Here is a 123,972-nt window from a genome sequence, read left to right on the forward strand (position 1 = left end):
TCCAATGTCAGCCGCAGACAGCATGTCAGGCTTCCTAGCTTTTTCTTAGCATATAGAAGTAATCTTACCTCGACCAAAGGAATTTAAAAAAAAGTGCAGTGTATAACCCACTATGAAACCACAACTGTTTATGTGTATGTCCAGATTTAAGAAATTACATACTTTCAGGAACCCATACAAGACTTAAGACCAGTTGATTGGGGACAGCTTGTGAAATTGGGGACAAGGGTTAGGTGTATGCAAGTACTGTTTATGGTAAATCTCCAGGAAATTAATTTCAGTCTAAGTAAAGTCCCCTAAAGTGGTGTGTGTGTGTGTAAGTCCAGGATGTTATTTCTCTCTGACAGATGTGAAGGGCTAAACTCTTATTTTGACAGGAGGTCAGCGTCCACCTCCTTTTATTTTGACATCCTCAACTAGGAGAGGCCTTGACAGAGGTGAACTTCCTGTGACGAAAGGAAGCAGGGTTAGGGTTATAGACAGAAACAGAAGATGAGCCAACATCTGTCGCCGGGGGCAACTAGTGTCAAAAAATCTCCCAAAACGCATGCCGATCTGCAGAGTGTGTCACTGTCGCAAAGAAAAAGAGGAAGTCCGGTACAGTCGCCATGGTTACTGAGGTATTTATCACCAAAACCCATCGGGAGGAAGCAACCTTCAGTTTGGTGACCCCTTGACCTCTGACTGTATCTGACCAATACATTTTTTTGTCAACCACAGACGCTTATCCGTAAATTTTATGAGGAAACATCTTGGAAAAAGAAATCGAGAAGTTTAAACCTTGTGTAATTTCTCGCAGCTGGTCAATTACAAGAAGTTACTGAATAAAAAAATTATCAAAGTATATTAAATTGTCGAATGCAGCCACATTCGAATCCTACATTCACCATCTTGGTTCAGCATGTTCCCTTAATTTGCTAGTTAGTCAACACCAAAAACCGTTGAGGATGATGGGTAAATACCGTAAATACGTATATACAACAATGTGATTACTGTTAAAGCAGAGAAGGTCATCAAATATCATGGTAATCCGTGAGAAAGACCTTGTGAGAACAGGAATGTGATCTGTACATTTAATGACAACATGGTCAGTGGATGATCCTCTCGATAAAGAGTTTTGACGGACAGACATCACCAACCTGAGGCCATTATTTTGTGTGTGTGTGTGTGTGTGTGTGTGTGTGTGTGTGTGTGTGTGTGTGTGTGTGTCAGGCATGTGAAGGCCATGTTGCATTTAGGTCGCCATGTGATTCTGTGTTTACTAAAGAGCAACACTCTCAGTAAACTACTGTCTGTTTCCAGTCATGGGTTTAAAGTCCTGGAGGCACATTGGACACATGACAGGAAAATGTGAAGAAAACGAAACCACACACATCAACAATCTGATTGATTTCGATGTAGACGTCAAGATTATCACAACACAACACAAGTCAATCAATGAGTGTGGTTTGGTGCACATGGCTGTTTGAAAAGTGCCAGAAATAATTGTGGTAGTGAAAACTCAATAAGAAAGGGTAGTTCAAACCTGCTTACTTTCTCACCTCATGGTAGGAAGTGTGCATACATGATTATCTGTTTTGGATAAAAAAAATAAAAATTTAACTCTTCAGTGGATAGGTAATATAATGGAAGTTGTCCATGTAAAGTACAAGGTAAATACATTGTACTTAGGTACAGTTCTTGATTAAACAATACTCCTGTTAGTCAGTGCTTCAGATCACAAAATGCTTCTTTGTGTTGATGGAGGCTAGTTAACTTACACATTAGGTATTTTGTTGTTTAATTCAAAGGACCTGTTATTGTGGAGTTCAGTTTGAACCTCATGGCACAAACAAACCCACAACAGTCCAAGGACCGCTGTGGCCAGAAAATCATGAACTGGAGCGTGGAGGCAAGCACTACGAACACACCTATTTTTGTCTCTAACCTTCTTTTGAGGAGATCGGCTTTCGTGATGAACTACAGCTGTGTGCGTCAGATAAAACTGACATTAAGGGGAAAATGCATCACGTCAGGAGAAAAAGCCTAACTTCAAGTGGAGTCTGTTAATGAATCATCAACTGTTGGAGAGCAGTCGTAGAACTGTGGGAGACAACACAGCTGTGTGTGTGTGTGTGTGTGTGTGTGTGTGTGTGTGTGTGTGTGTCACACTGCAGTCTCTGTTTTTAACGCTGACATCACCCTTTTCCAATCCTAAATGAAGGTTTGTAATGAATGAATGAAAGAGAGTCCCAGTCGGGGAAAATGTAATTTAAATGCAGCTCCTCACTTCATACTGTGTGATGATGCTGACGGTGCCTTAATCTGTCAGTTCATTAAAATCCAGCACTGTTCTGTATTTGACAGATTGTATAAGATGTCGATCAAACTGTGACTGAGCCTTTCTGCATATGCTCCCCGACGGCGAAACTGTCATGAATTACTTTTAGATGGTTGTGACTTCAGTGTTGGCCACACAAGACCGACAAGTTATTCAGATTTAAAACAAGAAAATACGTTGTTTGTTTAAGTCCTGTAGAAAGATACACAAGCGTTGTGTCCCAATCCTCAGGAAGCCATCATTTGTCTGTGCTTTTACAAATTGTTTTGTGATGTGGCAACACTGTGGTTAAGGTTTGTTTGTGTTTAAAGGAAATACCGTGACGTGAGTTAAAAATACTTCTTGACAAACAGTGACCCTGTGTTAAGGTCCGACGTGTTGTTGACCCATCTATCCAACCATACCTCCTTCCTCTGAGGACTCTCCTTTCAGACAAGAGTTGTTTTTCTTACAACAGCTAGATGGCGCTGTCACTGAAACGCAAAACAAATTTCACTTTGGGGTTAAACCAACTGATGCTGCCTCTTTTCTTTGGAGGACGTTCTCAATAAGACGCCTGTAGTATTAACTTTAATAGCAACTCATTGTTAAAGTTGCAGAACTGTTGACATTTAACTCTCGATATCTGCTATACCCTTTACCAAACTGCAGAAAATCAACACGGTACTGCTTTAGAATATTTTCTGGCTGTGGTTGATGGTTTCAATTGTGCCTTTGTCAACACCTACGTAAATGGAAATTTGTCCTCCCAGCCTGTCTCTCTCTCTCCCTCTCTAACTGAGTCTGATCTCATGCTCTCTCTCTCTCTCTCTCTCTCTCTCTCTCTCTCTCTCTCTCTCTCTCTCTCTCTCTCTCTCTCTCTCTCTCTCTCTCTCACACAGACACACACACAAACGCGCAAGCTTCATTAGGGATGTCTATTAGTGTGAACCCGTTAAAACTTCCTTCCCCCCCAAACTCCCACCCACACCCACAACAGGAGGTCACAGATATGAAGCCAACAGCTGGAACACACACACACACACACACACACACACACACACACACACACACACACACACACACACACACACACACACGGTCAAACCTTTTCCTGTCTGGCAAGAGACCAGATTGGGAGAAGGTCTTGTGTGTAGTTGTCAGTGATAAGCATGTCAGGGCCACAGAGATAAAATTGAGGATGAAGCCCCCCTTCACCCACCCACACACACACACACACACACACACACACACACACACACACACACACACACACACACACACACACACACACATACACATACAAACTCTTTAACGGCTTTTGGAGCCAATCGGATCGTTTCACCGCCTTCAGCTCGTTAACAGACTATCAGTTTCCCTCCAGGAGAGATTCTAACTGCAGTTCATTAACATAATTAATTGATGCTCATTAGCTTAATGAAGCTGCAGGTTAACAGACAGACAAAGTCCTCCGAGTTCTCATTTAAGGGGCACTTTACACGACAACACAAAACGGTGCATACGCGAAAATATTCTCGCGGTTGCACTATATCATTTACATGAAAACAGCAAACGCAGGCATGAAACCGCAGGTTTTTGATTTCACCTCCCAGGGAGGATTTTTTGGAAAACACAATGGTTTTGGTTTCTTGTAAACACCGAAACCATTTCCCCTGGTAACGCTGACGTCATGGCTCCACTTCACGTATGCGTAGTCTATAACATTTGCTGTCAAAATACCCACACGCGAGTTATAAAGTTAGAAGACAACATAACATGCACGGTGTCTCCGCGGCACCATCACTGTGATCAGCGGAGAGAGTCGTGCAGGGCTCAAATATAACACTCGCCAATTTAGTCTAAGCGATTAGTAAGTTATTGAGACCACCGGCCACTTTGTCTGGGGAAAGATTTGTGCTCTGCCGGTTTTTCTAGCCAAATAAACGTGTGTAGCTCGTGAAAACAGAAGACATGCTTATAGTGAAGGGGCTTTGTGAGTGGCTACTTTCCTGTTAGGCGTACTTCAAAATAAAAGTTGACTCACGTGTGGGAATCATGAAGTAAGTCACGTGACTGTCACATGACCGGCCTGCCAATTAGGCAGGAAGCAATAAAAGTTTGCCGGTGTCAACACACTCCCTCTCGCTACTTTGCTGTGTGCACCTCGGCTCTCACCGGCCGTTGCTGCCTAGCGATAAGGACACACGTTTCCTCTCTTAACGGAGAGAACTGGGGCCAGTTCCGGCAGGTCACTGAACGTGACAAAGGGTTGCTGTGGCCAGTAAGAAGCCTCATTACGGAGTGGAAGTCCCTTACCCCTCCTTCCTGAATTGCTGGGCCACAGACAGGACTAGTGTGTATGTTGAGGCTACTCATACAAAGGACCAGGCCAGCCACTGTTTTCTACTGTTTTTTTATATTTTCTTTATGTTTGTTTTATTTTGGTAGAACCCGTTAGTAGCTCTTATGGCTAGAATTTTGTGACTCAGATTACTCTCCTTCTACATTTCAGGGATCTCTGTACAAGGCTGGGCCCGTGGCGACACATGTCTAAGCTTTCTGTGGTGGGACTGCACGGTTTGACACTTTATGTATTGCTAAATGCACATTTCTTATTATTTACTTCTTATGTTACATATTTTGTAGATAGTGCATGTGTTTTCCCTTTTTGTTTGGTGTTGGCTTTTGTTGCTTTCGTTTCTTTTGTCCTCCACAGTGGCTATTCAGCGTGCACGCGCGGACCAGACCTTTTTATACCAAAAGGAGAGTAAGCTGTCATCTGAGACGTCTACTATTGCATCCCTCTCTTAAGAGGGTTTTAATCTATAGTCTTCAATAAATAAGATATATTTTTGCACCAATTCATGCCTCCATCTCATTGTTCATGTTAGGGGAAGATACATCGGTAAAAACGACACACTCATAGCTAATGTAAACGGGTTCCTCCTGCCCATCAAATTGGAGGTGGCGTTGTCAGGCATATAAGGTAATATCTTACCTATGGTTACCACATTTTTGGCGTTGTCGGCAGGATATATTAAAGGGGCATGAATTTCTGCATTTGTTTTGTTTTGCTTTCCTTGTTTTTTTGGTTGAAATAGAAACAGTGGCTGGAGCTGGACATCGGGACACAGATGCTGGGATGCAGATGAACCTGTAATGGGATCCAAGGGCCGGTGACAACAAATTGACTCCATTGTTGGATTCCCTGTATTCTGATAATACCTAACTCTGTGTATCTCATTTCTGTTGTTGTAAACCACCCTACAGAAATGAGTGTTGATCAGGAAGTAGAGGAACTTTTGGCTCTACGTGAAGAGGTACAGAGACTACGAGTGGCTAATGAGCAATTCGTTCAAGAAAGAGGTGCCAATTCAGGTGCAGGCACTAGTTTTGCTAGCACAAGTGCTAATGCTAGTGGGCTACCTCCCAAAGAAAATGTATATTCACCCAACCAGACTGTTGCACAATCTGGACGTTTGGTATTTATTCAGAGGGAGAGAAAGTGCCCCCAGCAGGTGCCGGACCACCAGACCAGTGGCACTCAAAATGCACGGGACGACCAGGAGGGACCTGATGTTGTAACACAGCATCAAATTGGAGTTTTTCCGAGCCGATCAAAAACTGAACTGGCAACCCTACAGAGCACTGACCCTGTTCTTAAAGTCTTTCTTTCTTTCTGGCAGATGGGAAAGCCACCAAATAAGGAAGAGCGCTCGCAACTCCCGCAGGCGGTAAAGAGTCTCCTTAAACAGTGGGACCGCATTATAGAAAGAGACGGCGTACTCTATAGGAAAGTAACTGCCCCACATGGTGAGCCCTATATTCAACTTTTGTTGCCCACATGCCTTCACCAGGAGCCAACCGAAGCTGGTAACCCCTACATCGTCACCATGGCTGACGGCACTGGCAGTGTTAGACGGGTGAGTAGGACCGAGATGAGGGCGGCACAGCTGGAAGGTCTACCGTCGGTGCCGGTGGCACCCGGGCCAGACCCAAGGACTCCCCATCAGGAGGATAGTCCCGGCAGCAGTGATGAGGAGGATGCTCTGCTGTGGATAAATGGGACATTGTCCCCTCGACATGCCCCAGATGACCAACAGGCTGCAGTCCATGGAGGTGATTCCATCAGACCCGGGGAGAGGCAGGAAATGCCACCAGCTCCTCGACGGAAAACTAGGGCTACAGCCGGAAGAAATCCAAATCCACACAACCTCCCAAGGTCCACAGTGGCAAGTGAGAATATAGTTGCGGTTGTAATGGCTGCTGCTCCCCTGGCCCCTGTAGTAATGGTCAATCCCCTATTTAGACCTTGGTTGTGATTAATGTTATCGTCGGGGCGACGACACTTTTTAGTGGGGGTGTATGTGGGAATCATGAAGTAAGTCACGTGACTGTCACATGACCGGCCTGCCAATTAGGCAGGAAGCAATAAAAGTTTGCCGGTGTCAACACACTCCCTCTCGCTACTTTGCTGTGTGCACCTCGGCTCTCACCGGCCGTTGCTGCCTAGCGATAAGGACACACGTTTCCTCTCTTAACGGAGAGAACTGGGGCCAGTTCCGGCAGGTCACTGAACGTGACAAAGGGTTGCTGTGGCCAGTAAGAAGCCTCATTACGGAGTGGAAGTCCCTTACCCCTCCTTCCTGAATTGCTGGGCCACAGACAGGACTAGTGTGTATGTTGAGGCTACTCATACAAAGGACCAGGCCAGCCACTGTTTTCTACTGTTTTTTTATATTTTCTTTATGTTTGTTTTATTTTGGTAGAACCCGTTAGTAGCTCTTATGGCTAGAATTTTGTGACTCAGATTACTCTCCTTCTACATTTCAGGGATCTCTGTACAAGGCTGGGCCCGTGGCGACACATGTCTAAGCTTTCTGTGGTGGGACTGCACGGTTTGACACTTTATGTATTGCTAAATGCACATTTCTTATTATTTACTTCTTATGTTACATATTTTGTAGATAGTGCATGTGTTTTCCCTTTTTGTTTGGTGTTGGCTTTTGTTGCTTTCGTTTCTTTTGTCCTCCACAGTGGCTATTCAGCGTGCACGCGCGGACCAGACCTTTTTATACCAAAAGGAGAGTAAGCTGTCATCTGAGACGTCTACTATTGCATCCCTCTCTTAAGAGGGTTTTAATCTATAGTCTTCAATAAATAAGATATATTTTTGCACCAATTCATGCCTCCATCTCATTGTTCATGTTAGGGGAAGATACATCGGTAAAAACGACACACTCATAGCTAATGTAAACGGGTTCCTCCTGCCCATCAAATTGGAGGTGGCGTTGTCAGGCATATAAGGTAATATCTTACCTATGGTTACCACACACGTTTGTCCAGTGAAATGCTGTTAATGTATGCTGTTAATGTTTAGCCAGTGAAATGCTTTTACTGTGAAGCCGTAGCCTTAATGTTCCTTTTGTTGAACAGTAACTTAACCGCTGCGCGCTGAACTATGGATAGTGTTTTTTTAATGTAGAGAGAGCCGTGTCCCTGGCATATAGAAGCTACACACGTTTATTTTGCTAGAAAAACCGGCAGAGCACAAATCTTTCCCCAGAAAAAGTGTCGGTGGTCTCAATAACTTACTAATAGCTTATACTAAATTGGCGAGTGTTATATTTGAGCCCTGCACGACACTCTCCACTGATCACAGTGATGGTGCCGCGGAGACACCTTTCATGTTATGTTGTCTTCTAACTTTATAACCCGCGTGTGGGTATTTTGACAGCAAATGTTATAGACTATGCATACGTGAAGTGGAGCCGTGACGTCAGCGTTACCAGGGAAAATGGTTTCGGTTTTTACAAGAAACCAAAACCGTTGTGTTTTCCAAAAAATCCTCCCTGGGTGTAGATCTCAAAAACTTGCGATTTCATGCCTGCGTTTGCTGTTTTCATGTAAATGATATAGTGCAACCGCGAGAATATTTCCGCGTTTGCACCATTTCGTGTTGTCGTGTAAAGTGCCCCTAAGACTCTGACAAAAAAGGTGTGAACAGGCCATTAATAATAAACTCAACATGACTAAAGGACCGGACATCTTCATCGTCCCTGACAGTGGAAAATGCAACCATATATTTTTTGAAATATCGATAATAAAAATAAAATTTAGACACTATTAAAACAAAAACCATGAAGTTGAGACAAGAATCCAGGCTGCAGACAGTCTCAGTTTATTTTCTTTTGATATGTAGGCCAATAATACTTTTGTTTATTTAATATCGAGCAGTGGCCGCCGCTCCCTCCATTGTTTGCCAATGTAAACTTGAAGATGCTTGAGTTGACAATGATAAAAGTTTTTCAATTCATTGAAGTGGCTCACTGTTTGACCATAGCAACCACTGAAACCAAATAAAAGGGAAGTAAAAACACAGCAGTTGAGTTTGAGGGTTCCTTGAGTGCTTTAGGCTACCTTTTGTACAAGCAAAAAATCATTGGCTTTAATAATCAGTATGGGACAGTAAAGATTGCTAAACGCGATACATTTCCACTGTTTTACGCCACACTCTGCCTCAGTGTTATATTAGACAAGGTGGATATCAGCGACCCGTAACACAAAGTACAAATCCTTTAATAGGATCATTCTCATAAACACAAATATAGAAAAAGTTTAAAAAATCTAAATAAATCAAACAGACATAAATGTTGTCCCTTTTGAGGATCATCGCTCTTGTTGGCTATTGAGCAATTTGTTGATTATTTTTGTCCAAATGTACTGAATGTGATTGTAAGAGTTTGAGATATGCTGTCTGTATTCTTAAATGGCCTGTGCTGGTGTAAATACACAGTAACTTCAACACTTGCTGTGTGTCATGTTAATGAATCCTCATGTCCACTCATCCTGTTCAGCAGAATCGGGGTTAGGCTGCACTGACCGACCTTCGGAGGGAAAAGCGGACCGTCGGCGGGAAGTTGACTTCCTTGGGAGCACAATGCCTGTTATTCCAGACAGGATGTGACATCGTCCTCAAGGACTTTGGGAAAGGAAGGAGCTGCTTTGAGTGAAACTCCTCATATAAAGTGGAGGACGGAGCCTCGAATCTGTCCATCCATCTTCTGATCGACGTCCACAAGATGCATACAGTTGAGGTCAGAGATTCATTGTTGTAGCCTCCACTGCAAACGTGGAATCATGTTATCAGTTCACGTTATTTATTCAAACTGATCCTGTTTACATTTTTCCATTCACTGTGTGGATGAGAAGAACAAGCACACTGAAGAGAGGGTGATTTATGGGAAACATTTTCACAGATTTGCAGATTTTTGGGGGGACTGAAAGGGAAGAAAAAGGTCCATAATAAATAAATAAATTACATTATGAATCATGAAGAAATGTTAGTAACCAAAACTGTACAGCAATTTCATAAATTACAAAATATTGCTTCATAATGAGATGTTCTTACTTCAATGTTTAGTTCCTGAACTTAATAATGCAACATTTAGGTGTGTATTATTTATTATTCGGGTTTGTTAAATCTTTTAAATCTTTGGAAAGAAAAATGTATAGGTAAGGGAACCTTAAATGACATTGCTGAAGTTAATACATTTTATATTTCATAATGTAGGCCTATTAACTTTTTGGCCAATTTGGAATACCGTATAATTTTTCAATTTTTTCAAATGTTTTTTAACTGAACATGAAGGAAATGGGGGCAGTCCCAGCTGACCAATCCCAGCTCTCCATGTGGTGTGTCTTCAGCCGCTAATGTGTTGTTACAGGTTTGAGCTGCACAGTTTCCACAGCAGCGTGACACAGGAGTATAAATCCAGATGTGTTTACGTTAATCTGTGGAGGCTCAGGCATCATTGTCTGCTCATCCCCATAAATAACCCTGACTGAGTACAAAGGTGAAGACAGACACGTACTTACTCCAGAGTGCTCTTGCTTCAGCTGCTCAGACTGACTAAAGAACTTTTCAGACTTGGAACGCTTTCACGTAAATGTGACGGCAATTTTACACATTGATCCCATTTTCTACATGAAAGTTATGATTAACATTTTAATACTCTTCCGAAACATGACATGGCTTTTTCTTTCTTTAAAGTGGAAGCTTTTTGCCTTCAGACTGAAAGGGTGGAGTAGTTCTGGAGAACGCTTGTTGTCAAAATCAGGGAATATCTCACGATCCACCATCTTTCCATACTGTGTGTGCGCTAAAAGAATATCGAGTGTTAATACACAGCCTAGGCTCTGTGAACTGGCATGTTAGCTGTGGGGGGCCCCCTTTCTTTACATACCAGTTTACATATACAGTACGGACAGGTTGAGGATTGTGAGGAGATATTCACTGATTTTGACATCAAGCGTTCTCCAGAATCGTTTACTGTACTCCACCCCTCCACTTTAATGACAATTTAGCCATGTCATGTTTTCCATTTCAGAAGAGTCTTAAAATGTTAATCATAATTTTCATGTAGAAAATGAGATCAATGCATAAAATTGCTGTCACATTTATGTGACAGCATTCCAAGTCTGAAAAGTTCTTTAGTCAGTCTGAGCAGCTGAAGCTGAAGTTTTGACAAAGTGATTTTGACAACAAGCGTTCTCCAGAATCGCTGACTCCACCTAACATTCGTTTCTAAATTATTGTTTCTTTACAGCTCCACCTTTTTACCTTTAGTGCACAAGAGGGAGTGAGAGAGCAGAGAGAGAGAAAATCAGCAGTTAAAATGTTATAATGGCAAGGAGAAAGAGTGTTTTATTGTTAATTAGTAGCTAATAGATTTAAAACTTATATTGTGCTGTTTAAGCCTTTCAAAGAAATACATCACCTGCTTGTGCAGATTTTGTGCATGAGAGACAATGATTGGACATTAAAATGTATTGTAATGGATTTCAGGAGGCAGGACAAGACGCACATCAATCTTTCTGCATGTTTTATCTTGTGCTTCTGCAGCCTTTATGTCAATCTGACTGCATTCAACTCCCTCCTCTACGTTCATAAATACAATCGTAATTTGCTTATTAAATTAGGGAAATATGAGTATTTTGTCATATCAACGTAGAAAATCCTTAAAAGCGATTAACCTGGCAGGAAGGGCAACAAAAAGAGTGTTTTTGTTGCCATGGTTTATAAATGATTAAGTTATTGGAGTCGACTGTCCATAAATAGAGTTGGCAAATTATGTAAAATGTGTGTGTTTGACCAAAGGCATCTTCTTTAGTGACAGCTTGTGCTGCCTGTGGGACATAGCACACACACAGTGTAACTGCTGCAGGCCTGTAGCTCATTACTGATTCAACATATGGCAACTAACATACAGCAGAGCAAACAGTGTAATTCTTCTGATTTTGTTGTCAATTACTGTTTTATTAAAAATGAGACAGACGATGATGATGGTATGAACTCTGACCCAGTTCACTGGACCGAGTTTATTTATGTAGAGATTCACAGTTGGGACACCTCCTGTGTCATTCTGAGATCAGCAGTTGTTCCTTGGTTGGATTATATCTTAAACTATGTCTAGGTCAAGGCAGCTGGGCTTCTTCAGTTCTTCTGCCTGTTGAGAAATTCCCAGTTTAAAAAAAAAAAAAATCTGCCTATTTTGGGCATTTTTTCCATGTTTCCGCTCAGTCTGTGACATCCAGTCCACACACACTGCCTTCCTTGTCTCTCTAAAGGCGCATATGTACTCCAAAACAGACATGCACACGGTTCTGTATATATACATGTTCACATGTGCTGTCAGTGTTTAAAGTCTGCATGGCCATAAAATTTGAGCTGCATGCAAACGTCCGCAAAAATGTCCAGCCACGGACATGGGCTGATGACAGAATTTACATTATATATAGACCCTCACAGCCATGTGGACTCCTGACATATGACTTTAAGTCATTTTTATTTATATAGCCCAATATAGCAAATATCAGTTTCCCTCAGGGGGCTCTGCCTGTGTGCTTAAAGAAATAGTTTCACTTCTTTTGGATCTTTAAGAAATGTATGTCACCTGAGTGTTAGCAGGTCACACAGACAGGTCACGTTTCAGTCGTATCGGTGTCAAGTGAATGACAGTGTGAAACCACCTGTGAATAATGTCAGGACACGGTGTCACACTCTAGTCTTCCCACCTTCCAACGTTGGTGCCATAGCTGTTTTCCTATACATGCTTCCTTGTTCTTCTCATCCACAAAAGATTAAATAAATAATACTGTTGGATTCCCCATTGAAAGGAGGTGGAAACATACTTGCAGGCTGTGTAATTGTGACTGTGAGAGAGTTCAAGTAGTTATTATATACTGACACACACATAAAACGGACTCACACACACGGACACACAGTGAGGCCTGATGGAACCAATTAGCAGACGTTATCATGGCCTGGAGACGTCACAAGCTGTTCAGACCCCTAGCCCCCTAACTCCCTCCCCTCTTCCCCTCAGGGGGTCTGTGTGTGTGTGTGTCTGTGTCTGGGTGGGTGTGTGTCATTGCACATACATCACTGCTAAAATATTTACAGTCCTCTGTGTTTTACAGTTTATATTACTGACCTACATTTGTATGTGTGTGTATGTATGTGCGTGTGTGTGTGCGTCTGTGTGTGTGTGTGTGTGTGTGTGCGTCTGTGTGTGTGTGTGTGTGCGTGTGTGTGTGTGTGTGTGTGTGTGATGTCATGACTAACTGTCAGTGACCCTAGCCAACAGGAACACGTCCATATAAGGCCGTAATCACACAGCTATGCAGTGCTGTTAGTGTGACCTCATATTTAAAATCAAACCGTTTTCTCTCTGAGTTCTGACCTGTGGGCGTAAAGAGCGTCTGTTTACCGCTGTTGCTAGGAAACAGCGGCCATCATTTGTGACGTACGCAGGTGATATTAAGAACACATGGTGCTGGTAGAGAACATCTGATGCTAGTTTGTTGGGTTAAAAAGTGTAATAAAATGGATTCTTAAGGATATTTTTCAGTTTTTATCCATCTTTTCTTTTTCCTTTCCATTCATGATAATAAACTTGTACTCATCAAGTCAGTGGTGGAGATCTGTTAACACAGCAACATCACCAAGAAGCCGTCGAACATTTGAAGAAACCCAAGTGGTCAGACGATTAGACAGATTGCTAACAAGAGTAAATGGATGTAAACAGTAAAATTATGACTCAGATTGACCCTTGTAAACATCCATCACAGTTTAACAACCCACTTCCTGCTTCCAGACCCACTTACTGTAGTTGTGTGTGCAACATTTTCCTGTGCCATTGGAGATCATTGGTGTTTGACCTCCAAAGTGCTCCTGTTTCTTGACTCAAAGTTGTTATAAACCAGTTGGGTTCTAAAGGTTTTCCTTTCATCAATGCTTATAATGAAATGGTGACACTGAGGATGTCCTCACTGCATCTTTACTGGTAGTACAGGTGGCGTTCACCGAGTGAGTTGTTCATGACAAACTAATATGGGACTACCTGGTTGCGTTATTTGGACCAGAGGCCTCTGTTCAGAACATGTGGTCATGTGAAGTAAATCTGTGTGGGTGAATAATTCAACTTTAATGAACTTTGACAACCAATTTGGCACTATTTAAAAATATTCAGCCATCTTTACCAGTTAGCCCTTGAGTAGTCACAATGACTATCAAACACATTTCACGACGCATGGATAAAGTTCACTCTTTCACTTAACCTAGTGATGTGGCCACAGCTGCATGACTACTTCCTGTTACAGTGGCACAGTGTGGAAAGGTTTCGAAGGAAGGAACGTGAGTGGACATTCGTATCAGATTTGGTCAAAAGGTTGTGTGTGTGCGTGTCTGTAAACAGAGCAATAAACATTCATTTCCTTCCATTTTCAGTAATGTCAGCAGCCCCACCCACATTCTCCCTCCACGTCTCCCCCTGACCCAGTACACACACACACACACACACACACACACACACACACACACACACACACACACACACACACACACACACACACACACACACACACACACACACACACACACACACACACACACAAACCGCTCTGAGATCAAAGCGCTGTATCTCCTCAGGCTGATCTGCGATCAGTAGATGTGAACACAGCAGGGATCAGCTATCTAATAGAATACCACAGATAACACACATGCGCGCGCTGGTCCTGTATCATGTAGTGAGTTTATCTCTTTAATCTGTGAGTGTGTTTGTCATCATGTGGAGCTCCATCAGCACACAAAGAAACAGTTACAGACCTATGATCTGTTTGGTGAAGGTTTAAATCCTTTAGTTTTTTGTCGATTATTTTTACAGAATTGATGCATTTATACTTTAGATTTGATTTTGTTTCCTTTCTTTTAAATAAAGTTTTGTATGTGGACGTGGCTGTGAATTGAAATTGTTTACTGTGACAGATAAGCAATCAGTTAACTTACTTAAACTGACTCAACAAAACAATGTTAAGGAAACTGGAAAAACTCAATTAAACAACTTAAGTAAACAAAAAATAAACCTGGCTAAAGTATAAGAGGCAGCTCCAGTCAAGCAAGAATCTGAACTCCAGTAAAGATAGTTTAACAGCAATAAGCAGCTTAAGTAAAATGAAGAGCTACCTTGAAAAAACTAAACTATGACCAATTTAAGTAAATTAAACAACCATACTAGCGACAAATATGCTAAGTCCCCCCAACCCCCCAAAAAAAGCAACTAAACACTAACTTACACTTGTTTTAGATAAATGGTGATTGAGATAATTTTTTTGTTTCCTGTTTTTTGGAATTTGTTTCTGAGTTACATATCACACAGATGTTGGCGCTGACAAACTGTCTGTTTGTGTTTCCGTTGTCATAACAAATGCACCTCCATTTTAAAAATGATTTAATAATGAGGAATCTCGGTCTGCTGTGTTGACAACGTTGTTTTCTTGGATGTTGTTGTTCCACGGAATCACTTTTCCATATATGTCAAAATATGTGACAGCTGTCACTGTTTTTTAAGGAACTGTAAAACAGAAATGAAATGCTCACTCAGTAGAAAAAAGTCAGCCATCCAAAGAGTCACAAGATAAATCTGAAGGGTATCTGGAATATTAATGGAGAAGAAAATAAGAAAAAAAATAATGTTTCTTTTGAACTTTACTCACATTTTTTGCGAAATCATGAATTCCTTTTTCCTTTTTTGAGCCTCAAGTATTTATTTAAATGAAACCATGTGAGAAGTTACAGGGGAACTGCCAAGAACTCATGCTCACAGACCAAATAGATTAGAAAACATTTCAATTGTTGCTAGAGACCAATCCAGTGATGTATATACAGACATCACTGGTTTGATCTCCAACTATATCATATTGTATTATACAAGTATATAATGTAAAATCTTACCTGAAGAGCAACTGCAGCTGTTAAAGTAATGAAGAGAAGTCAAAAGTAAAATATTACCTGATGGAATACTAGAAGTTCAAAGTAGCCTAAAAACCACTTTATTTATGTACTTACCTTCCACCACTGCAAAAGTTATGCAGTAAATCACACCGTCATGAAAGTTGTAGTTTTATTATTTTTCTTCAAACTGTTTTAAAGAGGTTTTGAATCATTTTTATGATCACACTGAAGCACTTGTTTGGTGCTCCTGTTGAATTGTATTGTGTTATGGTGGCACATTTTCTATTATTTTCTCTAAGCCTTTTTCTTTTTTTTTAACCAAAGATGTCAACCTAAATAACACAAAATCCACTCTGTGGCTGGTAGACATCCCATTTTAATCAGTCATGTAAGTCATGTTCAGCCTGATAGTGACTGACAACAGCTGTGATGTGTACTTTTCTATATTGATTTTAAATCACCAATTGAAGGGAAAGTTTGAGGTCATTCCTAGCCCCTCACCCTCAGTTCGCAGATTACATCATAGTTTAAAAAAATAAAAGTTTTCCACGCAATACACTGAAACAACAAGCCAGTGTCTTCAGCTCTATGCACTATCTGGAGGAAGGGCTGAAAGTGAACTGAAACTGTCACTGGTACAGTGTGGATGTCCTCTAGGGACAGAGGGAGTGAGGAAGTGTCAAAGCTGTGAGCTAGAACACATGATGACTGCATGACTGACAACACAAATGCTGTTTTCTCTGTGTGTGTGATAGAGAGAGAGAGACTAACTGTTTGTACTTGTTGTTTCGTAAGTGGCCCTTTTTCCTGGTAGCAGTATGTGCCTTCAGTCATTGCGCAGAAAAATGAGTGGGAGCTCCCATCTCTTCTTGTCTCCCTGAAGTTATCTGCTTAACATCTCCTGTCATGCCGCCTATCTCTTTTCCACCGTGACCCCTGATCTCCTAATTGCTGGCTGAGCCAAGGTTCATAGTGACCCCAGTGTGACCGTCACACAGCTAAAGGCTATCAGTGCTAACAGGAACACTGAAGGCTGAATGAGCGGAGAGATTGTAACCTAATTTGTCAGATAATTTCCAAATGAAACCTCTTAAATCCGAAAAACTGCTCACGCTCAGCTCAACTGAATTGTCCTCGATGTAAGTTTTTTGTTCTTTGCGTCACTGCACCAGTGATGTGATGTCGGCTCATAAAAGCTTCCTGTTAACCAGACCAACAGTAATTTACGGTTCCGTGAACCCCCTTCCCCCAAAACATTTTTCAAATCAAACTCGACAGAGAAGGTCTGTCAAGCTTCGCATTTCTCCACATGTTAAAGGTGTGAGCATGCTGCTGTGGTATGTGAGATGTCCGTAAGACTCTGTACTTAGTCAGTGATAAACATTCAGTATATTCAGCCTATATTGAAGTGCAGATAAAGCATAGTAGAAGTGCTGTTGCTTAAGCCTGTTAGCAGTTAAATGACCTAAACTGGCTTCCAATTTTAAACACAGCCTGTCTTGGTTCCTGCTGGTCAGTGGACGTGCTATAACAGAAATAATTGTCTTCCAGGTGTTCTGATATCAAACAATAATGGACGTAGAGGAAACATGTCTGCTTCATGTCATTTTTTATTTATTTTTTTAACAAGGACTTTCAGAGTGAGTGGGAGGGTGGGAACAGAAGCTGCTCAGATTCCAACATAATAACTGCAGGGTCATTAACAGGAAATACCAACAAACACACTGTGCGTGTGTGTGTGTGTGTGTGTGTGTGTGTGTGTGTGTGTGTGTGTGTGTGTGTGTGTGTGTGTGTGTGTGTGTGTGTGTGTGTGTGTGTGTGTGTGTGTGTGTGTGTGTGTGTGTGTGTGTGTGTAGCACAGAGTTCCTGTCCAACATTCACCCATAACAGTCTGTCGACTCCACAAGTGTCTTTTTGTCTAGAGCTATTTTTACCAAAACGGTTCAAATCAGAATGATAGTTGAGGTAGGAAGAGCCGCTCTGAGTTAAATAAAGTTTAGTATATACATTTTATATTTGTTAGGACATACTGTATATTTGCACTTTCTGTGAAAAGACATACATACACTCCACCGTACAGATACTCATCTATTTACTTTTGCTTTTCTTTGTGTCCTTCTGATTTATTTAGGTCTGGAAAGAATCACAGAGCGGTTTGACTTCTTCAGAGACTTTGTAAGGACAAATATTCTTCCCCTGAACTTCAACTGAACACAGCTACTCGTCACTTCACACTACTTATAGGGTCATCATTTACTGAGTTCACCAACAGTGGATTACAACTGTATCAATCTCACACTGTAGTTTATTCAGTTGAATTTATTTTTTAGATAATATTTACACAGTACAGCTGGATGTATATGCTGACTGAATGTAACAGCACAGAAGAGCTGACATGGTGTACCTCACTACTGGGCTGTATATCTTTACACTTTGAATCATTGATCAACTACAGAAGCTGCTCTGCTGAGGTTTTTTGAGGAGACAAAATACAAGACTTACAGTGGTGGAGGAATTATTCAGATCATTTACTGAAGTTACAGTGCTACTATATTTTTATTTACTTTTATTTGTTGTTGTTGAAAGAATGGAGGAAATAAAAGTCCTGCATTTAAAATAAGTACATGTATGGTAGTATAATCAGGAGGAGGTGCTTAAAGTGGTTACAAGGAAATTACATTTTACATTTTTTCATATTTTTAGTAGGCTAGTGTCCCACTAACTGTTATTGCTAGACAATTATTATTCATGTATTCATCAAATACCTAGAAGGCCAAAGTGACTAATTAATTGATTAATAATAATAGTTTCAGATGTAGCCTTTTTGTAGGCAGTTTGTATATACAGTCGGGTGAATTAGTGTAGCCTATAACAAATCCTTGTTTACAAGCTCTGCCTATGTTGTCTACTATACTCTTAAATTGTAAACGAAAAAGTTGCAATTTGTTGCTATTAAGTAAATGTAGGTACCTTTGTCATGTTACACCACTGTAACATTTACACCAGCTCTGGACCAACGGTGTCTGACTGATATAGGCCTATGTTTGTTTTCTCTTCTGTAGCTTGAGTAGTTGTGAGTTTCAGCGTTCAGACAGTAAAATCAGATTACAGCCACGCCGACTCCATTCACACCGTAATGATAACTGACGAGGAAACACCCCGAACACACACACACACACACACACACACACACACACACACACACACACACACACACACACACACACACACACACACACACACACACACACAGCGGGCGTGGAGAGGAAAACACCGTTACACGCGCGCACATGTGTAGGCTATGCGTACACGCGCACGGGCAGAGAGGAGGGAGGGTCTCCGCGCGCTCAGCTCTGCAGTTTCATTGACTTCATCTCAAACTCAAATGAACTTTAGTTTTGACTCATTTTTTCCTTTTCTGCTTCTTTCTTTAATCTCACCTCCCTTTTCTGTCTTTTCACGGAATCCCCGAGCCTCGTGCGCGCTGGCTCGAGAGGATTGACCAAACAGCCGCCTCACGCACGCACGAGACGGTTAACGGACCGGAGGGAGCAACAGGAGGTTTCACGAGCGACCCACACCGGGAACTAGAAGGATTTAACGGGGATTATTGGAGAAGACTGCAGCTTTTTCACTCTGTCTGACCGGGGACTGGTTCAACATCTGCCCGGTACCAACCCAACCCATTGTCTGACCCGGGATATCTTCAGTCTTGAGCGGTAGGGTAGCTTTAACTTTGACAGTTAGTCGGTTAATAAATGAGTGGATGGACAGAAAATGAATGGCTGAAAAAGTTAATGAATTAAAGTTTCAGTCATACAATAAACACTAGATTAATACACTTTTCTTCTTACCTTATTTATTTCCAAGTTTTCTTATTCAGACATATCAAACACTGAATCGTTCGTTGACTAATCAAAAAATAAATTAGTAAATAAAGTTACAAATTTCTATTTGTAGTTTTCATCCCCTAGTAAAAAGAAATTCTCTAAAACCTTTACTTTTTAGAAAATATTATCACAATGTAAAAGTGCTTGTGATTTCAAAATTGTGTGGATTTAAATATGGTTAGGCTACGTGGGCTATTATTATTATATTATTATCATAATTTTATCAAGATCATTTGGGCAAGAGTTTAGTCTAACAAAAATGTTTGTAACAACAAAAAGTTGAAGTAACAATTTAACATTTTGGGGGAACGGTTTGTATCAATTGATTTGCGCCCAGTTTAATGAGTTGATGTGTAGTCATAGCTAGCAGCCGTTTAAAGCTATAGTGCGTAACTTTTTACGACCGTGGCTCAGGTGGTTAAGCGGGTTGGCGGTTCGATCCCCGCTCTGCCACCTGTGTCATGGTTGTTGTGTCCTTGGGCAAGACACTTCACCCACCTTGCCTCGTGTGAATGTGTATGACTGCTGTATGTTTGAGGTGGTGGTCGGAGGGGCCGTAGGCGCTGAATGGCAGCCACGCTTCCGTCAGTCTGCCCCAGGGCAGCTGTGGCTACTATGGTAGTTTACCACCACCAGTATGACTGTGTGTGAATGAATGGAACCTGGAACCCTGTAAAGCGTCTTTGAGTGCCTTGAAAAGCGCTATATAAATCCAATCCATTTTTATATGAATGAATGTCGGTTACATTCAAGCCATTGCCAAAGTTGATTAAGCCCATCAGCTCAACACATTTACTAAACTTGCAAGCGTTTACAAAAAGTTGTCGCCCCTGCCCCAACACTGTTGCAGGAGCTCTAGAGTTGGTTCTACTGCCAAGAAAAAATCTTGGACGTAGGCCTACAGCAGAATGAATACAATCCAAGCGCAATCACGAAGGCTTACCTCATGTAGACCTACAGTGTTGTTATAATTACTAAGTTACAAACTATAGCTTTAACTTGGCTTAGAATAAAAAGTGTGAACAGACAGATGGAAAGTTGGAAACCATGCTTGACTCTGTTAAAACAGAATTCACCATAGGCATCTTTAAAGTTTGGTAATCAGGCCTAACACATTAACCTATATACTGTATATACTGTATATTTCTTTTATCTACAAAAAAATTAAAGAAAGCAATTCACTCTTTCCTATTAGGCTCCATTGTCTGTAGCTGTTGCTTAGCAGCCAGGAGACTTTCAGGAAGTACAGCACCTCACTTGTTTTTTTAGCCAATGTACAGGAGAAGATTAGGGCAACGTGTGAAAACGTTTTTTGAGTTCTTACTCTTAAGTATGGGTACCTGTAAGGAACCAACGTCAGTGAGAGAGGGGGGAAAAAGTGTTTGTGAGATGACACAAAGTGAATTAAGCCTTTCAGCTCCACAAAACTCTCTCTGTATTTCTAAGTATGACAGTGTTTGCAAACTGGTGTCACCCCAACACTGGTTTAATTTGTTGATTTGCATGCCAAGAATAAACCTGGACATACATCAGAAGAATTCAATTTGTTATCACCGAAGGCTTGCCTCATGTATGCACAGCTAGTGTTGTTGTAATTACTCTGAATTACTCATGGGGGGCGGCGGATGTTACGCACTAGCTTTAAAGGTGCTGTAAGCGAAAGGGTTCTTTTAGCTAACTTCCTGTCAGTTACTGCAGTTAGCAGTCCCCTCGCTCGTCCCTACGTCACCACATTAATGCACTGCGGTCTTCAAGCAGCGAGTTATCTAGCATCATCTTAGATCCATAAGTGTGATAAAACATGATAAAAACCATCTAAACAGACATTGGGAAGGATTTTTACCTGCTCCGCCATTGTAGGCGCATAAACATTCACCCATCTGTCACTTTGGCATGCTCCGGCAGTGAGACCATGAGTGAGACGGGTGTCGGTTTGTAGCGTTCTCTCTTGTGATTGGATATTAATTTCGGGATCCCCGAAAAGTTTATTTGCCGATTATATGCAGAGCAGCTGACTGAGAGATCGGCTTTATGAAACGCGCACATTATGTAAGTGATCGCTGTATGAATAAAGAGCGATTTAACACTTATATTAACATAAATAAACCGCTTACTTCATCTTTAAGAACTTTAGGATATCCAAAAATTTAAATACAATTTTTGTGAGTTTTAACAGAAGCTGGACAGACAACTTGAGCTTGTAAAGATCTTGTGTTAATGTTTATTGATTGTTGATTTGTGTCTCTCTGTTGTCCTGCAGTTTGTCCCCCATCATGCCTCCCTCAGTGGGCAGCATGGTTACGTGTTGCAGCCTAGTCCTGATCCTGGGTCAGGCCCTGATCCATCTGGTGTCAGGATACAGTCTGGACCAGGAGCACAGTCTGGAGTTCAGCGGACCCCCCTCCTCCATGTTTGGATACTCAGTCCTGCTGCATCAACACGGACAGCACAACTGGTATGCATCTTTACTATCTATCTGATATTGTTGATGTACTCTTCCATCTTTTACTGATCAACAACTTATCCTCTCTTGATCCATGATGATCTCACTAATGCAGGGCTGAACTACATTTCAAAGCATTTTGGGTGTAATTTTAATGATGAATCTGATGATGAGCTTTGCCCTTTAAATGGTAAAAATAAATGACTAATTTCCGAATACAGCTGCAAAGATATTATGGTATATTTAGACTTTTAATTATAATGATGCTCTAATAGCTTCCATCTTCATAGTAGGACTGTTTGTACTTTAGTGTGTGTGTGTGTGTGTGTGTGTGTGTGTGTGTGTGTGAGTGTGTGCCTGTGCCTGTGTGTGTGCATGCTAATTAGCCAGTTCTTGTCAATGAGAGAAGCTCTTTGATGCTTCACACACAGATGCCATTCAGACACTGAACAGACACAAAGACAGATCCTGTGTAACCGTCTCTCTGTGTCTCTCAGGTTGGTGGTTGGAGCTCCAGTAGCCAACTCGTCCACCAATCCGTCGGTTCGATCACCGGGAGCTGTTTTTCGCTGTGACATCACGGCTGAGCCCCGCCGCTGCCAACGCATGAGTGCTGGTGTGTTTCTGTCTGTTTGTGTTTGATGTAAACAATGGCACTTTATATAAAACCCCACTCCCATCTACCATGATTAAGTATTCAGAAGCAGCATATAAACACGGACTACATTTATAACATTTATAACACACTTTTCATACACAAAAAAGGTAGTTGAAGCTGCTTTACATAATGAAAGAATAGCCATGACCCCCCACCACACACACGCACAAACACACACACTCTCACAAACACACACACTCTCACACACACACACACACACACACACACACACACACACACACACACACACACACACACACACACACACACACACACAGAACAGACAGTGCTTAAGTAACTAAGTAAACTTTGGGAAATTCAGGCATGCATCAAATCAGCTATTCAGCATATTTGAGGTCAAACTTTCAAAATTGTAAAATCAAGGTTCTGTGTACTAAAGTGGCTCATGCAGCTGCACCTTTGACAATAATGGCTGTGTTCAGACTGACATCACCCCCATTCATTTCCACTGAATTGCGGCTTCAGGGATGTTTGTCAGAGAAATTGATGCGTGCTAAACTATTGCCACACTCAACATCATCTGGCAACCTGCTGGATTTGCTAATCAAATACGGTAACACAGCAGATGGAAAATATTTAAGCTTTTAATTTGACCTTCTACCTTACAATCCTGGGGTTGGAGGATGAATGTTGAGCAATAAGTTTCCAGAGTTTGTCTCTTGGTGAAAACTCAGATCTATTACTCAATAGACAAACCGGAATTCGGGAATCAAACGGTATGAGGCTCCTTTTTTGGACGTAGTGCTGTTGTCCGTCCGAGCATGATTTAATTGCTTTGACATGTTGGTATTTTTGTATCCTCAACTATGGCCTTTAGCAATATAACACCAATTAATTACATCTGAAGGCTGCATGTGTGAAACAGTGTAAACAGTCTAATTCATCTGTGTGTGTGTGTGTGTGTGTGTGTGTGTGTGTGTGTGTGTGTGTGTGTGTGTGTGTGTGTGTGTGTGTGTGTGTGTGTGTGTAGACGTGCTGGGCTGCGGGAAGACGTGTGAACCAGAGAGCGATCACCAGTGGCTTGGAGTCAGTCTGTCCAGACAACCTGGAGACAACGGAGGACATGTCCTGGTAACACATGCACTTTCTCTTTCTCTAACACACACACACACACACACACACACACACACACACACACACACACAAACACACACACACACACACACACACACACACACACACACACACACACACATACACATACACACACACCTTAACTGAAATGTAACATATATCAGGGTGACAGAGGTACCTACGATCTGTGATTGTTCATTTGTAAGGCAGAAGAGCTCCAGATGACTGTATGTCTTGAAATATCATGAGCGAAAACAAAATTCTAGTGAAAATCAGTTAACAGCACAATGGTTGATTTCCAATGAATCTCATAAAGGGACAGATGACTGTCCCTGACTGTTGGAACATCACCAACAATATGTGTCTCTGTTGAAAAAGGCCAAAACAATGCCCAACGGCTTTATAGTGACTTGCTCCGTACATTAGTGCACCATGGAAGTTGAATGAGCTTCTCAGACATTGCAAAAGGTCAGCTCAGACTGAGGCTTAAACTCTGTTTCCACCAATGTGTCCAAAATGGTTTTATTGGCTCTTTGGAAAAATGGAAATCTAAGTACTATAATTGCAGTATTCATATAGGTTATATTTCCTTAAACAAACAAAATGAGGAGAATTCTTACTACGTAAGCCATTAAATCAACAGTAGAGTAACTTGGTATCTGTGATGAAGCCTGTCAGAGATCTGACAACACTCTTCTTCCTTCATGTTCCAACTCGTCACTCTTTTACAGCGATGGCACAGCGTATCTGTAGATCTATATATCAGTTGTTCTAATCTAAATGTATGAATGAACCCTTTATTCAGCATTTATGAAACAGAGAACCATGTTTGAAAACTCCTGAAGGCAGAGATAGACATTACCAGCTGTGTTCAAAATGTCCATGTTCGAATAGGTTTTAAATTCAGTGAGCGAGCAAAACTCTCCATCCTTCCAGGAATCCTTCAACATACTTTAGACACACAGAGTCCCAGTGACATGGGTCATGGGAATAACAACACCCTACTGCTAACTTGTGATTGTGTTATTGTCAGTAATGAGTCCATGTCACATGTTGTTTGTGTGTGTGTGTGTGTGTGTGTGTGTGTGTGTGTGTGTGTGTGTGTGTGCTTGTTCAGGCATGTGCTCATCGCTGGAAGAACGTGTTCTACTCAAAGAAAGACAGTCAGAACCACAAGCTGCCCAATGGAGTGTGTTATCGCTATGGCAATGACCTGAGACACGCCCAACCAATCATTCCCTGCTATAGAGGTACACACACACGTAGTAAAATTTGGGGTCAGATTTTTATTTGCGTCATATATCTGAAAGGAAATGGAGTGGTTTTCTCACTCGTTCAAAGTTGGGTGGGGACTTTTTGGAAGAATTTAACAAAATCCGCCTTAGTCCAAACCTCATGATACCTTTCCTGAATAATGGGTGTGAATTCCGGTCATAAACCGTACCACTAACCCTGTCGGACATTTGAAGGAAATAAAATATGTGGCTGTGCGTAAGTCCAAAAAGTGTTAGAAAAAAAATTGTGATCATTTAACATTTTGAAGCACACATCTCTAAATTCTGGATTATATTTGGAACTCACTACTTTAATTTGTGTGAAAGTAGCAGCTGTTACGGTTTGGTTTAATCTTTGTTTGTTCACCTTCACCTCTCATAATTTCTGCTTTCCCCTTACAGACCACCAGAGGAAGTTTGGCGAGGATTATGGGTCATGTCAGGCCGGTATTTCCAACTTCCTGACAGAGGTTAGTAACACACAGTTTTATCTTCATACCAACCCACTGAGTGTGATCCATCACTGTTGTCGTATGTATAACGTTCATATAAGAAAGTGTAAGTGTTTTTTTTAAATCAGTAGCAATCTGCTCTTTCTTTCTTGTTGCTCCTCAAGTTGTTGAAATGCAGAAATATATTTTTAAGCATCATAGAAAAGGGAACAGAGTGACTGTCAGCTTCCTGTTTCTAAAATGAAAACCCACAACCTCAAGTTTCAAGCCAAACATTTTTTATAAAAAAAAAATACGATTTTACGATGACAAAGATATCATTTCAGAGAGACATGGGTCTAATTGAGAAGGCTATTTCTAAAATCTGCACTTGTCTCTTAATCAGGATCTGATCATCATGGGGGCTCCAGGGACGTCTTATTGGACTGGTTCAGTTCTGGTCTTTAACACGTCCAGCGGAGGAATGTCAGTTTACCTGGACGACGACAGGGGAGCCGTTAGCTTCGGAAGCTACCTGGGTAACTGATATAACAGCTACTATAATGCTGCTACTTCTACTGATGTACAATAGGTTTTTCCATGTACCATGCTTGGTCTGCTAACACTGCCCCAAGCCAAGCTGTATACGTTTACAATTACCTCTGATTCAAACCATTCGTTTCCTGCTGCTTTAAATTAAAGGCATTCTACTGGCTAAAAGGATGATTTTATTGTCATTAAGTTATATCAAATGCAGTGTGTTTGTTGCCGCACAGCAGTGGAAAGACACTTGAGGCATTCCTCAGGGCATCTAACCCACATACAATGGGAAAAAAACATACATATGTGTCCTATACCTACTGTAGCCACAGTTTCCACCACTACCACCAAACTCAACCACAACGTAGGCAAATAAAACACATGTGTACTGCTACTATTGTTACTAGCACTTCACCTTCACATCTTCCTGTGAGTTCCAGCAGCAATTCACTTTGCATGCAGGAAATACGAAAACTTGCTTCAATACAATTCAATGAAGCAGAATATTCTACATAGAATACTGGACATTTGTATTTATTGTTTCACAGATATAAATAAACATTATTTGATTGTAGTTTTGCTTAATGTTAATGTTTGGATTGACTATTGTATGAGTTTAATTTATGAAATGTTCAGCATTACTTGAATGGTTGTGGTTGCGTATGGCTCAGCTCTACATGTTTATTGTCACCACTATTGAAGCAAACAACATCATGGATCAATATCGCAGCAGCTTGAATAACTTTTTTCGATAATGTGGAGTGGTGGTGTAGGGAGAATACAGACTTTTTGTTTTTTTTTACTTAACTGAGTTTCAGTTTTAAGTTCTGTCTTTCTGGGGATTCATTTTAGACCCAGCTGCAGTTATGCTGCTTCCTTTCCCCATAATAGTGCTGTCACAGTCATTTCTCGTTCCGTTCCGTTTATGTTCACAAGTTAAGTTAATCTGCAGTTCTTGAAAAGTAATGAAAAACACTGCATTTATTTTCAAAATAATGGGCCTCATAATGTTTTAGCTAAGGAAAAATTCTAACCCTTTAAAATACAGTACATCCTAAATAGTGTTAGATATTTTCAATAACAAAAAGGTTTATGTATCTGAGTGAATTTTATGTGGTTAATGCATCCTTCCATACTCTGCCAGTCCTGTTTGTGTTGATTCAATTAATTATATTATTAGAGAAATGTAGTTATATGGTTGGAAATTCCAGATTTTTTTTTAAATAGATTATATAGGTCATATCACGTCTACATCATACTTTTATGTTTTGGCTATGATCATAAAATAAATATAAAATTGCATTCTATGTGGTAAGAAATGTTTTTTAAAGAAAAGTTTTACATTTTACATGCTGAACCCTGTAGAAAATAAAATAAAAAATAAATGTACACATGACCAAAAGTCATGATTCAAGTAACCAGTCATGTAAGTTCATATCAACACATAGATACATAGTGTACATATCAAGTCACCATGACCCCCATCACATGTTTGTACTGAACAGGATCAACAGGAAGTTGAGAAGAAAGGTGTGATGTGCTTCAGTTAAAGGAGTTTATGCGCTCAGACTATGAGATGAGTGTGCCACAAAAGACACAAAGACTAATGATCATAAGATAGATAGATAGATAGATACTTTATTTATCCCGAGGGAAATTCAGGTATCCAGTAGCATAAAACAAGACATACATTAAACATACATTAGGCTAAAATTAAGATATATATCTAAATCAAAATATAAAAACTAACAGTACCTACAATAAACTTTAACCTAAATTAAGATATAAAATAAAATTAACAGTAGCTACAATAAACTTTAACCTAAATTAAAATATAAGATAAAATGAACAGTAGCTACAGTAACGGTGCAGACAGTAAACAGTGCAAATGAAAGTAAATCAGTGCAGATGTAAGTAAAGTAAGATAAGAACAGTGCAAATGTGTGTGCAAAATACAGATATAAATAAAGTGTCCATTGTCTATTGTCGTTGTCCTCCCTGCCTTGACTGGGAACTGTTGTACAGTCTGATGGCCAGGGGGACGAAAGAGTTTTTGAATCTGTTTGTGGAGCTTGACTGGGACAGCATTCGGCCACTGAACACACATAAGTGTGTGTGTGTGTGTGTGTGTGTGTGTGTGTGTGTGTGTGTGTGTGTGTGTGTGTGTGTGTGTGTGTGTGTGTGTGCGTGTGTGTGCGCGCGCGCTGCAGTTTGACTCAATGATCAACACAAATTGACAGAAGGCTGACATCGAAGCCTGTGGTTTGGTTTCAACACTTCTGAAAAGCTATGGTTGCAGAAGTTTGCATGAGTTTCGCTTGCACCCACACACATTCTTTTTTGGTATAGATTGACGTTCTTGTGAACCATAAACACTAACCAAAAACCAAGAAGTAACCCTTATTGGTTACACTGAATCATTTAACAAAATTCTACTTGGAATTTGGGGCAGCTGTGGTTAACCAGGTGCATGGAGTAATTTGACATCTTTGATTCTCAAGCAAATTTGCAAACGAAACCATGAGAAACGTTTTAGAGCGAAACTGTGGTGGAAAATGTGTGTTAAATGTATATATATATAATTTATGTTTGTGTGCTGCATTATGGATCAGGAGTATAAAGTAGCATGAAATGGAATGTGTCTTCAAATTGTGCTTAATTTCACTACTTGATTAAATGTATTAAATGTCCTGTTGCTGTTCAGGTTACGCCGTCGGAGCAGGTCAGTTCCTGAGTGATGCTTCTGTGGAGGTGGTCGGTGGAGCTCCGCAGTACAACCAGAAGGGCAAGGTAAGACCTACCTACCTGTCTGTCTGTCTGTCTGTCTGTCTGTCTGTCTGTCTGTCTGTCTGTCTGTCTGTCTGTCAGTCTGTATGTTCACTTACTGCTCCACAAGTCTGAATGTTTGTGTGCTGAACTGAAGACATTTGCAACATCAAGACAGTTAATGTGCTCCTTACTAATCTTGAGTGTTGATAGTGTGTGTTGCATTTCATATTGCTGCGATGGTTTAGGTAAATGTGTGTGTGTTTGTGTGTGTGTGTGTGTGTGTGTGTGTGTGTGTGTGTGTGTGTGTGTGTGTATCCTTTTGCAGGTCTTCATCTTCACCATAGACAACAAAATGCTGCGGGTCGTCTCTGAAGTGTCAGGAACAGAGGTGAGAACCCACTTAGCATTAACATTCCTCCTTTAAAATCAATGGAGTGCTTGGCACATACCTAATTGTTTCTTTGTGTGTGTTCGCGTAGCTTGGATCTTACTTCGGCTCCAGTGTGTGTGTGGTGGATCTGAACGCTGATGGCTTGTCAGATCTGTTGGTCGGCGCTCCCATGGCAACAGGTGTCACCAGGGAGGAGGGGAGAGTCCATGTGTATATCAACCAGGGAATGGTGAGCACACATACACACTTGAAAGACATTTTTTTACTCTTTGTGCACAAAACAGTAAAAATTATTCTGGGATCTGTCTGTGGAGCCAAAATGGCCGACAGAGGGATCAGGCATCTTTTTTCTGAAACTGAAGCAGCTAAATGGAATTCATTCATTTGACTATTCACACTGGTGCTTTTCCTTCTGTGACATGTCAACTTGTTTTTTGTGCAAAAGTCGTAATTGGGACCGCATTGGTAGCCAAGTGTGACCGCAACATTGCCGGTTTGACTCCAGCCTTTGCCTCTGTTGCACATAGCACAAAATGCCCAGTTTTTGTCTATTTCCTCACAACATTTACACTGTCTCAGGCAAATCTGTTGGAGGCAGAGTTTCAGCTGACTGGCAGCGATGCCTACGCCGCCCGGTTTGGAGAGACCATCGCAGACCTGGGAGACCTGGACGACGACGGTTACCCTGGTAATGACCACACCTGCAATGAACTACAGTATACGCTTTTATTCTGGGGAAACAATTTTAAGTACACATGGCATCTCTGGTACAACTGGAAATACCATTAGCAATTACAATACCACATACTATAACTATTGCTAGGGTTCATAGTTTTACAATACATCTTCTATTTTCTCTGATATTATTGATTACTCCAGCTTCTCCTACTTAAACAAAATACCAATGCTTATTCTGACAATACTGATAAACTTCTATACTACTGCTACTGCAGTTGCTACTTACTATTACTACTATGCTGCTCCATTATACTCCAATACTACACTTACTATTTCTGCTACTTCCACTCACATTACTTTGAAAGTTTTTGCTCTTATTATTACTGCTGCTGGAGGTTCACTCCCTTGCTTAAGGGCACCTCACTAATGGTGATAGGGAGGTTTAAGTGCCGCTCTTTTGCTGCCTCACAAGATACTGCAAATACTTCTACAATACTTTGATGACAGTGACTACTCTAAACAACCAAGAACACGTAATCTTTGTGTATTGTAGGTTTCTCACTAAATGGTCACAAACACCCAAGACCAACACGACACTAGTAACTGCGACTTCCTGACGACAAAGACATATCACACTCACTTTAACATGACGCCCTCACACATACACCCAGACCCCTCTACGTCTGTGTGTGTGTGTGTGTGTGTGTGCGTGTGTAAGGGCTGGACTGTGTTATTAAGTCCGTTAAAACTGTAATGACAAACTGTTGCTGCCCTAAAACTGAACCTGCCTTCTAATCTGCAACAACTTTATACAAGGCTGCGTGTGTGTTCTAGTAGCTCGCTCTTTTATAAAAAACTGTTTGACTTACAGACCCTCGCCTCTTCAAAGAGCTCAGGTTAAATATTAAAGGACCAGGCTGGTGTTTTCCCATGTTTATGTACTAATCCTGGATGGTTTAACCTTTTTTTTCAGCATTAGCCTTAGGTGGGACTCCCCAACCGATTGATTAACAAACTGCAACAACTTTCAAATCACTTATAGTTTTGTACAAAAAGCTATGTACACTAATAGCTGTCTAGACAGAAAGAAAATACATTTGAGGTTAAAGGTTGAGTTTAGGTGAAAGTGACAGCAAAACATTTTGTGTGTGTGTTTTTGTGTATAGATGTAGCGGTGGGTGCCCCACAGGAAGACGACCTAAAAGGTGCTGTCTACATTTACAACGGCAGGAAAGAGGGAATCTCAGCAACCCCTTCTCAGGTACAATCAACTGATTGTAATTGTAATTAGTGTTCATTTAAATTTATTTGTTGACGTTTAAATAAAAAATATCAGCAGTATAAATGGTGGGGATTAAATGCATTCAGCTATGTTCAGGTCTGTGATATTCAACTTGGTGTGTGTGTGTGTGTGTGTGTGTGTGTGTGTGTGTGTGTGTGTGTGTGTGTGTGTCTGTGTGTGTTTTCAGAGGATTACTGGAACCACGCTGGGTCGTGACCTCAGGATGTTTGGCCAGTCGCTAAACTCTGGCATTGACATCGATGATAACGGCTACCAGGGTAACCGGAACAGCCATAAAAAACCATTTCCATATTTTTCATGTTATACATTTCTGTTTGTGTTAGTGCTTGGAACCAGGTTAAAACTCTCACTCTCTCTGCAGATGTGGCGGTCGGTGCGTTCCTCTCGGACTCGGCCGTCGTTCTCAGGTAAAAACAAACTGGAGCTTTCTATCCAAACATGACCTACACATGACCAGAATCCTATGACTTTATACCAGTCCAGTCAGCATGCTGTAATAACTCCTGTGAATGTTTCCTGTGTGTTGTAGGACCCGTCCAGTTATTCAGGTGAAGGCGTCTCTGGCCCTGCCTGAGCAGATTGACCAGCGGGTGGCGCTCTGCCAAGAACACAAGACTCCAACTGTCTGCTTCAATGTGACCGTCTGCTTCAGCGTCAAGTCCAGACAGTTTAAAGGAGCAATAGGTAAGACTACAGTAAAGCCCCTTTCACACATGCACTGTGAGTTAAGGGTTATCTGGGTGAGCTGTAAGTATGAACACAAATGTTGCTGGATAGGTCTGTTCTGCTTAGAAACTGTTGCTTATCTATGATTGGACAATAGTCTTGGGGAGCAATTTAGCTAATTTAATGTAATTTTGTGTTTATATTGTAGGACTTGCCAACTGATATTTAACACTGTCTCTCTCCACACCTACAGATCTTCAATATAATTTGACATCTGACCTCCTGCATAAACCATCCTTCCCTCATCGTTTCTATTTCCATGGCAACGGGTCGTCCAATAGCACAAGAGGGCGTGTGAGAGCACGACAAGGCCAGCTGGCTTGTATAACACACGTGGCTTATCAAAGGGTAACACACTTCAAAAAAGTCTAATATGGGCGTGATATCAAGTTACTAACCGATTGGATTAGCTGCAGTTATGCTAACAGTGTTTCTTCTTCCTACAGAGAGACGTGAGGGACATTTTTACTCCGGTCCAGTTTGAGGTTTCCTACAGTATCAGAGAAACAAACAACAACAGAGGCTCGTCCAAAGCCTTCCCTCCATTAAAACCCATTCTGCAGCAGAGGGCAGGACACCAGAACACAGTCACCAACCAGGTACCAACCAAGCTTTCTTTATTTATCATATGTGCAACAAAGACAGGCGTATTCGTTAGCCGATCGTTAACATAGAAAACATAGAAATGAATTTATTAAGAATAACACACAAAACAAGACATACTGAACTAGTGGACTATTTTTTTTTTAAATGTAGGAATAAAGGATAGGGTTATTATAAATAATGTACAGTTAAATGGAATGACAAGTGCTGATACAGAGGTAAAAGCTAGTGCTAACACCTACTAGATAGACAAAATTACTTTTTCAAAGACCTGCAGGCTACAAACTGTACAAATTGGACATGTTCAAACACTTAACGTAATATGTGCCTTGATGGTTAACTCTAAGTATGAACAACTTTATTATGCCAAGTATTACCATTTTACAGAATATTTACATATATGTACTACTACAGCTATCTCTACTATGAACAGTCTGCTGTAGTCCCCCCTACAGAGCAACACGCATTATTAAGTAATGTGAAAATAAAAAACGATAACCGTTGTATCTGCCCGTCCATCACCAATTCGATCAGTGTTAAAGGGAAGGAAAAGAGCTAGTCAGTTGTCAGCTCCGCCACACACACACTGAAATAACTTCCTGCTATAATCCAGATGTGTTCTCAGCTGGAAGACATTAGCCAACATCAGTGGGCTCATCCTGTGCCCACGGCGTGTCCCACTGACTCATCAAATCAGACCAGGAAGAGTCAGAAAACCTTAGGAAGAAAAGCTGAGAGTTATTCATAAGGAAAACATGTGTCATCTGTGAGACTGGGGTCAGAGGGTCAGGGAGCACAGGAAGCGTGTGTAATGCCCTCAAAAATTTTAAATAAATAATCACTGCTCTGTTCATTTGTATGATTGTTATTTGGCGTCATCAATGAACTCCTTGTCTGTTTCTCTGTGTCAGACTTGGTTTGCTCGTTCCTGTTCTCTGGTGAACTGTTCGACCAACATGCAGCTGTCCGCTCAACTAGTGCTGCCACAGTAAGAACATACACACACACACACACACACACACACACACACACACACACACACACACACACACACACGGTTCATAGTAGTGAGGACTTTTCATGCGTTATGTTTTTAGCTCTCTAAAAGCAACATACACCATGGAGGCTGTTTACCTCACAGAGACCGAACACATGGTGCTAATTAGCTGCCGGCAAATAGAAGAGCATTAATTGAAAACATCAGTCAGCAGCAATGCTTTTATCTTGGCTCCAGTTGGACCATTTTGTGATTGTCTTTTGTATGGCTCGGCGATGTCGCAAATAAAATAAAAAACATGGATTGTTCATCGTAATGTCAATTTAAGAAATACTCCAACAATTCATTATTGTGGCCCATGCCTTAAAGTGAATATTTGTGTTACACTTTGAATTAAAACATTTGAAAGAATTGTTTATGCTTCATACAGAAAATACATAAATAAGACAATATTAATAAGTGTTAAAATCCTGTCTATCGCCCAGCCCTAGTTTTATTTGTTGTGATTTGTCAGCAGTTGTATTTTTCATGATGGTTCTGACTGAAACATTGTTGTTGTTGTTGATGTTAACCTTGTTGTTGTTTGTCTTCAGTGAGCAGCAGTACTTTGCTCTGGGCTCTGGACAGACCATCATGTTGAAAACCTCGCTACTGAACTCTGGAGACGATGCATTCCTGCCACGACTGACGCTTCGTTTCCCCAAAAATATCCACTACATTAAAGTCCTGCAGAACGTGAGTTTATATGGACAGATAATGACAGAATGTAAATGTTTAAATGACTACTTACTGGGGGAAAAAAACATAAATACAATCAAAAACAGGATTTGATTATAGCTATATAACAACACAAATAACGCATAAGCAAAGTAACTGGAACAACCTGCCTGTGTGTGTGTGTGTGTGTGTGTGTGTGTGTGTGTGTGTGTGTGTGTGTGTGTGTGTGTGTGTGTGTGTGTGTGTGTGTGTGTGTGTGTGTGTGTGTGTGTGTGTGTGTCTGTGTGCGCGTACGCGTGCGCAGGAGGACAACATGATCAGTTGTGATGTCACACAGGAAGTCAACAGCACAACGGCAGGCGTTGATTGCGGCGTCACCAGCCTCCTCCTCTTAGCTGGCGCCCAGGTAAGCCTCAGCCAATCACACGCTGTTATCGAAAAGACTACCGTCACGCTAGCTGCTCTATGAGGCTGCACTTATATTATATTAAGTAGAGCGTGCTAAAAAAAACTGTTCATCACAAAACATCAAGTGCAGCAGAGGCTGATGGGAATGTTATTAGGTCTGCAGGTATTGTTTTGGACTTATTCAAATTATGGCCTGATGATGGTGCTAAATGGAAAGTGGAGGATCACAAAAAAGATCATAATTCTAGAACGAAAGTTAAAGCTGGGGTGGAGGATTTGGGGAGAAAATGGCAGTTGGGATAGAGATTCGAATCTAAATACCTCGACCGCTCCACTTGTGTTATGGTTTGATACCGGACCCAAGAGCAGGCAGAGACAGTTGTAGGATATGATAAAAAAAGGTGTATTTAACGAGGTGGGGGAGCAGGTGGTGAGTGGGGAAGCCGGGGGTAGTGAAGCAGGTAGGTAGGCTGGAGGTAGTGGTCCGGGTAACTGCAGGCAGAGGAAAACAGCGTTAGGATTATGATCACAAAAACTACAAAACGGCGAGAAACAGAGCGAGGTAAAAGAGTCAACTGGAGCCAGTCACGCATAGTTACCACTGTAGTGCATAGTACAATCTGGCGACGACAGCAGGGAAGCCAGAGGTGAAGTAGGTGGGTTGATTGGTGATGCAGACCAGGTGTGAGGCAGACAGGGGGAGTGGGAGTGGCAGAAGGAGGAGGAACGCACAGCAGCCAGCTGATCACGACAACTTGTTCTCTTTGGTCCCTCCCTGACACGCTCTACACCAACAAAGTCGTGCCAAAGTGAATGGACAGTCCCAACAGCCAATAAGAACAGAGAATCGGAGCCTCGCTCTGATTGGTCAAAGTGTGCAGCTCATGTTAACTTTGACCAATCAGAAATCACATACCCCAGCTTTAACATGTATTTTTCCTCAACCCAGTCTGCCAATAGGCCAGAGGTCAATCATCAGTTCCGTTTTGTTTGTACTTTTTGTGAACTCCAGCTTTGGTCTCGTCAGCAGATCTTTGCTGTATTTCCATCTCGTAAGTTAATATTGTGAAAGAATCTACTGAAATATCCAAGTTCCCCTCGGAAAAAGACAGAGCTGCAGATTTAAGGGGAAATTTCCTTTAACATGTAAAAATTTTGTAGATTAGTGTCATGCAGTTAAATTAGTCAAGATACTACATTAGTTAACAATAGTTTACAACAGAGATATAAAAAAAACTTTTGAAATCACAGACACATTTCTTGTTTCCTTTAGTTGAATATCAGCTTCCTATTGGACGTTAGCCAGAACAGCACACCTGGTGACATCATCGTTCACCTCAACACCAGCAGGTAAGGGCACACTAAGCTCCTCTGATATTGTGGAGAAAGCCCTCAAAACTGTACGTTACAATTAAAGTAGAGGTAAAAGTATTGAATTAAGTTAAAATTAAGTTTAAATAATAATAATTATTATTATTAAATTTACAAGATAAAGCACAAATTTTTAGTATTTTCAGCCGCATTATTTTTACAGTCTAACTTTAAAGTTAAGCCAGAAATGTAGATTATTCGAGGAATGGAATTTGTACTGCACGTTATGGAAAGTTATTATTTTAACTTTCTTCTTATGAGTTTCCATGTGTGAGTTAAAGATGACAAATGAATTATGTGTAAATGTATTAAATCTATTTTCTCTCCAGTGATAACTATGAGAGGGACGAGTTTCAAAATGACAACTCAGTCAGTCTCCCTCTTGCTCTCAAATACGGAGTCAACGTTAACATCCACGGGTGAGTGAGGATATATTACCATTTCTCTCCTTCAAAAAATAATATTAAAATGTTTTTCTTTAGAAAAAACTTACAACGTGTTTAACACAAGATTAAAAATAAAAATTCAAATTATAAAATGATTCGATTTTATGATAAAACTAAAGTTAGTCGAAATGTTGAATGTAAAATGTTCAAGTTCCAGTCATTTACTTATTGGTCTAGGAGAGAAATATTCATTATTAGATTGAGTGGTTTTTGATTCAATTCTTGAGTAAATAATCACCTGCCGTCTCTGATGTCTGACCGTCTCTTCTTGCAGTTTTGTGACTCCCAACTCATTTGTGTTTGGAGATGAAGAAACGCTTCCAGTTGACTGCTACCCAGAAAGATTCAACTACACGTACAAGGTAAACACATGTCACTCTGGTTTATGTCCTACAGGACAAAAACACACACTACATTCTGGACGCAGAGCAGACACATACCATTACGACCACACAGAGACAGGCAGATGAATTTAAATTCAATATATTTTATTGAAGGATAGTTTTGAGATCCTACCATCTGAACTGCAGTGGTGAAGTACATTTTAGCTGTACTTTACCAGTTATAACGTGTTTCCATTTAATGCTACTTTCTACTAATGCTATTCATCTGACCATCACTTTCACTCATCTCTTCTGGTGTTTGTGTTTTTCTGTGTGTCTGCAGGTGTTAAACTCTGGTCCCAGCAGGTCAATAGACACTGTGGTTGACATTGCGCTACCAAAGATGCTATCACCTTACAGACACAGACTGCTGCACGTGGTGGAATGGCAGGTATGTACAGTAACAGAAGTATTAACGGACGTAGAAGTAGCAGAGTCAGTATAAAGCAAAAATAATTGCTGAGTTCAAAACATGACCCTAAAACATTGTATTTATCCTTGAATATCACCTAAATTATATTACATTACATGTCATTTAGCAGACACTTTTTACAAAAGCGACTTATAACTGGAGGTAGGCAGTTAGCATTAAGGGTTTTGCCTATGGATCCTCACTGGACTTTCCCCACACTGACTGGGAATCGAACCCTAGTTTACTGTACCAAAGTCAAACAATAATTCTAAAAATAATTTAAAAAATCACCACTCAGACTTGGTGTAGATGAATTTTATTGATCTGCTGAGATCTGAAATTGTTTTAGAACAATATGTATTGATTTAATTATTCTTGAGAGTATCTGTGGATCTTCCCTTTTACTTAAACATCCGCCTGAAATCTTTGGAGCAACATCCAGTGGCCATTAGAGGAACTGCAGCATTCTGTGTATTTATAATACTGTATTAATAAATGAATGATATCTCTCTGCAGTCTTCTCTTGGTGTGTGTTCCATCAGTGACACGACGGCCTCGGTCACTGAGGACTGTGATGTCCCTGAAGCTTCCTACATCAAACAACTGGTCTTCTTCTTCTCCTCCACCACCACGCGCAGAATGGTACACACACTTTAAATGATGTCGCTCTTCTTGTGTAATGATGCTCAGAGGTTAATGTTAGAGGTTGGTCTTTGTCGATTTTTTTTTAATAAATGATGGTTTTCATGGTTTAGCTTTACAGAAAAATATTTACTTTGGCGCTTACATGCAGTGAATGAACAATATTTCTGTGTGTGTGTGTGTGTGTGTGTGTGTGTGTGTGTGTGTGTGTGTGTGTGTGTGTGTGTGTGTGTGTGTGTGTGTGTGTGTGTGTGTGTGTGTGTGTGTGTGTGTGTGTGTGTGTGTGTGTGTGTGTGTGTGTGTGTGTGTGTGTGTGTGTGTGTGTGTGTGTGTGCGCAGTACTGTCATCGGGGGGATAACCTGTGTGAACGTTTGGTGTGTCGTCTCGGTAACATGGAGGTGGGCCGAGAGGCTGTTATCCAACTGGAGATCAGTCTGAATCCTGCTGTACTACTGCAAGCTCCGGTAAAACACACACACACACACACACACACACACAATTGTTTTCACTCAATCAGCTTGAGTGTAATAAGAGTGGTTATGACATACTGGAATGAAACCAGGCCATTTGTTGTGTGTCCGTCTCAGGGTCGTCACGGTGTCATGAGGGTGGAGAGTACGGCAATGATGTCACACCCAAGAGAAGGTCCTCACACCGTCCTCATCCACCAAATCCCTACATCAGAGGTAAAACACATACACAAGCTTCTAGTTGTTAAACCTATACGACTTAGTTCTACTGTAATGAACTGTATTTAATGGGTTCTACTAAAGATCATATATTATGTGTGGTACATTTCCAGGTGGTGGTTGAAGCTCTTTTTAGCCAGAAACCTTCAATGGCAGTGAAGATCTTCATCATCGTCATCAGTTTAGTGGTGGGTCTGTTGATCCTGGCTGCTCTCATCTGGTGTCTGTGGAAGGTAAATACTAAAAATATATAATATATAACCAAATCATATTCAAATATCTTTAATTTGATAACTTTTAACGGTTGAAGATATATAAAATATGTATATTTTCGAAATTTCTTTCTTGCATTTCTGTAGTGCAATTTCTTGACTGAAAACTATAGAGTTTATTACAGTATAATATCTAGCTGTCTGTCCGTCTGTCTATCTGTCTAACTGTCTCACTGTCTGTCTGTCTGTCTCTCAGGCTGGTTTCTTTAAGAGAAGCCTGCAGCAGCAGAAGGAGGAGGAGTTTGGGAGAGACAGCTGGGACTACGTTCCTAAACTTGACAAAAGGGAGAGCTCGTCCTAACCCCGACCTTTGGGTGGAGTTCAAATTGTGGCTGTGGAACAGTTTTAATGAGACATATGCTGATGTACGGATGGATGGAGTGCTGCGTATGAAAATATGGCAACCCAATTTGTCCATAACAGTAGTAAAGCACTGCTGTTGAACGTCATCGGCCAATGAAATCCGTCCAGACTGTGTCAGGTGGTTTGAAGCCACACACTGAGTGTGACAGAGGATAAACATTTCTCCTGAACGCACCTGAATCAGACCGGCCTTTTAAACTATTTTTTAATCACTATTTTTAAGTTCAAAGACTTAAAGGAAATACTGCAGCGATCGGATGGATGGAGAAGGAATAAAAATGGGAAGTGAGACAATTCAAAGGCCTCGGGGGGATTCCTGGGATGTGGCGTCACCTGTGACCTCCATTTTGCCTCTTTTAAGAGGAAACTAAACCAAAAGGAAGTGACTATTGATCTCGGGGGATGTGAACCTAGCCTCTGATGGGCTCCTAAGTCTCTGGAAACGCTGCCCTTTTGTGCATGTACATTATCCTTCTATGTTTTTGTTTACCTACTGACCAACACTTTATGCACTGGTGACACACAGAGGACACTCGTCAAGCCCTCGTCGAGCGATGGCTGCCGAGATGTGCTGCTTGTACAGGAAGTGAAGAAAATCACACTGTCAACAATCAGCACGGACATGTTAAATACCGTCACTGTGTTTTGCCCTTTGGCTTGTTTTCACTCTGAGTTTTTTTCCCTTTCAAAAGCTTGGTCACACCTGCATTTGAAATGTATCTGTGCACATTTTTTTTTTGTAATGAGCTTAGACACGCAAATTTGACCAATAGCAAGTCAATTTAACAGGGCTGACTTTTTGGAGAACACCTAGCTGGAGAGTCCAAAATGGAAGAAACTATTGTAGTTTAGTAGCTGTGTCGCACCATCCTTTTATATTTAACCTGGTATGTCGGAGTATAAACTGCTCCACAAAGCAGTTATGAGACAGGGGGAATGTAAACGGACTAATTTAGAGAAAACAGAAACAGAATAGTATGGATGGATGGATTTGACTTACCAAATAAGGTCCACACTCACTCCAACTTCATTATTTAAGGGACAACAGCTACTCATGACTGCAGATGTTAAATAAATCACAGTGTAAAAGAAAGAACACCCGCCGCCTGCTGCTCCAACACTTAATATAGACGAGCAGTGTGCCACATCAGAAAATGTCTTAACCCTTATTAATGTGTAGGAGACCACAGGTGCAGTAAGTCTGGCCTTTTTTTTTTTTAGCTTCAGGATACATTTTTTGTACCACTTTCTGCTGTTATCTGGCTGTTTTTTTATAATTTTTTATAAATCTTTTGTTTCTGTATGTCCAATGCTGTGCGGAAATGAGGGGGAAGTATAGCGAAAGAAAAAAGGTCACATAAAAAAGTACAGCTAGGAGCTATGTGACCATGTAGGTGTCAATGTGACAGATCAGGTGAATGAGCTTGAAGGGTTTGTAGTTGGTGGTTTTCAATGAGAAATATTTTTGATGTCATTTTCTCAAGTAACAATCATGACCACATGAATGTTTTTCCTCTAATATTAGTACATTTAATCAAAACAACAAAACCTTGCTAAGAAAGAAAACCTATTCAAATGAAAATAAATGTGTTTATTGGTCGACACCTTGGTTTGTAACAGACAGGAAACAGATTGACACATTGAGCCACAGGGTTGAATGAAGGAAAAACAGGATTTTTAGAAAATTCTAAAAGAATTTAAAATATTCCAAGACATTGTTTTAACCGTCTGTATGTTGTTAATGCAGACATTTAATGCAGGTGCTCCCCTCGCTCTTCTGTTTATGTATTTAGTACAAATGCAAATCACACAGGGAGATGTTTTTTTTATTATGTTTTAATAAATTAGTGTGTTGTTTTATGTGACGTTGTTCTGCACTGGAGTCTCACTGCTTCTATCAACACTTTATCATTAAAATGAAGAATTTTCTATTTAAACAACAACCTGTACTTTCTTTTTTGTGTTTGTGATCAAAGCCTTGACATTTGCATTTTCTCAATTAATAAAAAAAAAAGCTTAAAAGAGCTTCTAAAACAGCTCTGTTATATTAGATGAGATAAACAACAAAAATATGCAAAATCAAATCATCTGAAAGAAGCTGGTAATTAAAAAATAGTAAAATGTAAACATTCATTTGAATATAAAAAAAACGTTATCTCATCAATCAGGTCTAGATGATGGTCTAAATGATTTATAGTGTAAAGCATAGTTATGGGTTAAAAGGTTATTTACAAGTTATAGATTATTAAAGCTGCCGTAATAAATCAATTAGCGCAGCTTTAACGTACATTATAAACAGGAAGCTCTGTCGCTACTTTGATGTGTTTGTGTTCTAGCTGCTGTGAACGTGTCTTCATCTCTCTGCTGGACTCAGATGCAGCTGCAGGAAACGGTCGACTCGGCCTCTTTCACCTCCTCTCCGTACAGAGTGATGAGCCGCGGGTGGACCCTGAACGCACCACGTAAACACACACACACGCACTGTTAGATGTATGCTTCATTTCATGTTTTACTGATGAACCATTAATGTTACATTTTCAAAAACGGTCTGCTGTAACAGCATAACACACACACACACACACAGAAATGCATGATGGATTTAAAACGATAGGTGAAACAGTCCTGCAATCTGTTCTGACGATTTGACATGAAAGAAGAGATGTGATAATCTGAAGCAGCTTTTATAGGAAATCTTTATAAATAGAAAAAATAGAAGTAGTATATCTTTTGAAAATCACCACCCTGAGTTTTTGACGCCTTTGTAACATTTCTGTCTAGAGCCCAGCCTAAGATAACCCTGATGACATCACCATGGCTGTGTCTTGATTCAGGGGTTGCAGCCTACGTAGGCTGCATTTGAAGACCGATTGCGTCATAGCGGCGCGCAAAGGCTGTCCCATTTGCAAGGCTCCTTGCAAGGCTCCTCATATGCGGCCGAGAAATGCAGCCTTCGGCTGTGTCTTGATTCAGGGATTGCAGCCTGCGAAGGCTGCATTTGAAGACCGATTGCGTCATAGCGGCGCGCAAAGGCTGTCCCATTTGCAAGGCTCCTTGCAAGGCTCCTCATATGCGGCCGTGAAATGCAGCCTTCGTTTCACGGTTTTGAAGGCTGCACCAGATGTTACTTGCGGTCCTGTTTTAGTCAGTGTGACAATACACTATTTAATATTATAATTGAATTACAAGGATAAATTGTTTAGAGTGATAATGGCATTGAGCATCACACCTGACAAGCACTTCATGAGCGATCTCAACCAGCTCTCCGTCAATGTTCCAGGGCAAGGCGGCTCCCTCTGATTGGATGATGGGCGAGGTTTTGGAGTCGCCCTCTTCCTCACTCTCCTCCTCCGAGCAGCCAATCACAGACCGGGGGCGGATCTTCACTGCTGACACGTCCTGCGTCTCCACGAAAGAGAAGCTGAACTGCAGACAGGACAGTCAGAGACAGACAGACAAGCTGACCAAGAGTGACTGAGAGTAGTGTGTGTGTGTGTGTGTGTGTGTGTGTGTGTGTGTGTGTGGTCAAAGGTCAGCTCAGGATGAAAGAACTTCGAAGTTTAAGATCCTCATCAAGCAGTTTGTTAATCTGGGGGACTCATTCAGTTTCTTCCTGTTTACTGTCCTCTGATGCTACATCATGAGGCTCCAACAGGGGGCAGCAGAGACCAACAGACAGACAGACTGACAGATACACATGCAGAAATACCTGAAACATTTCATGGATTTCGTCTTCTCTAATGTGATTATTTGCAGTTTAAATGAAAGTAAACTGAATAATCTGAGGTTTGGACAAAACAAGGCTTGTGAAGGTGTCTCGTTGTGATGGGCATATCTCTCTGTTTTCTTTAGTTTTACAAATCAAACATTAAAACAATTGATCCATAACAACCCACAATGAAATTAATATAAATGAATACTTATATATATGGTATTGTTACATTTCCTTGAGTAAAGTATCCTAGCTACGTCATCCACCCCCTGCAACAGTCGGGTAGAAACACAGATTTGTGCAGTCTTTAGTGATCCTTCCTTGTGCTCTCAAGTTTAATTGAAGTCAATGTGAGACTTAGTCTCATTTAAACCAATCAAGCGGGTACGTATGTATTAAAAATAGTGCTCTTAAATCACACGGCCCAGGACTAGGGAGGCTTGACGTCCACGCTGGGATCTTGTCATGTTTGACGCTGAGCTGTCAGTGCCCAAGTCAGGACGGAGGCTAACAGGATGTAGGTCAGTGAGCAGACACACAGCCCGTAAACAACACACAATCAGTATATTTAGTAAGTGGGTTAGTGTGCGGTCTCTGAGGCCAGGCTAGGCCAGGCCGAACCAGGCTAATCTTCTCACAAACTAAACTAAATAAATCTGTTTATTTCCTTGGTGAGAGGTAGAGCTCAGATTGAAGAGGTCAAGACAGAGACGTGTCAACAAATGAATTAGATCTTTAAAAATAAAAAAAGATTAAGGAAGTACTCAGAGAACCGACTCTATTTTGGATCCAGTTCTCTGATTCATTAAGATGTGACGCTAATTAATTAACTAATCCTCTGTCCGTCTATATCCAGCAAGAGAATGATTGAGAGTGAAAACATTCATTACTAGGTAACAACACTTTACAGCCACATGGGCTCTGTGTTTTTGAATAGCTAACAGTCTCAAACTGATGACCTCACCTCAATATAAACCTGCATTTTACTTTTGGCCACTTGAGCGCAGCAGAAACAAGAGGTGAACACAACACTGACCTTAAAAGTTGACTTGTTGAACTTATTAGCAAACGGTTGCCTACTTTTTATTTATTTATTGCTTATTTGGAGTCCAAACAAACTCTCTTTTTGCTCCGTTTTGGTTTCCACCCAGAATATCTGACTCTTCAGCTCCTAAATTCTATGTTTAGTTTTATTTAATACATTTTTTTGTTCGTAATGACTGAGCGGTTGACTGACAGCTTCTCTCACCTGTCCACTAGAGCTGTTGTATCTCTTCAGATGTTTGATGAACTCGGACCTCGAAGTGTTTCCCACCGCGATCAATGCTGCGCTGCCATTGGCCACCCTGTCACAAACAGGAAGTGGAGGAAAAAACCCAATTAAATAACTTTTGACTTAACAGCGGACTTTAACATTCCCAGAAGGCGTGAATTGCTTGTTATGCACCTGGTGTTGGGGGCCAGGCCTTGAGGTGCATGTGGACTGAGACAAGGGATGGACATGATGCTGATGCTCAGATACAGGCCATGATTGGTTGTCCAGGACTCCTCCCCTTCTACATTGACCATTCACAGAAAGAAAAAGAAAAAAATCAGTCTGGCTGAGATAGACGGAAATCTGATTCATCTTTGATATTGTGTCAACTGGTCTCACCTGGCTCTGGGTCTTGGTCCTGTTTCTGCTCTCTGAGAAGGAGGACACCAAATTTAGCTTTAGAGGTGCAATGTGTAATATCGGAGTATTTAGGCAACATCTAGTGGTGAGATTCTAGATTGCAACGATCCCTATGGAGAATGTATAGAAGTTACGGTGGCCTTCAGGGACAGGAAGTTAGTTACAAAGGAACATTACAGAATATTACAACCAAGTCAATATCAAACATTTTAACCAACTCCCAGGTTTTTCTGTGGGATTTCACTGTTTGCTGAGAAAAGCTGAATTGGGCGTCTCTCTCTTTTCCGATTCAACTGTTTAGTAAAAGTAACAATCTTCTATAGCTGGAGTCGAAGCTAAGTGCAGGAAGACGGACAAGAGCCGTAAGAGCCCCCACCCAGGTAAATAATCACGTGCACCACTAGTACACACAGTGCAGCATCACATGTAGCCTACTGTTTCTACATTACACAGTCTGTGTGTGTGTTTGTTTGTGTGTATGATCTCACCTATGTTTAAACAAATTCCTGTTTGACTTCTTCGCTGGTAGAAAAGACAGCTGACAGTCCTCTGGTCTAAGGGAGACGTAGAAAAAAATTAAATGATAAAACAACTGTAGATGTTTAGCAGGTATAACATTCGCCAATCGCCATTATTGTTTAGCCTGTTGCTAACATTTGCTAATCATAATTATTACAGTTTTTCTCAGTTGCTTTGGTGCTTTTCTCAGATCAGAATGAAAATTCTCATAACTATTAGTTCAACCTCCGCAACATTTAGTCATTTGAGCACATCATAGTAGCAATTTCTCCTTCCTCTGAACAAATTGCAAATTCTTTTAGACATGTATCAGTTGCTTTCATACAATTCTCTGCTGTTTTATAACATTGTCATTTGCTTATGTCATGTCAGTCAACATGAACTATACTTATGGATGCTGAATAGTCGTTCCCAATAAAACTAATAGTCTTCATTTCATTGCTTGAGTCATTACATACAAAATTGTTGAACTAGTTATCAAATTCTGTCAAGCAAATTTTATACCTTTTCTTTATCATAGATACTTTCCTCGCTGCATTGCAAGGGATAATATCCGTTGTGATGTAGATGAAAATATGTGGCCAGACAGACAGGAACGTCTGGATGTGCCAGAATGATTTACCTATATATGTTCAGTTACAATATGTCCTGTTATATTGTTCACATTTGTGCACAGCTCTACCAAAAGGGTGTTTTTTTATGTTTGTTCTTAATAAGTGACTGAAGTGTATTTTTCTTTTGCACAATGCTGTAGATAGAATTGCAAAGAGCATATACAGTAAAAATGTGAAACATACGTATTCAGTGTCTTGTACTCACTTACTCCCCTAACTACAGCAATGTGTAACTTTACTGTAGTTTTCAAATGGCTGTACAAGTAGTGTATAGTGCTGTCTTGAGCATTTTCAGGTAGTGTCACCGAGTTCTGACCTTTTTTTTGCATTGGGAAAACACTGAGAGAATAATGAAAACATGACAAAGCCATTTGACTATCTTGTTCATAAACGATGGTGTCAAGACTTCTCATTATGATGACACTGGCAGTTTCATTGACATGAATACTTGCTTTTGAGGAATAGACTATCCATTTTGAGCAAGTGACGTACTTTTGCAGGTTATCCACTAGGTTTTGCAGTTTGCACTAATTGTTTTGAGAAATGCACTAACTGCTGTGCAAATGTTAATTGTGATGTGAGAAAAGCACCAAAGCGACTGAGAAAAACTGTAATATAAGCATTGCAAAGGGGAAATGAATGTGTCAACCTAGTGGAGAATGTGCTTATTAGAACATGCTGAGTAAAAAGCGGTTGGTATAATAGGCATCAGCATACATCTTTTTGGTCATTAGATGTATATATTTTTGATGATCTTAACCTAATGCCTTAATGTTATTCAGTCTGTGTATTCCTTTTAGAGAGAGATAGATAGATAGATAGATAGATAGATAGATAGATAGATAGATAGATAGATAGATAGATAGATAGATAGATAGATAGATAGATAGATAGATAGATAGATAGATAGATAGATAGATAGATAGATAGATAGAATAGATATAGACCTAGCTAAAAATGGTGGTGCTGTGTTACCTCAGCCTAGCCAGTGTCTTCACCAGAGCGTACTCTCGTCGCCGGGTCGACGGCATCCACCTCTTCTTCTCTGCGCGCGCCATGCTCTGCCCGCCGAAACCAAACATGGCGGTGAAACCAAACCGCACGGGCTGACCCAGAACCGAGAAGCTGCACATATCCACCTGCTGCTGGTGACCTGGGGGAGAGGGGGTTAAATACATGCGAAAGATTATTATTAGATATGAACATCTATTTTAACACACTCACAGGCTATAAAGAGGCCAAATGGTCGTATGGGGAGAAGCTCATTAATATTCATGAGAAGAAGCACTCCAAATATGGTCGACAGAAAGGGGCCACGAGTGTTTGTGTGTGTGTGCTAATCTATAAACTTCAGTGGAATCACATTGCAGTGCAGTGACTGGTGTCAATACTTCTATATCAGTCTAGTCTCTGAAGTAACATTAGTCATTAGAAACATATTTAATGTGTGTGTAATACCTCAACTAACCCTGACTTATATCTGTTACCTATGTTTTCCATGTTTATTGTCCCACATTCTGTGAACCCATATCACTATCAAGCTCATTCAATAAGACTAAACACACACACACACAAACACACACACACACAGCACGCCATCTGGCCACATACCTGCTGTAACCTACTGAAATTATGTCTGCCCACCTGTCTGTCTGACGGCCTGCCTGTCTGTCTCTCTGGATAGAATCTGATTTCCCCACCATATGGCATGATGTGTTTGTGTGTGTGTGTGTGTGTGTGTGTGTGTGTGTGTGTGTGTGTGTGTGTGTGTGTGTGTGTGTGTGTGTGTGTGTGTGTGTGTGTGTGTGTGTGTGTGTGTGTGTGTGTGTGTGTCTCAGCTCTAATCCTGAGATGGTCAGCCTCACAGTTAGTGTGTCAGTAATATCAAACCTGCAGCGCTTCATAAAAAGTGCAACCAATATTTATTTTGACCATATAAACAGCAGGTAACATATAGAGAGTTTGATATACACTCATTCCAATGTAAAAATTATTGGTTTGTTCCAGGTCCTTCTTGCATCTCCCTCCAACAGACTGTGTCTCAGCAACCTGACACAGATTTATGCACTCATCCCCCAATAAGGTTAGCCTCTTCCACAGACACAAAGCAGAAGAACACAAAACATTAAAATAAAGAAAGGAATCACATCACTAAAATAAGTGTTCTAACTGGTAGGGACAACCATGTGACACCTATCATATGAGGACACTGTGGGGTATCATCCTAGAAGGTAGGTGTGTTCACCTGTGTCGTGAACTCATCTGTGGCAAAAGCGTCCTGCCTGGGAACCTATCTATTGTCTGTTTGTGTTGTTCAATTAGTCTTATTTGAGTCACTGAAAAATCCCATCTGTCACACACACACACACACACACACACACACACACACACACACACACACACACACACACACACACACCTCTACTTTTAATTAGTGTTAATGAACCATCATCTCACCACAACCTGTCATTAAAACAAAGCCACCCGCCCCTGCTGCCAGCTGATTGGTCAACAGGTTTACCTGAGAGCAGGCAGTGAGAGGTGGGGTGAGGGTGGGTGGCTACAGTGGGCTGAGTTAACCTGTGATTTACAGTGAAACTGATCCTGCAGTTAGACATCTGTCTGCTCCTTCCTCAGGAGTCCATTCACATCGTCTGCAGCTTCTGTTTGCTTTTAAACAGTCTGAGTGTCTGTCAGCCAATCATATCAAAGCTCAACAACAACGCAAGCTCCTGATAGGCTCCTTGAGAATTGATTGAAGTAAATTAAATTAGAAAGAGCGGTGAATATAGACCACGAACAGGTCGAATCCACCCAGGATGGCATGAGTATAGATCTACTACAGGTAGAACTCGTAAAAAAGCATGATATGACGATAGATCCAAAAGAGGTAGAAGCCACATTGTGATGTGAAAATAGATCCAGAACTGATAGAACCCATCTGGGGCAATCTGACTATACTGTACATCAAGAGCAAGGTTCCCAAGTTGAACAAACTGTTATTGGCCCTGAACTGGAACCTTGTTTGTGTTGGTTGAAGAGGTGGAATTATGGTGTTTTTGTCATGTCTCCCACCATATCAGTTAATTCAAATAAATCCCCATCCAGGACGATGTAGCTATGGATCTAGAAAAGGTAGAACCCAGCAAGTAAAAGCAGTTATAGATCTAAAAAAAAGTAGATCTTAGAAGCACCTACCCAGCACGATGTGCAGAGCTGCAGTAACTGGGTCTCTGACTCCGTGAACAGAACAGGAAATCACATCTGTAGAACCTGTAGAAATGGACCGACAGTTGACAGTGTGTGTACATAATGTTGATATATGTGTTTCTGGTACGTACAGTGTTAGTCTACGTATATGAGGGTGTGTTATTATTCTCACCAGCAGGAATTATCCCGAGAGGCAGCACTGCTCTCACTGGTATCTCTGGAGAATCAGCATCCAGCTGAGCTCTGACGACCATAGCGTGACACAGCTCGGCCACCGAACCGTCCCCACCCACACACACCACCCTGATGGGACAGGTGGAGACAAAAAGGCAGAAAATGGTTTGTGTCTTTGCAGAGTTGTCCAGTTCAAAATTAAACTATCCTCTGAGCTTTCTTTGTGAAGTTGAAGACTTTTAATTTAGTTGTTTTTTTTTCAACAGGAAATCTAGTGACAGTGAATACTTGTAAAAGTGTTACTATTGGTGCATAAGCAATTATCCTCAAATATACAGTCATCCAGCAGGGGGCATGGCTTCTCCACAGGACCATTGCTGGCTACTTCCTAACCATAAACTGCACTGAATAGAGCTGCTATCAAACCTCATTACTTCTGGAAAAGTATCAGAAAGATCCTAATTTAAATTACTTTATTTTATATAGACAAAAGACAACATTTTCCATTTGAAATGGTACCAATAGGAAGCTCAAAGCTTCAGTCTAAAGTTTTTGTTTGTACTTAAAACATTTTTTTTTATAAAAATAAAGACAAGATTCAAAGAATACGAACAACCTTTTTGCAATTCCGGATAAAAGTGAATAAGATGAGTTTTATTTTGAAAGGCATCAGATTCAGCAACACCCTACTACAGAGATAATGTAAGCTGTATTATTTTTGGGAATGTAAGGTTTGAATGACCTAAAAAGGGATATACATTCATATACCCTACTTGAACAGATGAGTGCATACATTTAATGAGTGCCCTATCATTTCCGAATTCTCACAAATATAGTTTGGATGGTCAATAATCAAATAAGTTAGTTTGCCCGGGGAATCTGGAAACATAATGCTGTCTAGGACCATGATATAGACAACATCTAAAAAATAAGAAAAAAAGAGGGTGGAAGTTCACATTCAACGCTGTTGAACGCTGTAAATACATATGTACATACAGTACATATGTATTTACTTTTAGAATTTCCTTATTAATTCTGTCATTATATCTAGACTTTGTATGAATAATGATTGTTGCACGTTAAGTACTATTGGCTATTGATCAGGTTTTGTGCAGGTGATGGATAGTTTTGATCGATGTTGTAAGTAGCAATGGTAATGCATAACTTGTTTGTTTGACAGTTCTGTCCATGTTTTCGGGAGGCCATTGAAAAGCGAGAAGGCTCATCTTCAGAGTTCCAGTAAATTTGAGGTAAGCAGACTCCGTCCCTCCCCCCTCCACCAATGAATGGGATTACCTGAAGCTCCAGTCGCCCCGGTGACAGCCAGCCTAATTGGCAAATGTAGGTTTCAACCAAATCCTCACCAGAGCAACCTCATGCACACACACAGACACACACACACACACTCAGCAGCTAGCTTAGCAACGCTGGGCTAATCTTCTCTAAGCACATTAAGCTTTATGAGGGCTGAGTTGAGAAGCTGCTTACACACACACGCACACTTATACACACAGACCATCAGAGATAGTACTTTAAGTTGTAGCCAACATTATTGTTGCTTTATTATTTGTGTCGATCAAAAAAATAATATTATCCCAGTAAGCAGTTGGTGTTTGTGTGTGTGTGTGTGTGTGTGTGTGTGTGTGTGTGTAAATAATCAGTCTGGGTCAGTGTGTTTTCCTGCCAACCTCTTACAGACAACTACTATTTTTTATTATCTGGTTCAATCCAGTCAGTACTGAAAGGATGTTGCCGAAGTGTTATTAGAAAACGTTAACTGTTGTGTAAACATCAACTCACTTCCTCTTGATGTAAACACTGGGCCTTTATATTTCACGACGTATAACTTTATTTGGATTCAACATGTTAGTCTAGTTTCTTCTGTCAAATAAAAAAGGTTTCATTCCTATTCATTATCATATTATTGTCATTATCCAACTAAAAGCATTGGTGAGTCCTATTAAAAGTTTTTTCTATTTTGAATACAAACAATAAATCATATATCTAACTTATATCTTGCGTGTCCAAGTGTGTAGACCAGAACACGGTTTTGTTAGAGGTGTCTTATCTTATATTTTTCCTTATCATAATTTTATAAACTATGAACAACTAAATCTGCACTGAAATACAAGAGAAGAACTTGAGATCAAACAAAACTTTGACTGCTGTTGGTTGTTACGTTAATATGACTGGAGCAGCTCTAAAGCCGTTTATTCCTAAGACAATATTTTTGGAACTAAAATGGCAAGTTACAGTCAAGCTGAAGCGCAAAGTATCAGGTGCTGAAGATCGAGCAAATGACAAAAGACTAGTAAGCATCACTATGTAACTTACTTACCTACTTAGAAATCATCAGAATATTAGAATGAACACCTTTTTATGCACAATTTTCAGAAAAAAGTTATAGAAAGATATGAGGGATAAGAAACAACTAACCCATCAAATTCATCCAGTTTGCATTCCTTCATCACTGAGAGAGCATGACCCTTCCTCTCTGTGACTGCAGAGAGAGAGAGGGAGAGAAAGAGAGAGAGAGAAAGAGAGAGAGAGAGAGAGAGAGGGAAACAGATGGGGAGACATTGAGATGGACAGAGATTGAGTATTCATGCATGTGTGTGGTCACATGTACAAGAGTGTGTGTTTCGATGGCTGCCAAAAAAAAAATGGGACAACGGATATCGCACCATCTGCTAAGAGGACATGAGGAGAGGAGAGAGAGGTATCAAGGAGAGAGGAGGCAAGGAGAGGAGAGGGAAGGAAAGTGGAAGAAATGAGGAGAGGCGCAGATTGTCTCCCTCTGTTACAGCAGATGGGCTAAGCCCCGCCCCCTGTATCATGTTACCTAGCGACCATTTACTATGACCTTTGGACCTCCTCTACACACCATGGTACACACACACTCACACACACACACACACACACACACACACACACACACACACACACACACACACACACACACACACACACACACACACAGACAGACATCACACTGTCTCCTCTGCAGCAGGTCTACTTACTGACACATAACTTTATTAGAAAACATGTAAGGTGGGACATGATCCAAAACTTTGGCTGTGCCCACTGTTAGTTAGTGGGTAAAAAATAACTATTAAAACTTATTACAGCTTTGCAGATAAATAAACACGGCACAGTGATGGACTGACCGGTGATGTCGGTGCGGACGTCAGCCATCTTGAAGAGCGGAGCCACATGTTCTCTGTAGATGTGAACGGCCTCCTTCCTGTGGCTGCTCGGGTTGATGAACACCTTTAGATACTTGGGACGACTGGTGATCCCTGCACAGGTACACACACACACACAAACATACACACACACACACATAAACATCTTCACATATATTCAGAAAGTCTGAATGGATTCATTGTAGTTCATAATTTTCTAACATCTTGAGGACACCTTTTTTGATTCAAAATATTAAAATATAATTTTGCATCATCAACAGCACCAGACAGTCCGTGTGTGTGTTTGTGTGTGTGTGTGTGTGTGTGTGTGTGTGTGTGTGCTTGTGCATGTGCGTGTGCGCAAGACTGTGCTTTTCCACGGTATCGACTCCAAACTAGACACACACACTGACCCCCTGTAGTGCTCATCATTAGCGAAAGATTTAGGGTCTGCATTATAAATCCCCACAGACCAGCACCGATCAATATACACACACACACCAGCTCCATTATCTAGCTCATTACTATAATCTGCTCCCAAAAGGCCGTGACCTCGCCCTGTTAATGACCTCACACACATACACACAGGCAGTGCACCTCCTGCTACTCTACTGGATCTCCGCCATCACCAGAAGCTACAAACGTTTTCTCTTGATTCCTGTGTGAGGCTAAAACCTGACAAACGCTTTCATTTCGATCCTGGTTCACAAGTACCTCTTCCATGAGATGGTAAAAATATATAGTTGAAGCTTAACCTTTTAGTTTAAACACCTAGGATGATACAGGTAGCAATGTGGTTTGGGGGACCCAAAAAGTACACTGTGGTCTTCTTGGTCATGATTGGGTATGGTTCCGGTTGGTTTTGTCTTCTATACTTATTGACAGTCTATGAAACAATCAGAACTATTTTTTATTAATGTATCTTGTGGACATAAACAAATATAAACTATAAATCAAAACATAAAACTGGGCTTGTACTATAGACCTTAACTAACAAGCTGACTCCATGGCAACTTTATACTTAATTTTACTGTGAGAAGCAGATCCAAATGTCTAAGTCAATATTAAGTCGCTAAAGAAAAATAGTTATATTCCATCCTGTGATAGTCTGGACATCTAAAACTGGTGTTCCCCTCTCTGCGTTTGATGCATGATTGATTCTCTCTCTCTCTCTCTCTCTCTCACACACACACACACACACACACACACACACACACACACACACACACACACACACACAGTCTCATAGGAGATGAGGTCATTCAGTTTGTTGATATTTTTCTGTGGAGAAAAGGCAGACAGAAAGGTAGAAATAGAGAGATCAAGTATCCATCAGATCATCTCCCAGACTCGGGTAGCGGCAGGTTGCTATGGCGGTGCTAAAACGTTACCATGGTAAACAATCCCAGTGTTGTCAGGGTAAAAGTGTTGAGTTTCTGACGGAGGACTAATGACCGAGCCGCTGAACATTGTTGACAAAAAAACAGATTATATTTTATGAGCAGACTCAAGGTCAGTAGACAGCGGTAATTCATTAAGGGCTTTAAACAACACCAGGTTTAATCAGATTCTCTGGGATGATACAGGAGGATACAGATGTTTTATAGACATGAGACTTAAAAGGACAATTTTAATATTTGTAGGGCTGAAACGAGTCAGTTTAGTCGAACGGCAGGAAATGGATCGACCACTGTAAATGGAATATATTCAGGTTTAAATACATTGTTTCGTGATCTGAGAAATTGTGATGGTAAATTTTCACTATTTTCTGACATTTTATAAATAGTTATAGTACCATTTAAGTAACCACCACACATCTCTTCAATAAACTAAAATGAAATCATCTCAAACACTTGTCTTTAAGTCTAACCAGAAGTAACCAAGTTATCTTCTGGAAATCCCTGTAGCTGTTGAAGCACACAGATTCACTGTCAGGTGAACTTGCTGCCTGATTTACTTTATGCACACATGCTGTTAGCCACGTAGCTCATTTGCATGATACATGGATATTAGATACGTAGTAGGGGATCCTAAAACTTCATTTGGGTCAGGATGCTAACATGAACATGCTGATGTTTGGCAGGTCATGTTAGCTTGCCAGCTTTTGACATTAGGCACTTAACACAAAATGTAGCCGAGGTTTGCAGATATTCTGTCATAAAACAAAGTATTTTGGTCGTGTTGCCAGGTTGCATTAAAGTAAGTGCGCAAAGTACAAGGGGTGTCAGAGGGTTTGAGTTCCTGTGTATTAATTTGTGCAGATGGGGGATGGGGTGGGGGATGTTTGCTGCTGTAAAATGTATTTCCTGACAAACTAATAAAGTCTCTAACCTGAATATGAAAGAGGAGACCCAGAGGTAGCCAGGTTTTCTCTCATCCCATCACTATGGATACACCAGTTAATATGTAACACAGAGCTGGACACACACACACACACTGGGCCATAAAGCCGTTTATCGAGGCGGTGTCCTCGTGCTAGTATGGTAAAAGAGACCATGTAGAAGAGAGCACTTATAATACACAGTCAAGTGTTGTGTGTTCAATTCAGTGTTCATTTTAAAAGAATATTCAAATACATTCTCTGGTTCCACTTCCTCTAATTTTGTAACTGTTCTCTATATCTTAACTGAGTATCTTTAGTTTTAGACTGTTGATCAGACAAAACAAGACATTTGAAGATGTCACTTTTGGCTGTAGGGAAATGATTGTGGCCTTTACTTTTTACTATTTTTTGCATTTTGAACAAAGAGTACCGATTGGTGCACATTTTAACGTAGAGCGAAAATACTTTCAATAATGTGTATCCCCGTATTACCTTTGCTCGGAAAATAGAAACTTCCCTATATCACCATCATGCATGATCTTAAGTTTTGCAACTAAAACTGTATTTTTCTACCCTCAACTTTAAAGTGATCAAATACAGTATATTTTTGAGTTGGATTTATTTTACCCTATAGTTACTTGCAAATGTTGAACCGTACATCCAAAAAGATTCAATAAGTACATTCAAAAGTATTTTGAACCCGATAGAATCCAAACATTATTCCTATTGCCTACACATTTCGACTGTGTGGATGCTGTCGATCTGACCTCTTGACACCTTACAGCATCACCCGGCCAACGGCTGCATCGTCCCTCTGATTTCACTTTGTCACTGTGAACCCAAACCAACAGCTCTGTAAGCGAGTGGAAAACTGACATTGGATTGACAAGACAATTGATCTGGGAGGAGTCGGGTCGGAGCCTGGCGGCCGGGTCCAGCTCAGTTTGGGCCGGTCCCATGGGCTCCGCTAGCCGCCGCTGGCCTGTCAGTCTGTTGTGCTGTTAAACAACTGCAGTCAATCCATCCCGCCGTCTGACTGCGTGTATGGAAACGGACTCTATACAGCGTCACTGCTAGCCCTTTGTCACCGTGACTACCATTCACTCTGGGCACAGCTTTCTGCAGCTGCTTCACACAGCAAACGGCCCCAGAATGACGCTCTGGAAACAAGACAGTGTCTGCTCTGCGCTCACCATTGTGCGTCTGAATGTTTTCGGACCCTGAAGGTTAAGAAGTGGCAGTGGTGTCTGCAGCGGCGGGACTGCCCGCTCCGCGACGCCGCGGCTCACACAACAATGCGCTTTTCACACTGACCTCTGGCTGGAAAATAGGCTTAATGTCCGCACAGCAGCAGAGCAACCCAGTGTGTTTACCTTGCTCACACACACACACACACACACACACACACACACACACACACACACACACACACACACACACACACACACACAGGGACTCTGTCGCGGTGTGTAAAGTCACAAAAGCCGTCACAGTTTGATGTGCAGTGTGACCACGCGAGGTGACACACGACCTGTGAGCCATTCATGTGTGTGAGTGTGAGGCCAAAGACAAACACTTAAAGAAGTTGTGACTTTGCTGCAGGGCCTCGTGGGTAATCTGGTTTGATGGACAGACAGACGGACAGACAGACAGGTGACCAGCGATAACGTGTCAGACCGATGCCATGGTGACTGGACGACGGTGGCGAGTGTGTGTGACCTTTGGCCTCCTCATTTATGGGTCGCTTGTAACGTCTATGTTTCAGTAGAGAAAAACCTGAAATGTGTTTTGTGCGAGTTCAATCCATACAGCCAGCAGCCCTCCAAACATTTCTATTGTGTGTGAAGTGTCAGACGGACACCGCCCACCACAGTGCACCTGGGAAACCAGCGTCTGGGAACCTCAGTCCAGAACTATATTAAACAGGTCAGTGTGTAGTCTATTTTCTATATGCAACATGATGAAATCTACACAAAGGAAAACTCACTTCATGGGGATTTTTATAAAGCTTATTCAAGCTATGTACACAACACCAACATATTCTCATTTTATAAAGTTGCTGTTGTTGCAAATGTATTTACAAGAAGGTGCCTATTTGCACTTAAAAATATAAGCAGCATTAATTTAGAGTCAAGTTTGTATCCATCTGATGAGTTTAAATCCAATATTAACTCATTAAGTCTCCTCTGTTGAAGATTTAGGAATAATGTAATATTTTGTTTAATACATTTTATCCATTTATTTCTTAGACTGAGTTAAATATATTGTTCTCTTCTATTGATTTGAAAGGGCTGGACTCAGAGATGTAATCCAACACCTTTCATGAACAAGTGGAACACCGACTGAGAGCCAGACATTCTCTCGCAACATCAGTGTTGGGCCTCACTAATGCTCGTGTGGTTGAATTGGAGCAAATCCTGCAGCCATGTTCCAAAATCTGGTGAGAAGTCTAAAACCGAAGAAGAGGCAAGGCTGTAATAGGAGCAGATAAATGACCATGGACTTGGAATCAACTTCAACTCAACTTCATTGAACACACAACAGTAAAAATGTTTGAACTTCAACATTCTTTTGGCATGGAGGTGTTAATTAGTTCTCCGCAGGATTTCGTTGTGAAGTAAAGTGAACTGTACACAGACAGTATTTTAGCTAATCTGTCTAGCAGACAACACTGTTCAACTGCTGACAGCATGTTATTGAGAACTACTGTGTGTTTGTGTGTGTGTATAATCTGTATCACTTTGTTCTGGTGGATTAGCCGATTAGCTCTACTGTCTGATGTAACTGTGACTCACTTCACTACACTGAATGACAAACACGCTGATAGAAAACAATGAAATTATAATCTGGGCAGCTAGCACTGCATCTGGTTAGCCAACCGTCAGACGTGACAAAGGCATACATCATGGTTACAGTTTGCAATATTTTTTTCAATTATTATCACAATTTAACTTAGAGAAAAAGTAAGGGGGTCAGTTGCTGGTGAGACAATAAAAATAAGCTTTGAAAGAGTTGTTGTTTCAAATCCTGGAAATGTTTTTTTATTTTAATGAATTACCACTCGAAGGTTTTATCTGATAGGATTAAAAAATATATTGAATCTGATAACGCCATAAGCTTTTCATCAGTGTACCGATGTTAAAAAATGTGTTTGAAATATTTTTTATATCAGATGAGTAGAGGGTGTGTCTATCTCAATACTTAAAATATAAGAAATACTTCAATCTATTTATCCATCCATCCATCCCTAAATGTATTACGCAGCAGTGTGTGTAATCATCTTACAGTCTGACGCTCATAGAAGTACTGAGTCATGTTTCCAGTGTATCTCAGCTCTTATGTAACACGAACAAGCTGTCAATCTTAATATCAGATCGACAGAGACTTAATGGACTCCAAGAAGGTTCCAAACCGTGGCATATCCAAAGGTATTATCAGTTTATCCAAACACAAACTCAGTACTTCCTGTCACTGAATGCCATCTCCCTATGCATACAGTAAGGTTAAAGTTTGATTTGTCTTAGTTTGATGTTTTGCTTTCTACACTTTCTTTTAGAGCAACATCACAATATTATTATTAATATTATCTTTTTATAGAGGGTGACGGTAATCAAACTACCAAATCCAATGATTAACACAGCCACCTTGAAACAATGGCACATCACTATTTAAACAAGGTACTTTAAGCACCGGACATATCTAGAGACCAAAACATTTGGAAATCCTCCTTCATTTCTTTTTGAAGTGAAATAATGTTACTTTTTAAACAGCCACCAGTCATGACTTCTTTAATGTGTGCTGATCTGAATGTGTGTGTGTTACCTGTGAGTAACTCTTTCAGCGTGTTGTACCAGGTGTTTGTGTGTTCTGAGGAGGCGTTGTGTAGGTGCAGTGTCTCCTCCTTCAGCCTCCCTTCTTTCCTCCTGCTGCAGAAGAGAGCCACGCCCAGCACAGGCCCCCCCGACTGCTGGCCCACAGACCGCCGACGCTTCACCTTCACCGCAAACACGTCCGTAAGCAGCATCACACCGGGCTCCTGCTCGCACGGCTCCACTGTAAGGAGAAAGAGAGAGAATTCACACATAATACAAACACAGCATACACACACACCTGACTTTACGAATAATGATGTTTGTTTTTGAAATTACTGCTCCATTATTAGTGAAAGTGCAAATTTACTCATGTTGTGTTCATGTGTCAAAAACTAAATCTGAAATCTTATGTGTACAATGATACCACTGCTAATTCATGATGGGAATGTCATTGGTTTGGCAGGTAAAGGTCATAGGGATGTTTTTTACTGTGTTGTTTTGATGTGAATCAAATCAATCAATCACATTATTATTACTACTTATTTTTAAATTCTGTAATTAGTTTATAATTCAGTGAATGCCATATTTGTGTAAAATATTTATACAAATATGTATAAATATATATTAATAATATTATTTCTGTGCATCCCCCTGTTAGTCAGTAATATAAAGGTATCTTACTGCTACTGGTTCATCTGTGTTCACATTATTATTAACTGTATAATGACTAATCCATTGATCAGCAGAATGCACTGTCAATCAATCGCTGTAATCAGGGGGGAATTCTGAAATCTGATTGGTCAGTGTTGAATTAATAATCCAATCCTCAGAGGATAATGTCCAGCTCAGACAGTACACTCAGAGTTTCATAACACACACAGATTATATCTGTACAATGTTTGTTATTGACTAAGCTAATATGGTGGCGGAGTCAGTTTACCCCAGTGGTATTGCAACATAAAAACACAACAACAAAAAATCCCCGAAAACTGAAAAGGCATTTCCTAATGAAACACCCTTCCTTGAAAAAACTTAAACTGCAAACAGTCAATTATTTTTTTTTTTATTATTATTTAAACCATGACGATTCAATACTTGTAAAACATCCCCAGAGCCTAAACACAATTAATTGATTAGTCGATCAATAAAAGCTGCTTCTGTAGTCGAACATTCGAATAAAAGTCATTTAGAAAGGATAAACTTAAAACATTTGCTGGTTTCGGCTTCTGAAATATGAATATTTGCAAGATTTCTGTCTTTATTTTCTTATTCATATAATTGGAAACTGACTATTTTGTTCAAATGATAAAATAAGATGTCAGCTTGGATTCTGGGAGCTTATTGTGGAGAATATTACACTGCCCGCCGTCATTGATAACAAAGATACCAGATGCCCAGATACATAGCTTTTTATTATGAAGATCAAACTAGCTTCAGAAGGGACACATGTCATAGCAGGTGGACACACATCTGTACATAGAAAAAAAAATCCTTAATGAGATATTTATCCAGTTTAATCAGGAATATTTAAATCCTTCCAAATGTTTTAAATTATCCAATAGGGTTCACTATAATAATAAATAATATCAACAGTAAAAAAAATATACAGTAGACAGGTCTGAACCCCTCAGAAGAACCCAAACCCCCCTTCTCTGTGAAATACCCTCCTGCTGTTATCAAACACCAAATACCCAGAACCACCCACCCGCAGACCAGCCTCCATATGTCGGGGTCAGTGTCACAGTGTGCCGGGCGGCGCTCTGTCTGTTGTTATTGCTTCACTCTCTGCTCATCATGCTCATTTATTATTGTGAATATTAAAATTTTTGTTTACAGTCACAGGACAAATCAGCAGACCATTCTATTCCCATCAAAATGACATTTCACAGCTGCATTATTGTTATTTTTGGACAGCTTGGAACCAAATTACTAGAAAACAACCTGAACAATTGTTATCCGAAAATGTAATGAAAACGCCGCTAAATGCAACTTAACTAAAAAAGGTAGTTTAATTTGAAGGGGTAATGCCAGCAAAGTACGACCTCATAATAAAGCTATTGTAAGTTGAAAAAAAATATATGTATATTTACTAGGGCTGTCAAATTAACGCGTTAATTTCGATTAATTAATCACAGAAAAATTAACGCGATTAAAAAAATTAACGCAGATTAATCGCACTTCTATAATGCCCTTTGACCCGGTGCAAAAGTGGTGCGTAGCTGCACCGAGCTGCACCTGAAGCAGACACAGCCCGCGAGGGTGAAAGGGAGAAAAGTAAAGAGAGAAGCAGGGGGCCGAGGGCTCTATAGACGGTTTAATAAGCATGAAGGTAGGAAGACATCTTACTTTATTCTCCGCAGCCAGTGTCTGTGCATTATTGATTTAGTGGGTGCAACAATGTAGGCTAGGTTCAAAACAGTATCTCTCAATCTTTCTCCCCGTGTCTCAATTTTGTTTGCTAGCTGTCTCGTCGTCCGCGTAAACGTGTGTGTGTGTGTCTGTCTGTCTGTCTGTGTGCGTGCGTGCGTGTGTGTGTGTGTGTGTGTGTGTGTGCGTGTGTGTGTGTGTGTGTGTGTGTGTGTGTGTGTGTGCGTGTCTCTCAATATTTTTGCCTATGAGTACTGCCTATGGCAGTGCAGCGCTGTCTGTTGTGGAGACAGAAGTTACGAGAGTGAGAGAGAGAGAGAGAGAGAGAGAGAGAGAGACTAGCAGGCTATACAGCTGTTTATAAACAGGTATAAAAGTGTCATAAAAGTATGCGATTAATTTAGATTAATTAATCACAGAGCCTGTAATTAATTAGATTAATTTTTTTAATCGCTTGACAGCCCTAATATTTACGGAACCTTGTGTATATGTGTGTGTTTGTTAGCGGTTGAAACGTCTCAAAAAGGATTAGCCATATTCATAAACTGCCTTGGATCTCACGGCCTTGGTGCAACATTTTGCAGCAGTTCTCCCAAAAAGTGCGTTGGAAAATTGTTCTCATATTTAATTCTTACTTGAGTCTATATGGTCCTTAAATGTGGTCCACATACAATTCCAAAATCTAATATTGACTTACATATCTGACACATTGATACAAAAGCTGTAGCATACTTAAAGGTCAAATATTATGCAAAACGCACTTTTTAAATGTGTTGGAACATAACTATGGGTCCACGGTGTGCCTAGGGACTGCCAAAATTTCAACAACAAAAAAAATCTCTCCTTTCCTCACCCTCCCCCTTTCTGAAAACCTCTCCAATATACTCCAGTCAGAATTCTCGCCGACTGTCACAGTCGGCACAGCCACTTCCCCATATTTTCTTTATATGTCCATGCTTCCACCCCCCCCCCCCCCCCACATTAGTAACCAGAAACTTCCACCGTGCAGTAGTCTATGATAACCCCCCCCCCCCCCATTTCTTATTGGTCCACGGCCCCGAGATCCGATGGAAAACTTTCCGAGCGACAGCCATGTTGTTTTCCCCGCTAAGCGACAAGATGCCCGGAGTACAGCAAAGCATGCTGAATGTTACATACACCAACACAGAATGCTTTTGCTCATACTCCACTAATTTATCTTAACCACAGCAGTCTATTAATGCCTCGTTTTTAATAACACAACGGATAGGAAGCTACTTGTGCTTTTTTTTTAAAGGTGAAACTAAAATAATTTAGTTTTTATTGGTATTTTTGCCTGACTGGTGTATAGCTATTAGCTTTGGGACAAGCAACCAGCTTTTGCTCATAACATGCTGTTTATATTCCCCACAGCAGTCTGAAAATGCCTCGTTTTTAGCAAGACAAAGCATAGGAAGGTAATAGAGTCAAAGTCTAACTTTGAAGCTCATTTTTTCACTGATTTTAGTGATATTTTTAGCGTTTAGCTTCCGAGCTAGCTTCGGGAAAAGCATTGATAATTGCTCATAACAAGCTGTTTATATTCCCCACAGCAGTCTGAAAATGCCTCGTTTTTAGCAAGACAAAGCATTGGAAGGTAATAGAGTCGAAGTCTAACTTTGAAGCTAATTTTTTCACTGATTTTAGTGATATTTTTAGCCGTTAGCTTCCGAGCTAGCTTCGCAGTAGCCTCCATCTTTTGCTGCATTTTTATTGTGAACATGCCGTTTCCATTAGCTTGTGGCTGTCAGTGCATCTGTATGAACATAGTCTTTCATGTAGACAAGGATCGGTCATGTCAAAGTTCAAAGTGCGGGTGAGCTCCTGCGTTACTAGCACTAGACATGGTTCTTCTCATGCTAAACCTAACCGTGGTAACATGCAGTACCGGCACGGCAAGCTATGGACCTATGGGCAGACGCCAATGGCTTCGCTTCCAGACAGGGGCGGGGGGAGCTCATAGATTGTATATTTTTACGAGGGGAGCTGCAGCTCGGTTTCAATAGGCCATCGTGAGATTAGCTGAAAATCAGGGTATAGAGGCATAGGCTACTATAAATGACCTGAACGGTTTTATCAGCAAACAACTAAAGAAAAACGTATTAGGGACCTCTAAGACCATATAATATTGACATTTAAGTGTATAATATGAGACCTTTAATCTGACATAAAAAAAAGAAAACTCCTTAAAGGTGCAGTGTGTAATATGACATCATCAAGTAAGTTCTAGAAAGTTCTAGAATGCAACGCTCCCTGGGTAACCCCACCCCTTTAGAATAATAACAGAAGCTACAGTGGCCTTCAAGGACAAGAACAATTCTAAATTTTAAACAATGCACCTGATGACATTCCAACTATGACACTTCCAAAATGGCGGTGACAAGGCCTTGGTCCAAAGTATGGAGAAATATGGACATATATGAGACCCTTTCTAAGGAAAAAAATTATAATTCTAAAAAAAAAAATCAGCTATTATGCACTAAATTAAACGTAGGGGAGAACGGGGGAATCTGAGGCATCGGGTAATGTGAGCCACCCCCTGTATCTAGGCAACGGAAAACATTTGTGGTCATGTGAGATATATGTTTTCAAGACCCTCTCATTTCCCCATGGCCCTGAAAGAGAGGACCTCATGGTGCTATGGTAAGCATGTTTTTTTCACCAAAATAGGTATTTTGCATGTAAAAGTAAATTTTCTTGCTGTCAACTTAAGCCCAGTTCAGACCAAAGATTCGCCTTGCAACTGCTTGCAACGAGACGGTTTTAGAACGTCGCGGGGGACAAATCGCAGCAGTGTGAACTGCTCGTTGCAGCGTGTTGCAAGCCGTTGCAAGGCGTCGCAGAAGATTCAACATGTCAAATCGCAAGGTCCAGTTTTAGAACGTTTCGGCGGTCTCGTCGCAAGGAGTTGCAGTTGCAAGCAGTTGCAAGGTGATCTTTGGTCTGAACTGGGCTTTAAAGGTGCAGTGTGTAATATGACATCATCAAGAAAGTTCTACAAAGTTCTAGAATGCAACACTCCCTGGGTAACCCCAACCCTTTAGAATAATAACAGAAGCTACAGTGGCCTTCAAGGACAAGAACAATTCTAAATTTTAAACAATGCACCTGATGACATTCCAACTATGACACTTTAAAGATGGCGGCACTAGGCCTTGGTCCAAAATATGCAGAAATATGGACATATATGAGACCCTTTCTAAGGGAAAAATAAATAATTCAAAAAGTTTTTTTCAGCTATTATGCACTAAATTAAATGTACTTATGGATATTATAATTACTTTCTACAAAATCTGCTAGGAAATAAAACCCAAAATTCTACACACTGCAGGTTTAATCAACTGTTGTGCCAAAGCAAATGTATTCACGTAGAAAAACTTCTATCATACGTGTTGATGAACTACCAACATATGAAACCATGTGATGCTGATAACTGAAGATTAGCCTGAAATGCTATGAGAGGTAGTTTTTTCTCAAATTGTGGTGGTGGGGGAAAGTGAGCCAAATGCTGTGGGGGAAAGTGAGCCACTGTCTCACTTTCCCCCACCATGAGGCACAAGTTAAGTTTAGTCTTAAACATATTTTAATGTAATATTACATAACATATGTTTTATTTTAATGTCATACACATTGTAGAAAAGCCATCATGCCAAGGAAATACACCAGGAAGACGACCTGGGGCAACCACACACAGGGGCGGTTCTACAGGGGGGCAAGGGGGGCAGCGGCCCCCCCCCCCCCACTGAAGAGCCTTGCCCCCCCAGCTGCCCCCCTAACTTTTGCATTCTCAAAAATGTACTTGTAAGAACAAACCGCCACTATGTCAACAAGCCACTCAAATAATTTAAACAAACAATACATTGAACAAAAGTAAATTATTTTAAATCTAATCTTATGCCCTGCCCCTCAAATACTTAGCCACGGCCCTGCATCATATGCGCATATCAGCGATCACACAGTTTGTCACACACAGCGAGTCAGCGCGCTGCTGTGCCATGCAGCCCGGCCAAGAGTAACTGACCTGCTCCGAGCATCTTAAGGTGAAGTTAAATTACCCTTGTGAATTTTAAACACACCAATTTAACTTAGTTAAATTTGTAATGAATGTAATGCAATGTAAAAGTAGCTAATTCATCGATAAGAGCACATCCATTCATCGTTGGCCAAAAGGGAAATCACTCGCTTGTGACTTGTAGGAGCATATTGCCATTTTATTAATTTGTAGGCCTATTGTAGTAGGCTACAGGCAAGAGCTTGATAAAAATATTTAAAAAAAACTTGCATGTTCGGATCCATACAATTTAACAGTGGATCGCCGTTTCGAGAGAGAGAGAGAGAGAGAGAGAGCGAGCGAGAGAGAGAGAGAGAGTTGCCGTTTCTGAGGCATTGAGTTACTACAGTGACACTGACAGTGCTATAGGAGATCGATCATTTTTGTTTGAATAGCCAAACATAGCCTACTAAAAACTCTCACATATCACAGCAAACGAGCTGCACAAATTAAACCAGGTTACATTAGGCTATCACATGTTAAAGACATGAATAAATAAGTGGAGGAAAAGAAGAAATAAATGTGAGGGATGAAGAGGAGGTTTTATATTCAGACAGAGGGACAGAGGCAGGTAGTGATCAGCAAGCAGATGAAAGGTAGGCAGAGGGTCTGACTGCAGTCCCAGCCTAAACTACTATATTGTTATTCTCCTTCCATATAAATTCCACTAGACTAGAATGATATGGCATGTCACTCAAAATAACATGTTTCAATGATTGCCTGTTTTCTGTTGTAGCAATGTGTTGTATAGAGTAAGCAATGTAGGCTTAAGATATAGGCTACAAATGTCTTATTTTATCAGAAATGATGATCAATATAATATATATGGGGATTCCCGCTACCGTCCTCCCATGCGGGGGGCATGACCTCTTGCCCCCCCTTCGCCACCCCATGTAACATTTTCTAGATCCTCCCCTGACCACACGGAAAGAGCACCTTCTCATCTTTCCCTGTAACCTTCAGGGCTGGAATGTAGAATAGGCCTAGTTGTAGAGTATGACAGGCTGATGTTATAATCCAGTTGGGTCTTCTCCTGTGTTCTGAGTCCCAGGCTGTTCTCGCTGGTTCTGATTTTCCTATGCTTTGACCCCCAGACACTAGCTGGCTCTAAGGGTCCTGTGTTCTGACCCCCAGACTGTGTTCTAATCTAACTGGTTCTATCTTTCATTTGAATCTTATTAAAACCTTTTGAATTATAATATGTTGTATTTGATTTTGTTCAGAGTTACTTTCAAGTGTTTAGAAAATTTGCTTTGCTTAATTGACCAAACCCCATCATTCTTTTACTAGTCCGACATTAGTTCTGGAATGTGTGGCTAGCTTTCAGGATTCTTATGGCGCTTTTCCACCGCATGGTATCAGCTCGACTCGACTCGACTCGACTCGCATTTTTGGCTTTTCCACCGCAATTTCATGGTACCTGGTACCACGTAGCGGCTGCTTTTTTGGTATCGCCTCGCTCTAGGTTCCAAGCGAGCTGAGCCGATGCTAAAAGGTGACTTCGGCAGACGGCCGGCCACTGATTGGCCAGAGACTATTGTCTGGCCAATCAGTGGCCAGAGACACCGGCTTCATTCTGTTGTTTATTCTCCCCAACTCTCCGGGACTTTTGAGTGTATTTACGCCGCATGCAGCCTTCTCTGGCTCTCTTTCATTTGATTTGCATCACAGATCCGAATTTATTTTCCATATATTCGAAGCTCACCCAGTGTTGGTTGTTGGGGAAGTTACTTACATACGAGAGGAGACATGTAGGGCAGCTAGCAGCTAGGCTAAATAGTAGCCAGCTGGGACAGACATGATAGCGAGCGATTACATTACAAGCCTCGGACTGAACTGATTACCTCAATAAAATATTCAGGCTGAGACACGGCTTGCATTTGAAAACACGTATCCTGAAACAAGCACTAAACAGTCAACTTTATCATGCCGGTGTTTACGTGCATAGGGATGTACGTGACGCATCCCTACAGCTGAATGTGTGGCAGAGTCACACATCGGGACAACAACCATCCCTTTTAATGGCCCGTAGCAATATTCTTCTACTTCTTTTAGCAAACAGATACAAGGGGGGTATTTCTTAAACATTTTTCATCCGTGTTTTTGGCGGTTGGTTCAGTTAATAGTGCAACAACTGCTCGTAATTTCTGCTTTGCTACTTTGCTCCGGAGTAGGCTTTCAGCCCCTTACGACGACCCCGCCCACGTTCAGCAGGTACTATTTGCGGTGGAAAACGACCCGTGTTGCTACCAAACCAAGTTGAGTCGAGTCGAGTTGAGCCGAGTCGAGCTACATGTGCGGTGGAAAAGCGCCATTACTGTTACAATACGTGTTGTTATGTTAGTTTCAGAGTGGAAAAAGTAAGTGGATCAGTTTACCCCACAGCTGGGGTAAAGTGAGCCACATGACAACTTTTTTTAAAACAATCATATTTTCACTGCCCTTTGTCTTGAATTTTTTTTGCTAATGCCCATTTCTAGGAAACATCCTGAATTAATGGGAAATGTGTAAATTTGAGTGATAAATCATTTTAGCTCCCTTAGAGGGGAGCAAATGTAAAAAGTGGCTCAGATTACCCCGTTCTCCCCTACTTATGGATATTATAATTATTTTCTACAAAATCTGCTAGGAAATAAAACCCCAAATTATACACATTGCAGGTTTAATCCAAATACTGAGAGTGATGGTTAGAAAATTGTAAGCTTGTAAATTTAATTATTGATATGATATGATTAAGAGGGTGCCTCAGGGTGTCGCTGATCGGTTTCTTTCTCTATACATTAAATTAAAAGAGCTCAGATTTTCCATCCACACCAATAAAGATGACTCTGATCTGAGTTGACAGAACCTGCAGACTTGCTGCACATACAAACACACACACACACACACACACACACACACACACACACACACACACACACACACACAAACACAGACACACACACACACACACACACACACACACTGTGTATTTCCCGTCACAGGTAGCATGTTGGTTGGTTCCAGATGGAGATGAGTTGCCCATGATGCCCTCACCGACCCACTGTGCCAACACACACACACACACACACACATACTGTACACACACACACACGCGCGCACACACACACACACACACACACACACACACACACACACACACACACACACACACACACACACACACACACACACACACACACACACAGTGGCAGTCCAGTCTCATGGTGACCGGGCCATGTGGCTCACTGTGGGGAGTTATGGATCATAGTTAACACACACACACACACACACACACACACTAAGGCCGCAGCACTGTATCATTTTCCTCAGTGTCTCTAGTGTTGCAATTGATCATGTAAACTGCCTTTATCACCTGATATTGTAAATTGATCAGTTATCGTTATTACACACTTCTCACTGGTCCGATATCATCCAGAGATACTAGACTCTCTGTAGGAAATGTAAGTTGTTAAGCCAGAAGAAGGGACGTCACACTGTCCACTAATATTAATACCAAATATGTGAAGGTTTGTTTTGAGTGTGTAAGGGAACAAATTAAGCTGATTTTGGAATGTGGTGTTGATGGACACAATGGAATAGAGAAGAAAACTCGGTATACTGTAATGTTTGAAAAGTAAAGTTTAATTCACTACCGTCAGACTGCCTGTGTCTCTGCTGGAAAGTCAGGGAGTTTGTTGGAGCTTTGACAGCCACTACAAGCTAATTCATGTCCACAGCCAGAGCCATGTTGCTTATCGTGACAGACTTTACCGTTTGTCAGCCTTAACCTTAGGTTTGAAAATATCACGGTTTGACTGGGCTACAGTATGTGCTGCATCAAAATTATTAAGAATAGAGCTGTCGTTTGTTCAGTTGTTCCACTTTTGTACTGAAGATTCAACCAGGAGTGTTTGATGCCGATCCATGCCTTGAAGTGCTCCAACTGTGAGTCACCTATTGTCTATGGAGAAATGAATGGGACTTCCAACTTTCTCCTACTTCTTAACTCCATTAAAATCGGTATAACCTAATTCCATGAGACTACAAATAACTTTCCTTTCTTTTATATACTATCTTCAAAACGCACTGGGTGTCATTTGAAATTCTTTCATACTACAGTATGTGTGTATGATACCGGAGTTTCTGTACCGATACGGAACACGGTCTGCCCATCTGACTGCTCAGGTCAAACAGACAGAGAGACAGGCTGCTGGGTGAGACAGGACAGGTTCATGTTTAGAAATAAACAACAATAGCTGATCCAGTTATATAGAAATATCTCATCAACACACACACACACACACACACACACACAGAATGGTGACATGTGTGTACGTGCGTGTGTGTGTGTGTGTGTGTGTGTGCGTGCGCGCGTGTATGTGTGTGTGTGTGTGTGTGTGTGTGTTAATCTCCTCACACTGAGAGACTCTAATAACCCCCCATGGGCCGAACCAACTGCTCTATACTACTGCCAACACACACACACACACACACACATGCAGAGTGCTGGCTTAATGACATTAGCTTGGATGAAATACAGCGAAACAGATTGGCTTCAACCACACACACACACACACACACACACTATTTACACCTTCATCCTGCTCCACTAACCAGTTCTGCCTGAATGGATTTCAACCAAAAACACGCAACACACAACATAGGATATTATTACCAAAATAATCAAAATAACACCATACCATTACCACACTGACACCAAAATATTACCACAATATTACCAGAGCATGACTAAAGCAGAGCCTGTGTCAACCTTTAAAGGTAGAGACAGCGATTCTGGAGAACTCTTTATGTCAAAAAATACTTTCAATCATTATAAAAAATTGCTGACTTTGCTGATTTACTGCAGGAAAGGTGTTGGGAGCCCTGAACCTGCAGTCAGTCCAGGTAGTCGTCAAGAAATCACTCCCTTGTTCACTTATTACTTCTCCCTGTTTTGACTTTACGTATAAGGAAGTTATGGCTTGAATTATAAACCACTGTGTTGGTGTGTATATTTGTAATGAGCAATACAAAAAAGGAGAAAAAAAACAAGGGAGTTTGTTTTAACTTCCTGTCTACACTACTAGTGGGAATGTGTCTCATTGTGTATATTGTGACCACCGAGCGCCTGAATCTTATCATAAATATGCTTTAAATAGTGTTGCTAATGCAGTTCCCCCACACAGGTCTGGGATCAGCTGGTAATGTTACTGTATTAATACTTATGGTGACTGGTCAGAATGTGTTTTATGATGTGTTTATAACAACATGATATAACAGAAGCTGAACGAATTAATAAGATAAATATTATTTATTGAGTAGTTATTTTTTATTTGTTTTGGTAAATCAGCCTGCAGACCAACAAAACTGATCCGCTGCTGTAGTGATCATTTGTTTGAAAATGTTGATAACTTTTTTTTTTTTTTTTTTTGTGTGTGCTGTTTCCTTTGAAAGGAAAATGTTGATAACTTGTGGAGTTTTGAAGAGCACTGACCAAAAATTCTGCAATTTAAGACTAAAATAAAATAGCACACAGTGAATATAGTGCACTAGTATGTAGTAAATATAGAGTGACTTTGGGTAAAGGCCTGCAGTATATGATGACAAACATTTTGCCGCATTTAAGATTTTATAGCTTGATAATAAGCTTACAAAACACAGCTCAACTATTATAGAATAAAAGTGATGTTAGAAGAGTTAAGCAACATTCTCTGAAGCTGGCCACAAGTCCACCATTTTACAAAACTTCTGCCAAGTGATCTGGCAACAATGTGTCCCCCACAGCTGGAAACACAATGTTCGGCACAACACAGACAAGAATCCCAGTGGTGGTGGATAGCACTAGATTGTAACTACTGTAGTCTATACTTCTATGCAAGTGACTCTGTGAGGCTGTTTTGTGGGCTCTGGCAACGCTTTGAGCCACATGCTAATGGCAACATACAAGTAGACAAAACTGAATGGATATTTCAACATCAACCTGCTGAGTTTTAAACAACCTGAATATCACCAAAACTAATGGATCCAACACAAGCAACCTTGTCTTTGTGTGTGTGTGTGTGTGTGTGTGTGTGTGTGTGTGTGTGTGTGTGTGTGTGTGTGTGTAGGTGTGTGTGTGTGTCCAGATGTCATGTTTCAGGTGGTCTCCACATGACATAACTTCTCCATTACAGCACCAGCTGCCCACACAGTCTGCCTGTCTTTCTGTCTGTCTGTCTGTCTGTCTGTCTGTCTGTCTGTCTGTCTGTCTGTCTGTCTGTCTGTCCGTCCGTCCCGACAGCAGAACAACTGATGACCATGACAACCAGTTCCTATGGTAACTGACCTGTGGGGGTCTCCGGGGTGATGGGGGTCCAGGTCAGTCTGGTTCGGGTGAGCAGGACGTCGTGACTCTTCTTCCCCAGTTTGAAGATCCCGCGCAGCAAAACACACTCACTGACACACAGAAACAAACACAGACACACATATTATTTTTTCAACAGATACTGTACATAAATATAGCCTACACTTCTGGAGGTAATTCTGTGATTCTGCATCTAAAAATCTTAAGTGAGCGCCACATACAACAAGTGTGTTTCGTGACAGCTCCGCTCTTTTCCATGTTTGAGAAACCTTGGACAAGATGTCCTGAAAGGCTGGAGTTTTTACAAACGGCACAATAACAAACTTCACCATGATGTGAAACTATACAGGAAAAAATACAAAGTCACTAGCCGCTACTAGGCTACAATGGTGCATAATGCTGAGGCAGGGTCAAGGACAGGACTCACCCATATGTAATAGGACGTGTGGTCTTGCAGCCTATGACATGATTACAAAAGAGCCACTTTTCCAATTTCTGAACGTGTAGGCTACTGTAAAAGATAAAATCCTACATTGACTTTACAAATGGTAATTTTCATTAAAGTATTGAGCCAAAAAAAAAGTGATTTAAAAATAATAATAATCTGCAGGTAGGCCTTTTCTATGGAAGAGTTTTGACTGCAAGGCTTTTACTTTGAATGGTATTTGTAGTTTTTTAAAAGGCTACTTTTAATGAAGTGGAGGATTTAAGTAGGCCTATCTTCTTCTTTTTTTAATGTAGTCTAAATCCTGCTTTGATGCATCTTTCTGTGTTGTGAGAGCTCTCTGTGGTCCTGGGTGGAACATGGAACTAAAGGAGCCTGAGAACCATCACTCACCTCTGCTCCTCCCCCTCTTCCACCTGCCCTTTTTCCTCCTCCACCACTTCCTCCTTCTTCTTTTTCTTCTTCTTCTTTTTCGCACTTCGTTTTTCTCTCTCTTTCTTCTTCGTGCTCTCGCTCCGCATCTCTTCCTCGGGCTCCGACATTTTTACAAGCTCAACCGACGAACAAACAAACCAACAAGTAAACAAACAAACTGTCCGGTTGTGAGTGTACTCGGCAGACAAACAGCGGTAAGCTGATCAGCACCGGGGGTGTATTTCTCGTCGCTATGGAGACAGGCGGCAGCAGCTTTCGGGCACGCGGAAGGACAACCAGTGCCTAATCAAGGCTCGTGCGCGCGGATGTCCTCCTTCCAAGCCGGAGCGTGCACACGATGAGCAGCCTTTACTGCTGCGTCAGATCGACAATAAGGCTATGAATGATTATGCACCAGAGCTGCCTGGCAGTAGTTTAGAATCACTACATTTACTCAAGTAGCCTACTATACTTGACTGGTAATAGTTCTGATGGCTATTTTGCTCAGGGGTGGATTTGGTAGGCCTATATTATTAGGATGTTAGATCACTTAATTAATTAATTAATTAATCTAAGGGGGATCACCTTTACCAGCTCCATCAAAGGCCACAATGCATAGCTATAATCCAGTAGCCTTACAAAGTCTGCATAAATTGGCTACTTTTACATTTAGTGCTTTAAAGTTGCTACAAAGTACATTCAGTTTCTGCTGATTCTAGTGGCCCCAAAGCAGTAGTGTTTTTACGTCCGATAATGTTATCGGACCGGGCAAAAAACTAAATCAAAATAGTGCTATTTTCACTAATGGTTTCCTCTGATGTTAATTGAAATGTATGATCATCATAGGAAAAATTAGACTCTTAGAAATATTTCAAAGTTCCTCAGAGCTACTTTAAGTATAGCCTATATTGTATGCTTTTACCTTTGTACCTTTACATAGGTAAAGTTTTGAATGCAGGATTTAAAAGTAGCCATTTATAAATGAAGAAGTATTTCCACACAGAACCGTGGTACTGATAGTGTTTGAGTAGGCTACTTCATCTTCATCGACCACTGTTAGTACTTTTGTACCATTTTATGCTACTATTCAGTTTACTCCATTACATTTCACAGGAAAATATTGTAGTCTGACAGCCTTATTAATTACTGTACTTATTTTGCATGTTTTCATTAAATAGCACAGGCCTATATAATGCATTGTTCTCCCTCTTATCAGGTTTCTACAAAGTTTGATTTTCTTATGTAAAGTGCCATATATTAACATGTTTGTCTCCTCATGACCAAAGGAACAAACAAAGGCTCATCCACAACTCACAGTGTGTTTTTAAGTCTGTGGTTGGATTATTTTCACCAGTAATTTCACTGCTAACTGAGCCTGAGCCTTGAGTGTTGAAGGTGTGTCCTCCTATATGATTTTAACACACACCTACCAGCCAATCAGAAAGAAGGATGTTCCCTGGCGCTGGTATAAACACCATGTTATGAGCTACAGCTGAAACACACACACACACTCACGAACACACACACACACACAGACACACACACACACATACACAGCGTGTGTGTTGATAACAGATGGCTGAGTTTAAGCTGCATTAATCAGTGTTATGATCAGCCAACAGACTGAAACACAAAACCTTTTATCACAAAGACCACTGCTAATAATACTGCTATTAATACTGCTGCTACTGTACAAGAGCTGTTCTTTGAGCGTAATGAGAGATGTCCACATGATTATATTAATATATAATTAATATTCTCTAATAAAGCATATTCATTCACTGTGAACATTTGTATTTTCCCCAGATATTTATCTGTAGAATGTTTTGTCCTTGTTTTAAGAGTATCTTTTCTTAGCATTATGACATATATAATGCTATTTATGTTCCAGAGTAAGTTTTACAACTTAAATATACAATTTTCGGCTCCTTTTAAATAGGAGGAATCTTCTTCATGCCACAGTCGTACTTTTTCTCATTAATATTCCACTTTAAAAGGGAGGCTAAATGGTGGGATATGGTCACCATATTGTCCCTGTTGACTTACACACTCTCTCTCTCACACACACACACACACACGTGCGCGTGCACGCGCACACACACGCACACACACACACACACACACACATACACAGCAGGACAGCAGTGTGTATGGAGGGGGGCTCTCATGCATAAACAAGATCATTTTCATAAATTAAAATCTTGCCTGCAGAACGAACATCTGTGCCCTTCACACACACACACTGTAATCCTGGTTTTGTCCTTCACTCTGTGTGTGATAATGTATTTAAACGCGTTAACCAGGTTTTCTCTGTAAGGAGATATGTGTTTTCTCCTCATGTGTTTATGGAAATCGGGGCCTGAAATCCACCCAGAATAAAAACCGTCACATAGAAACCTTGTATCTCCAAGACCTCAACTTTCAATCTATATTTTTAGCTGATGGGTGAATTTTGTGAAGGTTGTCTGCAGGTTTGTGAGTTGGTTGGTGTATAACAATAATATTTAAATGAGCTCACTGCAGGGAAGTTGGATCATGGTACTCAAACTGTAACTAACAATTAATTTAAATCTGCTTTTTTTTTTGTTGAAATTGTGGCCTTCACAAATTTCTCAGAACCCAAGTTTAATGTCTTGAGAGTCCTTATTGTGTGTGTAAAATCCAGAAATGTTCAGTTTACTACCAAGAAAATCATAGGAAGAGCAGCAAATATTAAAATGTTCAGGTTTTCTTTAATGTATGTATACTATTTGTAAATCATTATAAATTGTGCATAAAGATATTCCATATTATCTTAACCGCATTTTACTATATTGTAAATTATAATTGTTTTATACACATCCAGTTAGAGTTGTTGATAAATATATTAAGAAAAACGAATTGCTGCATACAACTTGCAATGTGTTGATTTACTCAATGGTTATATGCCGCTTATGAATGCTGAATAATGGCACTTAAAGTGACTCACAAGGACCTTTTAGTTTTTGTTGATTCTAGTGGCCCCCTTGGACAAAAGCGGTAGTGTTTTACAACACTAGCGCCTGCTGTCATAAACATCTTTGCTGTGAATGCTGGTGGCGCGTGCACGTTTGTTTTGGAAGTGAGAAAAAGATAAAATGCATTGCGATGAGGTTATATATTTATATGTGAGATTAATAATGCTAATATGACGATAGTAAAGCAAAGTAAACTTTGATTTAGTTTAACACAAGCTATTCTAGTTTGCCTGCTGTGAATAGTTTCGTCTGATTTTGCAGGGGTTTGGATCGGCGCAAAGGCATTAATATTAACTGTATAAAACTGGCATTATTTTGCTGATGGTCTCGTTTGTTGTTACAGGTCATTCTTGATCATCAGAGGAACGTCTATTAAAATGTAAGTGTTACCTACAGGAATCTTCTGTCAATGGACCAATTGATTGCTAACTCCGAGGTGGTGTTGTGTTGCTGCTGATGAACGGAGTCTCTCAAATGAATCACATTGAATTCCTTTTTAATGAAAGGCCTTTATAAACATCTATCTTATAAAATATGAACAAGAGTCACATGAAATGTTAACAGAACGCTACAGGAACGTTATAAAAAGCAAAAGGTAAAAATCACATGACCAACATGAACACTTCAGCCCAACGCGGGCTCAACGCACACTGCCCCAAAAATAGAGAAATCTTTATTCTTTTAACATTTGGATTATCAGCTGAGCCTCGCTCAGGTTTTAACAAAATTGCATAGTTTCCTCCAGATTATTGCTCATTGGTTATTGATTATTTTTAAGTGATAAGATTGACAACAATGAGACATTCAGAGATCGTCTCCTGTAGGTTGAAGCGCTACAAAGAAGGTTACATCATCATCGTGACATCATCATCATGACATGTCACTGAGTCGTAGACCGTGCTGCGGAAAGAAAGACGGACAGACAGAAGAAAATACAGGAGGAAAGACAGTTATGATATGATAGAAACACACAGAACTGTCTGTCTCTCCGTATAACGGTCTCTCTGCTCGTCTCGCTGTCTCCATCAGTCTCTCAGTCCTTCATCCTCCTTTTCTCTCAGGATTCGTGGAAGATGGCGTTCAGCTGGGCATTCATCATACGCTCATGGTGCGTGTGTCCATCAAAGCCCATCATCCCGTCCACCTGCAGGTCAGCGCACCGCGGGTTGGGCCCCTGACCACCACCATACATGGCTGCCGGGTGTGCCCCAGTGCCTCCTGCTCCTGCCCCATAGTGCACGCTGAAGGAGTAACTCTTGTCATATTCGGCGGCTGCGACGGCCTCGTGCTTGAAGTTCGAGAAGTTCCCGTTGATGCTGAGCGGTGGGCTGAGGGGCGGGTCAAAGGCAGGGCCGTCCGACACCAGGACGCCGTCAAAGAAGGGCTCCAGCGGGCCGTAGGGCTGACCTTTGACCTGGTGGAAGATGTGGGAGGGCTCCATGGTGCCGTATGGCGGGCTGGGCAGGCCGGCTGTCAGCCCGGGGCTCTGGTAGGAGAAGTGTCCGGGGTAGGCCACGGCACCGGAGGGGGGGAGGTGGGCAGGCAGGTCGGGCGTCTGCTCCGGAAGGAACGTCCGAGGGTTGAGCTGCAGGCAGCCCGCCACCAGGTTGGTGGTCGGCTGAGACAGACCTGAGAACAGAGGGACGATGCTGATCAATACATGTTATACCTGTCAATACCATGTAATGATAGACCCTGTTGACACCTGCTAGTTCCTGTTAGTGCTTGTCAATAAGTGTCAGCAAAGAGGAATTTCCATGAAATTTGGTACACACATTCATTGTACTCTCGGGATGCATTGTTATAACTTTGGTTAGCTCTTTTCATCTGGTGCCTTCATCAGGTCCAAATTTCACATTGTCCAATAATTTATGATTAAAAAAAACAGCAAAGCTAATCACAACAATAAGAAAATGTTTTTTGGCTCAGACTGACTTGGGGTATTGGTCAACCCGGTCCAGTATGCCGCTGTGAGGTGATGCTGACCTTTGCAGAGCGCCTGGACGAAGCTCATGAGGTCTGGGGCCTTGCCGGAGCGCAGGACCTCGCTCAGGGCCCAGATGTAGTTCTTTGCAAGGCGGAGCGTCTCGATCTTGGACAGTTTCTGGGTTTTGGAGTAACAAGGGACCACTTTCCTCAGACTCTCCAGAGCGTCATTCAGCCCGTGCATACGGTTCCTCTCCCGGGCGTTGGCTTTCTGCCGGCGGACTTTAAACCTGTAGATAAAAACAAAGCGGATTCTATGTAAGCCTTTGTTATCACTTATAATAACTTAAACATCCTATTAGTGATTACCAGCATCCAAGAATACGAGTGTACACGCCGTCATGTGAAGATAAAAAAGTGAGAGGACATTATTTTTTCCCACAATGCTTTGCTCTGCTATTTGGTTCTCTGGACTCAATGTCTGCATGTTTCCTTAAGAATCACTGAAGATCAAGAGCACTCTGGTAATGTGTATGTGGTAGTAAAAATGATGCTTAATTTAAAAGAACTTTGCATATTTAACTTATTTAAAATGCTATAAAAAACGGTTGTAAATGACAGAAATAAATATTTTAGATATAGATTTATTCAGTGTCAATATGAAGCTTATCAGGTAATAGGCAGATCATGGATAGTTTTACACCTTGTATATAAAATAATGCAAATAACATAGATAAATGGAAATAAGGGAGAAGCTATGGAGCTGCAAATATTCTATTATGAGTTTTTGTGTATAAAGTGTTTTCTTATTTTGTAGTTGTAACAATATACACCAATTTTAAATAAAATAAAATTAGAATTCACACAAAAGTTTAGACAGTTTTTTGTTTCCTCCTGCAGAGTCTTAAGAAGCTCTTAGGAGTTACATGTTAATCCATGATCATTTCTGAGCGTGGCCTTAGTTACGTGATCTTAGTTACGATGCTTGGAAACACCTCATAAGCTTAAGGAGGATTTCACGATCATCTCAGTCTTAACATGCTTCTGGGAAACAAAGCAAAAGAATGATGCATGTGGAAGTCGACATTTTAGACCTGGACTTCTGAGTGCGCGCTTCTGTCATTTTTCTGAACTTTTCTGAGGTTTCTGGGTAAAAGTATTGATCAAATACAATGACTTTGCTGGCTTCTTAGTAACATTTGAGACCCAATGTTTTGTCCATGGAGACCAAATTACTTTGACCCACAGGGAGTTGTCTTTCCCTTAACATTACTGCTCACATTCCCACCTCTCAGAAGATGAACCCTGTGGCCTTTCCTTTGGTGCCACCATCAGCAAAAACTTTAAAGCTGTACTACGTAATATGTAACAGGATTTGTGGTCTATTTATTGCCTGCTCTGCCATGTTTACATAATTAGCCCAATTGTTATCCATAGCGTGTTTTGTGTTAATTTTTTGTCACTAGTAATACATTTCCGATTTCACATTACTTACTGAGTGCCTGCATGATTCTGGCGCCAATGTATAGGGCAGACAGTAGAGACACTCAAAATAGTAATTTCCTCAAAAAGTCTAGTCTAGTTACAGTCAAATTTAGTGAACCAAATTTTGTGAAATTTTATATTTAAAAAAAAATAATCAAAAAACTTACATAATACAGCTTTAACTTTATTCATTTTTAAGAATGAGCAAAGGTAAAAACAGAAATCTCCTTCACCTCTGTACGCGGGCCTTGGTCATCTTCTTCTTCTTGGGCCCTCTCCTCTTGGGTTTGTTCTCTCCGTCCTCGTCCTCCTCCTCTTCGTCATCATCGTCATCATCGTCCTCTTCCTCGTCCATGGGCTGCAGACAGTCATCCTCCTCTTCCTCCTCTCCTCCCTCTCCTCCTCCCCCTCTCTCTGTCTCTCCTCCCTCCGGACTGTGAAGCTCCTGCTGCTCCTCTGACTCCACTGACTCCTGTTCGTCCCGTGCAGACCTGGTCATGATGCTGATTCACTGTTTGACAGGAGAAGAAATATGTCCATTAGATAATTATGAATGACTGTTTTGGTTAGCTTACTTTCCAACTGTTAACCTGCATTTTTTTTTTACTGTTAACTTTTCAGTGTAATATATATATATATATATATATATATATATATATATATATATATATATATATATATATATATATATATATATATATATATATATATATATATATGATGATGCTTTTGTTATTTGCACTATCCTCTTTTGCTGCTGTCGGACCGAAAATGTCCCCACTGTGCAATTTATAAAGGATTATCTTATCTTAAAACCAGCAGGGGAGCTCATTATCACATGTATTCTATGTGTAGAAAACCTTATTATATAATAACTAAAACATCCATTAGTGTTCTGGTCATGATAACTATGCTTTTTTAACATTAATTCATAATCAACAATAATTAAATGTTGCTGCCAAAACCTATTTATGATAGTTGTTTTTTATTGTGATTTATTCCCATGAGATCATACTCTTGAATGTAATTGTTTTCTAGCCTAAAGTGTTTAACAGAATCAGCAGGTGTCCAGATTAGGATGATTAATTGAGGTTGGTTTTCACTGTTATTTTATGATGAAAATAATTTCGGGGGGAAAAACACAATTAAACCCACATATAATGCAGTTGCTGCACTTGTTATATTTGTCTGACCTAAAAAAATAAAAAATAAAGACAAAACGAGCAAAGTAAAGACTTCAAGTGAAATTCAAATATAAGATAATTAGTTTAAATCTGAAAGAGTGCAGTTTCTCATTCAGAACTTTATTTAAATCTAAAACAATGTGATTCTCCTTGTGTGTTGCTGTAATAGCCTATTTGCCTACCTCAATACATCAATCTGTTGCGGACGGAGGAACAATTAGGCTACGGGAAATGCTGCCGATATTAAAGTGGAAAAAACATTCCGCAGAGTCAAGTCACGCTTATAGGCCGATACATTATTTTAAAAAGCCTGAATCACCTGTAGTTTTAGTTTTAGTTTTTGTTTAATTGAATTTAACATTTAGAGCCAAACAAGCTTCATATTGTCTGGAGATAAACAGAAGCAGCTCTTTATTCATTTTAGTTATTAATAAACTGTTCAAAGTGTTTGTCCGTCTAAAAGACCTCAAAAGGTCCGGTAAAAGAAAATCATGTATTTTTTTAATTCCGGCCTATTATACAAACTTGATTCGAAATTATTTCTACCAGTAGAGATAATAGACTAGGCTATTAGTAATTGAACTGGAACATTTAATGACGACGCAACAGTACATTTAGTCATTGACTAAAGGTAGGCTAATAGGCCAATCAAGACGACCTTGAATAACTTTATTAAAAACAAAACAATATGATTTTTATTATATGCCTAATGATAACTACATAATAATAGCAGGCTTTCAATTAAATCTGTTGTTCTTTCATTCCCGTTTCCTTTGACTTGTCCCGTTGATTCAACAGACAGACAGGTTGTGGTGAGACAGATTGAGGCGCGCGGACGGAGGCACAAAAAGACTAAAACAAACAACAAGAAAAGAAATCTAGGCTAATTAATTAATGAAAATAATAAATGCAATTTTTAAATTCCAGGGATGGAGAAAGTCATCTAGAAGATATATTATTTCTGAAAAGTCGAGGGAAAATAACACATTATAAGTTTATAGGCTAATATCAAAAAGATAAGAGGGTAATCAAAATGTTGTATTGTTTATTTCACTCTGAATCACTTTGATAGGCTATGAGACTTATTATTAGGCTGAGTTTTTGAATCAGAGTGAATGATTCTCTGTTAAATAAGCATGAATAGATTTCTCATTTTGTAAGTAAAAAGTATCACATTTATCATCCTGATTAAAGGTAACTTGAGGAACCAATTATTAATATTTGTAAGAAACATATAGCTTACCTGTTGTAACAAGCCGCTGTTTGTCAGATCACACACATCCCGCGCGCTCCCTGTGCGTGTCCGTGCGTAAATATTTGGAATCTCTTCTTAGCTATCTGAGGTGTGTGTGTGGGATTGATCCTGATTTTATACTCAGCATCCAAACACACGGGGTTGGAGGGGGGTAATTAGCATATTGAGGCCACGCCCTCCCGCCGGCACGCGCCATATGGTGCGTACGTCATTAAAACGGCCCCGGGGATCACGTGACGAATCTTCCATTTGTATCAGCGAAAGGGTCTCTCTCTCTCTTTCTCTCTCTTTTTGTGAAGAAAGTTGACCATCTGTCGCCACATACATGCGCACATGCGCAAAAACATCATCATAAAATCATCATGGAATGTGTAATGATCTAGGCCTATTTGATGATGATGATGACGAGTTTAGGTTTATGAGGATGATGCTGAAGATGAGGGTGATGATGATGTAGTGGCATAGGCGGCTTGAAGGTGGAGTTGTCAAAATCAGTGAAAATCTCAAGATACCTGTCCGTAGCCTACTGTGTGTGTGTGTGTGTGTGTGTGTGTGTGTGTGTGTGTGTGTGTGTGTGTGTGTGTGTGTGTGTGTGTGTGTGTGTGTGTGTGTGTGTGTGTGTGTGTGTGTGTGTGTGTGTGCTGAATGAACTGTGTATTAACACCAGAATATTTTTCAATGCACACACAGTAGGCTATGTAGGCCTACAGGTAGCGGATTGTGAGGAGATATACAGATTTGGTCAAAAAGGGATTTCAACAACAAGCATTTGTTTTCTCAGACATGGTCAAACATCACTTATAAGAACAAGCTCTTTTCTTACATAACCTTTTAGCAACAAAAAAAATATATATATAACTAGCCTAAGTGCAGGATGGAAGAGGATCTGGAGGCCCCCCATCCATCCACTGAGTCAGACTCTTTCTGCATCTGCTCCAGCCATTAGGACGGAAGCAGTGGACTTTGGAACCAAGCTGTTGAGGAGGTTGCTGTGGTGATGATAAACTGGTTGCTGGGAGGTTACCAAGCAACTTCAGAGGACCTGTGTGTCTGTGTGCATCAGTGTGGATCCTCTGGCAGCTAATGGTTAACACTAGATCAATACTTTCTGTGAGTCACATCAGAACTGTAAATATGAAACTGAAGGTTTTCAGAGTATAAAAAGTAATTCACAAGTTTACAATTTCAAAATAAAAGCACAGGTACCCAAAACAGTTTACAATTCTAGTGGTCAAAAACATCTGGAATTTTTTTTTACAGAATTGAACAAAGAAACAAGAATGGAAATAGGATAGACAACAGCAAAAGGGACAACAGTGTAATTCTTCTTTTGTTATTCAAAGCAAAAAACAGCTCACTGATGAATAGGAACTACTTTTCTATAGGCGACTGTAGGCTGTGTGTGTGTGTGTGTGTGTGTGTGTGTGTGTGTGTGTGTGTGTGTGTGTGTGTGTGTGTGTGTGTGTGTGTGTGTGTGTGTGTGTGTGTGTGTGTGTGTCTGTGTTGAGCTTCGTTTGGTTTTTCCTTCTTTGTATGAATAGGGTAATCTGACCTTTTCCATAAACACACACGTACACACACGCACACGCACACGCACATGCACACACACACACACACACACACACACACACACACACACACACACACACACACACACACACACACACACACACCTGGGGACATCCCTGAATGTGACCTTCATACTTTAAACATTTGCACACTCTGTCCTCTTTGTTTCTAACACCATAGAGATTTTTTCATTTGAACAGTTTTAATATTTCTTTATTTGAATAGTTCTATTTACGATGTTTGACTCTATATCTTTGAGTGTATTGATCAATGTCTTGCGCAGCTGTTGTATGATCTGCTAATTGGACCGACGGCAAACAGCAAACAGCAGTCGGTCAGCAGTTTTAATGGTGTTTGGTTTCCATCTAGTGGTTACATGTAGGTGCTGCAGGTAAAAGCACAGGTCACATGGTTTAGACTCCCTGTGTTTCCCTGCAGTAAGTAACTAGTACATTTACTCAAATTTGAGGCACTTGACTTTACGTGAGTGTTTTATAGATAGATAGATAGATAGATAGATAGCTAGATAGATAGATAGCTAGATAGATAGATAGATAGATAGATAGATAGATAGATAGATAGATAGATAGATAGATAGATAGATAGATAGATAGATAGATAGATAGATAGATAGATAGATAGATAGAAACGTTTTAAAGTAAGGCCTCATTCATTATTTTGACATTTGACTATTTTCTACTTGCAGTTGCAATATGCAGTAAAGCTGCTGAAATGGTTATATAATGGTATCATTATCACTGATGCATTAATATGTTAGCAGTAGCCTACTTTAACTATTCCATATGTGTTTTTATTTACATTTTATTTATTTTTTATCTGAGAATTATATTGCAATGTTTCCCTCTGAAATACAGGAGAAGAAGTAGGCTATAGAGAAGCAGAAAAATTGAGTAAAGTAGGCTATCTGAAGATCTCCATCTCCAACACGGTCCCACGCTACGCAGGTGTTGAACGACGCAGCCCGGCAGAGGTCGCTGTTTCCCGGCTCCAGGGAGCGGAGGACACGCCCCTCCTCCTCCGCCTCCTCCACGCTGCAGGTTTCAGGAAGCGGAAGAAGGAATGTTGGAGTGTTTTCAGAAAACTTTTGGACAAGTTTGACAGTTTGGGGAGCTGGGACCTACGGGACACGAACTGCGTAGAGACATGTCGGTGAGTAGCCTACCTACCGCTAATGATATATATTACTGCGTTGTTGTAGTTCTGGAGGTGAGTGTAGTGCTGCTGCTGAGTGCTGCTGGGTTATCCGAGCTGAGAGGAGAGTTTACCACGACTCCTGTCAGTCCAGCGTCTCAAACTGAGCAGGAACAAATGAACAGGATACACAAGTTAGTCTCATCTGAGTAACACAGGTAAAGTTTAATGATACACGATATACCTTGTTCAACCAGGAATTAGACTTCAAATGTGACTGACAGAGATTTAAACTGCAGATGTATAAAAGGATTCAGCATCCAATGGCTTTAGTATCGAGTTTGTTTGCGCGCGCGTGTGTGTTTGTGTTTGTGTTTGCGCGAGCGTGTGTGTTTTATGATGTTTTTAGTCTTTCGCTCTCTGTGGAGAAATGTTTTTACTCGAACTTTTTTTGAGAGTATTTTGACTGTATGCCCACTTACAATTCTGCGTTATAACTTTACTCTATAGGCCATAGGCTACCTTACATTATCAACACTATCCAATGATGCAGTAGCCTATGTTGTCAACAGTAATGTGTTCTGCCTGATGCCTGCCTAACTTGTATTATTTTGAAATAAGTCAATCTACTATCTTGTTACCATATGGCACATACCATGGATCCATCCATACATAGGCTACATAACATGTCAATGTGGTACCAAATGCAACATGAACTGTCAGACTACAGTGGCTGACACTGAATGCTTGGCTAGTAAAAAATAAATTTTTTCCCTTTTAAATATATTTCTCCTGGTTGTAGCCTACTTTTGTTTAAGTATATTCTATGCTGGACTTCTATGTGTATAGAAGTCCTGGTATTTCAACACAGTGGATTTGCTTCAGTGTAGCCTAGGTCTACTTTCAGTTTGCTACTGCTGTTGTTCACAGAGAAGCTGCTGGCTCTTGAGTGAGATATTTCTGAGGAAAAACTGAGTTGCAGTTGCCGAAACAGTGATGTAGCCTACTTTAAAAGATTACAGTGACTAAGAACATTTCCTGAATTACTGAACTTAAGTGCAATTTTAAGGTGCTTGTAGGCTTTTCTATTCTTCTACTCCATACATGTTGGAGTGAAATGTTTTAAGATACAGATTTTACATCAAGAGATGCTTACATGTCAATGCAATACAGGTCCTTCTCATATAATTAGCATATTGTGATAAAGTTGATTATTTTCCATAATGTAATGATAATAATTGAACTTTCATATATTTTAGATTCATTGCACACCAACTGAAATATTTCAGGTCTTTTGTTGTTTTAATGCTGATGATTTTGGCATACAGCTCATGAAAACCCCAAATTCCTATCTCAAAAAATTAGCATATCATGAAAAGGTACTCTAAACGAGCTCTTAACCTAATCATCTGAATCAACTAATTAACTCTAAACACCTGCAAAAGATTCCTGAGGCTTTTAAAAACTCCCAGCCTGGTTCATTACTCAAAACCGCAATCATAGGTAAGACTGCCGACCTGACTGCTGTCCAGAAGGCCATCATTGACACCCTCAAGCAAGAGGGTAAGACACAGAAAGAAATTTCTGAGCGAATAGGCTGTTCCCAGAGTGCTGTATCAAGGCACCTCAGTGGGAAGTCTGTGGGAAGGAAAAAGTGTGGCAGAAAACGCTGCACAACCAGAAGAGGTGACTGGACCCTGAGGAGGATTGTGGAGAAGGGCCGATTCCAGACCTTGGGGGACCTGCGGAAGCAGTGGACTGAGTCTGGAGTAGAAACATCCAGAGCCACCGTGCACAGGCGTGTGCAGGAAATGGGCTACAGGTGCCGCATTCCCCAGGTCAAGCCACTTTTGAACCAGAAACAGCGGCAGAAGCGCCTGACCTGGGCTACAGAGAAGCAGCACTGGACTGTTGCTCAGTGGTCCCAAGTACTTTTTTCGGATGAAAGCAAATTTTGCATGTCATTCGGAAATCAATGTGCCAGAGTCTGGAGGAAGACTGGGGAGAAGGAAATGCCAAAATGCCTGAAGTCCAGTGTCAAGTACCCACAGTCAGTGATGGTCTGGGGTGCCATGTCAGCTGCTGGTGTTGGTCCACTGTGTTTTATCAAAGGCAGGGTCAATGCAGCTAGCTATCAGGAGATTTTGGAGCACTTCATGCTTCCATCTGCTGAAAAGCTTTATGGAGATGAAGATTTCATTTTTCAACAAGACCTGGCACCTGCTCACAGTGCCAAAACCACTGGTAAATGGTTTACTGACCATGGTATTACTGTGCTCAATTGGCCTGCCAACTCTCCTGACCTGAACCCCATAGAGAATCTGTGGGATATTGTGAAGAGGAAGTTGAGAGACACCAGACCCAACACTGTGGATGAGCTTAAGGCCGCTATCGAAGCATCCTGGGCCTCCATAACACCTCAGCAGTGCCACAGGCTGATTGCCTCCATGCCACGCCGCATTGAAGCAGTCATTTCTGCGAAAGGATTCCCGACCAAGTATTGAGTGCATAACTGAACATAATTATTTGAAGGTTGACTTTTTTGTATTAAAAACACTTTTCTTTTATTGGTCGGATGAAATATGCTAATTTTTTGAGATAGGGATTTTTGGTTTTTCTTAAATTTTTTGCCAAAATCATCAATATTAAAACAATAAAAGGCATGAACTACTTCAGTTGTGTGTAATGAATCTAAAATATATGAAAGTCTAATGTTTATCAGTACATTACAGAAAATATTGAACTTTATCACAATATGCTAATTATATGAGAAGGACCTGTATACATGTTTTCAAGTCTTTCTTAATAACCACGGCTGCAACTATCAAATATTTTCCTCAATAATCAAATGAATTGTGTCGTCTTTAAAATGTCAGAAAATAGTCAAATGTCAATAATTTCCCCAGAACCCAAATTGAGGCTTTCAAATTGGGTAAATAATTGAATTAATCCAAGTGTATTATACATCTAATCCAAACAAGGCGGCCTTATATGTACACGTGTTTTTAGGATTCCATTTTTACAGCGTGACTGTATGTGCACATGTGTGTTGAACCATGTGTACAGAGTGCGTTATACATATATACAGGTGAAACTCGAAAAATTAGAATATCGTGCAAAAGTTCATTTATTTCAGAAATTCAAGTGAGATATTTCAAGTCTTTATTTGTTTTAATTGTGATTATTATGGTTTACAGCTTATGAAAACCCCAAATTCAAAATCTCAGAAAATTTGAATATTACATAAAATCAATAAAAAAAGGATTTTAAATACAGAAATGTCGGCCCTCTAGAAAGTATAATCATGCATATGTACTAAGTACTTGGTTTGGGCCCCTTTTGCACAAATTATTGCCTAAATGCGGTGTGGCATGGATGCTATCAGTCTGTGGCACTGCTGAGGTGTTATGGAAGCCCAGGTTGCTTTGATAGTGGCCTTCAGCTTGTCTTTTTTTTAACCTTTATTTATACAGGTAAATCCCATTGAGACCGAAGACTCTTTTGCAAGGGAGACCTGTTTTCCTTTCCCACGTTACCATTCACACACCGATAGCAGGCAAACTATCGACATTCACACAAATGTATTGTTGGGTCTGGTGTGTATCATCTTCCTCTTGACAATAGTCCATAGTTTCTCTATGGAGTTCAGGTCAGGAGAGTTGTCTGGCCAATCAACACAGTAATACCATGGTCAGTCAACCAGTTACTTGTGGTTTTGGCACTGTGGACAGGTGTCAAGTCTTGCTGGAAAAAGTAATTCAGCATCTCCATAAAGCTTGTCAACAGACAGGAAATATGAAGTGCTCTAAAATATCCTGGTAGACAGCTGTGGTGACTTTGGACTTGATAACACAGTGGACCAACACCATCAGATGACATGGTGCCTCAAATCATCACTGTTGAAACTTGACAGTGGTCTTCAAGCCCCTTGGATGTTGTGCCCCTCCACTCTTCCTCTAGACTGTGGAACCTTGATTTCCAAATGAAACGCAACATTTAATTTGGATCAGTGATGATTTGAGGTATCATGTCATCTGCTGCTGTTGGTCCACTGTGTTATCAAGTCCAAAGTCACCACAGCCATCTACCAGAAGATTTTAGAGCACTTCATGCTTCTGTCTGTTGACAAGCTTTATGGAGATGACAATTTCCATTTCCAGCTAGACTTGGCACCTGCCCACGGTACCATAAACCACTGGTAACTGGTTGACTGACCATTGGGCGGCAGTGGCGAAGTGGGTAGGGAGATCGCCTCTGGAGTGCAGGGTCGGAGGTTCGATCCCCCCGTCTCCCCGCCACATGTCGAAGTGTCCCTGAGCAAGACACTGAACCCCAAATTGCTCCTGATGGTTCAGAGAGCGCCTTGCATGGCAGCTACTGCCATCGGTGTATGAGTGTGTGTATGAATGGGTGAATGTGGTAAGATATGTAAAGCGCTTTGGGGCTGAGAAAATCGGCTAGAACGCGCTATATAAGTCAAGTCCATTTACCATTTACCATGGTATTACTCTGCACAAATGGCCAGACAACTCTCCTGACCTGAACTCCATAGAGAAACTATGGACTATTGTCAAGAGGAAGATGATACACACCACACCCAACAATACAGACGAGCTGAAGGCCACATCAAAGCAACCTGGGCTTCCATAACACCTCAGCAGTGCCACAGGCTGATAGCATCCATGCCACGCCGCATTTAGGCAATAATTCATGCAAAAGGGGCCCAAACCAAGTACTTAGTACATATGCATGATTATACTTTCTAGAGGGCCGACATTTCTGTATTTAAAATCCTTTTTTTTATTGATTTTATGTAATATTCTAATTTTCTGAGATTTTGAATTTGGGTTTTTTATGAACTGTAAGCCATAATAATCACAATTATAAAAAATAAAGTCTTCACATATCTCACTTTGCATGTAATGAGTCTGTATAAGATATTATTTTCACCTATAAAGTTGAATTACTGAAATAAATGAACTTTTGCACGATATTCTAATTTTTCGAGTTTCACCTGTATATATTTTTTTGCTTTTCTTATCTTTTTTTACCTCTTAACTTGATCCTTAGTTGTTATTTATGCTTTATTTAAATGGTTATATTGCTCTTGAAAAAAATACATTTATTTCATATTTTTATGTGGCAAATTTAGAAGCGTTGATTCTGCCATTATTTAATGGCATGATTGTGCACCTCCTCCATAAACAGCCGGCAATAATCAGGCCGAAACGAGCGATAAACGGCTGGTTGAGTCTGACTTGGAGTGCTCATACGAACTTTATTAGGGCATGAGAATGTTCCTGCAATGTCTCCCTCTGTGGTAGTAAAGTAGGGGTATGGAACAACATAGATTGGAAGTACCTCTTTATATTAGTGCAAGTATACTTCAAGGTTAGACTGAAGATGAGAATTGGAGTAAATGTAATTAGTCGTTTTCCAGCACTACTTTGCATTTATGTTTTATGAGAATCTCAGGCTTGTGACAGCATTTGACTTTAAATGTGGCAACCAATAAGGAAGAAGACGTAATTATATATAGTAAGGCAAGGAAAGGAAAGGACTTTGTTTGTATTGCACATTTTAATTTGTACACAAAGGCACCTCAAAGTGCTTCAGTAGTATAGTGTAAGTATAGTACTTGTAGGCTTTGTTTGCAGCGAGCAATGATCTCCGTCAGTTAGATGAATTTTCCAGTGCTGTGTTCATGTTGCAGGAAACAGACTGAAAGTGGTGGTTTCATCCACACTGTCGTAACCTCTGAGTCTGCTTCCTGTCTAAGCAGAGTAGACAGGTGAACCTAGGGACATGCAGTCAGTGGGTCATCCTCTCAGAGACACTCACTTTACAGTGATATAAAACAGAGACATTCCACCACGTTATTTTAGAACTCATTGCATAACGTGCAATAAAGTTTCCCCTTGCTTATGTGATAATATTCATGGCATTCATTTAACTGTGATAGAAAACCAGGAGAGATAAGTTAATAAGCCAAAACGGAAGGAAACGGAGAGAAAATAAATGCGAGTATATATGCCATCAAATTGTGTTGAATATGGTTATCTAAGCTAGACATCAAGTAAGATTGGAGCTGAAACCAGAAGTGGTTTAACCAATTTGTTCATCTATGGAAAATAAACCAATTATCAATAATGCCATTTTTTAGTAAGTAAAAGTAAGTAAGTAAAAATCATAGAGTAAAACATGGCTCTTCTAAAATTCAACAGTGTTTGATACGGTCTCAACAGAAAAGTGTTTGACTATATAAAAGTAATTAAAATGTGATAAAATAACAATCAAACAAATCAGGTTGATCTATACTGGATGTGTTGTCGATGCTTTTCTCCACTGTGAACACTTTGACCATTCACCATTGAATCCTTTAATAACTGTCAGGAGGATCCAAACCAAACAAAGCCACCACAAGGTTCTTTTATAGGCTCCTTTAAGCCGACAGGAGCTGAGTGTTTGATACTTGAAGACAGATTTGTTTTCAAGGTTGACTAAACAGGACCGTGACAAGGATGAAAAACAGTGTTGAAGAAGCCACGTGTTAAAGACCCTGCTCTGCTCTCTGCTGTCCGCACACTGTCTTGTCTATGTGTTGTTGTTTTCTGGCATTCCAGTTTGTTTGGTTGGATTTACAAGTGAAATCTAAAAATAAATTGATCCATCCATCTCTCTCTCTCTCTCTCTCTCTCTCTCTCTCTCTCTCTCTCTCTCTCTCTCTCTCTCTCTCTCTCTCTCTCCGTATCTTGGATGGGAAGTTGTTCTGTTCTTTATTCCAAACATCCATTTCCTGTTTCACACGTTCTGATTTAAATTTGGCTGCATGCTTGTCTTTCCAACCCATCCCCATTTCCTCTCCATCCTTCTCCATAATATTCTATATTTATCCTTTTCTTGCTGTTTATCTGATCCGTTCGACGTAATCTTGAGTTTTATTTGAAGAAATGACTTTGTTTCCAAAGTAAGCTATTCTTTGCAGCAATGTTACCACAATTAGATGTGTGTTTGTAAACAGTGTAACGGGGTTAAAGAGTGACTTCCTCAGTAGTAAACTCTAATCTTTTTCTTTTTGGTATGAACAACGGTCGGCGTGTGGCCGGCCGGCTGCAGGGGGCTCAGACAGCTTTTGCCTGCAAGACTGAGCTGAGGGAATTGGTGGCCAAAAATAAAGGGCTGCTACTAACATTTACTTTTTGTACTAACAGATATACACACACAACATACATATAGGCTATGTATAAAAATATATGTGTATACACATAACTAGGGCTGGACGTAATGGTCTAAAATGTATATCACGGTATAATTTGAAGCATAGACAGTAACAGTATTAAGGTATATCCATGTATCTTTACGTGTCTTTACAACTGCTTCTGAAGGGGTAAAACACTGGTATGGAAGCTATTACTATGGTCTTGTATTACTAGGACATATTTCACAAATAACTGAGTTGTATTAAGAACATTTATTGTGCCGAACTGCAATAGAAAAACATGCAAAACCTTTTTCTCAAAATTATAATGTTGCCCTCTCGCATGTTATTGAATGTTATCTACCGGTCACAAGATAATCAATATCCATACCGAGGCACAAATTAATTCTTGTGTAATGTGTACTTTTCTATACTGTTTAAATATCGTCCACGCCATTCAACATAACATTTTAGTCTTTAGTCTTGAACATATTAAGCATGTGAATTGAAAAGGTCACTAGGTTGAAAGTCAAGGGATTAACGATGTTGTGACAATTCATTGTGAGGGTGACGCAAATGTTTTGACAACATTTCATGAAAATCCATCCAACAGTCTTTGAGGTATTTCTGTCTGCACCTAAGTGGTTGGTGCATACAACAACAACAACAACACCAACACCACCACACCTATTGCTTTGTTAAACATGCTCCCTGGTTCCAACTGGTATCACTGTTGGAGTTGTTGAAACTGAAACTACAAAAACACTTCATCCACTCTAGTGTCCAGCAGTGTCACAGAGTGGAGCATCTTGCCATGTTTTTTCTCATTATCAAATAAATAACAGAATTAATGTTGACAACATCTAATATGAGCTCGTTCTAACCTGGAAACAAATCATCACAGTATAAAACACACTGTAGAGAATTAACTATTAAAGGTGCACTATATAACTTTAGCTGTGTCAGAGAAGTGACGATTTTCTAAGATATAGTCTCATAAGTGAATAAACAAACTTTCCTCACTGTAAAATTGGATCCCTGGAACACTCTTATAAGTGCAGTTATTATACAGCTGCAGGGCCCACAGTTTTGTTAACAAACATATTCCACTCATGAGTTTGGTTCTATGTTCCTCAAAATAATTTAGTTTTGATTTATGGTGATAGATTTATTCAATACTAAGAATTACTTGTAGAGTAAATAGGTTTTGTAGGTTCTGCAAATGTAAACAATTCACCCTCCCCTGAAACTGCATAGTGCACCTTTTTAAATTGAATTGACATCTCTACTGTATAATGAAGCATGAAGTAAAGTTGAAGTAGCTCATAACTTTACTAAAGTAGAGTACTTCAGGAAATGGTCTTTGTGTTCTGTGTTTGATTTATTTTTAGACAACAGAGCTCCGCACAGGATATGTTATTTTTGGCTGCCGTGTGCATGTCCTTGTAATCTCAGCTGGTCTCAGTGTGGGCAACCTGGCCATCAATATTTAAATAAGCTACGACGTCTCAGCTTCTCATCTCAACACTAAACATCTTCACTCTGTTTCATTCCTCCAGGATGGATCACTTGCTATTTATTCAAAGCCCATTTTAATGAAATCGATTGCTCCTTACTGTGCAGTCTATGTATCTTCTCTTGACTTGCTATCTCACTAGGGGCCAGTCTGTTGTTATATGAATGAATGAATGAAAACCTTTATTTAAACAAACTCGAAAGGCATTGAGGTTCCCCTCATTTACAACGCCGACGAGCGCACAACAACAACAATAACAACAGAGTGACAGAATAAAACAGAGAAACACAAAATCCTAGCAAGATAAAAAAGATCAAAATAAATAAAGAATTACAATAAAAGAGCTTAAAAAATTAATTCAGTTAAAACAAATGCAGTGGTGATGGTGAAAATCAGAAATCATAGATTTAAAAGAAGAAAAAGTGGGGAGAATGGTCATATTGAAGTTGCTCTGAAGGGCATTCCAAGAGGTGGGGGCACTATAGCTAAAAGCAGTTGTTCCCAGCTTTGAATGAGCTCTAGGAACCTTTAAAAGCAGCAGCTCACTGGATCGGGTATTAAAAGACTGAGAGTTCCAGTCGAGCATAGCTGATAAATAGGGTGGCTGTTTACCAATTAAGGATTTAAAAATAAATAAAAACCAATGTAACTCACGTCTCAATGACAGGGATGTCCAGCCGACTTTTTCATACAGGGAACAGTGATGAGTTTTAAAGGAATCACCTGTAATGAATCTAAGGGCTGAATGGTACACCGAGTCAAGGGGTTTTAGGGCAGTAGCAGAGGCATGTCTATAAACTATATCTCCATAATCATTGCATACATGTGTTTTATTGTGCAAGAGGGATTTAGGGAGTTTATGTACTGTATTTTTAGCTTTCTATGTCTGTGTGTATTCCATGCTTCTGCATTGCATGTTTTAGTTATTGCTTTGCATGTCAGTATGTGGTTCTGCTTTGCATATTTGAATTTTTTATTTAGCGTTGTAGCCGAAGTGTCCTGTATGATTTATTTTTCTACTTTCTCTTTATTACTACTCTGCACACTATTTAAATTACTTATCTCATATGTCTCACTATTTGTTTTAGGTCTAGTGTGACCTAGTGTAAAGTCTGTATAGTGACTAGATTGAAATTAGCCTTTTACTGTCAAGTTTTATTAATGTGCACCTTTTCTTGTTAGGCCTGAATAAAAAGAATAAATAAATGAATAAAGACGATTGTCTCTCTCTGTCTCTCTCTCTCTCCAGGTGTGTTACTGATGTTGCTGTAAAAGTCGCCAGTCTTTCTGGCTGACACCCAACAGAAACACAGCCAGACAAAAATGGAGAGTTTGGGAATAGACACCAGCACTGTGCAAGGTGGGTCATCCTCTCTACTCAAAGTATACTCATGTGGTTGAAATAGTTAGCTAAAAACAATGGACACAAATGTTAACTAAATAGTAGAAGTTATTAACTAACAATAGGCATAGGTAATGAATAAATATTCGAAACATTCAAAAAGTGAAAAAGGACAGTTAGCTAAAAGTAGGCCTAATGGCATAAGTTAAAACAGTTAGCTAGTTAAAAGTAATGGACCAATTCAGTAACAGTTAACACAGGTAACACTAGCCTTATGGATGGATAGTTCAAACGGCTAGCCAAAAATCGCGATAAAGTGTTAAAATGGTTAAAGTTAATAAACGGTTAAAATTAAACGGTAAGCTAAATGTTATGGCTTAACAGTTAATGTAAGGATTTAACCATCAAAACAGTTAGCTCAAAGTAATGGATAAACAGTTATCATAATTAGCTAGAAATAATGGATTCACTGTTGAAATGGTAACCTAATAGTAATGAGTAAATCATTAGAATAGTTAGCTAAAAGTAATGCCGAACTTCAGATGACTGTATCAAACAGATTTACACTGCCACTGTGAGTCTTCAGATGTATAGGAAGTTAATGTGATATTCTATTGTCATTCATTCTGGGCCCTCGGTCATGTCTTTATTGTCCCTTTTTTCAAACTGGTAATTTAAACTAACTTTTAGGTGACGTTGGTATGCAGGGTGAGGGCTAAAGTGTGAGATCTCTCAGCTGGACTCACTGGTTCTGTGTGTTTGTATTCAATCAGTTGTAGGTTTTGTTTGTCAGGTTGAATACCCGCCAAACCTGATTTGATGACGACACAGCACTCAGGCTCTCAGAGAGATTGTTTGCTTGATCCTCAGATCCCAGCGTGCAGTCAGACTGCAACGGAGCCGGACTGCGTCGCAGAGCCTGGGCACAGAGCAGAGACTCCATCTGGCAAGAATCAGGGCAAGAGCAATGTGGCCCCCAGGGACCCCAACCCAACCAGAAGGACGGGGAAGCACAGGGACCTGCAGAAAAACCAGGTTAGACTGAGCTCAACTCTCACCAAAGCTATGTTATTATAGCTGGGGATATTTTAACTATCTTGTATGTTAACTGTGTTTTTAAAAAGTTAAATGTTATCTCATTAACTAGATGTTTGCTTAAAAAATCCCATTTTCTGCTACAACATGCAGTATAGACGTCCCTGCCAACTAACAGCCACCTTGGCTGTGTGCCAAAGTCATTAAAGATTGAATGTTATCACAGTTATAGCAGCATAATGTATTGGCCAATAAGAAAGTAGTAGAAAGTAATCAGAATGGAGCTGCATGTGTGAATAGTGAAAATCACTAGTGGTGCCGGGAATGTATTCTTGGTCATTTCCTTGGAACTTCTGTATGTGTGAAAGGGGCTTTGGACTGAGTTAGTTTAGTACAACTTTTGAATATAATAATTGATAATACATTAATTTTCAAGTCATTCACCAATCAGGCATGACTGCAGCTTTTCAGATGAAAGGTTTATTTGTGTTTCTTGTTTCAAATCATATTTCGATTTTTCTTTTTAAACTAATCGTCAAATTGAAATTTGAAGATGTCATTTTAGGCTCTGGGGACATTTGACTGGCATTTTGGCACTCAATAACAACATCAACAAAACAAATGATAATGAAAATAAACTTTAGCGGCAGCACACCGTGTGAACAGGAACTGGCTAGTTTAGATGTACACTGTGGTGCAATTGCAGCCCGCTGGCACCAAGAGCATAATCAACTGAGAAGTTCAGAGTTATATATCCTGCAAGTCCGGCACTGCTCAAGTACTTTTACAGCATGTTGTAACGGCCATTACAGCCGGCTTATTGTTTTAACTTGCTCATCTGTCTCTCTCTGTGCTAGGGCGGGTTCCTAACAACATCACCAGCTGGCTGATTGAATGCAGGTACAGTATCCACTCACCACCACGTGATTCAAGGATCACAACAGTGTTTTTCTTCTTGTCCCGTGTTTCAGCCCGTTTGCTCCATGTCATATGTTGACTTTTATGATCAATCAACACCTGACGATACCTCAAAGTAAAGCTGACAAAATGTTGACTGTGATGGATTATTCCTTTGCAGACATGTTTTAAGTTGCTGCAAGTTGACTTTCTTTGAAGTGAACATAAAAGCAGTGAATACCTAGAAGGAGGAAAATCAATACCTAAAAAAAAAAAAAAAAAATGTCTTTATTAGAAAACAATCAGCTAAAAAACAACTTAGTAGTGCTGGTGCAATGCTGACTGACTTGTTGAGGAATAGACTGGTTTACTTCTTTATTGGTAGGCCTTACCTTGTCCCGGAGGCGTGAGTGTGTGTGCTTAGGAGCGGGGTTATCAGCTGCTGACGCCAAACTGACGCACATTCGACGCCTAGACATACAACGCGCAGAAAACATATGCCCACAAAGGTAGCAGACCAACGCCCAGAGATAGGGCACATAGAGCTGTTCAGGCAAGGAACGAAGGAGAGAAGGACTCAGGAAGAAGCTGAGAGAAGACGGAAAGAGAGGCAGAGAAAAAGAAAGGGAGAGTAAACAGAGGAGGGGTTCCTCCTGCTGAGTCAACACTGTTATCACACACACGCAGTATTAGCTGCTGTCACTCACACATCCCCCTCTGACATGGCCTGTGTAACGTAACCGTGGTAACGTGACCAGCTGAGTCAGAATCGCAGGTTCCCATAGCAACAGCGGCAGGGCAGGGGACGAGAGCCAACATGGCTGCCGGTGGAAAGTGGGAGGGTTGGCCACAAACTGCGGCTGCGCACCGTTATGCAACTGTGTGTCTGTGTGTGTTGAATGGTGTCATGAAGTTTGTCCCATTGATAAGAGGTGCAGGTTGTTAAACAGCCCAGTGTTTCCAGAGTCCTTCTGCAGACAGCAGCTCAGACCCTCTCTAGGTCAGTCAGCTAGTTAGCCTGGGACAATAGTCTGGTCAGTAGTATATACCTGGGATAAAAACTAAAAAACAGGATTTAGTCTAGTCTAGTCAGTGGTTGATTACAATAATATTACTGGCTAGAAGTTAGCCTGGGTTACTTAGCCTTCACATGACCGGGCACTTTGCTTGATTTACTTAGCCTTAACTAGCTTAGTTATCTGGTTTACTTAACCTAGCTTGACAGGTAGCCTGAGTTACTTAATGTTGGCAGTTCGTGCTGGGAGCATTACCCTTCACCTCCCAGACAAATTCCTTTGATGTTGGGATTGTTAATCTTAGTCTGACAGGCTGTAAAATTGGGATAATTATCTTAATCCACACTTGTAGGTAGCCTATCCTGGTATACTTTGCCATATTCTGTTAAGGAGAAAACCAGAGATTCTTTGCCTTAGCCTGACAAAGATTTAACCGTTGGCGGGTATAGTTTGCTTAATATCAACCAGGAGTTAGCCTACGATAGATGGTATAGCCTGGTTTGTTGTGAGCACACCTAGCCCGGTGAGAACTGTGCAAAACCTGTCTAAGGCTAAAGGTACTTTAAGATAAAGCGGATAACAGTAGATGAGAATTGAGTAAAACACATTAGCATTGATTGTCATCATAATTTTCTATGTGAGCCCACAAACTATTACAACACTTCATGGTTTGTCTTGGTGTTTAACCCTCTGTTTTTATGCCCCTCTCAGGACTCCCCTTGGAGCCTCACTAGATGACCGCAGTGCTTCTCCGAGCAGAGGTAATACATAATCTCTTTATTTACTTTCAATGTGAGGACCCCATTGGTTTATGACTCAACACTTGAATCCAGTCATCACAACTTACTTTTAAAATTAGAAGTTCTGTTTTGGTTAAATTTAGCAGTGTCAGAATTGGTCGAGAAATGTCTCTTTCTAATGTAACTATTGATAATTTACTGAAAGGGGTTCACAACTCTTGTGTGTGTGTGTGTGTGTGTGTGAGAACAGGAGCGCAGAGGAACGGCTGCAGCTTTGAAGATGACCTTTCACTGGGAGCTGAAGGTCAGTATCAAGAAAAACTCACAATGCAAACAAGGTTCCAGATTTCTGCTCATTGTTAACGGGTTTCCTTTCACATCACCAACAAAAGGAACACTTTGACATTTTGGTATATGGTCTGGTTCTCCATACAATATCTCAGTGCAGTGCCGAGCTGTAGGAGAGCTGAGGTGTTGTGTGTTTGTAACGTGGCAAGGCTCAGTAACTTCTTCCTATCCCTTTTGAACATGAATATGTTATTTGAGTTATGTATTTTTTTTTTTTTTTTTTTGTATTATTATTATTTTTTTAACAATGTTCAATAAAGACTTAAAAAAAAAAAAAAAAAAAACGTGGCAAGGCTCAGTGCTTCTGCTAACTCGTCAGTCAGGCTCAGGATAGTTTTTAAGGTTAATTGAAAATGGCAATGGCTAATTTTTAAGGTATAAAATAAGTTGGTCTTTAATTTGTAAACTGTCTTGTGTTTCATTAGAACTACCCTATGGGCAAAATTAATATTGTCCTTAAGTCTTTGGGTCCTTTGGGTCTACAACTTACTTGTACTCTGACTGATTTCCATTATCTCACTATAATTCTGCATCTTGTTAGCATGGCCAGTCGGCACCACACCTTGTTAAAGTCATGCATGTGTAGGTTTTTACATAAGATACCTAACATGCACATGACTGGGCTCTTGGTCGCCATAAAGTCGTAGACTTGTATAGTATGTATTGTGTGTAGCATTTCTTGAACTGCCTATGACAGCTCTGGTGAGGATTTTATTGCTGAACTATGACCAGGAGTGCGTCCTGATTACTCGCTTTTTGTTTCTTGGACTATCTTGGATGTCTGTATCACATGTACACTCAAACTTAGAGCTGAAAATGTGAGACTTTACATGTAGGCTGTCAAAGGAGTTAAGAGTGGGACGCTTGCTCTGCATGTGCGTGCGCTGGACTGTAGTGTGACTGGGCAGAGGCCTTGAATAATGTAGTAAGCCTCTTAATTCCTTTTAAGGTGTATTGATGGATAAGAGTCAATAATGAACATTTACTGTTTGCTTTCAGATCACAAAAGAGCTGCACCACACACTCTTTGTCAGGCGACCTCGTTCCAATTGTTTCCGTTAGCTTTAAGGCTCAATTCAAAGCATTTACACTTGCTCAAATGAACCGAGCTAACTCCGCAAACTCCCTACAGTTTCTTGTAACAGAACCAAACCAGTTAGATGTGAAAGGCACTGTCAGATGCTGCATGCGGATGCTGCTTGGGTTTTATGACCGCAGAGCTCTCAGGTCAGCAGTATGGCATCAAGCATGCGGCAAAATATGTTGTTTGTGTGTTGCCTAAACTAGTTTGCATTTTTCGTCCATAGTTCAAAGAAGCTTTTTTCCTTTTCCGCTCTAGTGATTTTAAAAGATTTTAAATCAGAATTTTGATGTAAAAAATGAGGATTTGTTCAACCCTGTGTGTGTCACGAAAACACATAGGTACACAGCTCCATCTTCATTCCTCAGTCCTGTTTCTTCACGAAAGGAAAAGTCAACAGTTTGAGGTGTGGAAAAACACATTGCATGCATGGCTGAGTGTGTGTCTGTCTGTTTGTGTTTTCATCATTCTTCAGATCTGCTGTGAATACCTCAGTTAATGGCTCACATAGCGAGAGAGTCCGTGTGTAATGGAGTGAACAATACACGTTAATGGCTTTATGTTGGAGCACTGAACACTGACATGTGGGAATGCATGTGTGTGTGGGGGTGTGTGTTTGTATGTACAGTATGTGGGTGCGAGGGCGGAGGACTCAGAAACTGAATAGATGCTAATGAGTTGATGTTGAGAGGTCAGAGGTTGTATAGATTTTGGTCGCTGATACTGTTTTGTTACAACGTAGTTACTGACTTAAACTAATTTCACATATTTTAAAAAAAGACCACAAAGCTGCTCTTTTGCCACCATTAAAATGTTGTGCTGAAATTCAGCACTACGATCGACCCCATTTCACATACAATCAGAATCAGAAACACAATATTGAATTTGGTTTTCGTTACAGTTACTTCCATTTTAGATTCGAAATTTTATAGTAAACAGAAAAATATAAAAAGGAAATCTGAATTATGTTTATTGGCCGGTGAAGTTACACAGACAAAGGATTTGTTCTGATGGTGCACATTATGAACATAAAAGAAATACAGAAATTGACAACATGAGGGAAGACATCTCAGAGAATTGACATAACATATGTACAATGAAATATTATTCAAGGGGAAATATATGCATTTATTTATTTCAAAAGAAGAGCTGCACAGTGCAGGAGGGGGCATGATCAAACACTTGCAAATAATCACAGGTAGCCAACAGATAAGATATACGCAAATGTGTGCATTCCAAATATATTGGAATCAGTACCTATAATAGAGCAAACAGGAATGTCATACTGCAGCAATAATTGTAAGTGACACAGATTGAATATTGCACACGAGACACATACAAACTATTGAATAGAAAACCGTTTGCTTGTGCCAAATGTATATAAATAGAAATCAATGGGGCCAGGACCGCACCTGTATCCGATTGCCTTCTGTTTGCGTCAACATACATTCCTGCTGCCTCTTAATATTTTGCTTGTGGTTTATCTTCACACGCAACAACCTTTCACGACTCCCAAGCTTTCTCCGTTTGAATTTGTTTCTCGGCCCACTGGCTTTGTGCTCATTTAGGATGAGTGGCTCTGTCTACTTCTTGGATCAGCCTATATTTCACATCTTGTCGTCGTTATGTCTCCTCAGTTAAGTGCCTTACCTATGTTGAGAATGATGTTTTGTCAGCAGTAGCTTATGCCCCCTTAGTGATGCATGAGTCTTTGGAGATGTCATGTATGAACAGATCCTAATGGGCAAACATTATCAGGAAAGGATGGTAAGGGGCTTAAAGTGTTAACGCGTGAATTGGATGGAGGTGTATTAGTTAATGAAGGGATTCAAGGTGAATGGGGACGCAAGTGAGTCAGTTGAATTACTGTGATGAGGCGAGATGTTGCTGTCGTGTTTGGATCCTTTTGAATCCACTTTTCCATCATAGAAGTAAACACTGCAGATTGACAGGAGAAAAGATTAGGCTGAAATGAGGTGGGAACGAGAGAGAGAGAAAGAGAGACACTCACGCAGACAGACAGACAGTGGCAGGGCGACAGGTCCCGACAGGTTCGGTTTAACCTGAAAAAGAAAACAAGAGTCACACCTCCAGCTGGTGATGACTTCCCTCTGACACAATGAAAAGTTAACCTGACTTTTAACTATTTATCAGGTCAGAATGGAGAGAGAACGTTCACTTAAGTGTGGTCCTCGGGCCGTTGTTGGTCGGACAAAAGAAGCAATCTAAAGAAGCTAGCTCGAGCTTGAGGGGAACTTGTGATTAGCATTTTTCACTATTCTCTGACTAAAGAATTCATCAACCAGTCAGAAAAAAATGGAGAAATATAATGGTAAAAAAAAAGTAAGAATCAGTCGCAGGCTAATATGCTGCCTTCCTCCAGTCTGAATGTTGTTTTTAGTGATAAGTAATCTTAACATCCTTTTTTTTTTTTTCTCTTCTCTGCAGCCAACCATCTTCAGTCCAGTATCAAAAAAGCTGAATCCTGGTGAGTTGACTTTGATTTTATTCTCTATCCTCTCTTATTCAGTAAATAAAGATCTGGCTGCTTGATAACTCTGTTGTGTCCTCTCTGTGCAGTTTTGGTCTTGCGGCGGATCAGAAGAGGAATCAGTACAGAGAAAAGGGAAGAAGTATGAACTCCACCGGATCAGGGAAGAGCAGCACTGTGTCCAGGTAAGTTCGCCTTCATCCGGCAGGTAGCCCCCCTCCCCTCTGGCTGTGTTTTGCATAGGTTGCATTTCTTGTTTGTGTTTGCGTAACCGCTACTTCACCCTTCCTACATCTCTAACTAGAATGCCTTTAAAGTTTTAACCCATTAGATTTTTACACAATCGAACCCTGTGTTAAGTTTTTTTGTATAGCATCTTTTATTCAAGAAATGCAGCTCAAAGTGCTTTACAATATAGCAATATCATGCATGCATTATGTGACTGCTTTACATTAAAATAGATATGGAATGAACATAAGCTTTATATTACTTTGAAATGGACGGGGAATTCAAAGGAAATAATGCAGCTTGTAATCCAGAGTTACTGTTAAATCATTTTACCTTTATCAGCCTTGCTTTTTACTCCTTGCTTACCTACTGCGATCATTCATCTGGAATGTGTCTACAGAACAAAACAACGGCCAATTTGGTCATCTTACGTCAGCAAATTATTTATAACACCTCAGCAAGCAAATCCATGAAAAGTGACCAAAAGTTAAATTTATGTGTTTTTGTGATTTAGAAACAGTGTCTCAATTACATTAGAAGTATGAATTTACATTATAATTTGTTTATTTTCAAAGTGTAAAATGCTCTGCTCGGAACATTTCAGAATTTATATGAGCCCTTAAGAAAAACTTATTGGTTGGGCTATAATCATAGGCAGACATTGGCTAGCAGCTACCATCCCATAAACAGGACATTCCTGAGATCCACAGAAACGTCTAAGCTGAGTTTATTTTTCTTCTCACTGGGACCTATTACATAATGTTACTTCAAAAGTCACACCCCCATTTTTTTATGTTTTTTATTTTTTATTTTAACAAATGACAAGCAATTTTTTATTAACGATGCTGCTACTTCAGGGCAGCACAAAAACCAACAAGGATTTCACATTCTTGAAAAGGTGCTGCAAAATGATTTGACTATAATCACAAAGCAACTCTGCTAGATCCTGGAGGGGCTGATGATGCTGCTGGTCAGGTTTTTCTTCTGGTCTTTCCCCCTGGGGTTTCCTCAGCAGCTGGGAAGGGGCAGAGCAGAGACGCCGAGCCATCACACTCACTAACTACCTCATTAACTCAATCATTAACCAACTTCTCACTTTCTGTCAGTGTTTTCGTACTGTTGAGTAGTCAGAAGGTTTCTCTCTGGAGATTATCTCCGCCCTGCAGCTAGACAAACTAAACTAACAAGCACACCTACTCACTCGCTAACTGAACAACTTAGTGACTCACTGGCTGCCTGTGTGTCCACAGTGTGTCCGAGCTGCTGGACCTGTACGAGGAGGACCCAGAAGAAATCCTCTTCAATCTTGGTTTTGGTCGAGAAGAACCCGACCTCAGCTCTAAGGTTCCCTCCAGGTTCTTCAACGGCTCCTCCACGGCGCGAGGCATTGACATCAAGGTACGGAGGACACTTGTGTGAAAACAAATGCGGCATGTTTAACAGCTGGCGACTGCAGCACAAATAGCAGTTTTTTCAGACAAATATTCCTTTCTCTTTTCACCTACACACTAACATACCCCTACACAATTGTACAGTCATGTCCAATTATATCAAACTTGTAGCGAACATTTATTACATTTAAATTTAAAATGATATTGAGAAGTCTTAAAGCATTATCACTGATAGTGTTTTATGATTACATCACTTCTTTACCTGCAGGTGTACTTGGGAGCTCAGCTGCAGCGCATGGAACTGGAGAACCCCAACTATGCTCTAACAAGTATGTACCTCTACAATGTCTACTGTTTTAGTGTTTCCTGCTGTATTCAACTCTCTACACAACCTCAGCTGTGTGTTTTAAAGAAGTTAAAGAAGGGTCCTAACACATGAACCCCTCAGTACTGCAGATGGAAGGTTTACCATTTTAGGGATGAGAAGCTCGGAGGTTCACGTCCTAAAACTGCGGTGAAGCTCAAAGACTGTGTGTGTCTATGTGTGTGTCCTGGACCCAGTATTATTATGGTGTTTTGTGGGGTCCTTTAGCTCTTTGAGCTGTTCTGCCAACTGCCTGGACAACACCGCCAGCACGGACAAAGATCTGTTTGTCCTAGACGCACACGCACACACACACTCACACACACACACACACACACACACACACACACACACACACACACACACACACTTACACAACCAAACGACCTGGCCTCTTTTCTGTTTTCAATCTTGTGTTTGCATGAAGGTACTGGCTCCCTAATTAAACACACACACAAACACACGGCTGAATCTTCTCTTCTTGACAGTTTAACTGTCTTAGTGCTGTAAAGGAAGCTTAACCAAAGATCCTCTGTGTGTTAGAAGATGAGTCACTCCATAGGTGGTAGTACTTTGTGTCGGTGAAAGTTCGATTTTACACTTCAATTGCTGTTGACCAGTTTGAAACTCTCATCTCTGGCCCCAGATTCTTTGAGGTAAACGAGACAGTTAATGAGTGTTGTTTTGCTTGAGAGGACTGAACATTGGCTCAACATTGAATTAAGAGGTTTCCACTCCAATTTGCATATTTGCTCTTTTGTCCTGTGGGATGTTTGCCAGTGCAGATTTTTTTTGCCACCGTGCTCCAGTTTTTTCAAAACGTATTGACCTGCAGACGACCCATTTAAAAAAAAAAACTTAGTTCCGTTTCCTATTTTGTCTTTTACCTTCTAGTCACTATCGCTGACTATAGTAAATTCAAGTAAAACGTCACGGATGACACAGATTATCATACGTCTTTGAAAGTTGTTACCTGACATCACCTCGTTCACAACAGATATCTTAAGAAAAGGTAATCTTTGGCATAAAGTTATGTTCAGTGTTAAACTAGTTAACAAGTAGCTGATTGTGCGTTGCCGCAATTTCTCAATGTTTCTTTAGTGAAAAATGTAAGAGCTCTGATAGCTTCTCTTATCAGTTCCAGACTGCTGGCTAATAAGTTATTAAAATAATTTGCGTTCTTCACAAGCCAGATGAGTGTTACTGTTGTTGATCTGAAAGCTGTTTCACTCATTTGAATTAATTAATTAAAACTATTCAATCAATAATGTAATTTGGAATGACAGCTTGTACCACAAAAGTCAGCCCATGCCTTTGTAAGTTGGACTTTGCATAACAGTGTGCTTAACCACTATGACTCTGCGTTTTGGATGAAGAAATATTATATTAACACACATTTTCAAAGGCCACTCAGACAGCTGTTATGACATCATTTTGTTTTAAACATACTCCAAAACGAAAACACCAACACCGTCTGACCATGACTATTATAACAGAAACTTGAACAGCTGATCTCAGAGCTGTGCAGGAGAGCTGATCTTAAAGGCACCGCTATGTAAACATTGTCTGATATTTATCAGACATTTTCCCACAGTTCGGTCAGTCCTTTAGGCTGTGAGTTATATTGGGAAACTGGGCCGATATTTCTCTAAAATGCACACAAAGGTGATCACAAGCAGCAGATGTCAATTTGCACAATGAAACACATTACCCACTTCCAGCGTAGACGGGAAGTTAAAAGGGAAAAGAATAGAGGTGGAGCACTTTTTTGCATAAGGTCAGTAGACTAGGCTCAGACTCATTCTTTGATTATTTTGTTAAAACAGCCACATGAAATGAAATTCATTTATCTAACAATGTCAGACCAATGATCAGTCTTCTCATTTGTCCGTTGTTCACCAGAAGTTTTAACCTGCATGATGCATATCCAAAACAAACAACTTCACGCAGTGCATTATGGATATGCATACACATGGTTTCCATTTGCTTATCTTGGGATCACGGCCTACTTTCCTTTTTATCTGCTGATATTAACTTAATGAGTCACAAGCTGTTTGGTGGCAAGCACAGTGATGGTCAGTCAATGGAGTCATGAGGCCAAATTAGAGTCAAGGGTAATATCAAAAATATGCAATGGCAGGGACACTGATGAATAGACTGTGAGGAACACATTCAGTAAGCGTGCTTTCACACATGAGCGGTTTGATTTGGTTATAACAAACTCCATTGTTTTTGTCCATTTGTTAGAGCTGGTGTGAAAGCGATCAGTCAAAGACCACCTGAAAAAGGAAACCCTGGTTACTTTCTCTTCTCCCCACACCTTGCTGACCAATCCATGCATAACGTGTGTGTGTACGTCAGATTGTCTGGTGCAGCCACACCCTTCATTTCCAACATTGCAAAGGTGTGGAAGCCTGTTAGTTTGACGAACTGTTCACTTGAAGCATACTGACATAAATATACCGTCTAAGACTTTGCACATGAGAAGTGTAGCATGATGTAGGATATGTTTAGGTCAAAACTAACTTACTTGACAGAAAGCTTCAGCGACTTAGGGCAGAGCTGGATCCTTTTTTTTTTAAACCGCTCATTCAACAGTCTTTGGTTTGTGGCTCTTGGAAGCGTTTTGCTTTTCCAGAACATTCTCATACTGTTCCATCGTGTGTGTGTGTGTGTGTGTGTGTGTGTGTGTGTGTGTGTGTGTGTGTGTGTGTGTGTGTGTGTGTGTGTGTGTGTGTGTGTGTGTGTGTGTGTGTGTGTGTGTGTGTGTGTGTGTGTGTGTGTGTGTGTGTGTGTGTGTGTGTGTGTGTGTGTGTGTGTGTGTGTGTGTGTGTGTGTGTGTGTGTGTGTGTGTGTGCACACGCATTGTTGTTATTTGTTATGTAAGCTCTGTTCTCACCATCAGAACAATTCTCTTGGGATGAAGAGAGAGAAAAAGAGGGAGTACGTGTCGTTTTCACTTATTCCTCACTTCCTGTATTAGGATCCTAAGCATGAGCGTTAATGCTGAGTCAGCAGTCAGCAGGAAACACACTCACACACAGCATCACTATCATCACACACACAGCCGCTATAATAAGAGGTTCATGTTCTGCAGTCGCGTCCAGATGTGACAGATATGAACTGAACTATTTGACTGACTGCTGTGTAGCTTGGACACAATCATTTGTTTACCATGTGTTTTAACTTGAAGGTTTTCCATGTATTTTGTAGCTTCTTTCAAAGTATTTGCAACTTGTTTTTAAAAGTGCATTAGTTGAAAGATAACAAGATGGAGTTTATTGATTTATAAAGTACACATATAAGCATAAAGCTGCCTAGGTCCACATTCAGCAGACAAGGAGAAACATAGTTGTCTAATTGACGTTGTGTATTTGTCCTCTTGAAGAATCCTTTTGGCTCTGTTTTGGTCTCCACCATCTTCTGAGAAAAGCGTATGGCTACTGAGCTGCTAGAGGTTTCACTTTCTTCAGCAGCTAGTATGTAACTTGCAACTGTTTGCTGTTCAGTGCTGGGAACATGGTGTACAGTGGGTTTATCAGAGGGTTTCAAACTGAAATCAGCTGCTTGCTTCAGCTGGAAACGAGAGCGCTGAGACCAAAACACACAGTGAATGTACTTTCATACTTAAGAAAAACTTTTAAATATGATGTTTCTGGAGTTATTAGGATAATTTTCATCTCTCTTCTTCCTAAGTGAATTAAGGGACATTCCTTTGCGATGGACCTCGGCGATAATAATACGTGTAATGACTTGTCAAAGTGTAAATCTAGCCGGATCTAAAAATATGTGCACCATGTCTGCGTGTTTACATTTGATGGAGTAATGGCATTTCTTGTTTCTCAAAAGAACCTGAATAACCTCCACTAGACTTGTGTCACAGTCTCTGCTGCTGCTCCAGCTGCTGCCTGGGATGATAAGCTGCCAGATCAGCGTGCCAAGCTGCAATAAGTAACTTCCTGTTGTGTTCACAACACCATCAGGCACCTGTTCCTTTCACCTCACGTATAATAGTCGCCTTAATTCTATATTGTATGTTAGCTGTGCTGTTTGGGGGAAAATACCTTTTAAATGTCTTTTATAATCTCGGCTCGGATCGGTTTTCAGTGCAGCTGGAGTTGTGCTGATGTTGGCCTCTCTGGTAGCCTAGTGGTTAAGATGCATACTAGGTGCTCACAATAATAAAAAAATTCTGCATATGATTTACACCTCCCTCGCCCCACATATCCTGTCTAAACAACTGAAAGAATTGCCTTTTTAAAACATGTGCAGAATTTTTTTGAAGTTGGACCTTTCTTTCTTGATGGAATCTCACAGTGTTTATAAAGGTTTGCTGTCCGAATACCGCAAGCACAAACTCACTGAAACAGTAATTCCATCCAGAGAAGAAGTTTCACCCCTTCATCTGATCTAGGTTAAGGTCGGGAGGGAAAAGCTCTATAATTGGAGTGATGTAACCGACTGCCACCAATAAAATGTGTCAACCGCAGCGGGGTCTGTTTTTTAGCAGATAAGAGAGAAAGCAGGCCCGTGCTCTATTTCAGGTGATGACATCAGAGCCAGTTATGAGACGTTTTGCAGACAAAAGGCAGAAGTCTATGTTTCAAAACAGGCCGACCAGTATTTAGACAGCGAGGGGAGGAGGGCTAGAGGGACGAGTGTGGAAGGAAGGAATGTATGCAAGTCATTATCCTGTTCATTAATAGACTGACAGCTCCACTTACACAACCATAGAAGAAGACGGAGGACGGATGAGTGGCTCTGACGTCTGTCCCAACATGAAGCTTTTTCTTTTGCCAATTTGTATTATACTGCAGAAAGTTAATTCACTTTGTCACTACTACCAAAAGCTTCTGCATCCAGGGTTGTTTGATTCAAAACATTTCATAACCTATTTAAAATAACTATAAAGTATAATTAAAACATTTTTTTTTTAAATACCTTTTAGCGTTTTATATCTTCATAGGTGCGGGGCGTGCTGCCATGTTGGACCGCCATTTTTCTACAGTAGCACAGAACAGACAAACTTAACGGCCTTACGCGTTTTAATATTCAGGGGGTGTCCGCTGGAAATACACCTGTTGAAAGACGAAGAAGAACTACTAGAGAATAAATAACTAATAATACATCTTCACCTCATCTTTTGATATTGTTGAAAGACTTGAAGCAGTGGTGGATGATGCCATCTTCAGTAACTAGATTATTATCCTTGAAGGCCACCGGAGCGTCTGTAAATTCTCCGAACTGGAGGGGTAGAAATGGAGCGCTGCAATCTAGAACTCTCACCACTAGATGATGCCCAAATACTCCCGTTATTACACGCGGCACCTTTTTGAAAGTACATTACACATTAAATAATAACCTCTGTCTCGATAAAATATGACTGCTCATCCTTATAAGGCTGAGGATTAGACTGAATGACCTTGTAAGCGAATGTTTCTTTAGGGAGTGCATGCTTTAAAACAATCCAGGAGACATCCTACCATTGGTGATAAGAAGCTCCCTGTGCTGCTGGATGTTTACATGATCGGACTGTTTTCTAATTCCACTCCTGATTTATTCACCACCATTTATCACAATTAAATGAACAGTCTAGCAATGTGAGAACTTGAATGAGGATCACTCTGTTAGAAGAAGATATTTTTATTAAGAGCCAAACATAAGTTATGGACCATCTTCATAATCTTAATAGAATACAGTTAGTTGTATAAAGAAAAGATAAATTTAAAAAGCATCTTTCATTTTCACTTGTGGTTTCCTTTTAGTTTTCACATGATCTTTTCTGCCTTTATTTTCCTCTGTGTTTGGCCCCTTTAAGCACTTACTAAATGTTTGTTTTGTTTTCTTTCTCTCTCTCAGGTCGTTTCCGACAGATCGAGGTCTTGACTACAGTCGCTAACGAGTTCTTCCAGCTCTACAGTCAGGTTTCTGGTCAGCCCGTCCAACGAATCTGCTCCAAGGACCAAGGTAGCCTCGGCAACCACACAAAGAACAGTTTGAATTACAGTTTTTCTGTAGTCTAGCAGAAGAACCCCCAACTGAACTGTGCAGAGCTTTCCTCTGAACTTTGGAGTATACATGTTGAATGTTGTATGCATTTGGTAAATGTACAAGTTCAACAGACTCAAAAACTAGACATTGTTTTCATCAAGTGACAAAGATATGGATTAACCATAACCGATTATGTCAAAGAAAACCAGTAACAGTTTTAACTTATAAGATGATAGAGGAAATACAAGCTTTATTTAATGCATTTTCTAGATTTTGTTAAGACTTTTTAGTCCATCCATGTTCAGTTTTTATATTACAAATCAAACTTAAGTCAGCTTTTGATTTTTGTCAATGGTATTCTATAGATAAGTGGTGACATAATTATTTCAAAAAGTCCATTATGCTTCACCATATTGGCCAAGTTAGTAGATGAACAATCTTTGTCACAGTTCACGTGGACAAAATAAGCAATACAATTGAACTGCAATTAATAAATATAGTTCATTTATCTTCATGCATTTGTCTTGCTTCTCTGTCAGCAGGAGAGGCAGGAGAAGGCGAGGGAGACAAGTCGCCTCCTCCTCTGAAGAGGACCAACTCTGCTCGTAACGTGGCCAAACTGCTGAAGAAAACCCTCACCAGACACAACCTGCTCTCGGCCGGCAACGAGTCGCCCGAAGCAAAGACCCCCACGCAGCTGAATGGACTCTCCCCCTCCAGTCACACACACACCACCAACGGTAACGCACACACCGGTCCGGAACAGAACGGCTGCAGTACTGACGCCGACCACATGGCCGACACAGTCAACCAGAAACACAACCGCAAGAAAGACAGCTGTTCCCTGGCGACGGTTACCGAGGAAACCAACGGAGATGGAGAGACGGACGAAAGGTAAGGCCGGGCAGACGGAACAACAGTGTAAAAAAATACTCCATTACAAAAAATACACTCACAAATCAAAATTATTATTAGCAAAAAAAATCTACTTTAAAGTATCAATGAGCAAATACTGGTACATCAATGTGTATTGCAGTATGTTAGACAGTACACAGTATTTACTATTTAATCCTATATTATAAAATCTTTTTTTGTAGTCTAACTAATATCTAGGTAACTGTCAATTATATGTAGTAAAGTAAAATGTTCAATATTTCCCTTAACAATGTAGTGGATTACTATAGTGGAAATACTAGAAAGAAAAGTTCAGGTACTACACATCTGTATTAGACAAACAACATTCCTTCTTCTCTGCTGCTTATATTATTTTGCCATGCAGTTATAAAACAACAAAATCACCCAAAAATATTTTCTGAAAATAAAGTCGATCCCCGTTTCTCTCTCAAACATGGAACAGTCACAATTTGCAAGTCAGAGTTCACTTGGATTAAAAGGTCAATTTGCAGCTAATGATTCTGTCTCCACATGATTTAATATGGAAATGAATGGGAAGCAAATATCAGTCTCTCTCTTAACACCTGTCCTCCCAACAGTCCTGAACAGAGCGGCACAGCACCAGCAGCCAATGGAAAGCCTCAACCAGAGTCAGCTGAGTCTCAGTCGACCTATCCGCTAACAGAGGAGGGAACCAAGGTGGTCATAGAGGAGAAGGAGAAGGAGGAGGAGGAGAAGAACCTGACCTCAACCCCTGAGAAAGCTCCTCCTAACCTGGCCCCGCTGCAGCTGGCCAAGCTCCGCATTGAAAACGCAGACTCATTCGACATGGAGGAGGTACGCTGTTCTCCTAGGTTCTCCAAACTTGTATTTTGTAACGGCAGGACTCATCCTAAACGAGGTTCTCCTATTCTGGGTTTTTGCATCGTCATTGATGCCTTTCAGGTCATTTAAATCACCTTTCACATTGATTTAGATTGTGATGTTTTTCCTGGATTGATAAATACATCTCGTTGCAAATGTACATATGTGCCCCCTGTAGCATGTGATCATGGCCTGCACAACAGTTTCACACAAATAATGGCAAAAGACAAAAATCCTCTTCAAGTTATGGTGGAGAGAAAATAAAAGTACTTGGACTAGTAGTGTACATGTAGCTGTAAAATGGCTAAATCCAGAGTTGATTGCCCTTTATGGGGATCTACAAATTCTAGTACTGTTAGTGAAAAGTCATTGTATCTGTCTTTTCAAACCCAGTCTGTTGTTATTCATTCAGATTCAGAGTAACGAAGATGATGGTCTGCCGCACAGAACATCCAGAGGCAGCGGTGAGTTCACCTTTAACCCCTGTTTTCAACCTCTGACCTAAATGTCTGAACAACTAAGTTATCCGACCCACACGCAGTCTTACACTCTTTTAACTTTTTTACATCGACTACCCCATGATTAAGATTAGTTATACATGAATAATCTGTAACCTTTTCCTAACTATACCTGCAGATTCTACTTAACTTTTTATCCTACAAGTAGAATGTCTTTTGAGCATTTGTTTCTCTGGGATTCTAAACCCATTCTGTCCCATCCAGTGAATGAAATGAGAGTTTATTTATGCAGCCGGTTTCAGTATGCAATACACATGTTTCCTGTTTCTCAGTGCACTCCAGTGAGGACAGGCTGTCCTGTCTCTTAATGCCTCTGCTTAGTATGATTCTACTATGCCACCAGCTGGGCAGATGGGATACTGCAGGTGTAATCTTAATGTTCTGTGTGTGTGTGTGTGTGTGTGTGTGTGTGTGTGTGTGTGTGTGTGTGTGTGTGTGTGTGTGTGTGTGTGTGTGTGTGTGTGTGTGTGTGTGTGTGTGTGTGTGTGTGTGTGTGTGTGTGTGTGTGTGTGTGTGTGTGTGTGTGTGTGTGTGTGTGTGTGTGTCTCTCTCTCTTTCGCAGACCTTTTGAGGACAGTCAGCCAGCAGTCAGACAGCAGTGGTTTTGCTGAGGAGCCCTCGGTCGACTCCAACAGCTTCCTCAAGGTCTGTTTGTGTATTTTGTTCAAAGTCTTTCGCAACTGTTTCTCGTTTCCGGTCATAAACTTTAACCTTTAACTTATTTGACCTGACTTAAACGGTTCCAGTCAGTCTTATCTTATCTGGAGGAGAAACATCCCTTAAGTGTTTTTTGGAGTGTACTGAAACCTTGTAAGGCAGTCTGGAACCTCTCCCCCCTGTGTAATTTAAATTAGTGTATCCCATTGATGTCATGTTTTCTAAAGTAGTTAAAAGTAGGTCCACCTCAAAAAGCTACAGCTGTTCTCTTTTCTTCAACATTAGTAATTTTACTGTTAATATTCCATCTGTATTTGCATTTAACACTAAGTTTTTTAACTTAATACAAAGATCTGAGTACTTTTCTGTCAATTGTAATTGTAATTTTTTGAATTAACTGTTATCAGGTGCAGGAAAGCAGTGACAGCTGTGACAGTGAGACCACTGTGACATCACACCCTTCGCAAGATCTGGCCACGCCCATCGCTCTGGACCACCCGGCATTTGATTTGCCAGACTGCAGTGAGGAAGAGGCTGGAACAGGCGGCGCCGCCGAGGCTGATGGGAAGAGTAGTTCCATGGGAGAAGAGGAGCATGATGAGAGTTCTGAACATATTCCACAGTACACAGCCCACCATCTCCCCAAAAGCAGATCAACGCAGCAGGACGAGACTGGTGACCAGGAGCAAGATGAGAATGGGGAGCAGGCTGATCTGGAATCAGATCCAAAACCTGCTATTATGCCGAGTGTTTATGCTGTTGAACAAGAACCCAACCCACAGTTAGAACACACACCGGACCAGTCTGCTTCAGAACAAGGAATACAAAACACTCACAGTCCCACTGAGCCTGCTGCAGACATAGCACCACCCTCAGAGGTATCGGGTGCTGAGGACGAGGCCCAAGAAAGGCCTCCATTGGTGGAGGATTCTGGTTCACCTTTACCTTCTGCTCCCAGCTCTCCACTTCTCGGCGCTCTGCACAGAGCCAAACAGAACGAGATGAGCCGGGTGGGGCAGTCAAGTGAACCACCCCAAAGACCAGGGCCCGGTCGAGGGAGAGGCAGAGGTGTCATCCTTCAGAGGTCCTCCTCTCTGCCCTCTCCACTCCGACCTCCCTCCAGGGTGGTGTCCTCTGTCAGGATCCAGTTTGGTAAAGGCCAGGCGTCCGTCACCAAGCCCCGGTTCTCCTTCAAATACAACCAGGGGGACGAAGGGGAAGAGGAGGAGGAGGAGGAGAAGGAGAAGGGACAATCCAACTGTCTGTCTACTGTATTCATAAACCCTGGCTCCAAGTCTGACTGTAACAACCAACCATTAACGTTTCCCTCGAAAGGCAACATCCCACTTAAATCCATCCCACGCTACTTGCTGCGGTCTTCCCATTCGCTGCAGAGTTCCAGCCCTCCTCTGGATTATTCACAGGACATCTCCTGGAGCACCCAGAGCGTTCCTGAACTCTCCTCCCATCAGCAACAGCAGCAGCAGCAGCAGCAGCAGCAGCCCATCGAGTTCCAACAGAACATGAGCGCCAACCAAAACCAGCAGAGTTGGAATCAAGGGCCGATGATGTACAGTTACCCTAACCCTAATCCTAACCCTACAGCTCAGTATTTAAACCCAAGCCCTATTCCTAGTCCCGGCCCATACCCTTTCACACAGAACCCTCCAATGCAGTACACCCCACCTCTCCATCCGTACAACAGTCTTCCTAACCTCCTTCACACCCACTACCCCTCCTCGATCCACTATTCTAGTCCAACCAATGATCACCAAACTACATCTCCCACAATCCCCCAGCACAGCAGCCTCTCCAACTTGCACCAGCCCTTAAATTCCATGGCTCCTCCACACCATTACAGTATGGGCAACCTGCATCAAGGAACTCCAGTGATGCACCACCAGAGCTACAATCATCTATACAGTCATCAGTCTCCTTACCATGGCAGTCCCTACGGCTCGCCATCGGCTTCACCCTACCTCGGGTACCATGGGTACAATATGAATCACCCACACCTGGTGTACCCTCCCCACGTCGCCCATGGTTCACCGTTGGGTCCAGAACATGGCCTCCACCAGGGGCTAACTCCCCCTGCTCCAGGCTTTCACCCAGGCCTGACCTCAAACCAAGGCCCCAGTCACAGCCTCCATCCAGGCCTCGCTCCTCCTGCTCAGCCCAGCACTGAGATGCAGCTGAGGAGAGTCCTGCATGACATCAGAGGAACGGTCCTGAGTCTGGGCCAGGTTAGTCCTCTTCAATCACAGCCTATTGAGCTGTTGTTATTTTTGTTTTAAAGCTATAGTGCATAACTTCTATTGCCCTCATGAGGAATTATGAGGTTTTAGAAGAACACTGTGTGAGCACAGCTGCATGAGGAGAAGTAGAATCAAAAACTTGAAACATTTCTTGGGAGCTTCTTGGAATTTTTTGGAGCTCCTGCACCAGTTTGTAAATACTGTTATACTGAGAAATACAAAGAGAGTTTTGTGGAGCTGATAGGCTTATTAAACTTTGTGTCAACTCGTTTGGCAATGGTTTGAATATAACCAACATGCCTTTATATGAACATGTTAAGCACTTAGTAGCATTAAACCCTCTTACGAGGAACTTTTTAAATGTGTATAAAACATTCACATTTTTCTGTGATGAACTACCTCTAAAAGCAAACAGCACAAGGTATGACATCACTTGTGACAATAAGGCCACATCACTTCCTGTAGTTGAGTGAATGGTTTGGATTATGTAAGCTATGACTTATCCTTTTGTCAGCTTCTCGTGTTCCAGTTTCTGTCCTTTCATCACTTTCCTCTCCGTCTAGAACCAAGCCGACACCCCGGAAGTGTTCCCTGAGCACAGAGCAGCTCCACCCATCCAACAGGTACCGTCATCCCTCATCACTCTTTCAATTTACATTGGATGCCTGTTTGGATTTGCTCAGCCCTCCTCCTCCTCCTGCAGACTATTTCAATTTCATCACCACATACAGCCTTTACCGGACTTCACAAAAACTTTAATTTGACTGTGTCATTACAAAGAACTCAAAGGTCCAGTGTGTAGAAGGTATTGGCATTTTTTAGAACAGACTTGGAAGAAATGGAATATTGTATTCCTAAGTACGTTTTAATGAGTGTATAATCGCTTTTGTATAATTTTTTTATTACCGTAGGATAAGTGCTTTAAATCTACTTAGGAACAGAGCGCGCCACCATTGTTGCACCGCCATGTTTCTAGAGTAGCACAGAACGGACAAAAAAGCTAACGGAAGGGGGAAAAGACGGGGAGTTGTGATCTACAACTTCCACCATTAGATGACGCCAAAATACTCTTTTAAATTACACACTACCATTAACATGTGAAGACCATGTTCTCCCTACTTACATATTTAGCATTGTTTATTTAGAATCATATAATAAATGGTCAAACTAGCTTTGAATAGCCTGCTGAATGTTGTTATCGGCATCATCAATCAAATCAAATGTGTCTCCCTTTCTCTATTTTTCAGTCTTTGGCAGAGTTTCAGCAAAAGCGGCGAAGTCTGAACGTGTTCCGCAGTCAGATGATGGACCTGGAGCTGTCAATCATTCGACAGCAGGCTCTCGTCTACAAACACCTGAGCCCTGCCGACAGGTGAGTCATAACAGTGAACACACACACAGACATGTTTTACAGTAAATGGACCGTGATGGTATGTGATAGTATGACACTAAACACACCTATCGTGTGTGTTTTGAACAGGATGGAGTTGGAGCAGCTTCAATCTCTGAGGACTGCCGTCAGAGAGGAGCTGCAGGAGCTGGAACAACAGCTGGAGGACAGACTGATAGATATGACACATCATAGACGACACAGGGTATGAACACATAATACAACCGCACACGCACACACAGGGTGGACACACACACACAATGCACGGTATACACGCTAAAAAAAACATACAACACAGCGTGTACACACATAACACAGAGTATACTCACACACACACAACAAACACCACAAAGTAAACAGGCACACACACGCGCGCAGCACACACACACACACACACTCAAAAGGTCACACACATAATGTGTTGTGCCTGCAACACATTCAACATATTTTGGAATGCCTAAGGGTATATTATTATTGACTAACACTCTTCAAGGTATATACAGTACAACAGATATTCACACATAAGGGATATATACAGTACATATACACATTCATTTGGCTGGCTAGGAAGAATTCCTGCAGTAGGATTTAGGAGAAGTTCTTTGAGACACTTTATTATTTGATTTCAGACTAAGTCACAGTGTAATAATTTAGTCTGTCCTGCTCTCTTCCTACAGGGTCTCCATAGACGCAGCAGCGTCGATAGTCTGTCCACCGCCTCCGCACTTAGAGCCATGGAACCGGTCAGCACACACACACACACACTCGCACTCACACACACACACAGACACATGTTTGTTTATATAACGCTACTAATGTCTCTAATGCACAACCTTTCCCTGCCTATCCTCATTTCTGTCCAGGTGTCCGACCTCCTCAAAGAGCAGCTCTTCCTCCAATCACAGCTGGGCTTCGACGGCCGCAGCCCGTCCACCAACCCCTCCACCAGATCCTCCAGTCCAGTGCGAGCAGGAGACCGTGAGCAGGGAGGAGGCATGTACCGGGCCTCCATTAACATAACCCCCGTCGTCCCTCCCCGACCCAACACACACATAGAGGAGGAGGAGGAGGGAGAGAGGGATGTCCGGGTAAGAGGACGAGAAGGAGGAGGAGGAGAACCAGAGGAGGAGAGAGCAGCAAGTGCAGTCAGTGTGGATTGCCTGCAGCAGCTCATCAGAGAGGTAACAGCCTGTCAGCAATTGTGTATATCACTGTCATTATGTAAAAAGCCAAATACTGCCAATGAGAAAATTGTGCCTGTTCTTCCCATTATCATACATTTTGTATGTGTTGATCAAATAGTCGTTTTTGTTTTGAAATGTGTTTTTAGTTTTAGTCTTGTTCATCATCAAGAAATACTTGTTTCAATGGCTTTACTGACATAAGTAACGCACAAAGACACAGTAATAGGAGGAAGAAAAAGTTACCAGGTGTTTCTTATTGGTCTTATAATTTGTGTCTTGTCTTTATCTTTTGAAGAATTTGAGACGCTCAGTGTAAAGCTAAAGCCAGTTTACTTTTCAAACAGAATGAAAACGGCAGCTGTTCAAAACATTTATCATGAATTGTTCGGTCCCGTTCTTTTCCAGATCCGAGAGAGCGTAGCGCAGGAGGTCCGACGGGAGATCTACAGCGAGCTGCTGGCTACTGTGTCGCCACGGCCGTCACCCCCGGCTGACAGGAGACAGCCCCTTTAGTCATGGCAACAGCAGAGCACTCTGCCCCCTTCACTTTCAGCCTTAGGAACCACAGGCTGAGCAGCAACACTGTCTGTGTGCAACACTGTATAGCTGAGTAACACTGTCTGTGTGGAACACTTATGTGTCAGTAACACTGTATGTCTGTAACACTGATGAGGAAATCAACACTTGTGACAAACCCCGCCCACCCCACCTGCGGAGCTTCTGATAGGACGCAGAGCGAGACGAGGACGTTTCACATGTCGGTTCCAGTGTGCAGGTGTGATGCATGCTGGGAGCACTTGTCTGGACCAGAGGGAGCCATTAGCAATGATTTTATTTTAGACCTTTGTCTTTTTTTTTCTTAAATTCTGTTTCCTTTTTGTAGACTGTTTTGATCAAAGCCAGACCTAAAACTACTACCTTTTCCACTAATACTACAAGTACTTTATCTAGTACTGCTAACAGTACAACCACTACTATTCACATTCCTGTGTATGTCGAGTTATTTTGTCCCCGATTCTAGTCTGAGATCAGATCAGGACATCGGCAAAACTCATGTCCTAATAATAATAATAATAATAATATTAGTAATAATAAAAAGGATAATTCATAAATAATCAGTAGCTTGTGACTTAAAACATAAATGTCACTGTGTCAAACTGTGGATAAAACTGTCTGTTTAGGACATTGTTATATAAAAAATGTACAAAGTGATCAGAGATAATATAGGTAATAGAAGTTCAACTACAGCTTTTAAATGGTTAGAGAAAAACCTTGCTGTTCGAGGTTTTGATATCTGTCTGATTTGAGTATTTTTATCCAATGATTACAGTAGGTGTTGCGGTTATAATCCTTGAGATTTTAGGCCTGATTGATTTGGCAGTATTGAATTACTAAAATGCGAAGCAGCAGTAGTAACCGTTCTGTTAACAAGAGCAGTAACTGAATCCAGCTCTGACATGGCCGCAGGAGAACAAAGCAACTGATATGATAAAACTGCCCTTGATAACATGCTGCATTGTTTCCTGCAAGTCCCTCCTAAGTACGTACGTCATTTGAAATCCTGCACTTATATTAATCAAAAACAGGGTTGGATATCATGAAAATCCAAAGGTTTATAACTTACAATGCTTTGAACACCACAAATGAAATTCCATCCTTTGAAATCTCACAGACAGATATTTCAAAACTTGTCAAAAGCAAAAATATTTCCTAGGAGAGATATACCACTAAAGGGAAGTTTAATTGGGCTGAATTGAGCCTTTTCAAACAGGGGACCTACTTCCCTTAGAAATACTGTACATGCCTTAAGCTTTCTATTTTTTACCATTTCGCCTTTCACTAAGGAGATACATTCCTTAATCGTCAATACGAGTTGGCTGAGGGGCAAACTGAGCTTAACGTTTCTCATTCCATGCACATTTCACCTTAACGTCAAAGGTTTACGGCGGGCCTTGAGGTTACTATAAAGGGATTGTGATCCTACAGCTGTCAACGTTCCATCATCATCATCGTCACTATCATTGTCACCATTGTCATTGTGTTTCTACTCCTCTCACCTCCGTCGCTGTGTACATTTGTCCATTTCTGTGTTTCTCTCATGTTGCTGGTCAGTTAACCAGACACCTGCATCATACATGAAAGTCATGGCTCCATTCAAAATAACTTTTTCAACATTCTAAAGTGAGGGAACATTATGTTTTGGAGCTCAAAGCTGCACGTGTTGGTAAACAAATAGTTGAGACAAATAGCAGGTGTTATTGGAAGCTAACTATTCCTCCTGCTTCCAGTCTTTGTGCTAAGCTAGGCCAAATGCGCCGTGAAAGAAATTCATTCATAAAATGATGTACACAGGTCATTAAACACACGCAGTCTTTGCTTTGTGCGTGTGCTGTTTGTCATTGAGCAGGTGATGAGGTACTGTGGAATTCAGACATAGAGGTCAAAGGCCACTCAGAAGCAGTGGGTTTCAGTAAGTCGTCATGGCGATGTTGATTATGTTGATGATGATGATGTAATGTCTGGTCAGACGGAGGAGCTTAGTTGGCGAATGGGAGAGCGGGCAGTGTTGCCCAAACTTGAGCTGCATTAGCATTTTAGCTTCCCACTGTCAGATGAAATATCTGCGTGCAAATGTGCAATAATATGAACATATGTTTATTGAGGCTATTGTGAATAGATTATCAGTAAATCAATGCTAACATTTTAGATGTGATCAATCACCGGGCACCACTTCAGCACAAACTGCCTACCTGCATGTTTTAAGACCAAGTTATCTGCAGCTTTCTGGTTTTTATTGGGAGAAACTAATTTTTTTTTTCAGCACAGAATCAACATAACCGATTGATCTCTTAACAATGAATTACTAATAACCAATATGTATTCTTTGGCATTAAACCTCTCTGTGAAGTTGTATTTGTGGGCCCTTAACAGGGTTCTGCATATACACCTTACAACAATCTTAAACCTGGGAGAAGCTGAGGTGAAACATGAGTGTGGTTGGCTGAGAGACCTGTCAATTGAGAAAAACCATGCTCAAAATACCTTTTTTTCCTCCTCCCTTTTGTCCACATAGATTTACATGAGAAATTAAATGATATACTGAAAGCTGAACTTTTGGAAAAATTTATGGACTTCATGTTTTTTGGATGTTCATGTTTGGGAATGGAGCAATTTATGGTGAAGAGAATCTGAGCTCAAAGGTCGACTTTGTTATGATTGAAGGCTTTCAGCAAGAGCTCCCGGTCTAGATTCAGGTGTTGGAGCTGGTACGTGTGTCATCTTTCAATTGTGTGAAAGTTCTAACTCATTATTAACTTGACCTTCCGTTCTCTTCACCAGTTAGGACTCTTTTTTTTTCATATTCATTGCTCGGATGGACCAACACTCACTGTGAGCACCGAGGCTCTTCATGCTTATTTTTTTTTTCACATTTTTTAACAGATCAAGAATCATTCACACACTTTTATTTACACTTCATTGTCTGACTGTTGGTGTCTATTAATTTCTATTGACGTGTCCATTAATGATGATGTGTGTTTTGTATTGATGTCTTGTCAGTGGGATGCAGGGGAAAGATCACTCTGTAGAGATAAGAATAATAAAGATGTATTTATTTTCAGAGTACAGATGACTTCTCCATTCAATATACATGGCCGTGTTGCTGTAGTTTGGTCTGGCTTTGCGAGACTAATGGCCGTGTGACGTAGGGGTGCTGCGGGTGCTGCAGCACCCCCTAGTTGCAAGGCAAAATATATACAGTGTATATGTCCCCTCCATAAGTATCGGAACAGTGAGGCCAATTCCCTTATTTTTGCTGTAGACTGGAAACATTTGGGTTTGACACCAAAAGATGAATATGAGACAATAGCTCAACATTTCAGCTTTCATTTCCAGGTATTCACATCTGGATCCGATACACAACTGAGAAGATATAATTATTTGTAAAGGAACACCACATTTTTAGGCGAGCAGAAGTATTGGAACAGATAGACTTTAAATAAATTAAAGTGAATAAAACTTACTATTTTGTCGCAAAACCTTTGCTTGCAATAACTGCATCAAGCCTGTGACCCATTGACATCACCAAACTTTTGCATTCTTCTTTTGTGATGTTTTTACAGGCTTTCACCGCAGCCTCATTCAGTTGCTGTTTGTGTTAGGGGGTTACTCTCTTAAGTCTCCTCTTTAGCAGGTAAAATGCATGCTCTATAGCGTTTAAGTCTGGAGATTGACTTGGCCAGTCTAAAACCTTCCACTTCTTGCCCCTGATTAACTCCTTTGTTGTGTTTTGGGTCAATATCTTGCTGCATGATGAAGGATCTTCCTATCAGTTTGGTTGCATCTTTCCTTAAATTGTCAGACAAAATGTTTCTGTAAACTTCTGAGTTCATTTTGCTGTTGCCATCATGTGTTACATCATCAATGAAGAATAATGAGCCCATCCCAGAAGAAGCCATGCAAGCCCAAGCCATGACATTGCCTCCACCGTGTTTCACAGATGAGCCTGTTTGGGATCATGAGTAGATCCTTTCTTTCTCCAAACTTTAGCCTTTCCATCACTTTGGTAAAGGTTCATCTTGACAACAACACAGTAACACATGATGGCAACAGCAAAATGAACTTAGAAGTCTACAGAAACATTCGGTCTGACAATTTAAAGAAAGATGCAACCAAACTGATTGGAAGATGCTCCATCATGCAGCAAGATAAGGATCCAAAAAAAACTGCAAAAACAACAAAGGAGTTAATCAGGGGTAAGAAATGGAAGGTTTTAGACTGGCCAAGTCAATCTCCAGACTTAAACGCTATAGAGCATGCATTTTACCTGCTAAAGAGGAGACCGAAGGGAGTAACCCCCCAAAACAAACGGCAACTGAATGAGGCTGCGGTAAAGGCCTGGAAAAGCATCACAAAAGAAGAATGCAAAAGTTTTGTTATGTCAATGGGTCACAGGCTTGATGCAGTTATTGCAAGCAAAGTATTTGCGACAAAATATTACGGTTTATTCACGGTTTATATACACATACACTGTATATATTTTGCCTTGCAACTAGGGGGTGCTGCACATACAGTATATATATATATATATATATATATATATATATATATATATATATATATATATATATATATATATATATATATATATATTGAAATATATGTATATATATATACACATATATTGAAATATATGTATATATATATATATATATTGTTTAAATTTAATTTGCTTAAATTGTTTAAAATTAATTTGCATAGTATTCACTATGTTCTAATTTAAATTGATGCATGTTGCAAAGTTGGGAAGCTCTTAACGCTTTTCCTCTATGGGACAGAACCTTTTTATAATAGGTCCATGGACAGCACGCTCCGCGTGAGTACGGATCGTATTTCAGTGACGTCGCCCTTGGATGGTCCAATTAGATCAGTGGATGCAAACGACCGTTGACGACGATCCAACCGTTACTCCACCCACCAACCCCTCTGGTCGGCCACCATTTTGGGAGTCAAAACACCAAACAAATAGCAGCGCACACCTCCACGCTTCACCGTGGCCTTACTATGGTTCACACATGTGTGGTGGCAGGCTGTAGGAACCGAAGGACACCGGGAACCACCTTATCATTCTACCGTTTCCCCCGGGACCCCGAGCGGAAGCAGCGCTGGATAGCTGCCGTTAACCGCGAGGGTTGGGTGCCCAACGACGGCAGTAGGCTGTGTAGTACTCACTTCATCTCAGGTATGATGATCAATGCAACACCACGCACTGAGGCGAAAAGTGTCACACTGTTTGTATCGTTTTTCTTGCTGGGTTTGAAAGTCTAAATGCGTTTCCTTTCGTTTTTATGCAGGTGAATTATTGTTATTTCTGAAGATTTCAGGTTTGAATGAAAGTAGCCTAGTGGGCAGAGTGCCATATTTTGAATAATTAGCATAGACCTACAACTAAATTTAGAAAAATGTACATTAAGATTAATTTATCAAGTTATGTTTTGTCATTATTTTTTTTATTGGCAAATTAACCATTAATTGTCTAAAATTATTTAGCTAAACTAACAGTTTAATTAATATTGAGTGGAAAAAAACCAAACTCCTTGCAGTTGTGAAAAACAAATAATAGGCTACACATTTTATTCATGCATCTCAATGGATGTCAATACAGACTAATGGCCACTGTGATCAGCTCTTTGTGGTAACTGTAATGTTTTCTGGTCCTGTTTTGATTATTTCAAGGGCACTCTACCCTACCCCGTTTTATTTTCTGTCCTACATGAAAATTTTGTATAGTGCAAAATCAGACTTATTTGCATTAAACTGTTCATAGTTGCAGCTATAATTTTCCATAATTCCATCAGGCTCTATATTACCACAACCGACGAAAAACCTCATTAGACAGATCCTCCTAGATAGAGCCCTTTAAAATCTTCCAGCTGCCACCAAATCACTCTTAATGCCCTTTTTTGGGTGGGACAATGTACACTTTATCGTCAAACTCTACTGACTAAAGTGCACTTTTATTGAATTTTATTCATTACTACTTGCAATATAGTCATTCATATCATGTATAGTAAGTACTTATTAAGAATTAATTTCAACTTTAATATCATATTTAATTATTATGAAGGGGAAACTATTGTCCCTGTCATTTGCAATTTGACTGGACTTGGTCCCCATATCAGGATCGCAGGCTATCTATTATTTCTATGAGGCACTGCTTCTTTGCATTTACTTTATATTTTGAACAATTTGCAGTTTCTTTTTATTTATATATTGTATATTTAATATTTCACGTATTTTGCATGGTTTGTTTTTTCTTCTGTATTTTTGAAGCAACCTGGAAAAATATTTATTTTGGGATACATAAAGTTCTGTTATTTTAGCTTAATAAGTCATTTTCCTCCACTTCCTCCATTAACTAAATCATCTTTTTTTTCACACCCAGGTAAACAGGTGAAGAATCCACGTTCTCCAGACTATGTCCCTTCCGTGTTCACCTCGGCACCTCTGTCCCCGGAGATGAAAGAACCAGGTGTTGCCGTGGAGATACTGGACAAGCAGGAAGCGCGTG

The 123,972-nt window shown here is 40.6% G+C and overlaps 4 protein-coding genes across 4 annotated transcripts; 2 read left to right on the forward strand and 2 right to left on the reverse strand.

Moving 5' to 3' along the window:
* Positions 1-19,100: 19,100 nt before the first annotated feature.
* itga4 (integrin alpha 4) lies at positions 19,101-40,980 on the forward strand. The gene is made up of 29 exons (XM_080037507.1): positions 19,101-19,312; positions 21,744-21,938; positions 22,424-22,542; positions 23,576-23,676; positions 24,797-24,929; positions 25,356-25,423; positions 25,791-25,923; positions 28,629-28,714; positions 29,019-29,081; positions 29,173-29,313; positions 29,664-29,772; positions 30,929-31,023; positions 31,232-31,322; positions 31,427-31,472; positions 31,595-31,749; positions 31,985-32,139; positions 32,238-32,390; positions 33,306-33,382; positions 33,985-34,126; positions 34,413-34,514; positions 35,790-35,866; positions 36,217-36,306; positions 36,608-36,695; positions 37,000-37,107; positions 37,645-37,770; positions 38,110-38,235; positions 38,359-38,457; positions 38,574-38,693; positions 38,929-40,980. Exons 2-29 carry the CDS (start codon positions 21,757-21,759, stop codon positions 39,031-39,033), a joined length of 3,090 nt encoding a protein of 1,029 aa, XP_079893633.1. The 5' UTR covers positions 19,101-19,312; positions 21,744-21,756; the 3' UTR covers positions 39,034-40,980.
* A 485-nt stretch (positions 40,981-41,465) lies between these two features.
* Positions 41,466-72,064, reverse strand: cerkl (CERK like autophagy regulator; the record flags this gene model as incomplete). Its single annotated transcript, XM_080038760.1, has 14 exons — positions 41,466-41,544; positions 42,322-42,518; positions 44,054-44,150; positions 44,252-44,360; positions 44,459-44,490; positions 44,968-45,033; positions 46,588-46,765; positions 48,811-48,885; positions 48,995-49,125; positions 51,433-51,496; positions 52,164-52,295; positions 58,327-58,557; positions 71,060-71,169; positions 71,916-72,064. 14 exons carry the CDS (start codon positions 72,062-72,064, stop codon positions 41,466-41,468), a joined length of 1,650 nt encoding a protein of 549 aa, XP_079894886.1.
* Positions 72,065-75,989: 3,925 nt separating this feature from the next.
* neurod1 (neuronal differentiation 1) lies at positions 75,990-78,842 on the reverse strand (the record flags this gene model as incomplete). The annotated part of the gene is made up of 3 exons (XM_080037595.1): positions 75,990-76,561; positions 76,919-77,148; positions 78,577-78,842. The coding sequence occupies 3 exons, from the start codon at positions 78,840-78,842 to the stop codon at positions 75,990-75,992; spliced, it is 1,068 nt and encodes a 355-aa protein (XP_079893721.1).
* A 4,567-nt stretch (positions 78,843-83,409) lies between these two features.
* itprid2 (ITPR interacting domain containing 2) lies at positions 83,410-120,467 on the forward strand. The gene is given in 23 exon segments (XM_080038614.1): positions 83,410-83,521; positions 93,467-93,577; positions 94,430-94,594; positions 95,452-95,494; positions 97,219-97,268; positions 97,498-97,551; positions 101,125-101,164; positions 101,257-101,352; positions 102,646-102,793; positions 103,055-103,115; positions 109,010-109,117; positions 109,684-110,035; positions 110,635-110,872; positions 111,312-111,363; positions 111,980-112,062; positions 112,482-114,317; positions 114,893-114,952; positions 115,577-115,701; positions 115,810-115,924; positions 116,397-116,462; positions 116,583-116,900; positions 117,309-117,393; positions 117,396-120,467. Coding segments are annotated over 22 exon segments (4,254 nt in total). The 5' UTR covers positions 83,410-83,521; positions 93,467-93,540; the 3' UTR covers positions 117,518-120,467.
* Positions 120,468-123,972: the final 3,505 nt, after the last annotated feature.

This window comes from Ammodytes marinus, assembly GCF_949987685.1.
Source record: "Ammodytes marinus genome assembly, chromosome: 12".
Lineage (NCBI taxonomy): Eukaryota > Metazoa > Chordata > Actinopteri > Uranoscopiformes > Ammodytidae > Ammodytes > Ammodytes marinus.

Excerpts from the sequence above, each read along its gene's own strand:
- itga4 (XM_080037507.1), top strand. The coding sequence starts at position 21,757 with ATGCCTCCCTCAGTGGGCAGCATGGTTACGTGTTGCAGCCTAGTCCTG. Across the intron at positions 35,867-36,216 it reads GTTCACCTCAACACCAGCAG|TGATAACTATGAGAGGGACG; the intron begins GTAAGGGCACAC and ends TTTTCTCTCCAG. Across the intron at positions 37,771-38,109 it reads CCACCACCACGCGCAGAATG|TACTGTCATCGGGGGGATAA; the intron begins GTACACACACTT and ends GTGTGTGCGCAG.